Below are 140713 nucleotides of genomic sequence, written 5' to 3' on the forward strand. Positions count from 1 at the left end.
ATCATGTACCGTTTATAATCCATAAATGTTTTGAGAGAACCTGATAGAAAAACTCATGTATTTGTTTTGATCTTTTCTTTACAGGCTACGTTGTACAGAGGTGGATACAGTCGATTTTCTCCATATTGATAATGCCTTTCCTGGAACATGTCCCCCTCCCCCTCCTATTTGGATACTCTTTAACTGATTTGAAAGAGCTCCCCCTGCAACTGTGGAGTGCAATTGCATCTCTCTCTGTGGTCTTGGTAGGATTCATACTATATCAGATGCACATACTCTTGGTACAACAGTATATATTCAGTAAGGAAAGCAGTCGTGTGAACACAATGCAAGTTTATTTCCATATTGAAAACAGTTAACCACCAATTTAATTTGAACAAAAAAAAAGAAATAAGAAGAAAAAAAAACATGGCTGTCTTGATAAATGCACGGCTCCAAGCTCAGAACAATTATTCCTTTGTATGACTCGTATCTCTGCACCAACGCATGCAGTTATGGCCTCAAATTCTTCCAGTTTTCCAATGAACTGTGTTTTTGCACACAAAACATAAAAAAATGGACTTTCACCATTGGCGAAACCCTGTGCGGAAGGGTCAAGGACTCAGACGGGCGGTCGGCCTTGTGTCGCGTGTCCGTCGCCACGACACCACTTCCAACTCACAGGCCACCTGGGCTTCCATGGACAGCGAGGGGGAGGGATAAGGAGAGGGTGAGAGGGGCACAGTGTCGATCAGCTGGGCATGTCGGGGAGGCGCGAGCACAAAAATGACGACACTAAAAAAGATGCCACAGCGAACCGTTGGAGGACTTGAAAACCCTTTGATTTCATTTTGGCGCCAGAGGGCGACGGCTCGCTCACAGTTTGTTACAGGCCTCGAGGAAATGTCGCATAGAGTGCTAGAGGTTTTCTTTGTTCACATGTACACTCTTTGAGTTACTTCGAGTTGCTATAAAACAAATTATGTTGTACATTTACCTCAAATTTTGTGGTCTCTTGAAATGCAAACCTTTAAAACCGAATAGATATCATATGCAAAGACACTAGATTAGAGAAAAATAGTGTTATTATAATTATTATTATTATCATTATTATTATTATTATTATGGGTCTAATTATTCTTATCGTTACCCCTTTTAAAGATGAAATTAATCTAGTTACATAGATAAAATGTTCTTTAAAATAATTTAATGGAGAGGATGGTGAGCTCCCTGTGTTGAGGAAGAGAGAAGCCTTGTAAGCCATAACTGTATTTCTCCCTGCTTGTACAGTTATGTTTTCTTGTTGTTAATCAGGTTATCCCTCTAGAAAATTTAGCCTGTTTTTTGAGAATGCACAGTTATTAAATTATGCAGTTTTACATAAAACTATTTTTTCTTAGCCAGAATGCATTACCTTGAGCATTCTTCCCTCCCCAATTTTAACAGTAGTTTAGACAATTATGTATGCAAGTAGCTGCCAACATTAATTGAGAGAAAGTAACTATGATATCCTATTTAAAATATGAAAAGAAAATGATTCATTGTTTTTATATCTATATCCTGAATGTTGAATGCTTTTGTTTTGTTTTTGGTTCCAAAGATTTGTCAAAAGCACATTTGCAGTCCGTTGTCTTCAGTATAAAGCAGCCTTGGTATTGTTGATATTAAGATCCTCCGTTTCCTACCTGCTTGTTTTCTTAATGCATCAGTAGAATGGACAAATCATCCAAACGCTTGCACTCCTATTCTCCTCTGTTCTCTCTCTCTATCTCTCTCTCTATCTCTCTCTCTCTCTCTCTCTCTCTCTCTCTCTCTCTCTCTCTCTCTCTCTCTGTTATATTCTGTGCAGATGGGGTTCTTATTTTGTAATGCCATCCTTCTTGAAAGGCCTTGTGTTTTGGCCCGGGTCCAGTTAGGAGGAGTGAAGCAGATAAGCTGAGGGGGTTTCTAATGGTGAAGATCCCGTAGTGGTGGTGTCCAGTGGACTGATGCACCTGCTGGTAGTTCTGCTGTTATCACTAAAGTAGGACCTTTTGTGATTTATTGAATTGAGCCATATTTCAATACCTTTCCAAGAGAGTCAAGAGTGTTTTGGTTTTGCTAGCAAATAAATGAACAATACTTTTATATAATCAAGGTTTACAGTAGACATAGGCCTCTGAAGTGAGATATGATGACCAGGGGCTTTGTTAAAGTCCATTTTCGCCAACTTTGAAAAAGGACTCCATTCATTTCATCATAGGAGACTAGGTGTAGAGGAAAAATGTGAAAAATCAATTTGTAACTTATGGGGTTAGATAGTTTATTCCTCTGACGAAACTGTCAACCGGAGTATTTTATAGAGGTCCATTTAAATATGATAGAAGACAATAATTTGATTGCTACACAATGTTTTTGTTTTTCTGCTTAATGGTTTGATGTTTTCCTGAGTTGGGCACTTAGCCACCTGTACTCTTTTTGTCAGTGTTAAAAGGAAAACAATGACAATGTGTCAGTTACTTTTAGGATCCCCATATACTGGTATTTTAAGATGGACCAGTTCCATTTTGTTGTAGGATTTAAAAAGCTAGCCCACTCCTTGAAGCCAATGTGTTAACACATTATCAGTGATGGTACTATGGCAATTTGTACAAGTTAATTCCGTCTTTAACTAAATGGCTGCTGCAGTTGGTTGGCTTGCAATGGTGTGGAAGATTCCGTTATTCTTATATATCCTCATTCTGCACCTTACTGTAATGTTTAGCCATTGGTTGAAAATGCATGTGGCTGTTTTTTCTTTCTTTCTTTCTTTTTAAATATCTCTATTATTTTTTAATTTGAATTCCTCTGTCAACTCCAATACCATTTGTGTTGTTCTTTGTAACTGAATGTCCACATAAACAGTTTTTTATATAGAGAGTTTCGCCTGCTTCTTGTGTTTTCACATAAGCTGCTTTCAGACACAACCTCTGCAGTATATGCGGATCTTTGTCAAACGGAGGTCCGTCCCTCCGGGTGATTCAGATATGATGCTAACATGATGCGGACATTATGTGTGAACTAACGCACATGAACGCAATCTCCGGGTGGTTGAACATGCACATGAACAGAATGTCCGCATGTTCTTCGCTTCGTTCAGACACAAACTCAATTATATAATGTCCATCGGAAATGCTAGGAGGGGAGTAGTGTAAGAGCCGGCTAAGTTCGGAATTCCAAATAGTCTGTTCTGTTGCTCAGATATACGGCCCAACTGCTTGACATCCGCAGAACGTGCAGAGGTCTGAAAGCAGCTCTAGAGACTGTCTGCAGTTTCATAAAGGCATTATTGAAGGTCTTAAGTCATGGTATTACCACCAGGGTTGTTAACTAGTAAGTAGTTTTGCCACCAGGGTTGTTAACTAGTAAATCGTTTTGCCACCAAGTAGTTCCATTACTGTGTCTGGGCAGACTGTAGAACTTAACTTGATTGCTGTGCCATAAAACCTTATCTCATTTGAGTAGGTATCATAGAATGACCAATACTGTGATTTATCAAAGTCTCAAAGGATTTTTTCATATAGACACTGGGACATTGATGGGACGGGTGAAATAACAATTGACTCCTGTGATTATGGGAAAATGTTGTTTTTTATTCAGTGTTTTACACCTGGGTTATCTGCTCCGTAGTCTACAGGACTCTATATGAACACTCAGTGTTTGAGGGGAGGTATTGCACATTCTTGACATACAATCATTCATAAAAATAAAGTATCTCAGTGCACACATAGATCATATACATCATGTTATATAAATACTTTTTAAGGAGAGAAGGTGAGGGTGGAAAAGGCCAAAGGGGTGGAAAAGGGGGGGTGGGTGGGGGGGGTTACTCCTTTGCGTTCTCAACACGTCAACAAACAAGGTAGTACCAGTGCAGTGCCATGCTAAAAAAAGGAAAAGCCTTTAGTGCCCCATCATGATCACTGGGTGGAACATGAAGGTCCTTTCCCATTGGAATCACAATATTCTTCGAGGCCATTTCTTTTTTTCATGGTGAGGGATGGTGTCGCTTTACTATGTAAAGCTCAAGAACTTCTACAGAGCTTGCCTTGCTTGGATGCGAACACTTCTAATTCACATTTGCTCTTGTCAGTGGCCATGTGAGCTAATGACTAAACCAGTCCTGAGTAGCAGCGCAGTGTGATGGTCAGCAAGGCAGTGTGGGCCTCACTGGAGAACAGGTACTGTAGGCATGGAGAAGAAGGGAGGGTGGGGGACTACACAATTCCGTATTTAGCCAGGTCGCTGAGCTCCATGTCGCCAAACGCCTCCCATGGGCAGACCACTGTGAAGTCTGTAAGAGAGAGAGAGAGAAAGAGGGTGAGTCATAGTTACTATTGGCACAGTGCGTTTTATTATTTAGCTTTGTCTTGCAAAAACAGTGATGGTTGTCAGGGTAATGTTGATGTGTCAAAGTCATGTGTGAGTCTTACCTGTTCCAAGTCCCTCCATTCCCGGGATGTCATCTCCAAATCTGTGGACAACAAGGGGTGATGAGTAAAACTCAAATGCAACAATGCAAAGTACACAGGTTACAAATTAACAATTCTTAAATGTTTTAATCATTAGGTGGTACACTGATTTGCTCTCCTAGTTCATGTTCTAAATGTACTGTACTCTTGGAGCACGGCATTATAGAACCGTATGATTGATTCCTGTGTGTTACTGTCAGGAATCGTATATAATATGTGTTGACTGGTTCTCCACTTACCCCTTCTGGCCAGGCTTGGGGGCCTTGCTCTTGAAGACGCGGGCCGCCCTCTGCTTGAACTTGGGGGGTCCCTTCTTTCCGTCCGCGGCTGCTGCGTTTTCCATTGCTGTGGTTTTCTGGAGGAGGAAAGGGAGATGCAGTTCAGTTTAAATTGCCCCCTATTAAAACACTCACTCCACCAGCACCACTCCATAATAGATCACTGATGTGCCAGTTTAATGTGAAACCGATATAGAACTGATATATTGCTGAAATTCCTCTCATCTGTCATGATGTGGTAGTTGATCTGTAAATGGCTTCCATCTCTACATGAATTGCCTCCTCTTAGCATTAAGTCATTTGTGTCTTCTAAGATCCAATCCGCCAATCCCAGCTCATCCCTGTCCTTATTCTTAACTCCTCACTCCCTGCACTGACCCTAGCTGAAGTCAGCTTAGTGCTAATTTTGACACATCAGGGTAAAATAAGTTGAATCCTCAGGCTAATTCTCTTACACAAACATCTATATTTAACACTGACCCAAAACAACTCTCTATTTTTGCAACAATGGCTATTAATAGACTAATCCAAAGTCTACTGCCAGAAGAAAGTGATTGGTGTTACGAGCACACACAAGTGTTACCTAATTTCTTAATATAGTGAGATTGTGACTTTTCTATACTTGGCACAACAACATGAAGACTACTGAAATCTTCTTTTGAACTAGGCTACTTTAGGCAAGCTTATGGGCTAACTGGGTGCACTGGTCAGATCAGATTTACAACCATGATATAGTAACCTTCAACATTTTGCCATGTTGTCAAGGTTATTATTATTATGGTTGTAAAAATTATTGCTCTATTTAGTATTAGGTGTCGCCACCAATGTCATAAATTTAAGGTCATAAACGCAAATTTCCGAAAGTGCGCCATCTTGGGAGAATAGCATTATTGCTGGTAGCTGTGCTCCATAGGGCAGCATTTTAGATGAAGATAATTTTAAATAAACTTGCCCAACTATATATTTGTTGGTTATAAAAATAAGTAGGCCTACAATAGACACACAGTTGCTGATTGTTTATGTTGCTTATGCTGCTTGTTGCTGTATGCTACAATCCATAAGCTACTGAATAATGCTGTCTTCATAAGGTAACTAAACATAAATCAGACTGCCAGACTTTCATTTAAAACAGTCTAAAACTGGAGTAGGAAGTAATCAACATCACAGGTGGAGACGTGCTTTATAGCCAACTGTAAGCCAGAGGACATCAATGTCTGACTGACTACTCCACTCCAGTCAGTTTAAAAGTTTGCTGTCCTTGATAATGAATAATCTGTTAAACTGCATATCTTTATTTCGTCTGGACTATTATGGCAACTGTGTAGGCCTATATGACAGTGACAGTAATACCATTTTTGATCAAAGAAAGTATTATTAATATAGAAGTTATACTAAACCAGAAACTGACTTTTTAATAGCCTAGGGTTTACATTACATTATGTTGTCTTTTGCATACGTCCAACATGGCCGCCACCCACTTTATGAAGTCAGGTGGCGACACCTAATAGACAACATATGCAAAGTATGATTATTATTTCTCTCTGTGCATTACTCACACTCTCTCTCTCTCTCTCTCTCTCTCTCTCTCTCTCTCTCTCTTCCTCTCTCTTCTCTCTTTCTCTGTATATCTCACTCTTTCTCTGCAGTCCATCACATCTCTCACTCTCCCCCCTCACTCTTCACCCTCTCTGTCCCTCTGTCTTTCACACATGGTCACTGCTGCTCTGTCCGTTGATGCACGCTCTAATCTAGAGGCTTCTTCTTAGGGCCTCCTTACACCAAACAACTTTGACAAGATTTGGGAAAGATTCTCGGAAAAGATTGGAGTCTTTTAATTAGAGATTAGAACTCAACTGTCTCAGCATCATTCATTCTGCATACAGTCTTCACTTTAGCCATTTGCATCTGAGCAAACAATCAGTATAGTGGCCCTCAGTATCAAAACAGTGCTACCATGGTTACAGTACCAGCATCTAGACACTAAACCACAAACTTAAACAAAAAAAAGTAAGCAGAAGAGCAGCAGACATGTAAAAAGCTATTTACCTTGTGTGGTCAGCGAAGCCCAGAGAGATGGCTAGTAAACTCCTCAGTGTCTTTCTGCGATCTCTGAATTCCCAGCTTTCCCAGTCCACCTGTTTCTGCCTTATATACTCATCAGAATCTAATCTCCCATCAGGATCGCCCCCTTTGCCCTCAGAACCACTCCATCTTGTGGAGGACGGAGCAGTCCATAGATTATAGTTGGTACTTGTGAGAGATTTAGCTGTCGTGTGTATTCATTAGGTAACCTAGGAATAAACATGTGCACCTTATGTGTGTGAGGGTGGGTGGGGGAGGAGAGGAGACAGGCTGGTGGTGATGGATATCATGTTTATTATGTCATGGTAATGGCTAATTAGGGAACACTCCATCCGTGTCTGCTAAAGCGGCATCACATGCCATTTTAAATGTCAACTCATCAAAGTGCTAGCTGATGTTCCTATGCTGAAATAAGATGTGTTCTGTGTGCCACATAATGACAGTGATTGATAGGTTCTGCATGTCTTGCATTATATCAATGTGTCATTGCTATTGTTTGCAACAGTAATGTTTACTTTTGTTGTGCCTTCTCTATCTCATAGGGCACAACAGATATTAAGTTGAATATGGATAAAGAAAGAGACTTTTGTCTTCTGACTAGGTGGTGGGAAGGTAAAGGGTTGGGGGTCTGATCTGCAGGTGCAGATCGAGTCTGCAGCTGATCAGACGGAGTCTCTCGTGTGGAATTACTGTATTATCTCCCAGGTATATCTCAAGTACCTCCCAGGTATGTATCTCACCCACACACATTATATGGTTTTGTCTACACACCGGTTTCTTTTCTTTGGCAACGCTTTCTAAAATGCATTATTTATCCGTATAAAACATCTCAATATGACGCAAGTTATTATGGTATTAAAATTTCCAAACCATAGATGATGAAGTCAACTTTGACCGTGTCCCTTGTCACCCAAAGAGACACGTTCGTGCATGTTTGGCTCAGACACCGAGTAAGAGGATTAGGGCCTGCGTGTGTATGTTGACATGTGAGAGAGACTACTTGCCGTCTGTGACACGTATTTAGTGACCAATCTTTTCCCTGATTTACATAATACAGACAGACAGAACGCCTGCAGGTTCATTTTACTTGGTTATGATCATTTTTCTAAGTAGAATGGTAGGAGTGTAAGTCTGGCCAAGTAGTTGATTGTTGTGACACTTGGATCCCATTAACTAGGTGTCTGTTCAATGGCATTTTGCTAATGAATGTAATTAATTTACGTTGCCCAGTGGGAGGTAATTTTACATTTAAAACAGACCTATCTAGTAGTAGTAGTAGTAGTAGTAGTAGTAGTAGTAGTAGTAGTAGTAGTAGTAGTAGTAGTAGTAGTAGTAGTAGTAGTAGTAGTACACTTTTATTTAATTCTCAGAAAAAAAGAGAAGGCCATGACTAAGACAAAGAAGAATGTCATCCTCACAGTCGTCTTTGAAAAGCTCTAGCTACGTCATGAAGTGGCGTTGACGTTTTCTGCTTATGTCAAACTCATAATGTCAAACTCATAATGTGAGAATGCCATTGGGGGGCTTTTCAACCAACGCAGCCCCCCCCCCCCCCCCCCCCACACACACATTTTAATAGCTGTTAAACATCCTTACACACTGTGGGTTTTATTGCCAATGTGTCACCTTAAAGGTACATTATATAATTTTCATGATCAAAAAGCAAAAATATTTCTAGGCTAAGGGTAGACTATCTTTCTCTATTTTGCCTCAAAATCACACAATTCTACAATATTTCATTAATAACTAATATGCATACATGGAGAAACAGTCCAATAGTAAAACATGACGGTCAGTCAACATTTAAAAACACTGGACAGTTTACTTGTGGTCACATGAATGTATATGTACCGTCATAGCTGAAATTGTTGGTACCCTTACAAAAAAAACCTTCAATTTGTCTTATAAGAAATAATTTGAAAACTGAAAAAGGTAATTGGCATTCATCATTGTTTATTCCATGTTTATGACTTGAAAATTGTGTTGACAAAAAAGATGTCAACTAATAGTTGGCCCAACCTTTAGAGGCTATCTGTTCTGCCCAACCTTTAGAGGCTATCTGTTCTGTTCTTTCGTCCACACTTCTCCAGCACTCTCACATTGCATTTCCATCAACACTCTAGCACATTGCATTTCCATCAACACTCTAGCACATTTCCCACAATGTCACAGCCCCAGTTCCCATATTAATCCTTACTGAAATTGAACAATATTAAAGGCTACACATTCCAAAGCTGTCATTTTATTGTGTATTTTACATTAATACCACACACCATCACATAGACGACTATCCATATCACACTAGTCCTGTGGGTAGGAATTCAAGTTGTGTTCATCTCAGAGACAGAGACAGTTCAGTATAATTTATTTTGGGCAGTGTTGACAGTGACTTACATTGTGTCTACTCTCTTCCCATCAAAATGATGCCTAGGCTAGCTAGGCATGACAGTATGGTCATTAGGACGTGATTTATTTTATGTGACAAATTGTACATTGCAGACTCTTTAATGAAACTGGCACCGATGTGTCTGCCATGTGTTTGGTGTTCACAGGGACAGATATGTGTGGCATGTGTTTGGTTGAAATGTTTCTGGGAACAGTGAGATGGTAACTGGAAGTGGTGGATTTCAGGTGGCAGAACCAAAAGAAGAGCAAAGCTGGGAGCTGGGGCTATACACTATTCACCTGTGTCATAAAGGATGAATTTATGCATTGATGGGTGCATTGATGGATGGATGAACCTGTTCAATATGTCACTGTAACTCTAGGGGCCCTATTTTATCTGAAACGGCTGGTCAGAGACACAAAGTTTAAAGACACTTAAGGTGTGTCCGGTCCACATTCGCTAATTAAACAGGCGCATTGTTCAAAAGGGTTGTTCTTATGTTTCATGGGGCCCTATTTTGATGATCAGAAACGCAGCGCATAGCGTATTCTTCGCTCAAAGCGTATTCCTATCTTACACTCGAATGCGTTTCACTTTTATTAAACAATGCGCCAGGGGTGTGGCAATTACCGACCTAAGGTGTGGTCTAGCCGCATTATCTAAAAATCACTATCTTAAACCATCTAAAAAGCATTATGCCACTGACCAAGAAAAACCTGGTCTATAGTGAAAGGTGCATATGAAGCACAACTGAAGACACATTGTCACAAAATCTAAGCAGCAACTCCTCTGCAGGATAAATGTCCTTAGGTGTCATTTGAACATTATTGGGGTAATTGTTGCTTTTTTGTTTTCGATAGTAACCCATTGTCAGTCAATAGTGGAAGTAATTAACTGTTTACTGTATATCTGTTTTGTCGTTGACTATGACACCATGGTTAAGTTAGTTTCACTTTGCCTGAGTTCAAATCATAGACGAGTGCAGATGTGTGTAGCCTATACTCTTCTAGTCACAAACAGGTTTTAGTTAAGCATGGTTTAGTGGAAAACCTGTTCCAAACGGTCTCATGTGCAAGCAGATTCCTTCAAATGCGCCGGTGACCATCAAAATACCAATGTGATGTTTCAAGTCGCGCTGCTTACTGTTAAAGGGAATGGTAGATGTCATTCTCATTGCTTTACAGGATGTTACGCCCCAAACACACCCATGACTGATTAAGAAACATAATACCAACCTTTTTACGCCAAGCGCCAACGTTTCATAACAATACCACCCCTAATGTGGACTGGACACACCCCTAAATGTTTCAGAGGTCATGAGCACATCTGTGAGTGCACCTGTCTGTTAATTAGTGTTTTCATGCTTAATTCATTTTTTGACACCAAAAAAAGAGAAAGAAATTGACTCTTTTTATGGGAAAATTCTGACTTTATTTGACATTCTGCAACCTTCTCTACTGCCCTTAACCATGGCATTCCATTGGAACACCTAGTGCTGAGCATGTAGCAATTACACACTCAACATACATTCAAAATTCATAATAAAAATAACATCTGAGCATGAACAAGGAGAGGAAAAGAGTGGATGAGGCAACAGAGGAAAAAAAACTCCTTACTGTGGCATCACATCAGTTTTGTACAGTAAAACCCTTTTTGTCAACAGCATCGTTTAATGTCCTTAGCACCAATTGTGCACCATTTAAAAAGAAAACGTCCATCAATACAATGTCGTGCCTCAAGGATAGACTTTATTGCTCTACTTGACCACTAGAAGCATCATCAAAGGTACTGTACAGATGTTCAAGTAGCCCTTCCCTTTGTTTGCTATCGGTCGTTCCTCTAGGGAGGGCGGGGGGAGGGAGGGTTGTCCATTTCAGCCAAATTCAGTTTGATGTAGACAATAGACATTGCGTTGATGGTTGCTGTCATCCATGCTTGCTCGGTGATGGTTTGATCATTGGCGGAGCAGGCGACTGCATTCTTGCTAACTGGTGGTGCCTTTCAGCTGTGGCAGGGCATGGCTAGCCCCACCAGAGAGGAGGCAGGCATAGGGGTGGAGAATGGGGACAGGTGGAGGAGAAAGAGGGTGGGGGACTACACAATTCCGTATTTAGCCAGATCACTGAGCTCCATGTCACCAAACGCCTCCCATGGGCAGACCACTGTGAAGTCTGTAAGAGAGAGAGGAAGAGACGGAGAGAGATTTTAGTGTGCATGTCTGAAAAGCGTTACGGTACCTGGTGTTTGTCAAAATGATAAGTGTTCCTTTGTTCTCTGTATCTGCACACATAGTTTAAAATGAGCAGTGTGATTGTAACAGTCTTACCTGTTCCAAGCCCCTCCATTCCTGGGATGTCATCACCAAACCTGTGGACCACAGAAGATGATGAGTAAAACAACAACCTTTTTATCCCCAACAGTAACAAGACTTGCAATGATATGATTTTAATCTCAGCTTCAGTTCCACTAAATATGAGCATTCTATCCTTGGTCATCTTTAAAAATCTTTAATTATTAGTAATTTGATTGTCATTTCTCCTTGATTTTCTGTCACATTAATACATTTGATTCCCTTACCCCTTCTGGCCAGGCTTGGGGGCCTTGCTCTTGAAGACGCGGGCCGCCCTCTGCTTGAACCTGGGGGGTCCCTTCTTTCCGTCAGCGGATCCTGCGGGGTCCATTGCGTTTGTTTACTGTAAGTAAAAGAGAGGAAAAGGTCTCAGCATTTGCTCTCAAGTCTCTTTCATCAGAGTAAACGTCAACAGTCACTGTAAAAGCCTTTGATGAATGAAAAATTCAGAAGTTCAAAAAAGTTCAAAAGTTTGACATCTTCTCAGGAAGGCAGTGTTCATATCCTGGAACATTGTTCCAGAAACAAAACATCTAATCCTGGTTTTTCCTGGAACCGTAATTCCAGTGACGCTAGCCTAGAGTTACTTTTGGTATGTACAAAATCAAGCCTAGAGTAAGAATAGTGCCATCTCAAAATATAGTGTGGCGGAATTGACTCATTTTGCAACTCAATTTGCTCATTCACTCTACATTCAGATAAACTTAATTTTAGGGAAATATAGATCATGGTCATTGTAGTGCAGCAATGCTAGTTCACTCAATCAACACTCCTCAATTGATCACACTCAATCAATCAGAAGTCCTTCTCCATGTCTTGAATCTGGTCATTACAGACACGCACACACACACACACACACACACGCACACGCACACGCACGCGCACGCGCACGCGCGCACACACGCACGCACGCACGCACGCACGCACGCACGCACGCACGCACGCACACACACACACACACACACACACACACACACACACACACACACACTTTGCTTTCTGTAGGTCCGTCTGTCTGTTTGTCTGTGTGCTATTGCATCACTGCCTGCTGAACACTTGCCATGTGAAATGAAACTTTTGCTTTCCTGCATGAGTCTGAACACACCCTGTTAACGTTCTAGAAAAAAATCCATCTGTTGTGCGGCACTATTCAAAAGTCCTTGTAGATTACACTGAAGTAAAACCCAAACAATTGGTAATGTTCTCTTACCTGGTTTCTCAGCGAAGCTGGAAGAGTTGGCTTGAGTCCTTGCTCCTGAAAGCAGAGCAAGTGCAGAGATGCAAAACAAAGGTGAGCTGAAGAACTCCTCGCTTTCTTTTTGCAATCTCTCAGTCGCCTTCTGCCTGTCTGTCTCCCGGCCTCTTTTATACCCGACAGTAGCTAATCTCGTGGTGGGCCCAGCCTCCTCCTCCTCCTGGACCACTCCTGCTGTCTCATTAAACGTTCCCTCACTCCACCAATGAGACAGAGTATAGGGATCAAAAGCTTGTGTGAAGGTGTATTTTAAGGTGTATTTATGTAAGCTGGCTTGTGTTGCACGTATCTTAAAGAACACGCGGCATGATTCGGTTCAGTTAGACACCTGCCATGTGTTTTGGGTTTCACCAATGATCATGGGGCATTAGAGGGTAAACCTCGATGTTGCCAATGTCTGTTTTTACACAGTGTACTGTTTATGTACCGATTTGTACACACAACATTGGCTAACCTTAAATGTGCAAGTTTAGATGCTCTGTATATAGATGCTCCAGATAAAATTAAAGCGTGACAACAGGTTAGAACTGGCACAACAATGCACATTTTGCTATCTTTGTTTCACAGAAATAAATCTGCTTTTAGTTCTTGGTCTGGTCTATTTCACCTAGACACAATTGTGTTCAATGTAACATCAATATAAGATGTTTAACCCTCAAGGCTGAATTAATCAGCTATTGAGATAGCAGTAAGAAATACTGTTTAAAAATCTTCTACTACTGATACACAACTGAGCTCAATCATGTCTGAGAGAAATACAGTAGGCTAGACAAAGAAAATATCTTGTTTTGAAATTTCTTCTGGGATGGTAACTTCAGCAATAATAATGATGGTTTGATACATGTTTGAACTTTGACAATGTTCATACCTTGTGTTTTAGGGTTGTTTATTTTGTTTTCCACATCACAGCTTATGAAGCAGTACGACCTATATCGCCTATATATGCATCTTACAGCTTATGAAGCAGTACGACCTATATCGCCTATATATGCATCTTACAGCTTATGAAGCAGTACGACCTATATCGCCTATATATGCATCTTACAGCTTATGAAGCAGTACGACCTATATCGCCTATATATGCATCTTACAGCTTATGAAGCAGTACGACCTATATCGCCTATATATGCATCTTACAGCTTATGAAGCAGTACGACCTATATCGCCTATATATGCATCTTACAGCTTATGAAGCAGTACGACCTATATCGCCTATATATGCATCTTACAGGCAGGAAACACATGTATCTCCAACATTTAGAGAAAATACAGCTCTTCAATTAAAGACTGAACAAGTTATCCACTCACAAGACATTTTTATCTAAAGCTGATGGGCCATATATTTATACATGCAAAACAGATTACTTGACTTCACATTGGGGTGAAAATTAATTCACGACAGTCACAAAGAACAAAGGTTTCATCGTCCCTTACAAAATCCTGAAATGACCCGTAAAGGAAAACAAAAGCAACAAAACATTTAGTGAGGTAGTGTGAGGTAGGTGTTCTGACCTCTGCTAATAAAGCTCTTTAACGCTGTCCCATAGCACCCTTATGTAACAGAGCCAGCATGTTCCATGCCAAGACATGCCTGCATTTGGTTCTGAACTCGCATACTAAGAGGATTGGATCCTGAGGACGTGTCAGACTGTCAGTGCACAAAGCCTTACGACTGTGGTCCCAATAGACCAGGTGGGTTTATATGGTAACAGCAATGATGGGGGGGGGGGGGTAATTTGATTGGGGATTGGTTGATACATAATGGTTAGATATGGTTGAGATATGGAAAAGATTCACACTCAGCTGTAGTTGGCTCTTAGTGACTTCTATCAAAAAGTTAAAATGCTCTTAACAGGGCTGAGGGGAGGGGGGGGGGGGTAATGTTGAAATTCATTGTAAAACGAAAAGTTAGCAAACCTGATCTGACCAAATATATATTGCTGGAGCAATGTTTATCGCAAGATGAGTTTTTGCTTCAGTCTGTTTGGCTTCATGGAGGGTTCATTTTCAGATGGGTTTGTTTGTTTAGATCCATAGTGTTGTTACAAACCACTTCCATGACAACATGACATTGCCTCACCACCTGTGTGTCCCCTCCCATCAGTCCATGATCAGCGAGGAGACCCAGTGACCCACACACCCACCACAAGAAGAAACCTCAGCTCCCATCATTATCAGATTTGGGGGGGGGGGGGGGGGGTAATGCTACTTAAACTAATCCAGTGTGTATACTGCGCTGATTCTGCTATAGACAGAATGGCTTAATTTACACTCTGAACTTGAATGATTCTAGAACCACCTCAGAGTTTAAGGATCAGATGAGCCAACAGCCTTACTGTCCTCATTGACCGCATGAATGCTTTCTCCTGACTCACACAGATGGTTTCCCACTTGTTTGAGAAAGCCAAAGATATAAATAATTGGCCATTGTCCTGTGGGCTGTATTTGAAATGGTAGAATGAAAAGATCAGGGCCTCCGTATGTTTGTTAGCCTGGGTGAACCCAGACAAACCTGTTAGCAAATTTGAATTTGCTCTGCAGGTCAGTCTGGAAAGGATCCCATTGATGTACGTGTCTGAATAACCAAAAACCCAGGAATGTGTATTTTCTTTGGAATTGGGTAAACAACTACATTTAAAACCTTTGTTTACAAGATAGATGTGTTTGCTGAACTTCTGAAACAATTTGATAAGAGTTAAATGCACCATTCTAAAACGGATAGTTCCGGTCCTTGATTATGATTGGCTGAATCACATTCAATGCCGTTGTAAAATCCAGCACAAACATACTAACCTGACTCCGCCAGATGGATGCTTCGCATTTGCTCTGCATGTCCATCTGGGAACTTTCCGTTGGAAAACTTTTGGGAAGCGGCGGAAATACTGGTTAGCTGATTGGATAAACCATCTGTCTATCACCACCTATGTTGGTTATCGACGGGCCAAATCAACTAATTAGATGAACGAAGTGTTCTTCTAATGCATTCGTTTAACATATAATTATGTTAGGTAACATAACTAACATTAAACATTTTTAACTTACCATTTGTATGTGACATGAACCTAATCAACGACAATTCCCACCAAGTTTTCACGGTAGGCCCTACACTTCTGAAGAAAGTATATTCCTCCATTATGAACTGGAATCGGCCGTGGAGGATGTCTGTGTCTTTCATTCCTCCCAGCTGCATGGCTGAGACTCATAGCTTCACAGCTTCCCCAGGAATACTTTCTAATTTCATCTGTGGATGGCGTCATGTTGTTCGTTGCGTTACACCTAAACCCGCTCAAAACCAACGCTGATTGGCCGTTCGTTTGGTGAACTGCTCCAAATTTTCTCTATCGGAAAGATGCCAGACTGATCTACGAGTGGAAACCTGAAGCTTGCGAAATCAGGATGGTCTCACAAGGCTACAAACATACACCTTGACCGCATTTCGTTCTATATTACTGCTCTACCTCAACTCGATACAAAAGTTACCTTGCTCGTCGTGCCTAACAACATGCCTTAGCTGTTCTAAAATCAGTGAAACCTACGGCCTCTTGGGGCTTATTGCTTAAATTTAAGTTTCATTTCACTGTTGGTTACGCCCCTCAGAAATCATAAAATGGGAAGTTCGGTAACAGGCGTCAATGATCCTTTCCAGATGGACCTGCAGAGAAAATTCCAATTTGCTAACATTTTCGTCTAGGTTCACCATATCTCAAAAAACAAATTGAGGAGCAGGCGTTTTTACATGACCTGCAGTCCAGTGATCTGGGATTCTTCTTTAAATCTTATCCCACATGCTGAACTGATATTGCAATACTTTATTTCTGTCTTTAAAGCAACACCAAAGAACCCTCTGTGGCACGCACGCTATTTGTTTATCCAGCTTTGCAAATAACGATGTCCACAGACAAGGTAGAATATTTTGCATGACCTATAAAGTAGAGAGGATTTTATATTCAAGTAATAACTCTTCATTGTCATTCAGACCAGTAAACCAATCTGAAGTTGTCTATGCATTGTGCAATTCCAAGTATATAAAAATGATTAATTTAACATTTTCCTTCAGGTTCCTAGATGACTCCCACAATGATGACAATTTTTTTGCCACTGCCATTTGACTTGCCACTAAATGTCTGATTGATTGATTGACTTGTCTGACTGACTGATTTGACATTTAAAGACACAGTCCTTTATTGTGAGAGGTTTCACTTCAACAGTAGTGTAGATGTTGATATGGAATATGTATGGAGTATTACTGTATGGCTCAGTCTGAGCTATATTTGTTTATCATTTACAAGACGACACCAGAGATTTGTTCTAGAGTAAAATAGCGTGAGGTTACTTTTGCTGAATTTGATAAGGGTTCTGGATTATAATAAAGCACTAAAGGCTAACCTTTAAATAACCAAATAGGGAAATCAGTGTTAACCATGGTGGTGCAAAAGCCATTTGTATGTCTTATGTAGAGTGAAGTCAAGAAGGTTGAGTCATTGAAATCATGTTGGGAAAATACTGCATTTATTTCTCGCTCTAGAGGAATTCTAGAGAAAATGTGGGGTAATCACATATCAGACAATAAATCCATTTCATAAAAATAAAATAAAACTCTTTGTACATAAATAAATATCTGCATTCACATAACCTTTGAGGGAAGGTGCAGAGGACAAAAAGGCAGGAGCAAAGGAGTCCATTTTCGTTGTGATATCGCAATACAATTTGAGATACCCTCACAAGTTAGTGTCCAATAGCCCTAGCACAAGCTGCAGCATTTGCTCAGACGTTTGCACTAGAGTTCAGTGTCGTGTCTTTGGGGAAATTGACTTTCCTCTTCAGGACCAAAGCAGAAGCCTAAATTGCATAGCTGAAACCGCTGTTCCATAACCGATGCAAGTGCACACTCGTGCGTCACAACGCCAGCTGAGGGATCCGTCTGGAGGAGAGGTAGGTCCGGTAAAGCGTAGGGAGACAGAGCAGGGAAGGATGGGGTGGAATCATACAATTCCGTATTTAGCCAGGTCACTGAGCTCCATGTCGCCAAATGCCTCCCATGGGCAGACCACTGTGAAGTCTGTAAGAGAGACAGAGCACATAACAAGTGAGAAATTATGGGAAGGGAAAGGTGATCACTTTAGTTAATTTTATTAGGAGAGAAAGGTGATCACTTTAGTCTAGTTATTAGGAGAGTGGGGTGCTCACAACAACTGTGTTTTGATCCTTACCTGTGCCCAGGCCCTCCATTCCAGGAATGTCATCACCAAACCTAAATGTCATCAAAAGAAATCATCAAACTCAATTCATTCATAGGTGCTCTCAGAATAGCAAATAATCTATTCTTCCAATTTATGTATTTAACATTTCTACAAGCAAGAGTGTTTGATGTTTTGGCTGTTGTAGTCAGTGTCTTACCCCTTCTGGCCAGGCTTGGGGGCCTTGCTCTTGAAGACGCGGGCCGCCCTCTGCTTGAACCTGGGGGGTCCCTTCTTTCCGTCTGCGGATCCTGCGGGGTCCATTGCGTTTGTTTTTCTGGGTGGAAGGCAAAACAAGAACCTTTTAGCTTCAACTGCCCAAATAGAACAATTTTACATAAGTATAACCAGCAATAACTATTCGGGTATAGAATATCCCACATTGCTTCTGTTTGGGTTATGTAATCTCAGGCCCAGTTTAAATCTCTAATCCCTTCATGCTTTCTTAGCTGTTGAATTCACTAACCCCAACCAGGTAAGTAACTGTTACAGACAGATAAAGTTCAACTATGCAAAGTTTATTTTAGTCTAGTTTTAACTCTGCCACACAGACTGTATTTAGCACTGACCTGGATACATCTAATCTAAATATACACTGTGGACATATAATTTATTCCAACCCTAATCTCAGCGAAAGTCAGATGAAAAAAGAATCCAACAGTTCCAGCCTCTCTGTGGGCAGTACTGCGATAATTAGACCACTTTCAACACTGTCCATACCCTCAGTCTTCCACACCCCTTGTTCACCCTGCTTAGTTAATGATCCTTGACTTCTTACCTTCCCATGATATAACTACTATGGAATTTAAATAAGTTTTAAAGTGTAATTTCTAGTCTTCTTTTACAGAATGTGCTACTCCAATCTAAACTGATGGTGCTCTTTTTTAGGACCTTCGACCTTCAGATCTTTCTCCTTTTCATTGCAACAGTAGGCCTATTTCTCCTACTTTGCTAGCAGCTGCTACAGTATGCTCTGGCCTCAGCTCTTCATTTAACAGTCAGCATCCACAACAACACTGTTATATTGATTTACAAATTGAATCATATACACCATATGCTACTGAGCAAGCTTAGAATGTCCAACTATTAAAAAGTAGTATACTGCTGGAATTAAACTATCAAGCATTTCAAAATAAAACACTGACGAGGGGTGAAAAATCCCAAAAGTCCAAATGTTGAATTATTTCCCTTACCTTGCGGAGGAGCAAGTGCTGAGATGTGAACCAAAGGTGAGTTGAGGAACTCCTAGCTTCCTTTCTGCAATCCTTCTCTGAGATGCTTTCCTCTTGGTCCAGCGCTGTCTTTTATACCCCTCGGACGCTAATCCCCCTGAGAGTCCTGTTGTTCATCCACGCTCATCTTGTTCCATCCTCTCTCCTCCCTCCACATAGACGGGGATCAAAGGATCAAAAGATTGAGTGAAGGTGTATTTCAGGCACATAAGTGGAGCTTTAGCAATTGGTTATAAGTGGTGGTGGAAAACATGTACCACGATTGACCCCAATTAGTTTTGATACTGTAAGCCTGCGTGGGCATTGTGCTTGGTATGCTGACTAATTAGGTAACCTGCTCATGAGTGGTGTTGAGTCACTGCTGAAAGGCAAAGGCTGATCCCATGGTTTCAGTTACTTCTCTGTACCTTCATCTTAGCCAGCCAAGTGTCTCTGTTCATTTTCATTTCACTGAGCTCCTAGTCTGGCTCTGCACAATGCATTTACATTTCCCTCAACCACCAGCGACGAGAGGGTATGATTTTTTGAAAGTGGCAGTGGGAAACGTTGGCAAAAAATTGCAGTCGGAAGAATGTGTACATTTATACAGCATATAAGGTAAAATGCATTGTTTCCTGACTGCTGATGCTGTTTATTATCAGTTTGTAAAAGTTAGGCGAAGTAGGAAGTAATGTTAGAAATCCCTGATCAATGTCAATGGTTAGGTTAGACCAATGATTTCAAACTTAACACAAAGCCTACACCCATTACAATACCCACAACACCTATTATTACCTCACACCACTAACACAAAAATGTCCAAAAGCCAGTTGAAAGTAGGCTATATGATATATCCAATTTTTGGGGGGTAACGAGTTACAAAGTAACGCGTTACTGTAATTTAAATACTTTATTGGATAACAAAGTAAGATAACACATTGCAGTTCAAATTAAATTAAACGTCCGTTCCTGTGTTTCTCACAGTCTCTCTAATAAATTAACTTAGGTTTCCATAGCAGCACGCATTAATTGCCTATTTAAAATATAGATTAGCTTAGACAAATTATTGTTTCATTGTAGAGATGTGCGCAGGGAGAGCATGCAGTATGTCCCTCCCTGTACCGTTCTCCCACAAACCCGTTGGCTTCAGACCGCCCCTCTCCTCCGCAAATCAAAACACTAGTGGGCTTGTGCATGTAGCCTGGCTCCGCCCTCCTACGTACTTCTGCTCAATTTTCATTTTCCTTCAGTAGGCCTACGTCACTTTGTGACTTTGTATGGATATTTCCAGGCTACTGTGCAAGGACTGTTCATATTGTACATTCTAACCACCAAATTGAGTTGTTCACACTGCGGCCACATTGAAAAAAATCAGACCTGGGTCTGATTCAGGACCACATAAGTCTGACCTGGTCACTTGACCCCAAATGAATCAGATTTGGGCCACTTTTGCCTGCAGTCTGACTGATTTGACATTTAAAGACATAGTCCTTTATTCTGGAGAGAGGTTTGACTTCAACAGTAATGTAGATGTTGATATGGAATATGTTTCAGAATATCATGGTTTAGTCTGAGCTACATTCATAGTTTATCATTTACAAGACTACACCAGAGATTTGTTTTAGAGCACAATAGACCCCCTCGCGGTCGACATCACAGATAAGGTGTACGCATGTCGGGGTCATAATTGTGTGTGTGTGTGAATTGACTGAAATGTCAAGGAAACATCAAGAAAAATGCTGACTTGTACTACTTTTTTGCATGTATACACGCTGTCAACCAGATAGCCATATATGTCGGGCTAATGAATCTCTTGCTAACGTCGTCTACCCATTCTGTTATCAGCTCAAGGTTCAGGCAGACAATAGCCATTAGCTAAGAGTAATTTATTAAGGTACGGTTAGAGGTCCTGGGGTGACAATGACAGTGTATACCAGTGGTCCCCAAACTTTTTCTTCCGAGGGCCAGCTCACTATGCCTGGCTCCAAGAGAGGGCCAGAGACTCGGAGTAGTTCTATATCAGTAACCATAAATAGCTTAGTGCTGTGAACAACAGCAGTCTACCTTAGTTGAATATTCTATTACATTTAATCATAGGCTATTGCAATTTAATACCATTGTTAGCTGTGTTTATATTGTCATCATGCCATATCAGTGTAAAATTAAATAATACTAATAAAAAAAAAAACGTTTGCATTCCCAAAAGTATTAGCAGGGAGTCCCAAGAGTATAAAAAATGTGTGAACTCTGAATTCTGTGTCTTTGCATACACAGCTCAAGTTGTGAATATCCTACAAGTAATTTAAAGTTCTCAAACTATGAGAATTTTATGAAGTGCTGAAGTGGTCTGAAATGACCACCATTCTAACTTTCAGTCACCTGATGAGAACTTTGTGAACTCTTTGTATGAACATTTGAACGAGTGAATAAAAAATAGAAATAATTATCCAAGAAAGTCCCAGAAATATGACTTGAATAGAAGTTAGTTAGTTATTAACAATTAATTGATAAACGTTTAAAATACTTTGAGCACCGATGCAGTCAGCATAGGCCTCTTACATTGTTTGCAGGTAGGCCTACATGTCATTCCGTTTTCTATGGCAAACGCAAAACAGCGCCAAAACAACCACCGGTGGACAAAAAGAGTATTACATGTGCACTTTTAAGACTCGCCATAGAGAATGAATATGGGAAATTGCGGAGGTTTTAGTTTGACGATGTTGTACTCCCGTGCAGGCCAGATGCTATATACTACGGACATGTTTTGCGGGGCCACCCAAAATGAGGTGGCGGGCCGTATCCGGCCCGCGGGCCGTAGTTTGGGGACCACTGGTGTATACCTTAACAGCTCAACATGCTGGTCTATTAGTTGTGCCATTTTTCTGACCCCATGCTACGTCCGCACCCAACCTAGGCTCTTGATGATTACAAACATTGAAGGGGTCTATAGCTTTTAGGTTACTTTTGCTGAATTTGATAAGAGTTCTAGATTATAATCAAACACTGCAGGCCAACCTTTAAAGAACCAAATAGGGAAATGTTAAGCTTGGGGTCCATAAGCCACTTATACTGTATGCGTTATGTAGAGCGAAGTCAAGAAGGTTGAGTCATTGAAATCATGTTGGGAAAATACTGCATTTATTTCTCGCTCTAGAGGAATTCTAGAGAAAATGCGGGGTAATCACATATCAGACAATAAATCCATTTCATAAAAATAAAATAAAACTCTTTGTACATAAATAAATATCTGCATTCACATAACCTTTGAGGGAAGGTGCAGAGGACAAAAAGGCAGGAGCAAAGGAGTCCATTTTCGTTGTGATATCGCAATACAATTTGAGATACCCTCACAAGCTAGTGTCCAGTAGCCCTAGCACAAGCTGCAGCATTTGCTCAGACGTTTGGACTAGAGTTCAGTGTCGTGTCTTTGAGGAAATTGACTTCACTCATCAGGACCACAAAGCAGAAGCATTTGTGTAGCTGAAACTGCTGTTCTCCACGTTTCCATATCCGATGCAAGTGCACACTCGTGCGTCACAACGCCAGCTGAGGAATCCGTCTGGAGGAGAGGTAGGTCCGGTAAAGCGTAGGGAGCAGGGAAGGATGGGGTGAAATTATACAATTCCGTATTTAGCCAGGTCACTGAGCTCCATGTCGCCAAATGCCTCCCATGGGCAGACCACTGTGAAGTCTGTAAGAGAGACAGAGCACATAAGAAGTGAGAAATGATGGGAAGGGAAAGGTGATCACTTTAGTCAAATGTTATTAGGAGAGTGGGTTGCTCACAACAACTGTGTTTTGATCCTTACCTGTGCCCAGGCCCTCCATTCCAGGAATGTCATCACCAAACCTAAATGTCATCAAAAGAAATTATCAAACTCAATTCATTCATAGGTGCTTTCAGAATAGCAAATAATCTATTCTTCCAATTTATGTATTTAACATTTCTACAAGCAAGAGTGTTTGACATGTTTTGGCTGTTGTAGTCAGTGTCTTACCCCTTCTGGCCAGGCTTGGGGGCCTTGCTCTTGAAGACGCGGGCCGCCCTCTGCTTGAACCTGGGGGGTCCCTTCTTTCCGTCTGCGGATCCTGCGGGGTCCATTGCGTTTGTTTTTCTGGGTGGAAGGCAAAACAAGAACCTTTTAGCTTCAACTGCCCAAATAGAACAATTTTACTTAAGAACAACCAGCAATAACTATTCAATAACCAAATGTCCCACATTGCTTCCATTTGGGTTATGTAATCTCAGGCCCAGTTTAAATCTCTAATCCCTTCATGCTTTCTTAGCTGTTGAATTCACTAAGCCCAACCAGGTAAGTAACTGTTAATCCAGACAGATCAAGTCCAATTATGCAAAGTCTATTAAGTTTTAACTCTGTCACACAAACAGTGGTATTTAGCACTGACCTGGATACAGCTAATCTAAATAAACACTGTGGACATCTAATTTAATCCAACCCCAATCTCAGCGAAAGTCAGATGAAAAAAGAATCCATCAGTTCCAGCCTCTCTGTGGGCAGTATACTGCGATAATTAGATGACCAAACTTTAATCTAAACCACTTTCAACACTGTCCGTACCCTCAGTCTTCCACATCTCTTGTTCACCCTGCTTAGTTAACGATCCTTGACTTCTTACCTTCCCATGATATAACTACTATGGAATTTAAAGAAGTTTCAAAGAAGTGCAATTGGTAGTTATTTTGCAGAATGTGCTACTCCAATCTAAACTGATGGTGCTCTTGAAGCTCCTTCTACCTTCAGATCGTTCTCCTTTTCATTGCAGCTAATGTTCAGCATTTGTTTGTGACTCAGACCAAATGTTGTTTACTGTAACATACTGTAGCATGGATCTACAGAAATACACAGCATGTCTCTCTCTGCACTCTCTGAGGTCACATGCAACATTTGTCATATAGACTGCTTTAGTAGGACAGTCATTTCCCTTGTTAACTAATACTCCACACTCTGTTAGTGTGTAATTTCATAATCTCTGCTGGTAACTCTACACAACAGTAGGCCTATTTCCCCTACTTTGCTAGCAGCTGCTATGCTCTGGCCTCAGCTCTTCATTTAATAATCAACATCCACAACACTAACAATACTGTTATACTGATTTACAAATTGAATCATATACACCATATTCTACTGAGCAAGTATAGAATGTCCAACTGTATTAAAAAGTAGTATACTGCTGGAATTAAACTATCAAGCACTTCAAAATAAAACCCTGACGAGGGGTGGAAAATCCAAATGTTGAATTATTTCCCTTACCTTGCGGAGGAGCAAGTGCTGAGATGTGAACCAAAGGTGAGTTGAGGAACTCCTAGCTTCCTTTCTGCAGTCCTTCTCTGAGATGCTTTCCTCTTGGTCCAGCGCTGTCTTTTATACCCCTCGGACGCTAATCCTCCTGAGAGTCCTGTTGTTCATCCACGCTCATCTTGTTCCATCCTCTCTCCTCCCTCCACATAGACGGGGATCAAAGGATCAAAAGATTGAGTGAAGGTGTATTTCAGGCACATAAGTGGAGCTATAGCAATTGGTTATAAGTGGTGGTGGAAAACATGTACCACGATTGACCCCAATTAGTTTGATATCTGCCTGTGCACTGTGGTTGTGACTCATTAGGTAACCAGTTCTGGGAGCTGGCCAGTTTCTGCTGAAGCACTGATGTACTTTCTCTCACATGTTTTCAATGAAAAACACAGATTAGCTTTAGGCCCATAGTCATGCTAGGCATCGAGGAGAATCTCCATCATGTGGATGGAAAGCAATGCATAGAAGACAAATTCTAATTGTATACTAATTGTGCCTATGTTGTTTCATATTATTGTTTTCAACAACTGTGTCTGTTTATGAGCATGATATGCATACGTGTTGTGAAATACTTCAAACAGATTTGTTATATCATCATGTGATATGAACCTATCATATGTGTGTATGAACCTAATATATAAAACCAACCTTGATGTTTTTAAAGGATAGAGGTAAACTGAGCTCCCTGAAAGACTTATACTTTGACCCTGTCCTGTCTTCTCCTCCCACTTACATAACCTTACTGGCTTGTTAGTGTATGAATGGGGGTGAAACTGCAGGCTTGGGCAGGACAGCATGTTTACACCTTTTTAACTGATCCGACTGTCATGGATCAGAAATTGATTCCTTGCTTTCTCAATTTCAGCTGCAGCCCGTGTTTGTCATTTTTTAAGGCTGCTGCAAACCAAAAACATACAGAGAGTGTATAACCCATTTCCACTGTCCTCAGATAGCTTGTTATAGTCTGATGATGTCAAACTCATGCTATGTTTTGATGATGAGCTTATCTCTGACGTCTGTTCCGCCAACGCAGGCTACCCCACAGCCCAGTTCTCCCTATGACAGTTCATCTTTCCTTTTAAGCCCCTGTATGCAAACTCCCATCATTATCACATCTGTGTAACAACTTTAATTCTAATTCAGTGCTTATCCCATGTCACTACTTCAGACATCATTATCAACCTGATCTACAGAAATGTGTTTGCATGCTTTGCACACAACTGTTGCATTCATTTATTTTTACCTGGGGCAGGGGTACATATCTCTGATGATTTCTTTTTAAATTGGGTGCAATTGTGGTGGAAAAACTCATTAAAGTTGATCTTTCAAGGCATGTTTGGTGTTAAAATGACAACACAAAATGACACAACTTTATTTAAGTTACTTTTTCTATTTGTCCTGAAGGAAATGTTTCCTCTGTATTTAACCTGTCCATGCCAAGATTATATTCCTGTCCCTATTAGCATCGACTTTCCCACCAGTTCATGTGACTAAATAATAATTGCTCAAGGGGCTTGCCATAAAATCCGTAGCCACTCACTGAATAATATAAATGAACTTGTTTGTGTATCACTAACATTATGTAGATCTGCCAAATGTTAGACATGCTTTAGATGATAACAATAGCTTTATGTAATTTACATTCACAGGCTGAAATGCTGACATGTAAATAGTATTAATTCACGTGTTTAGCCCTATGGAATCAAATGGAGTCACCATGAAATGTCTAGATGCTTTGACAATTAACCAATTAGTCAGTAGTTGAATATTAGACCACTGGGATATTCCTGTAATTAGGACTTTGTATACACACTTCTTATCTGTATTATCTTGTCCCCAAGTGTATACTCTCTCTCTCTCTCTCTCTCTCTCTCTCTCTCTCTCTCTCTCTCTCTCTCTCTCTTACACACTCTCTCTCTCTCTCTTTCACACACACACTCTCTCTTTCTTTCACACACACTCTCTCTCTCTCTCCCTCTCTTTCTCTTATGGTGAGTACTGATTCACAGGGATTAATTCTCCATTCCTCAATCAAGCTCTTGTACATTGTAATAAGAGTCGCTGTCAAGTGGGCTGTTCACCTCCTCAGAACACTTGCATGATCTTGACTCAAGCAAACTCATTTAACCTGCTCTTATTATAGCTATATCTAACTGAAAGACGTAATTTTCCCAAAAGAATTCCCCACTATTAGACCCCAAGTGGTCTCATTCCCCTCACTGAGGGACGGGAAACGCATGGAAAACCTTTCCAGGAGTGATGATTTGAGGAGGTCAGAAGTGCACAGCAGTCTACAGTGAACTCATGATGGAGGAGGCTTATGTTGGGATTACGGTGTTTCATAAGTGACACTTGTCATGAGACTCTCTGACAGGTTTACATTTACTCTTCACTGAGGTCATAATCCTCATAGCTACGGCCTGAGTTTGCCTGGACCTTATAAGCCAACCGCTTATAGTAGTTATTTAGAGATCGTCATGTACACAATGACAATACTATTACAACATGTTGTTGGTCATTCTGAGACAGTGTTTCATGAGATTCATAGTTGTAAGGTTGGCTACTGTTTTGAAAGCCCATATCATATAGTTGTAGTTTAATTTATAGCTCTTATTCTCAGTTTACATTGTGCTTTTTGCATTGTGGTTTATTTGTCTGTATGCAGCACTGAACAAAATCGACTAGCCTAATTGTCCTTAAACTTGGTGGAGAGGTGTAGCATGGGCCATAGAGGGGCTTTTGGCTGAATGTGTCTTTTGCTAGCATTGCATTTGGCCACTGCAGAGGTCTTTGCCGTCCAAGTGCACCTCTAGAGACAAATGCAGATAGAAATGCAGCTCAATATTCATTTGCCTCTCTATCTCTCTCCCTACGGTGTCTTGTTAATTCCCTCCCACAGACTCGTGTGTCTCTGACTTGGCCATGGTGTTTTGTTCCCACAAGAGCTTACTGAATGTTAATGGCCTCATGGTGGCTTGTCTCAACGTGAGGCAACAGGGCAGGATTAAATCCCTTAGCCACCAGGTTTTCTTTCTCTCCCTTTTGCTTCACCTATCCCTCTGTACTTCACGAGCGAGCCATCCTCTGTATCGGACATCCCCAAGGGACCCATCCTCTGCCCTGTATAACACGTTGTTATTTTTGTCAGACAAGAACACTTATGTCAGTGAGTCAGTCAGTCAATGTCTGTAGTGTCATTCTGTTTTTGATCTCTGTTTGCACTAGAGATCACCTCAGCAAGGCAGACACAGCAGCCTTTGCATTATCTCTCTCTCTCTCTCTGTTTGTTAGTGTGTGCGTAAATATGCGTGTGTGAGTGTATGTGTGTGTCTGTCTGTCTTTCTGTTTGTGTGTGTGTGTGTGTGTGTGTGTGTGTGCTTATGCGTATGCATGTATGTGTTTGTGTGCATATGCGTGTATGTGTGTGTGTTTGTGTGCATATGCGTGTATGTGTGTGTGTATGTGTGTGCATACCTGCCAACCTTGAAGAATTTTTTTGAGTAGCACCTTGAGAATGATTAGGCCTACAACTAAAGTGATTGGTACGCAATCTCCGTCTGTAAGCCTATTATTTGTTCTCGCTTGTTTTCGTGCTAATAAACCAGAACAACAATGATCCATATGCTCCAAAGATAAAAGAAATTGAACACTCATCACTGAGCAGCTCAAAATATTTAGCCTAAGAGTGTGTGTGTGTGTGTGTGTGTGTGTGTGTGTGTGTGTGTGTGTGTGTGTGTGTGTGTGTGTGTGTGTGTGTGTGTGTGTGTGTGTGTGCGCGTGTATGTGTGTGTGTGCGTGTGTGCGTGTGCGTTTGCGTGTGCGCGTGCGCGTGCGTGCGTGCGTGCGTGCGTGCGTGCGTGCGTGTGTGTGTGTGTGTGTGTGTGTAAGCCATATTGTGGGTTGTGGTGCACCTCTGCTCCTCCGTTCCCCTACCCATCTGTGTGTTCTGGGCTGTGAGCAGGCTTTTCCAGGAGCAGGCATTTTAACAGCACGCTTTACGACACTACACTTGTTTAACATGGCGAGTAACGGCTGTCCTCACCTCCTCCACCAAATCCAATTTTTATAAGACCCAAAGTAGACTTGTGGCTCCAGAGGTTTGCAGGCACTCCTCTCTGGTTGGTTACATATCCTGTCCTCCTTAAAAAGAAGAAAGTAAAGAGAGAGTGCAGTTGGGTAATGATGAAGAGTATTCACTTTGAGTGAAAATATTGTATAATCTCTCCTCTACGTCTACAAGCTGACCCTCTGCATGTTTTCTTGTGTTTGTGTAAGTAGTGTGCAATAGCAGCAACCCTGCTAATGTGTTGTGTGTTGTTGTTGTTGTGGTTGATGTTGTTGTTGTTGTGGTTGATGTTGTTGTTGATGTTGTTGATGTTGTTGTTGATGTTGTTGTTGTTGTGGTTGATGTTCTTGTTGATGTTTCTGTGCATATCCATCTTTGTCCCTCCCAGGTCAGTCTCACTCAAACAGATCACCTGAGGGTAAGGCCTGAGGTGACCAGAGGTCTCACTCAAACAGATCACCTGAGGTAAGGCCTGAGGTGACCAGAGGTATTGGACCGTCTGGTGCTTAGAGTAACTCTGTACAAATTGATCTCTGTTGGAAATCACCAAACGGAAGGCTTGGATTCTCAAAACAACACTTTCTCCTAAAGATCTACATGTGAGGAAACCTCAACATGGAAATACTGGGTCTCTTTAGACCATCAAGATGAAAACCATCTGCATTTTTGAAACACACACACACAGAGATTAACACTCTATGACTGTCCAGCTGGAGATCTGTGACGCACTGACACCTGCCTGCATAAACCCATAGGGAGATACATGGCTTCACCATTGATCTTCCTAATACTCTTACACACACACACACATAAAGCCCACCTGGGTCCATTGCACAGGTGGCTGTTGTGACTAGAGTTCCAGACGACCTCAGATGACCATTGCTTTTTGTCATGCATCACTGACAGGTTACATGCTTTCTGTCAGTTTTCATTCAATCGTTCCTTCTCTCTCTTACAACACACACACACACACACACACACACACACACACACACTCACACATACACACACACATACTCACACACATTCTGGGTCCTCCTTTCTTTGTATAGAGGGTAGTGGCTAATCAATCTTATCCTAAAGCAACAAATGGGCTCTCGAACATTTTCATTAAACATGTTGGCGGTGATAAGCAGGTGATCTGATAAACCTCTCACTTTAATCAGCATGAAAGCATATTCGCTTTCAAACAGGTCATACACAGTGGGGGTACATAAACAGATAGACAGACAGACATGCCCCTTAAACGTTGTGAGTCCTGACCTGACCTGACCTGTGGCTTTCATTGGGATTGGCAGCTCTCTTTTTCTTAGTACCCTTTCAAACAGATGAATAATATACCGTATACAACTGGTTAGCCACAACAGCAGTCATACATTTTGAACAGTCGATTCGTTTCGGTCAGATTTATATCTACTTTAAGCATGACTGATCACCATGCTGTCTATCCTCTAACACATTTCCTTCAAAGCCTCCTTCATCAGAAAGAAATAATCCCATGATCAGGGATGTGAATTCCCTATGATATGAATTCTCTGATCACGGTGAGGTGGACTGCGCCATGCGGTATCAGATTTTTTAAAAAGGCATTCAGAACATGTTTGATGATGGTGGAGGTTATTGTCCAATGTTAAGAACAATACCAGTGGTATTAAATGGATCCTAGAGTGTATGGATAATACAGTGTGATTTTTGGATGTTAAAAGTTGCAATTGGTGAATAAACTCTTTTGAGAGGTGGATAAACTCTAATAAGAGGTGGATAATCTCTATTTCTGAAATTTCAGAGGTGGATAAACTGTGTTTATTTGCATTTAGCCTCCAATACTTCCTGCACAAGATGAAAATGCTGTAGGCATAGATATAAAGTTGACTACTGTGTGTAGCGAACACTTTTACCCAAAGTTTGGGAATGGAAGCTGGGCCAACTGACTGTCAGGCAATGCCATTTCCGCTGCCCAAATATATTACACTGAAGCAGAGGCACTGAGGCTCTTCATATTGGTCGTGGGGCAGTGAGCTGCGCTTGTAAATGTCACGTCGCTCAATTATGGAGCATTTCTACTGCTCCTTTCAGGTCAGTGCCCTGTGTGTCTGTCTGTATGTGTGTATGTATATGTGTTACGTGAGAGTACATGCATGTCTGTATAATTGTGTTTTTTGAGAGTGTATGTGTTTATGTGAGAGTGTGTGTGTGTCTGTATGCGTGTTTGTATAATGCGTTTTTTGAGAGTGTATGTGTGTATGTATATGTTATGTGATTCATTCTGTGTTTTCAGACCTCATTCATCAGTCATGTTCTCTTACAGGAGGTCATGCTCTTCCATCCATTCTCTGGCACCACTCTGTGTAGCAGAGCGAGATCTGGAGGGCAGTTCAGAGTCACTGTAAGAAGCATCACACTGCCCTGGCTACTGGTAACCACACGGAGGAGACAAAGAGAACTGTTGCAAAAAACGAAGGGCTATGATAGTGGACAGGGCATTCAGAGGTATTGACAGGGATATTCGAGAGGGCATTCAGAGGTATGGACAGGGATATTTCGAGAGGTCATTCAAAGGTATGGACAGGGATATTTCGAGAGGTCATTCAAAGGTATGGACAGGGATATTCGAGAGTTGGAAGTGGTCATCACATTTTAAAGCCTTGAATGGCCTTGCCCCACCTTGAGTGGCCTTGCCCCCAGCTGCTGCACCCCAACATTTCCAGCCGCTCTCTCAGGTCAGCTGACCAGCTGCTCCTGACAGTGCCTCATCATCATCATCATCATCACAATGCATGGTAATTGCTCCAGGTTTGGCACTAAGTGTAGCAGCATACAGGCTACCACAGGAGGAAGACTTCTATATTTCCTGGTCTCCATTTCGATCTCATAATCAGTGTTTTATGCTAACATCTTCTGGTATAATGTGAGTCTGTGCTGGTGTGGGTGGAAGACTGGGTGGAGTGTGGCTATGAGCAGCCTGGGCGTGTGACTGTGGGTGGAGATGGAGAGTTGATGTGCGAGTGCTGGGTGTAGTGTGGCTATGAGCAGCCTGGGCGTGTGACTGTGGGTGGAGATGGAGAGTTGATGTGCGAGTGCTCGGTGTAGTGTGGCTATGAGCAGCCTGGGCGTGTGACTGTGGGTGGAGATGGAGAGTTGATGTGCGAGTGCTGGGTGTAGTGTGGCTATGAGCAGCCTGGGCGTGTGACTGTGGGTGGAGATGGAGAGTTGATGTGCGAGTGCTGGGTGTAGTGTGGCTATGAGCAGCCTGGGCGTGTGACTGTGGGTGGAGATGGAGAGTTGATGTGCGAGTGCTGGGTGTAGTGTGGCTATGAGCAGCCTGGGCGTGTGACTGTGGGTGGAGATGGAGAGTTGATGTGCGAGTGCTGGGTGTAGTGTGGCTATGAGCAGCCTGGGCGTGTGACTGTGGGTGGAGATGGAGAGTTGATGTGCGAGTGCTGGGTGTAGTGTGGCTATGAGCAGCCTGGGCGTGTGACTGTGGGTGGAGATGGAGAGTTGATGTGCGAGTGCTGGGTGTAGTGTGGCTATGAGCAGCCTGGGCGTGTGACTGTGGGTGGAGATGGAGAGTTGATGTGCGAGTGCTGGGCCGAAAGGGCAGAGAGGACCGAGGGGTCCCACAGGGTCACCGGGGCGATAGAGTGTGGAGGGAACTTATGAAGTTAAGTGTGTGTGTGTGTGTGTGTGTGTGTGTGTTGACACACACATGTATCAATTTGTGTGTATGTGCATTTTTGTGTGTGTGTGTCCTGTTATCCTTTCTATTTCTTTGAATCTCAAGGTGATATAGGATATACGTTTTTTTTTTTTATAGGATATAGGTTTTATTTTTTTTAACAGATGATGGAATTTGTTTCAGTTAAGACATCTGTGATTTCTGAAGTGAGTTGATACAAGAAAGAAAAATATCTGTCATTGTCAAATATACTGTGTGTTATGATTCTCATTTTACTTCAGCACATCTGTTAGTAATATAAAAATACAGTATTTTTTACTTTCTGTCTAACTATGTCTGTGTGTACTGGTATTGGTGTATTGGGATTGTGTCTATTGGTGAGCTTGAAAGTAAAACATTTTTACAGGGACTCTCTTTCCAAGTTAAACATTAGTCTTAGTTTTAGTTTAATTAGTAAATTTTTTTAAGAAAGTTAATCCATACTTCGTCAAAGTGGCTTTTGTGACAGTTGCATAGAAAGTTAAATAAATGTTGATGTTTCAGATCCTTAGTCATTGCTTTTTCTTCTCCTGTGCATTCTCCAGTCATGTTTATAAATGCATGTGATCAATTAAACCCCTCTCGATTTAGTACAGTCAATAAATGAAAGTTCAGTTATTTAAAATCAGAAAATGTATCTGACTGTTATTTGAATCATCACAGCAGAGAGCCAAATGAAAACCTTTCCCACACTAAGCCATGTAGTTGTAAACTACATGCAGTGATATTCCATCTCCACTAGAGGATGTGTTGTTTACTGTAAGCCACAACAGCAGAAGAAAGTGTATTGTATTGCTGCACCCAATGTTATTATCCACCTCAAACATACACACTTACTTCTAAACTGCCACATACACAATATGAACGCTGCATGGTGTTGCCATGCACTAGCAGAGGGAAGCTTCTCTCCATCCCCTGCTCCTCCAACTCCACACCTCTAATATGCTCTCCTCCTGCTTACTCAATGGTTGTTGAAACTCAAATTCTTGCCTACATGTAAATTTCACCAAAAGCTCACATGGTATTCTACAGTAATGTCCTGTGCATTAGCCGCATTGTGTATAAACCGCAGGACGGTGTTTTATGGAAGTTAAAAAAACAAAACCATATTAATACCTTATACACGGCTCTTCACAAGGCAAGTAGAATGCTCTATTGACTTGAATGGGATTTCCCAAAGTTCTAGCGGTCATTATTTCTTGGGAAAGGACCTCTGAAAAAAATAATGACCGCTGTCAATGGCAACGGAGTTTGTGCTTCTAATTAAGGTATTTCATATCACTACGCAAGGACTGGAACTTCATTAAAAAGTAAAAGCAGACGGTTGATCAGCTGTGTTCTAAAGAATGTTTGATTAAAGTTCAGCGTGTGTTGTTGCAAACTATTTGTTTCAGCAAATGCCACGATGAACGGTAACAAATAGGCTAGGCTATGTAGGCTAAAGTCATATCATGGGCAGTTTATTAGGCGCTTTACATAAAATGTATTATTATTATTATTATTATTATTATTATTATTATTATTATTATTATTATTATGATGATGGTTATATATTATTATTATTATTATTATTATTATTATTATTGTCAATTATGTCAGCTGCAGCTGTTGTTCAGTTATTCTATGAAAATAGCTTTTGATCAACTCTGCTTGTGGGGCGGGTGTGCCAGGAATTTATTGAGTCTACTGAAACTACTAACTTGTTTTTATTCCATAGAGCAGTGTTTCTCAAAGTGTGGTCCACTGGTGGTCCGCAAGCTATCCCAAGTGGTCTGTGAGCAGACGTGGTAAAAAATTATATAGATGAGTTGTTTGCAATATTGAACCAACTTGTATGTAAATACAATGTAAATACAAACAGTTCTGCAACACTGCCTATGTAAGCTACGCCTATTTAAATCATATGAATCCACAATAAGCAAGGTGCAAAGACAATAAACAAAGTGGTTCAGTGAGTAGGCCTGTGTAATATACTGTTGAAGTAGATCAACTGTTTGTTTTTTTTAGCTAGGTGGTCTGTGAGGTTTTTGGTTAAGTGGTCCTTGGTCTGAAAAAGTTAAAGAAATACTGTCATAGAGCCATGAAACAGATTATAACTGGATTAAATTATTAAATGCATAGGCTACCTACTGATCATAGTAGCACTGATCAGGTACAATATAACAATGATGATGATAATAATAATAATAATAATAACAATAATAATAATAATAATAATAATAATAATAACAATAATAATAATAATAATAGGCTATATCTTTGTTATTGTAAAGCACTTTTCAAAATCCAAATTTTCAAAGTGGTGTAGGCCTACAAAAGCAGCATAATCAAACAGACAAAGATGAAATCAACCTTTTTAAATGCTTTTATGGAATTAAAATGTTAATTATGTGTTCGGATGAGGGAGCTGAAAGAGGACACTGACTTGGTTAACCATTATGCAATGGAGTAATCAAGGATCTTTGGTAACAATAAGGCCTGTAGCTATAGTAACAGCAAGGCCTCTGTTGCAAGGAAATTGTCATAATTAAAAATTCTAAATTCTAAATTCTAAATTCTAAATTCTAAATTCCGTCCAAAGTAGACTTTTCGCATTGGAAAAATTCTATCATTCACAATAACAGAGGTTTCACTTGCTGAGAGATACATTGCGATTCTCAGCCTGAGATTACCATGAATTTTCAATATAATTACTCCAACTACACCCGAGAGGGCTTCCACCAGGATCAAGGTATTTTTAGGTCTTAAATTCTCTCAATATTTTGTTTAAATACCATGTGATTATGTCGATGAATTAAACTATTTATATTTTTCTTCTTTTAGGTGTACAACACATCCTTACCACCCAGGCAGGAGGCACCTATTTCCATGGTGTGGGTAAGTGTTGTTTCTTATTTTCTACATAAATGATATCTAAATAATGATGAAATTATTCCTGTTCACCAGAATGGTCTATTGAACCATGTACCATTTGCCCCCTTACAGCCCCTACTACTGGCTCTGGATTCATCAATCAGCCTGTGATTTGGCCTGAATACCATGGATATCGGCCCCAGCAAAACCATGGGCTGCTTGGCAACTCCAATGCTCTGCCACAGTTCCTGCCTGTCACCAAGATCCCAGTCTTCCACCCTATCCCTCTTCAGGGATACCAAGGGACGACCCTCCAGGATGGAGCTGTAGCCTTCAATCCCCAGCTACAAGGCCCTGTCATGTTTGTGGATGCTATGGCCCAACAGCACGGCACCTCTGTGACCTTCCATCCACAGCTGCAAGCGCCCCTTGTGGCCATGGGTGGAGCTGGCCCACAGTATGGTGTCTCTGTTCCCTACGCTCCACACGTGCAGGCCCCCGTCATGTATGTGGATGCCAACGGGCAACAGCACGGCACCGTTGTGCCTATCAACCCACAGCTGCAGGCCCCTATCATGTATGTGGATGCCAACGGGCAACAGCATGGCACAACTGTGCCTATCAACCCACAGCTGCAGGGCCCCATCATGTATGTAGATGCCAACGGGCAACAGCATGGCACTGCTGTGCCTTTTGACCCACAGCTGCAGGCCCCCTTCACGTTGGTGGACGGTAGAGGCCTACCTCACGGCACCTTTATGCCCTCTGATCCGCATACACAAGCACCCTTGGTGGTGATGGATGCCACAGGCCTACAGCATGGCACCGCTGTGCCTTTCGACCCACAGCTGCAGGCACCCTTCGTCTTGGTGGACAGTGGAGGCCTACCTCACGGCACCTCTCTACAAGCACCCTTGATGCCGATGGATGCCACAGGCCTACAGCATGGCACCGCTGTGCCTCTCAACCCAGTGCCAACACCAAGCGAACCAGTTCAGCTCATCGACAACCCACAGTTGCCATCGATTGAGCAGCTGGCTGCTGGACCAAGCAGCACTGGCCTGATGAGACCAGCCCCTGTGGTGCAGCTTCCAGTCCAGCAGGGGCAGCAGACCAAGGCTCCCGTTGAAGTGGCCGTGTGTGGCCCAAGGGTTGTGACTTCTGATTTGCTGAAGCCACTGGCAACTACGTCCAGGGCGGTTGAAGAGGTCAAGACGGCACAGGCTGGCCAGCCCAAGGCCAAGATTGAGCCCCAGCAACCAGGCACCAGCGGTTCAAAGGACAGCCTGGTGGTCAAGCCCAAAAGCCAGGATGACACCAAGAAAGAGCAGCCGCATGGTGTGATGGAGGCTTCTGAGGCAAAACCTGCAGACAAGAATACCTCCAGCAAGCATGCACTGCCGACTGCTCCTGTCGAGGCAGGAAAGGCAGACGCCAACCTGCCCAAGAAGCCTAAGAGCAGTCTCCCTGAGAATGCTGACAGGCCCAAAGAAAAGAAGAGAAAGCACAAGCATGACAAGGGTGAGAAAGAGAGGAAGGAGAAACGGCGCAAGAAAGAGACAAGCTCGACTGAGAAAACAACCATGTCTGGAGAGAAGGAGGGGTCAGACACCGACAAGAAAACAGGTGGTTTAAAGGCACCTAAAGATGAATCAAAAACTAAGCACAAGGACTCCTCTAACAAGTCCAAGAGCAAGAAGGCCAAAGAGATGCAGCCTGCCATCATCTTGCAACCCAGAAGCAAACTCGGAGAGCGCATTATGCACTCTGTACAAGTCTTCCATAAGCTCGGAGACAAGATAGAGAAAGTCAGGCCCCCAAAACCAACCCCAGAGGAGGCTGCCAAAACAACTCAGTCTGAGCATCCCAGCTCATCTGGTGGGCAAAGGGGGCAGCCTAAGATCCCCCACCCAGTCCAGCCTTACAGGATCCCTAAGAGGCCAAGTAACATGCCAGAGCGCCCAGGACAAAGCAATGTGCCGGACCGACCAGGACCAAGCAACGTGCCGGACTGTGCACCTGTGCGTTCTGATGCTGACCAGCCACGCCGCCCAGAACACAGTCAACGCAGGCCTCCTGCATCCGCACCTGAGAGAAGGGCCCAGAGGACCCCAGCACCTGCTCACCCCAGACATCCCTACGTGGTGCCCCACTTCTTCAAGAACCACGCCCATGGCAGTGTGGGCGACTACGGGGACGGAGAGAGGATCATGTACCTGAAGCCGGAGTACCGTGGCATGTTCCCCCTCCCCCTCGTCAACTTGGCGCCACTGCCCCCTGGTGCACCCCGCCGCTTCCACTGCCGGGAGTACTCCGCCACCATCACCGCCGCGCGCCGCGCCGAGAGAGAGGCCATGAAGTGCGAGGCCAAGCTGCAGAGGGACGAGGCCGCCAAGATCACACGCAACGGCATGGACTGCAGCGTGCTGGCCGACCAAATGCACCTGCCACATGAGCCGTGGCCGAGGAAGGACAACTGGTTGGAGACTGAACTGGACGAAGTGTGGAATTTGGATGAGTGTATGCTGGGCCCCAGGGATGACTTGATGCTCGACTGAAACAAAAGAAGAATTCTTCTCTTTGTTTTATTAAATTTAAAAATAACATATATTTATTGTTAATTAATTCATTGTTACTATTATTTAATAAAATACAATTATTTGTATTATTATTTCTTGACTGACGGTATCATATCACAATAACATCCCAGCAACTGAAAAACGGGACTGGGCAGTAATAGCATTAAAGCATGTGAGACTGGGGTTTACTCACCTTATACCCTGTATGGTTGTCAAACACTGTCCCACTATGAACTCAGTCATGAAACAACATAACTGTTTTGAAATACAACAACAGCATATTTTTCCCACTCTCATTACGTCTGTTAGCTTGGTTTATAAAATACATTGTCATTGGTCAGCGACAGTTAAGATTCAAAAACCTTTTAATTTCAGGTTCACAGCAACAGCATTTACATTACATTTAGTCATTTAGGAAGACATCAAAGAATTCTAGGAACTATAAACAATATAATAATATAATCGAGCAGGAAGAGGCACACATGTGCCAAACCGATGACTAATATAAATAAGTGCCTCCTGCACACAGTCTTCCCCTGACCTTCACTGACTCAGACTGGCGGTCCACTCCGCTCGGGACAATACTGCATGACAGGATGGACGGCCTGGACACAACACACCAGAGTTCCCAGAGCCAGCTGGAGCTCCTAACAGCAGTGGCTCCACAGTCTCCACAGTCTGAGCTCTGGGGGAAAAGAAACACTGTGCATGCATGCAGACATCGTCACCCCATGTTTGTCCAAGTTGAGAGGTTGTCGGAGTGAAAAACAAACTCCACGCTCTCTCTCTCTCTCTCTCTCTCTCTCTCTCTCTCCACAGGAATGATGGGAGGGGAGCGGAATGCCTCTGGCTGCATATGAGAGGAAATGGACCCACTTTATAGAGAAATAATCACAGGAAGTGGCAGCTTTCACACACAGGTGGCGGTTTATGAATGGGCTTATGCTGCTTTTACATGGCTTTTCACAAGACTTCCAAATACAGCATATTTCACGCATACCTCTCCCATGTGTTTGCATACAGGAGAAGGCAACTTGGTGTGACAGGAACAGTTATTGTCCTTGACTGTTTTGAAGTGGCATGAAAATGAAGTTCCTCATCATCAGTAATGTCCTCCATCACTTTCTTGCTTTCTCATTCTTTGACATAGACACACACACACACACACACGCACACACATACACACACACATACTGTACACACACACACACACATACACACACACACACACACACACACTCATACTCACACACACACACACACACACACACACACACACACACACACACACACACACTTTTTTCTGCACCTTCTCTCTACTTCCTCCTTGTCTTTGTGTGTAGCACAGTGACACGTAGCCCAATACTCGCTGACCCCAACTTATCTCGGCCACCTGCCCGACTCCCACAGACCCCACCAATGACAGCGCGAGAAAAAGCTGACGTGTGACGTCAACAGAGGGACACAGCGATGGAGGCCTCGGCTGAGACAGGTGGACAGACAGCAGCCAGAACCGCACTGGACGGAGAATCAAAAGACGTGACACAGCACAGTCATTCTTAAGAACACTAAGAGAAAATGAAGACGTTCCTTGTGGTTGTGTTCTCTTTGCTCACTGTGTGTATTCTTGCTGATGTCACTGATGAGGAGGGTAAGTGTTTTTTATGAAGCTGTGCTTTTGTGGGATTACAGCATTTCTGTGACAAGTCATCATTTACTATCATTATTTTTACAATAATATTATAATTATTATTTACAGAAGTACATGTATGCTTTGACATGATGATTCACAAAAAATTAGATGTTATTCTGTTATGCATCACCCTAAAAACAGTGCAACTGAGTTAGCTAACTGATTCATGCTTTCAGAAGCAGGGACTATCAGCAATCAGTATTGCTACTTTATCTATATAATATAATATAATATAATATAATATAATATAATATAATATAATATAATAATAGTCAATATTCATCATTGAATGCTTAGTGGGAATCATGTTTTTCCCTATCATCCTATTTTTAAAGCAGGCCTACCTGCGGGCATGTAATTGGGCTGTGGGTTTAGCATGTTTTGAACGGGCACTGCACTGGACAGTATTACATTACAGTAAATAGTCAAATTCTGCTTCTGCTTTGGTCCCTGAGTCTGTTGGGTAGAACTTGTAGGCTATGATCTATAAAATGTAGCTAAATTCTGACTGAGGATGGTTCCTCGTGGTCTGTAGCTCCATCTGACGATGCCCTCCCCAAACTGACCGATGTTGAAGCAGTGGAGGCCTTCCTTGACTCAGATGATGTTGCTGTGATCGGCTTCTTTGAGGTCAGACTGTGAAAGTGTGTGTTTGTGCTACACTCCAACTAAAAAGTTATCTCCATGAATGTGTTCCCATGTAGACACTGAATCTTCAGTTCAGCTCAGAACCCTTATCTAACAAAAAGGGAAGCTTTTAGAAGGTCTTTGTAAAAAATCAATAACTCTAAAGGTTACTTGAGAAAAGGGTAAATGTTTTTAAAGAGCTTTACGAAAAAGTTTTTTTTTTCACAAAGGTATATTATAAGAGCTTATTCCATGGGGACAGCCAGGAAATATTTTCTAAAATGTCACAATCCCATGTGGAAAGGAAAATGAGGACATGCGAACGTCTGTGTGCCGCGTCTGTGTTTGTCTGTGTTTGTCATTCTTCTGTCACTTCACACCGCCCTGAGGACGTTGGCCAGTTACAACGTGGGAGAATACAGATTCTTTCCCCATGTTGTGTGGCGCTGGCGTTCGCAACCGCTCCTCTGCAACCGACTTTCGCCGCTCCAGCTGGCGCAGGAATGTCCCTGTCCGACGCCGGAGCAGCGGGCGGCCCAGAGGGCGGCTATCCCAGCGTACCGTCAGACTTACGGGGGAGGATGTCAACGGAGAGGGAAAAACGGGTGCATCGGAGGCATTGTGGGATTGGCACTGACCGGTCACTATAAACATAATCTGTGCAGCAACCTAACATGAACCTAAACAGTGTGGCGGGAATGGCCATGCAGAGAGAGAGAGAGAGAGAGAGAGGGAGAGAGGGAGAGGGAGAAAGAGAGAGATGTGTGTTTGGTTTGGTCCGTGGTTATATTCTGGTTTGCTCTCAGGACAATGCAGAGGACTGAGACCAATTCTTTTTACGAATTTCTGACTTTCTCTCTCTCTCTCTCTTCAGGGAGAGGAGAGCTATGGCTATAAGGAGTTTTTGGAGGCTGCCAAAGCAGTGAAGCCCATCCCGGTAGCCCTGTGCAGTGATAAGGAAGTGTGGGCAAACTACAGCATCGCGACTGACACCATCAGCATCTTTAGAAAGGTCATCATCCGTGGTTCACTCATATACACCTTAACATTAGAACAGCTTACACTGTACTTTGCATGGCCACTGTATTAGGAAAACACAAGCAGATTAAATAAAAGAATTCTATCTATCTATCTATCTATCTATCTATCTGTTCATCTGTCTGTTTGTCCTGCTCTCTGGATTGCTGTGGGGTACAGGCGGATGTAGGCCAAGAGAATTTGCAGCTCTCTGATGCAAAGAAAGTGGATGCTGATGGGTTGACACGCTTCATCAAAATGAATAACGTCCGCTATATCACAGAGTACAACCAAGTGGTATGTCATTTTCTCGACCTCTGCTTCCTCTTACACAGCCACAAATATAAAGTATACTTTAGGCTCTGCTACTCCACTCTACTCTGTCTTACTGTATACTTCTTTTATGGCCTCCTTACACCAAACAACTTTGACACGATTTGGGAAAGATTCTTGAAAGATTGTAGTCTTTTGAATGGGAGGCATTAGTTAAAAGACTCCAATCTTTCAAGAATCTTTTCCAAATCTTGTCAAAGTTGTTTGATGTAAGGTGGCCATTAAACGTCTTTACTATGCAAGCTAGTAACAATGTAATGTAACAGTGACATGCCTTTATCAGTCACATATGTTTATATGTCTCTATGTGTTATATGTTTAGATGATTAGGACATGTCTTCCTCCTGTAGTTTAATGTTTGTCTGTCTCCTATGGCTCCTCACTCTCTCTGGTCTCTCAGACTGCCGTGGGCCTGTTTCAGTCGCGGGTGAAGACGCACATCCTGCTCTTCGCCAACAGGGGGAGTGCCGACTACTCCAAGCTGCAGAAGAGGCTGGGGGCTGTGGCCCCTGACTTCAGTGGAAAGGTCTGTGAGCTGCTGGTGTTAAGGAGCTTGGCCTGGATTCTGGGTTAGCCCAGGGCGATGGCCTGGTTTGGGTCAGAAAAATCTCCCTGGGAGAATGCCGCCCTGTTGACTAAGTAGTGTTTTTTAGGAAGGTTTTTTTTTTTTTTTTTAATGGAACATTCCAGAAATGTTGTAATTCCTGTCTGGAAATCGCTAACACTTGTTATATCAATTGAACTTCAGCTAATCCAGCTCTCTCCTTGTAATCTGATTGATCACACTCCAACCCCACATATTTCTCAACATGAAAAGCCCCGACGAACAGTGTGTCGAGAATGACATACAGTATGGCGCCTCTGCCTGTTATTTGTCAGTGACTTCTCTACTCTTCCGTAAGACTCCTAACCCAGAGGTGGGCCGCCTCTTGCCCATGTGAGGCCCTACTCTGCCCCAGGGTCAGTCAAGATCAATAATTTCTGTTTCCTTTAGCTGGACATAACCATATAAGGGAGACCAGATTGCACCAGGAAGGAGACAGGCTTCAGTGCTTTCATGGGCTGTGAAAAACTTTCTTCAAAGTATTCGCTGACCACTGTCTGCACCACACTGCTTTTCTTCTTTCAAGTCATCTTGACTTGTGAAGGGAGAATAAAAGCCTGTTTTGTCACTCGGCGAAAGTTCAGGAAACCTAGTGGGCTGGAAGTCTTACACTTGAGTGTGTTTCCATGGTTGCAAGTTGCATAAACTCAAAAAAGTAGAAGTGTGGCAAACTGAAAAGTGTTACATATTCCGGTAGCTGTGAACTTCCCTTTTTCATAGAGAAAGGCCTTTACAAGTCTCTCTCTCTCACACACACACTTTCTCTCTCTCTCCTTCTCTCACACACTCTCTCTTTGTCTCTCTCTCTCTCTCTAACTCCAAATCTACTGGTCAGCTCCTCTTTGTCCTGGTGAACGGGGCAGTGAAGGGCAACGAGCGCTCCCTGGGCTACTTTGGCCTGACGTCACGTGACCTGCCTCGCGTGGGCCTCTACGACAGCGACCTGGATAAGAAGTGGCTCATGCCCAAGGGGGACATCACTAAAGACGCCGTGCGGGCATTCTGCCAGTCCTTCCTGGACGGAGAACTCCAGGTGAGACATAGTACCTGACAGGCTGCGGCCTGTGAATCTCTACACGAGATAGAAATCGTGATTGGCTATCAAAAAACGTATAATGCACAAGAGATTATGTAAGCAAGCTATCAGCCTTTTTACAAACTGAGTGATGGGTGAGTAGTCCTTTGGTGTGATAGTGTGAGGGTGGGGTCATTTTGCTTCTCTGTGAAATGGGAACCATGCATGTGTTTAGCCATGCATGACTGTGATGCTGACGTGCCTGCAGTAATGTTTGGCTAATCATGCTGTTAAATGCTCTATGGTTCAAATGCAGTCAATCATGACTGTCACTCAACAACACCATGATGCATCTTATCTGCTCCACCTTGTTTTACAGGAAACAAAAGAAGCGGGCCAACCTGAAGCCAAAACTGAACTCTGATCTGAATGCTCTGATCAAAATAAAACATTTTACTGTAAAAACATAACAGCAATGTGCTTTAATTTGCTAATCCCTGTTTTTGTCTACGAGCAGATGACATCTACCTAAAGCATCCGCCTAAAGCATCGATTGTGAGTTTTACCCGCTCAAGTCACCAATCACTGGAAATGCACATGTTATGTTTGCAATGCAAGCGCATCTAAATGTTTGTGTTTCCTGTGCGGATCCATACACTTAGTGTGGGCCGCCTGCGGTCAGCCGGCGGTTTTGACCCGGGTCCAGAGACCAGGGCCGGTCCGCAGGCCTCAGCATTGTGCGCCGAGTCCGACCGATCTGATCTCCTCGACCACAGCTGTCAGACGGGGTGAGATTTACAGGGAGCGTGGCAGACAGACAAGCCTAGCTATGGAGGAATGCAGCGACAGTAAATGCAAAAAGGAGCTCCGAAATAGAAGCAGAGAGACGGAGAAAAAGCAAGCGAGCGAGCGAGACTGGAATGAGGGAGGCTATAAAAAGCAGACAGGCTTGACAATCACGTACACAGTATATAAAACCTGGCTGTGCAATAAAGAAAATAAACACAATAAAAAAAATTGGCTAGGCTCAACAGGTTTAGACAAAAATTGAAAAAAAAAAAAATAGGGCCTCAGAAAAAAATCAGGCGGGATTTCTGAGACCCAGACTGGGAATTATGCGTAATTAGCGGGGTTCGTTAGCCAAGAGGAAACAGGCCTGGGAGCATGGGAAACAGGCTGGCAATGCAGTGAGACAGGGCAGAGCTTGCAGAGCAGAGCGAGCTCAGTGTGTTTAGCCATCGGAGGCCCGCGGTAGCGGCGGCATCACAGCGCTTGTGTTTGCGGGCATGTACTGCAATCAACATTTTCAGACAAAGGCCCCCACAGCAGACAGTAATGAGAAGAATGATGGCAGGAGGCTGTTGTCTCACAAGCAAAGGCTTTTCATTTGACCTATAGTAGTATAGAGAGAGAGAGAGAGAGAAGGAGAGAAAGAGAGAGAGAGAGAGAGAGAGAGAGAGAGAGAGAGAGAGAGAGAGAGAGAGAGAGTCAAAAAAGAGCTACCCTGTCTGGATGTAAACATTTCATTTAAAACAGTAGACTAATTAAGAACTTTTATGTGGCCCAAACCTAAAGTAAGAATATGTCAACATAAACTGTCTGAGTGTGTGTGTGTGTGTGTGTGAGTGTGTGTGTGTGTGTGTCTGTGTGTGTGCAGGGGTGTAGTGGTACAAAATAAGAATTAACTGTAAGGTGGACAACATAGGCTACTGAATTAAACATTCAGAACATGTTCGATAACGTTAAAGGTTATTGCCTAGTTTTTGTATAGACCCTGTGTTGTCTTCAATAATCAGTCCTTTAGTTCAACATTATAGACCCTTTCAACTGCATGAACAAACATGCATTCATAAGGGATTTCGCTGGCACAGAAAACATCATTGTAACTTGAAGACAAACAAAAAACATTTTATAGTAGTCAATTTATAGAGCATAAAGTCTGATTCATTTTTATTTCAAAGTATCTGTGTTGGTTTGGAACATTTCAACCAGAAACCCTCTAGGATTGAAGTATAACAATACTAGTAGGGCTGTAGTGGAGGCTAAATGCAGGTAAACACAGTTTATCCACCACTGAAATTTCAGAAATAGCTCTTATTAGAGTTTATCCACTTCTCAAAAAAGTTTATTCACCAATTGCAACTTTTCATATTCAAAAATCACACTGTATTATCCACATTCACATCCACATCCAAATATGTACACTCAATACCACTGGTATTGTTATAAACATTGGACAATAACCTCCACCATCATCAAACATGTTCTGAATGCCTTTTTAAAAAATCAGAGACCGCATGGCGCAGTCCACCTTACCGTGATCACAGAATTCATAGTTTACCCACCTCTTATACCCCCTGCATACTAGTTCTGAAAGGCATTAAATGGTTTCTGAAGTGTTGACAAGGATCATTGTGCAATCCCTGGGGCCTTACAATGTGGTTACCACATAATGTACTTATACTAAGGTGAAGCTTTAAGTCCATAAGTGTATAAATGTCCATAAGTCCATAAGTGTATCAATGTAAGCCAATCATAATACAGAAAGTATGAAAGAATGTGATAAATACATATAGCCTATGGAATACAGTGACAGTCAGAGTTTGGAAATATGAAATACCACATGAAAGATAGAGGTTCAGTGTACAGTTTATGAGATGCATAGTGTAAAACTGAAGCTATGAAAGATAGCATGAAAGAAAAACAATCTATGAAGATTAATCACCATGGAGTATCTATTAAGTTTTTTTCAATCGCTAACAAGCGCGTACCCATACTTTAGCTACTTTTTCTAAACTCTTAACACAGACTCACACCTACAAAACACAATTGGCCAAATGGATCATTTTCTTCACAGAAACACATTTTGTATACTAACTCTTCATTTCAAAACAGAACACATCTTTCTCTGCACACACTAACTTTACCAAAACACTGGAAATCTGACTCAAAATGAAATTATTCTGTCAAAGAATAACACTTGTTTTCAATTCACAAAATACATGCAGTCAAGCAAAGTACACCAGGTTTCAAAATACTGGCTATTGTTGACATTACAAAAACGGCATAGACTTTTATGTTTCAGTTTTACAGATATTTGCATGCAAAACATGCTCTATCCACAGTTTTTACACTAAATTTCTTGGTTGGGAACTGTATGTCCACATGTAATGTTCACATTCAAAAGTATTCTAGTAAAAAGCAAATCAGTTTTTTTCCCTTTACTGTTTACTACAGGAGGTACAATAGAAATACTGTTTACAGTATGATAGAACAGAAAAAGTTTTACAGTATTGCTTAGAGTGAACAAAATATCCATGAAACACACAAGAGCATTCTGAACAAAAAACAACAGCAAAAAGCCCAGATAAAAAGGGGGGGAACTAAAATAAAACACAAAATTACTGTTTCTAATCTCTGCGATCATCAGGGTTAGGCCACATGTTTTTATCAACATCGCATCTGATATTATCCAAGGCGATGCACCTGGGATAAAAACCATTTGGTAGCAGAAGCAGAGGTTTTTATAGTGTATCTAAGGTTTGGAATATTGTGTTTGCTATTGTGGGATGTTGTGTGTTAACATTCGTAAAAACTACAAAAACAATCCATAGTTTTGTTGGGAGGTATAGCTTGTCTGTTAAGAAAATGTAAGCATTGTGTAAATGTGTTCACTGACTGCATATTGTGTGAAAACAACATGGAATGTGTGAATGGTATGGCCACAAAAGACTGATGCTGTGCTAATTGTGTTTAGAGTTTTGAAAACGTGACAACTGGTTAGACAAACGCTTGTTAGCGACTGAAAAAAACTGTAAGCAGTCTAGGAGCCTCCCATAAATGACCTGAATGGCCTACTAAATGTGAACTGCAAACAGAGTGCCAACTGAACATTTCATGGGTTATGGTATGTGTAGAGAGTTAGCCTGGCTGAACCCAGACATTCGTCCTGGTTCACCCAGGCTAACGGGGAGCATTGCCATTCAAACAAATAAATGTCAATGCTAAAACTCAAAGACTAGATGACATTGCATAGATTATTTAGCTGCATCACATTTCAACGTTTTATCACATCTGAGGAACTCATGTATTCATTTTTCTTTTTGCATTCACTTTGTGATCAAGGTCTTTTTCTGGCGTCTGCAGGAAAGGTGCTTTATTTCACACTATCAATTTATCAGTGACAGGAATACAGACATGCAGCATGTAATGATAATCGACCTCAGACACCTGCCAAGAGGATAATGCTGCGCAATTGTATACTATCTGGTAACAAACAAGTTGCATTGTTTTAAACACATTTGTTTAAAGAGTGCAGGAGGTGCATAAAAGTCGTATGTGTGATGTGTGTACAGATGAGCTGGTATTTGTAGTGGCAGTTGAAGTTGAAGTAGTAATTTCACAAGTTTCAAAATAAATTATCTAACATCACATCACATTACATTACATACAAAATGAGACTTCACATGAAGCTGAGTATGTCTTCATATAGTTTGACATAACGTGAATGGATTCTAATAAATGCCACAGGTCCATAAGGTGAAATACCTCACAGTAAAAATGCCTACTGAAATCCAGAACACAGGTTTGATAAAAATGGTGCCAAAATAAAAATTATACCTTGTGCTAGCCTGTGGCTAATGAGAGTGAAAGTCTTTTAGAATGAGCTGATTTATGAGGGTAATTAAAACTGACGAACAGGCATAAACGCCACAAGGACTAAAATAATTGTCACCGCTTATGTCAGTAGGGATGTAAAACATGACGGGACAGTGACTGGATGTGGGAAGAGACATGAGGAGAGAGGTGGAGAGAAAGAGAGAGAGAGAGAGAGAAAATAATTTTTCAAAAATAAAACCCAGCTATAATTGGGGTAAAGACAGTTCTGAAAATTATCTACGGGCAGTAGCCCACCCAGATACTCAGTCACTTCTGAATGCCTTCCTAGTGACACATTACCCACACAGCAAAGAAGGCATTAATCTGGGTGTATACCACCTAAACCAAATATTTAATCATGTAGCCCAAATCTCAAATTTGCCCATAAATAAAAACAAACAAAAGAAAATAAAATCAGACGAATGGATCGATTCTGAATGCAAACAACAAAGGAAAGACCTGAGAAAATTATCAAATCAAAAACACCGCCAACCAGACAACCAAGAGATACGTATCCAGTACATGGAACGCCTTAAAATATACAAACATACATTAAGAACAAAGAAAAAAAACAATATATACAAAACCAGCTTAATGATCTAGAGGAATCAATCAATTCAAACAAATTCTGGCACCAATGGAAACATCTGAACAAAAGGCCCAATGATGACTTAACGATTCAGAACGGTGATATATGGAAAGAGCACTTCAAAAAACTTTTCAACAATATCACCCTAAATTCCGACCAACAACAAATATCAGATAGATTACAAAACCTTGAGACAGTCATAAAAGAAAATCAAAACCCACTGGATTTCCCAATAACTCCAAAAGAACTTGATGAAAAGCTACAAAAACTACAGCCCAGAAAAGCCTGTGGTTTAGATGGCATCCTGAATGAGATGCTCATACATTCAGACGTAAAGTTTAAATTGGCTATTCTAAAACTCTTCAATCTTATATTAAATATTGGTTACTTCCCTGATTCCTGGAATGAAGGACTTATCACGCCCATATATAAGAGTGGTGACAAGCTGGACCCAAACAATTACAGGAGCATCTGTGTCAACAGCAACCTTGGTAAAGTGCTCTGCAGCATAATTAACACTAGAATAATTGATCACCTCACAGAACACAACGTCTTGCATAAAAATCAAATTGGATTCCTCCCTGACCATCGAACATCAGACCACATCTTCACCCTTAACACCCTCATTGATAAACATGTAAACCAAAATAAAGGAAAAATATTTGCTTGTTTCGTGGACTTCCAAAAGGCATTTGACTCCATATGGCATAAAGGCCTATTATATAGACTCATCCAGAGTGGCGTGGGAGGCAAACTGTATGACATAATTAAATCTATGTATTCAAGCAGCAAGTGTGCTGTTAAAATAGGATGTAGCAGGACTGATTTCTTCCATTAAAGGAGGGGAGTACGACAGGGCTGTAGCTTAAGCCCTACACTATTTAACATCTATATAGACGAGCTGGCAAACACATTGCAGAACTCTGCAGGTCCAGGACTCATGCTACAGGACACTGAAGTCAAGTGCTTGCTCTTTGCAGACGATTTGGTTTTGCTGTCACCGACAAAAGAAGGCCTCCAACATCACATGGATGTACTGGCAAAATTCTGCCAGACATGGGCCCTGAAAATAAACCCTCTAAAACCAAGGTACTTATCTTCCAAAAACGTTCCAGGCTACAGGGAAATGCAAACAACTTTAAAATAGGTAACATCAAAATTGATCGTACAAACAACTATACCTATTTAGGTATAACCCTAACTTCAACAGGACACTTTGGCTTGGCTGTGAAGGAACTAAAAGAAAAGGCAAAAAGAGCATTTTATGCCATCAAAAGATCAATTAAATTGGAACTACCAATTAGAATCTGGATTAAAATATTAAAAACTGTAATTGAGCCAATAGCACTATATGGCTGTGAGGTATGGGGGTTGGGGTATGATTTTTCAAGCTGGGATAAACATCCAACCGAAGCCCTGCATACAGAGTTCTGCAGAAGTATCCTCCGGCTACAGAGGTGGACGCCGAACAACGCATGCAGGGCAGAATTCGGCCAATACCCCCTATTAATCAACATTCAAAAAAGAGCCCTTAAATTCTGGCAACACATTAAAATGAGCCACCCCGACTCACTCCACCATCTAGCCCTGAAAAGCCAAGAGCAAAACATAGGAAGGAGCCCACTTAGCCAACTTGTCCTGAGACTCAGTGACCTCACACCATCCCACGTCACTGAGGCCCAGGACAATGTTACAGTAGCAAGAACAATTAGACCCAACCAAATTACAAACAATGAAAAGGAAAATTACATCACCTATTGGAAAGAAGTCACTAAAACACAACCTAAATTACAATGTTATTTGGCCCTAAAACGGGAATACACAACAGCTACTTACCTGAGTACACTAAAAGACCCAAAACTTAGGAAAACCATGACAATGTACAGACTCAGTGAGCACAGTCTCTCCATAGAAAAAGGCAGACACAGGCAGACCTGGCTGCCCAGAGAGGAGAGGCTAAGCTCACACTGCAGCTTGGGGGCTGTGGAGACAGAACTGCACTTCTTGACAGAATGTCTGAAATATGATGAAATTCGAACATTGTCATTCAGTAAACTAAATTCAATCCTCCCTGAGTTTCGAACTTTGACAAATGAGGGTAAATTCTCTTACATCCTCGGAGAGAACGAGGATGTGGCCATTGTGGCTGCAAAATTTGTAGCAGCCTGCCATAACCTGAGGGACAGCCAGTGAGGCCACAGCCATACATAATAATAGGATTGTTATTATTATTAGAATTGTCTCTTAACTTTTATGTCTTACTTAATTTACAGTTCTGTTAAACATTATTTTATTTCTATTTGTATTTGTATGTAATTGAGCTTTGGCAATAATGTTATTGAAACGTTCATGCCAATAAAGCTTTCTTGAATTGAATTGAGAGAGAGAGCAGAGACAAGGGCAGAAAGAGATGGCAGGAATGAAAGAGATGGGGGGGGTGCCTATCCAGATGTCACTCCGGTTCTTCAAAAGACATTCCTGAGAGCGATAACGTGCAAGTGTCGTTTGCTGTACAGATATGACACTGTTTTGGAGCGGGGAGGAGGTGAGGCCAGAGCCGACGGAAGGAGTGGGAGGTCACGCAGGAGGAGGGAGAGAAGAGAGACGGAGTAGGAGAGAGGGAGAGAGGACGAGGGGTTTGGACCCGGATCTGTTAGAAAACATTTCACTAAAAACAGACAGCCATGGTAATTATATGTGTAGAATGCCAAACAGCACTGTGGGGGCTGACATACACACACACACACACACACACACACACACACACATACAAATACACATAAAACACACACACTCACAGGCCTACCTATATGTAGCTCAGCTCATGGATGAACATAGGCCAGACACACACATACAGACCACAGTGGCACGGCCTCTCTAACCGTCATTTTGATGGCAGGATTTGTTTGTGGTGTCTGGAAAGCCGAAGCTAGTAAAACTCCGACACATGTGGGTCCGTGCTCTGGTTGAACTCTCTTCCGCTCTCTCTCTCTCTCTCTCTCTCTCTCTCTCTCTCTCTCTCTCTCTCTCTCTCTCCTTCCCTTTGTTGTGTCTGCCTCTCCTTGTGGGTGCTGGGCGTGTGCTCTGCCCTAGCGGCAGTTGTCCAAGGTCACAAACTCTAATGGTGTTTACTGCTGCAGCAGAGAGAACTCACCTTCACTTTCGGCACTCACTGCCCCGCGGAACATTCCAGAGTTTACCTGAAATTCAGTTACACTTTAGTTTCCATTCTGAAGCGAATAAATATAGAAAAGGAAATGTAATGAACAAATCAAAATAGACTAACTGATTTGAACTGAGTTGAACTCCAGATGTGAACTCATGAAGCCTGTATATCATATCCTGTACAGATGATAAGTAGCTTGGTCCATATTTGCTTAACCCACTCCACTGTGATATGATTTTGAAGATGTTATACTGTAAATGGTTTAGTTTAGTTTAGTTTATTGGTTTATTTAAGACAGGGACAATGTACAAGGTTCATTAATTACGTGGGGTAAATGCTAATTCCCATCTGAATTTCCTGGGCAGGTATGAAGAATAAAATAGGATACAATGAAATTGGAACAACAAGCACGCACACACACGCACACACACAGACACACATACACACACACTGTGCATGTGCACAAAGACACATACACACACACTGTGCATGTGCACAAAGACACCTTACACATCTGCATAATGTGGCTCTCTCACAAAGGGCTCCCAGGTCCAAGTTTCATTCTCATTGCATCTTCCTCTCTTTGCCTTGTCAGGGCATCTTCACAGTCTCCCACAATGCTCTGCTAGGCAAACAGACGTCACCTGTTTAAACTTAGACTGAAATGACTAAATATTCAAACCTGAAATAATACTGATATTTGCTCAGAATAAGAACATGGGTCAAGGGTCAAGGGTCATGTGGTGGGCTGCAGGGAACTGAATTGACCCCATGGCTAACGTACTGTAACTTCTTCAATAAAAAAATCCCATTGCATGTATGACAAATACAGTAAATACACAATAAACATAATGATGTTACAGAGAGGGAACAAGAATCACTGTTTGCTATTTTCTCTGTGTTAGAATTTTGGATTAGAATCACTTGTTTAGAAACAAATGACTTACACCCTGGGCCTGACAGTCAAGCTACACCAGGCATGCAACTAAAGCGTTCCATTCAAGCATAAAAATAGATTTAGAAGACTGGCCTAATTTTTATGAATATGTGTGGTGCTGTCACATCTGGTGTAGCCAGTTATATTGATTATAGTGGAAGCTAATTGTTGCAGCATACAGCGAACAGAACACTTCAGTTGTGACAGATCTTGAGTGATAGGCTACATTTATTTAATGCGTAAATTACTGCTGTTGTGGTGGAGTGGGCAGAAGAATGTGGTGGTTTGATTGGCAGGATCCACTGTGTCTTTATACTGCTCGGTCAACTGATTACATTTCAATGCACAAAAAACATCTTGTTTTCATCTGCAAACTATGCTTGCAGGTCTGCATGTTTGAAAAAGCAACTAAAGTGATTCAGGGAGGCCTGACAAATTCGACACCAGAATCCAACAAGCTTAAGCCTTTCAGGCTGAGGTGAGGCTGGGTTATTTTCACTGCTGTGGCAGACCAACGCAGCAGATGCCATCACCAGACCTCCGGCTGGGTTGGCTTCAGGGCATGTCAGTGTGGCACTTTAAAATGCAGTTGGTGTCACGAAACGTACATATAATACGCATAGACGTGCAGAGCGATAGGCTACAAGTTGGATTGTAGTAATGCCATTTGTTTTAGATTTCATGTACCGGTCCATTTGATTATACCAAATATTACATGTATTGTAATTTAAAGCAATACAATTATGCAACACTTTATGAGTTATGTTTTTAGAAGAAACCACTCTTGGTATAATTTTCACATTTTCAAATTTTGATTGTATAAGGACAGAAGAACAAGCCTGTTGTTCCCGCTGCTTTAAATGGCCATTATGGTGATATTTAGATATTTTTACATTTAACATTAACTTATGTATATTTAAGAATTCTGGCACAATAAATGTATATGCAAATATCAAGTCAACAATTTTAACTCTAATTTTTTTTTACATTTTTTTGCCCCATTTTAGTTATGTTTGTATAATGCATATCTCCACATATGTTGTATAAATATTTTCCTTATAGCCTATTACTCATTAAATTATATAAAATATAAATTTCATTTCAAGAATGTTTTCCTAATGTTTATCAGGATACTGGACTGACTGGGGTATACTATGAAGCACATATCTAGGCTATGTAGACATATCGAGGCTTCACAAAGCCTTGACTCAGGGGTATACGTTAAGTGAGACTACGATAGCAGTTATGTGATACTGTATATTTGTCAAACTAGGCTTTCAGCTCAGATCTGTGCACGTTCTCTGTGTTGGGATGACATTGGCCAATCGTGAAACGTGGAGATGCACAAGACTGCGTATATTAAAAAAAAATTACTTCCGCATTTGCGAGCAATAGCGTAATCTACACTGCGGTCATTTTTAGTGTCTATAACATCAAATAAATCAATTGTCATCAGTTGTCGTATGGTATGCACATCCATAGCATAACACTATTAAAGAGCATACGATATCCAAAATGTGTGTAGAGGCGGAGCTCCACCTGTAAGATATATGACAGAATCCTACACCTGAGATAACTTCGTTTTTCAAGACAGTGGGCGGTAAATTACACGATTTGAGCTATAATTTAGCACATAACCTCCTCCCCACCAGGTTTACTTGCGAGCATAAGATACCATGGTGATATAGCGACGCTAAAACAGATCCACTTTCGTGTCACAGCATAACCTGGCTTTGAGTGCAACATACCTCGCTAACCCACTAATCGAGATTCGTAGTACACCCCACAGATCTCATGTGTTGTTGTTGTTGTTGTTGTTCTATTAATGATTATGAGACATTTTCAGCATTATAAAAATGTTCTCACAAGGGTATGCCAGAACATTTACATCTAAAGTGAGAACCTGTGGGGAATATTATAGCCTATTCATGTTAAATCATTCCCAGATAACTGGAAAGGGCCAACAATTAAAAGGTGATTACTGCATGACTTGAAGCCCCTGTTTCAGTTTTAGATGCACTTGAGGCTTCTATGAGTAACAAACAAACAAATAAGTAGCACAATAACAAAGTCTAAGTCCTAAAATGTATACTGTAGGTCAAAGGCCACAATGCCATCCACCCCAACACAACATTGAATCACGTCCACCAAACAGACAGCGAACCAGACACTGAAATTACACACTGAAAAGGCCAAGACAAATCCATTTCACCGAGAATAACACTCAGACTCAAGGGTCAGCTTACAACGGACAGCAGCCTTAAGCCTTTCAATGACAAAGATGGTCAGAAGGATTTCCTGAGTCTCTCTGCCTCTGTTTGTTTTGTGTGTGTGTGTGTGTGTGTGTGTGTGTCCATGAAGGTGGGTGGGTGGTTGTGTGGGAGAGGAAGCGAGATTGAAAGTGCTCCTGTTTGGTTCTTTATTCTGTCTTCCATACGCTCCACCACCTTCAAAACATCTTCCCGCTTGTATTTGCCTCGTAAGCGGCAACATACGAATGACATTTCCAAGCTCTATCAGATCTCAGACTACACATGGCTGGAACAAAACTACTCTTCTACACACAACCTGGATGCTTAAGGCTTTGGCAGATTCCTGCCGTAAACTTGGCATGAGCGAGGCAGGACGGACCACGCAGTTGGCACTCCCTCTATTTCTATACGGAATGGCTGTGGCTTTGGCGGAGGCCGAAGCAACCTCTGATTAGGCTCCGGCACATACTGAGGCCCGCTGCTGCCCCTGGCCGTGGTCGCGCTCGCGATTAGAGGCGTGTGGTCGCGCCCACAGCAGTCTGGGGTTAGCGGGGGTGGCAGGAGGGTGTGAGCGAGCGGCATTGAAACGGCTGGTATGGCAATGCATGCGCTGTTGGGGCAACCCCGTAAAAAATCCAATCACAGATGATGTGTCAATTAGTGGAGGAATGATGATTATGCCCGCGACCTACATAACGTCTGGAATATTTATGTTAACATCAAAGGTGGGTGGGGGGGTGTATGGGGCTGGTAAAACATAGGCTTTCCTTTTTGTGCAGGCCTTGGCAAGCGGATGTTTGGTTTGGACTTGTCAAGACCTTGTCCGTCAACAACATGACATTCATATTATAAGCTGCATTCCAAGAGAATGGCGATAGTAGGCTGACATATTTAGCAATACTGTATTTGTATGTGCATTTGTGCAATACAGAGGATATTTATAGGCCTCCTGCTGTATATAGCATATGGGTTCATCTGTGATGCCTTATGGAGAGGATGCATGTGAAAGTGCAGGTTCACATGTAGAGATGTATTCAGTGCATGATTGAGCTGAAATGTTGGTCCAACAGTAAAATAAAATGTGTACATTGATGTAACATTTAGTCAAAAGGCATTTGATATCACAACCTAGACAGTAAACTTTTTTCTACAAATATACTATATTCATCAACGGTACTACAGAACCCCTGTGAAATAAATGTGCACTGCAAAATTTATTATTAATCTTATATTTAGATCAAAATATCTATTTGGTATTGTTTTTAGTATGAAAAGACTTACCTAGCATGTCCTCAAAAGACATTTTTGACTTAATTTAAGGAGTCTTATCAAGACAAATTTGCCCAATGCACTGGCAGACAAATTTGTTTGTTTTCAGGATGAGACATCTTAAAATAAGCTCCTGTTAAATTAAGTCAAATCATTTTACAAGACAGTGCTATGTCTTTTTATACTGGAAACAATACCAACTAGATTTCTTCTTGATATAAGATGAATAACACTTGGTTAGATTTTGTTAGATAAGCCATTTTTGCAGTGTCTTTATAATGTCAATTTTTGTAAGAAAAAAAAACTGCCAGAGAAGAATTTTTTTTTTTTTTTTAGATGAACCCATAATGATCTATAGTCCTCTAAATCTGCATGCTGCCCCACTTGGCTTTAGGGATTATTATTAATTCATTATATAAATGATACTATGATTAATAACAAAGGAAATTATCCATCCATCTCCATGTTCAATTTTTTTCTGATTTAAAAATAAGAATTGGACATACTGCTTACATTGAAACACACCCCTTTCAAACAGATATAACTAAACTACAACTAAACAAGGCTTTTTATTGCAAGAATATAATTTGGCCTATATGACCTATACTGTCTACCTATTGTATATGACCTATGCAAAAATGCATAGAACTTTAAATATACAAAGTTAAGGTGTGAGTGCACACATACACAAGATTTGATGAGGACTTCTGTTTCTAGAAGTTTGTTGAACTATATTCTGTCCACAATCTATGCTGATTTATTTACAGTGTTTTTTCCATCCAAACTTAGTTTATGTGCTATAAACTGACTGAATTTCTGTAACATAAAACTAACCAAAGGATAATATCTTCATATACACCTCTCTTACAACAGCTGTACAAGTGCTTTATGGCAAAACACTTCCAAATAGATTTAGTTGTGTTTTGCAGTCATTAAGTTGAGGCAATCATCACAGACAGTTTATGTAACTCAAATGTTAGTCAGGCTGGTGCTGAATTAAAATGTCATTAAAGTCTTGGCAAAATTATGGCAAGCAAGTTTGGACAGTCTGATGTTGCTTTGTTTGCATTCTTTATAAGATGGATGTGGAGAGAGTTAGTTTAAATAACCCTCAGTATATCACAGTACATTCATCCCTACTGACTCACTTTTTCTATTCATTTTTTTTCCCTCAGAAAATTATATATTGTGTCTGTCTGTGCATGTATGTCTGTGTGTGTGTGTGTGTGTGTGTGTGTGTGTGTGTGTGTGTGCGTGCGTGTGTCTGTCTGTCTGTCTGTCTGTCGGTCCAATTCTGTGGGTGTGTTTCTGAATATGCATGCTTGTCTGGGAGTTGTGTGGGTGCTTGTGTTTGTGCTTGTGTGTGTGGCAAGTGCAAAGGAGGGGGTTCACACTCTTCCCGAACCAATCACAATCGAACCCGATTATTCCGGTTGGGCTCCGAAACAGTATAAAGACCCGGCAGGGACGAGGCAAAGACACATCGAAAGGAGAAGAGCAGAAGAACCAGCAGCAGTCCAGCCAGAAGAGCAAGCAAAGGGCCACGACAACTTGACCTATTCTTTCAGCTGAAGCGAAAAACAGAAAACAACAGCAGAACCATGAAGACCTTCGCCATCCTCACCCTCTTCGCCGTGCTGTCCGTCTGCCTGTCCAACCAAGGTAAGGTCACTCTCTCCGCTTCCCGTCGTCCTCACCTGAGGACAGTTCTGTGGACACTGATGGAGAATCGTGCTCCGCTACGACCAGGGTAGACAGAGGGTCTTTGGGTTACTGTAACATAGACATGCCAGCGTTGTCGTTGCCTGACTGAGTGTTTGTTTCAACTGACCAGACATGGCCATGGAGGCTTCCTCTGACCCTGAAGCAGCTGCAGCTGCGGCCCCCGACGCCTCGGCCTCCTCCTCGGCCTCAGACTCCTCTGCCTCCGATTCTTCAGCCTCCGACTCCTCCGCCTCCGACTCCTCCGCTTCTGACTCCTCCGCTTCGGATTCTTCAGCCTCCGACTCCTCTGCCTCCGATTCCTCGGCTTCCGACTCTTCTGCCTCCGATTCCTCGGCTTCTGACTCCTCCGCCTCCTCTTCTTCCTCCTCTTCATCCGAGTCTACTGAAGGTAAGCCATCTTACAACATATCAGTGGTGGGTTCTCCTCCAACTAGAAGTAATATACCATGCCATTACTACAGAGCTACAATTCTGATTAAATAAGCTTAATTGGTGATCAGAGTCTAACAATTCCACTATTAGAGGTGAATATGTGACTCTTGAAGCGGTACATATGATAACCTACTCAGGCTCTACTCAGACTAGCAATTAAAGACCAGCCCATTACAATGCAGGGGTGCTTGCTCACCCCAAGGCTGAACTACACTGCTCAAACAAATAAGGGAACACTTACAGTTTTCCACAATTGTTAAAACACATTTTTTGAAACCTTCCACCCTTTTCTCCATTCTCAAACTAAATTCACAGAATGTCTGACAGTTCTTGCAAAATAAAACACTCACCTCAAAAGTTTTACTTGTGCTCAGAACCAAATAGTGTCAGAGTACCGATCCAGTGCATGACTAAAGTGTTCTTAATGTTTTTGAGCAGTATAGTTGCTAGTGAGGTTCCCTCTTCACTGTAAAGCGCTTTGGGTGCCTTTAAAAGTCCTATATAAATGCAATGTGTTGTTGCTGTTGTTGTTGATGATCTCTCTCTCTCTCTCTCTTTTCCCCACTCAACACAGACGCTACCACGGCTGCCCCTGAGGTGGAGGTGATCGTGAGGAAGAGGGACGTGGCCGCTGCCCTCCTCAGGAGACACAGGAGAGCCGGAACGCCCGCCGCTGACCTCTCCCCCGTGCAGCTGGAGAGGTAAACAAACATCCGCCCAACCTCCATCCATCCATCCCTCCCTCTCTCTCTCTCTCTCTCTCTCTCTACACACACGTGCCTCTGACTTGTTAGAGCTGTCAGACACACATCCTGCTGCGCAGTATATACGGCAAGCAGCCCCATGTAAATACATGCATGTGTAATTGCAGCAGACACCCCGACCTCCTTGTTAAAGCAGCAAGGGCGTGAGCTATACATGTACATTATTTGCTTCAGGGCATGTGGTTGGGTGGAAGCATTCCGGCGATGCCTGGAGAGGCTGGGGAATGTAAATAACAGGCTTTATGAATATGTTTAAAGATTAGACAGAGGTTTGTCTGGTGCATGGATGTTATGTCATGAAGTGCCAAGACTTCAAGTCTGACCCTGAGGAGACTAGTGATTTACTACATCCATCAGTGGTTTATGAGAAGTAGTAGTATTCTCTGATTAGATGAATGGTGATGTGTGTGTGAATGTAAAGCTGATTGAGTCTGTCTTGTGTGTTCCAGTCTGCATGAGGTGTGCGAGGTCAACCTGGCCTGCGAGCACATGGCCGAGACAGCAGGCATCGTCGCTGCCTACACAGCCTACTACGGACCAGTGCCTTTCTAAACCGCCCCGCACAACCAGGCAGCTAGAGCCTCTGGAATCTGCTCCTTCCAACAACCCCCTTCCTTTTTTTTGTGAGAGTGCAAGAGAGAAAGAGTGAGTGATAGAGAGTGAGTGAGTGAGTGAGTGAGACTTTACAAACAGGACAACCACTTTTATTTCTGACAGTGCCACGAAAAGCAGCGAGTGATTCCGTCCCCACCGCTTGAGAGCACCCTCAATGGTGTCGGTGGCCTGGGGGGGGGGTTAAGTGATTTTTAGACGAACGAAACCAGCTCTGCTTTTAGAAACAGCAGGAGCTGCCAGTGCTAAAACACAGAGTAGCGCACTCCTGAGCGTGCTTCTGACCCAGGCCCGTGCACTATTATGTGGATGTGAGGGACATGGAAAGAAATACTGATGTAAATATGGCCTGGGGTTGCTAAAGAAAAGTTATATGTTTGCTGAGTTTGGAGCTGAAAGTCTTTCTCTGTGTGTTGCTGTTCGAGGTGTATTGCTTCTAGGTATTCTGCAGTTTACTAACCTGAAAGTCAACTCAGTTGATATATTAACTTATTGAGTTTTACAAGTGACAGTTACTGGCAGTACAAGCCATGATAATTGTTGCATAATGTAAAACTGAACGGTGCTATTTCCACTTTTGTGTGGATTCTACTACCAACTGTACACACTTTGCCTTTGCTATTTGAAAGTGGGAAAGCTCTCACTGAGAGTGTACTCATCCATCCATGTGATTGACAGAAGTTGCAGCTGTCTTATGTATTGTTTTTACTAATGTGCACATAATTTGTGTATATGTATACAGTGGATCACACCACTTTTGCTTGAATGTTTATGTCAATAAAATAAAGTTTGGGAAAAAATACTGAAACATGTCTTCATTTTTTTTAAACCTAACAAATGTGATATATCTGTTCGTAGGCTACCCTATGTTACTCCTTGCACAGGCTTGTATATAAACACTTATAAATAATTGTTTAAGTATGGACTGGAAGCCTTTAGAAAATATTTAATTGTACATCAACATCCGTAAATACGCATTCACTGTGTAAACAGTCCAGGCGAGTTGAGCGAGTTCTGCATACATTTTCTTGTATACCCTATCACGTCTGGTTATCATAAATAAATTACCTTATCGAGCTATTTCCTGGCCCGCATGCTACTTTCACGTGATCGCGCGTCCACAGTTCAGTCAGTGGTTGTGCGCGCAGTCCAGTTGTGGAACAGAAATCGGAGGAGTAGGTGGTAGGATCAAAGGAATAACTTTGGACATAACAGGACATATTACAGAAAATGGATTTTCTCATTGGTAGCCCGTTTTCTTCTCCTGTCGGACAGCGAATTCGTAAGTGTCAGGAAATTTGATGATTGCTTTCAAATGTTACCCCTCCCCTTTAAATTAACGCTACGCCAATTTACACTGGCTTGGGCATCGAAGAAAAACTACAAAGGTTTTTGAAATCTTGAGACCAACGCTGTGGTGAATCTGGTTCTTTTGAGAGTAGCCTACAAATGGTCCACGCAGGAGAATGCATTTTAACATGAATGACAAGTTATTTTACTGTTAGTATATTGCACTGTACAGTTACCGAAATACACAGTAAAGTTCGGTCTTTGATCGATGTATGTAATGGCCAATAGGTTTGTGCGTACAGACGCATATGGTATGTGACTGGCAATGTTCTGATAAATGGCATCAACCTCGTCGAATCAGCTAGGCAATAGAACATGGGGCGGGCTCTTACGAAATGTCAACTTGTACAATAAGGAACTGAAGTTACCGTTCAGTTAGTTAGGGCCTACAGTGTTCTTCAAACCTGACGGCGAGAATGGCACTTTTCGTGTCATTTCCCCATGTTTGTCCTTAATTCTTTTCCTTTACTATGCATTTGTTTATAGCATTTTTTATTTCGTTAAAAAGTAACTAAATCATTCATCTTAATCCATTTAGTGTGCACTGCACTGTGATGTTTCTTAAATGTTGTTTTTTCTTCTGTCATTCTTGTCTTCTCTTCTCTTCTTTACATACATGACAAGGAATCTAGCCTGTAACAATATCTGTAGGTCTCTTTCTATCTTAACAGATAAGTTAACAGTGTCAAGGCTCAGTTCAAGCTCAGTTAACTGGGTCATGAGGACACAGGACCTGGTTGAATTACATGGCAAATCATTCATTAGCACCGCTGTTGGGTGACTTTTACTCTCCAGTACAGCTACTGGGTCAGTGTTTTGCAATGCCTGCTGACAAATGTGCCTGCCTGGTGACATCATTCATGCACTCAGTGTGCAGTCACCTCTCTCATCGTCATCCAGCTCTTTCACATCCTCCCTTCCCTTTCACTGTAGTGTCAGAAATGCTTCATCCACCTCTGAGCGAATGTGGGCAAAAGCAGCTGACAGTCACATGAAGTAGTGTGTGTGTGTGAGAGTGTGTGTGTGTGTGTGTGTGTGTGTGTGTGTGTGTGTGTGTGTGTGTGCGTGCGTGCGCACGCGCGCAAAGCGGGGATTTAGGGAATTATAAGCACTTACCACAGAGGCCATGGGAGGGAGGTCCTCATGAGATTCTGAGGTATGGATCACATGGGAAGAGGGGGAGAGGGAGGCTGAAAGCTGAGAGAGTTCCCTCCCTTGGGGAAACGTCTGGAGCTCAAGCCGTGCTCTCAGTTCTCAGTGGAATTTCTCAATTCTGTAAGGGAGTATCCTATCCTGAGCATACTGACTTTCAAATCATGACTAGCTTGGCTTACACTCTATAGACACATGTACTGGGATGCCTGTCATTACACCCACAGGAACTTCAATTACATCCCATTTTAAATCGATAGGCATTACTATAGTATTGGTCCTCCTTTTGCAACAGCTTTCACTGATCTGGGAAGGCTTTCCACAATACTTTGGAGGGTCTCTTGGAATTTTTGCCCATTCATCCAGAAAAGCATTTATGAAGTCAGGCACTGATGTTGGATAAGAAGACCTAGCTCACAATGTCTGTTCTAGTTCATACCAAAGGTGTTTGATGGTGTAGAGAACCATGTTCTCATGTCAAGTTCTTTCGTACCAAAGTCACTTTAACATGTCTTTATAACCTTGCTTTGGGCTCGGTGGACACTGGACAGTCATGCTGGTGAAAGGATAATGATGTAATAGGCCTAATGTTTTTGAAGGGGTTGGGCACGGGTCAGTAAAAGGAACTCTTAATGCGTCAGTATACTAAGACATTTGGGACAATTCTATGCTTACAACTTTTTGGGAACAGTTCAGGGAAGCCCTTTTCGGTTCCAGCATGACAGTGCACAAAGTGAGAGCCTACATAAATATGTTGTTGGGTGAGATTGGAAGAACTTCACTGGCCCACAGAGAACAGGTTTCTCTATGCCATCTAACACCTTTGGGATTAATTTAAAGAGAGCTTGCAAGCCAAGCCTTCTTGTCCAACGTCACAAATGCTCCTCTGACTGAATGGGCAAAAAGTTGCACTCTAAAACCTTCTTTCTGAAAAAAAAGGTTGCACAGGTGGGACCAACTCAATATTAATGCCTGTAGAATTGGAATGGGATGTCATTAAATTTCCTGTGAGTTCCAGGTGTCTCAAACAGTGCAGTCAATTAGTGCACCTGTATTGTATATCCATCACTCTATTTATTGACAGAAAGTGTCAAAATAATGACAAAACAATGACTAATGCTAACCATAAATCAGAAGACTGACAAGATTTGGGAAAGATTCTTGAAATATTGGAATCTTTTAACTAATGCATTCAAGTTTTACTCAGAAGACTACAACATTTTCCAAATCTTGTCAATCAAGTCTTCTGGTGTAAGGATGGCTTAAGTGTAAATAGCATTCACAGAACCTAATCAACAGGTCTTGGAGAAGTCATTGCTGTTATCTACATTCATACTGTGTTGTCAAATCACTTAGATTGTTGAGTGTAACGGCATTCCGTCCTCCTCATGTCTCCTTTCCAGAGCGAGCCACTGGCTCCAATCTGCAGGCGGAGGACTGGGGCCTCAACATGGAGATCTGTGACATCATCAACGAGACAGAGGATGGGTCGGTAGCTGCTAATCTTAATCTCTTTCTCCATCTCTTCATCACTCTCTCTCCCTCTCTCCATCTTTCTCTCTCACTCTTTCTTTTTTTTCTTCTTTTCTATCTCATTCAGCTAATGACCTTTGCATCAATTCCTGTCCCTAGTGAATGGTGAAGATTAAAGATGCCCTTTGCCGTTGCCGTTGCCACTGCCGCTTCATTTGTTTCTGTCTGATTGAATGCTGTTTCCTAAAATAGGCTTTCTCCATCCCTCACTGCAGCCACCCTTGACTCCTAGACAGATAAAAGCGATATGGATGACTGACTAGACACTTATTAGCTAAATTGTGTGTGTGTGTGTGTGTATATCTTCTCTCTTCAACTTAGCCAGTCTCTTAAGTCTACAGAAGAGAGGAACTGGTTCTAGTGAACTCCAGTGGGTTCTAAATCATGCCCTCTGCCTTTTCCAATCGACAGACCCAAAGATGCCATGAAGGCCATCAAGAAGAAAATTGTGGGGAACAAGAACTTCCGAGAGGTCATGCTAGCGCTAACGGTAAGTCTGCACTCCCACACACCTGTGCGTTCTGCGTGAGCTTGTTTTTGTTCTAGCTGGTGTCTTCTTGTTTGTGTGGGCAGAACTGGGGTTTGTGTCTGCAGATGTATCTGCAGATGTGTCTGCAGATGTTTACCACTTTGTGACTCCTGCACTCTTGGAAAGGAAGCGTCCGTCATTTCATTTTCCCACAGCACAACATTTGAAGTTCTACTGAAGAACTCGTGTGGGCAATCAATCAGCCTGAAATCTTTGTTTGAAAAGCATATTGTGTACAACCCCTTGGGTTTTGGAGAACCCATGAGTGGATTTGATCTTCCTAAGAGAATGCCTGGCTCCTGCTCCTCTGTGTTAAAGGAGAAATTCGGCGAGTTTTCACATAGATCTCCGTTTCTCGAGGTCACCGAGTACTGTCGGTACAAAAAAAAAAAAAACACGAAAACAATCGGTTTTACCTAGCTCAAGTTACTATAGCCAGCAGCTAATGTAGCCAGGCAGCTACAGTGCTACACTCTGTGGGCATGTCTGGCTCCTGGTCCTCTGTGTTACAGAAGCTTGGTTTTTATCTACATGGAGTTTGAGTTTAATCACTGTGTGTGGTCTTTGGGTATCCAGGTGCTGGAGACGTGCGTGAAGAACTGTGGTCACCGGTTCCATGTCCAGGTGTGCACCAGGGACTTTGTGGAGGGAGTGCTGGTCCGAGCCATCCTCCCCAAAAACAACCCACCTGCCGTGTTGCATGACAGGGTGCTGAGCCTCATCCAGGTCCGTTTTGCAACATTATTACCAGCAACACTATTGCCTGTAGACGCACATGATACAATGCAAAATAGAAACATATACGAATTATTGCATGTTACAAGGCTGGATGTTCAACAAATAAAGGCCTACTAATGTGACTGATGTAGTTAAAAAAGTTAAGTTAAAAAATATTTCATTCATATCAATTCATGCATCGCCTAATGCCATCCTGGATTCCAGGAAAGAACAGTTTATGTTTAATGTATCTAATGTTGTGTTGGTCATACTATACAATTATGTAGTATATTGCTTGTCTTTGTTTATTAATACAGAAGATAAAAAGCTTAAAAATAATCACATATTAAATCGCAATCGCAATATCGGGGGGGAAAATCACAATTAGATTATTTTCCAAAATCGTTCAGCCCTACTTGATACAATGCAGTGTTTCACTGAATACTTATTAGAGAATTGGAGATGTATCTTCAAGATATGCTCTGGTGGTTTCCAAGTCCTCTTGTAAACCACAGTGATGCCGAACCTGAAGACCATTGAAATACTCTCTGCAGCCACAGGTCCAGACTGTTGTATTAGTTCCTTATTAGGCAGGAATAGCACTGCATGGGATGAGTGCACTGTTGCTTTGCGTCTGAATATCACTGCTTGTGATGAGTGCACTGTTGTTTTGCGTCTGGTGTCTCTGCTCTGGCGCACTGATAGTTGCTATGCTGAATCTGTGTGGTCTGTGTTGATTGTGCTACAGCATTACAACCTTCCTGGGGGGATTCCCTGCGTACTCTACCCTGAGATTCTGATTCTGTGTTGTGTGACGAATTAAGAAAAAGGTCAACAGAGAAATAACAAAACTTGACACCAATGTTTCCCCTTTGACTAGCTACTTTCAGCCACATTTTAACAGGTTTGGGTGCTAAGGGGCATCCGTTCACATGAAGATTATGACACAATAATGATACAAGGTCATGTTTGGATAAACGAAATAAATAACTTGCACTCCTCTCCTTACCGTGTTTTACCAACTATCCTAGTAACATCACAGATCACATGTATGCTCCAGGCATATTGTAAATGTTTTGGTTACCTGCTTGCTGTAGCTAGACCCCCGCCTGCATTATTTACACTGGGAATACATACGTAAGAGTGAATATCAGACTGTAATGGTTAAGAAAATGGACAGGCAGCAGCCTCCTTGTAAATTCGGTCCCTTTGAGTTATTCTCCTGGCTGTATTGGTGTGTAACACTCTCCTGTTCTTATTTGTCAGGCCTGGGCTGATGCTTTCCGGAACTCTCCGTCCCTGTCCGGGGTGGTGTGCGTGTATGACGACCTGCGGCGGAGGGGGCTGGAGTTCCCCATGACTGACCTGGACGCTCTGTCGCCCATCCATACTCCACAAAGGGTGACTGTCATACTGTGTTTACCTAGGAGGGGACTTTGGACTTCCTAATCTTCCTCAGTAAATGTTGTACTAGCCCCGTTATCATATAATTCATTCTTACATAAGTCTCTATTGTGTGTTTTTCCTGTCAATTTAAATCTCTTTCTATCATTCGTTCTTTCTCTCCCTCCCTCTCTCTTTACATATCTCAATGTCTGTTTCTCTCTCCATTCCTCACTCTCTCCTTCTCTCTCTCAGAGCACTCCAGAGAATGAGACGTCCACTCCGTCCACGGTCCCGACAGACCCAGCGCCGACGCAGGCCCCCACCCCTTCTCCAGCTCCCCCCCAGAACTCCCAGCCGCACCCACCGACAGACGGACCCGTCTCCTTATCCCCAGAGCAGGTCCGCCACGGCTTCTGTTCCCAGCACTAGCTTCACACACCTTTCATCCGTCGGGCTGACTCATGCAGCTTGGATTGTCACAGATCCTCGTAGTGACTCATCAATTTACTGAATCGATTGTAGGATTCTTTCTACAGTCATTTCCTGTGTATTAACCATATTGTGTATAAACGGCTGGACAGTGTTTTATGCAAGTTAAAAAAACAAAACCATATTAATACCATATTAACTGCCCCTGTGTATTAACCTCATAGCTAGAGAAATTTTGCTAAATCAATGTATAAACCTTAGCTAATAGTTGGGAAATTACGGTATAAAATGTGTAGAATGTTCTGGAAAACATGTAACTCGTGTTTGCATAGGAATGTATGTTGCTAGAAACTCCAAGAGTCCTTAATACTGTGAAGGTATAGCAGTATAAGGGTGCCTTAGCTTTTTGTAATTCGGTGCTTGGTTGCTAAAGGGCAGGTGAATGTGTGCAGCCTGTGAGGGAGGCTATGACTGACCTGTTCTGTGGTCTGTTCGTGACTCAGAGGCAGAAGCTGCAGTCGGAGCTGGACCTGGTGAAGGGCAACCTGCGGGTGATGACGGAGATGCTCAACCAGAGCAACAGCAGCGAGAGCACGGCCTCAGACAGAGAGCTGCTGCAGGTCTGACCCTTGAACTTTATACCTCCCTCCTCTCTCTCTCACACTCGCACTCTCTCACTCACTCACTCACTGTTTTCACTCTCTCACTCACTGTTTTTCACTCTCTCACTCACTCACTTTCTTTCTCTCTCTCACTCACTCACTCACTGTTTTTCACTCTCGCACTCACTCACTCTCACACTCAGTTTTTTTCACTCACTCACTCTCACACTCACTCACTCACTCAGTGTTTTTCACTCTCACACTCACTCACTCACTCAGTGTTTTTCACTCTCACACTCACTCACTCTCACACTCACTCACTCTCACACTCAGTTTTTTTCACTCTCACACTCACTCACTCTCACACTCACTCACTCTCACACTCACTGTTTTTCACTCTCACACTCACTCACTCTCACACTCACTCACTCTCACACTCACTCACTCTCACACTCACTGTTTTTCACTCTCACACTCACTCACTCTCACACTCACTCACTCTCACACTCACTCACTCTCACACTCACTCACTCTCACACTCACTCTCACACTCACTCACTCTCACACTCACTCACTCTCACACTCACTCACTCTCACACTCACTCTCACACTCACTCACTCTCACACTCACTCACTCTCACACTCACTCACTCTCACACTCACTCACTCTCACACTCACTCTCACACTCACTCACTCTCACACTCACTCACTCTCACACTCACTCACTCTCTCACTCACTCACTCTCACACTCACTCACTCTCACACTCACTCACTCTCTCACTCACTCACTCCCACACTCACTCACTCCCACACTCACTCACTCTCTCACTCACTCACTCTCTCACTCACTCACTCTCTCACTCACTCACTCTCACACTCACTCACTCTCACACTCACTCACTCTCTCACTCACTCACTCTCTCACTCACTCACTCTCTCACTCACTCACTCTCACACTCACTCACTCTCTCACTCACTCACTCTCACACTCACTCACTCTCACACTCACTCACTCTCACACTCACTCACTCTCACACTCACTCACTCTCACACTCACTCTCTCACTCACTCACTCTCTCACTCACTCACTCACTCACTCTCACACTCACTCACTCTCACACTCACTCACTCTCACACTCACTCTCTCACTCACTCACTCTCTCACTCACTCACTCACTCTCACACTCACTCACTCTCACACTCACTCACTCTCACACTCACTCTCTCACTCACTCACTCTCTCACTCACTCACTCTCACACTCACTCACTCTCTCACTCACTCACTCTCACACTCACTCACTCTCACACTCACTCTCTCACTCACTCACTCTCTCACTCACTCACTCTCTCACTCACTCACTCTCTCACTCACTCACTCTCTCACTCACTCACTCTCACACTCACTCACTCTCTCACTCACTCACTCTCACACTCACTCACTCTCTCACTCACTCACTCTCACACTCACTCACTCTCTCACTCACTCTCTCACTCACTCACTCTCTCACTCTCTCACTCTCTCACTCTCTCACTCACTCACTCTCACACTCACTCACTCTCTCACTCACTCACTCTCTTTCTCTTTCTGTCTTTGTCCAGATTTCCTCATCCCTGAATGTGTGCATTGTGTGCTTGTCATGTCGTTGTTTTGCACAATGACTGAATTTATTGTTTTTCATGTAGCAATAAACTACTGACATATCTGATAATGATTGTGTGTGTGTGTGTGTGTGTGTGAGTAGCAGTTGAACAGCGTGTGTAAAAGCATGCAGCAACGAGTGGTTGAGCTCATCCCTCGGCTGTTGGACGAAGCCCTGATTGGTGAGCTGCTGGTTGTCAATGATGACCTCAACAACGCCTTCATCCGCTACGATAGGTGTGTTCACACCTCCACTAGACCCCCCACTGTTCACACCTCTCTTCAGCTGCCACATCTCTCTCTTTATCTCTCTCCCTTACTCTCTCTCTCTCTCACACTCCTTCACCCTCCTCCTGTCTCTTACTTCTCTGTGCATTTCTTTCTTATATCTCTGTTCTTCTTGTCTTACTCTCAGTGAATTTCAACAGAGATCTTAGTGTAACACATTGAGGCAATGATTAATAGTTTTCCAGTATTCATATTGATGCTAAATGTTGTAAGACTACTATACAAAATGAGAGAGACAATAACAAGAAAGTGTGTCTGTGTGTCTGTGCATAAATCAACTACATATGGCTACTAGCCAGGCAGTTTTGACTTAAAAAAAAACAAAAAACATTTGTTTCTTGGGAGTCCGTGGTCAGTGTCTTTGCTTTCTCTTTCTGTAACATTGTGTCCCTTAACCAACTATGTAGACACATACTTCCCCTCTTCTGCTGTCATTTTGGACAGTATAATTTCATTCAGTATCACCTGAAAAACATGTTGAAACCCACATTCACCATTTTGCTGTGTTGCTTCCTCAGGTTTGAGAGGTGCAGTGCACCAAAAACGACCACAGTGGTGAGTTCCTGGTCCCTTTTGTTAACACTAACAGCACGGTTGCTCCTGCTGTTTCACTCCTGTTGTCAATTCAAAGTAGCTTTATTAGCATGACTGTTTGGGTGTTGTCAAAAGCTAGTGTTACAAATAACACAGTAGTATCACAAAAAAACGAAAATAGAGAATTGCTCCTGTTCTGTCTGTCTCCTGTTCTCTCACTCCTGTTGTTTCTCTCCTGTCACTCTGCCTCTGACCCTGCCAGACCCCTGAAGCAGGAAGCCACAACCTCATCGACCTCAGCCCTGTGTCCCCGCCCTCTTATCAGTCAGTGGCCAGCCCACCTGTCAGTCAGCCGGCCGTCAAGGCTCCCTCCAATCAGACGTCTCATCCTGGTAAGTGGTTGTTTGTGTGTCAGTAGTTCATACTTTGGCAGTTGCTCCACTTCATTGTGTGCTGAATCTGCTGTTTGTGTCTGTACTATTTTGATTACATTTGAATTTAAAAGAATGGTCATTATGAAGAAAAAGCCCCATGTCATCCCATGAATAGAGAGAACAACAATGTGACTCAATATTTATTGATGTTCTCTAAGCTTTTATTGGTAACGCTTGCAGTACGTACAAACTGTTGGATTTGCAGCCTCAATGTGACTTGTTTTGTCTTTCTTTTTTTTCTTTCCTTGTTGTCATCTTACTCGACTCTCTCAGGCGCAGCGGAGGAAGAAGAGTTTGACATGTTTGCTAACACCAGGGGTAGCTCTCTGGCAGAGCAGAGGAAGAGGTGTGTGTTGTGTGTGTGTGTGTGTGTGTGTGTGTGTGTTTGTGTGTGTGTTTGTGTTTGTGTTTGTGAGAGACTGACTTTGTTAGTTAAGCAGCTAACAGCTACATTCTGTTTGAGAGGCTCTGTTCTCAGTGGCATATCTTTAACAATAAGCCTTACAAAGTACTAACTGTTTTCCACACCTGTGTTCCAGTGTGCGCTATGAGGACCCCAGGGCTGTGGAGGGATTGGCTGAAGCTCTGGACACTCGGCTTCAGGTCACAGGCGCGGTCAGTCCCACTGTTAAACTATGCTCTCACTGATTCACTCACAAAAACAGCAAAAAAGTACACACATGGTAACTTGCGAGCTGGGAATCTGCTGGCCAGTAGGTTGGCTAAAGTAGGTTAATCTGTTTTTACTGTGGAGTAATGAGCTCAGAAATCTGACTGACCAAAACTTTTTTTAGCTTTTTTTGCACAACGCTATGTCCCCTGTAACTGTGTCATTTAGTTTGTTCATACATACAGTATTTGGGTGTTTACATACACTGCAGTGTTTATAGACAGAGGGGTCATGCACTGTGACATTCCACCAAACATAGGTCAACAAGTAAACACTGATCGGCTGCCATTGGACACCGGGGGTTCCATATTTACATCTCACAAACTCTTAGCATGATATCTCAAGAGAGATATATTACCTCCAAGCTGTTTAGTCTTTCTTGAGTCAAAATGACTCCTGGAAATATACACAAGCAGCTAATGACCACCAACATCTTTGCTACAGTATCATACCATGTTACGTTCCACTGAATTAGTTCATTTCATGTTAGCTAAGGGCCTCCTTACACCACACAACTTTGACACACAAAGATTTGGGAAAGGTTCTTGAAAGATTTGAGTCTTTTAACTAATGACTCCCATTCAAGCTTTATTCAAAAGACTACAATCTTTCAAGAGTCTTTCCCAGATGTCATAGTTGTTTGGTGTAAGGAGGCCCTTAGTTAGGTTCTTGTCCCTGTCTAACAGGACTTACCTCAGTGTGCTGCTAAATAATTAATACAGGGATCTCTGTCTCATTAGAAGTTTCTAGAATGTTCAGTATACCATTTTGGAGATTTAGTTGTTGAGTTGTCGTGGACATTTTGTTCCTCGAACTTTTGATTTTGTGATAGTTCTGAGAATGATAGGCAGGTTGTTTAATGAGCCATATACCGGTATTTGTTCAAAGTCAACACCATATCAAGTTTGCAGCACAAATGCTTAAGTTCCTCAGCAATGTATTGTCATGTGTCAGTTCTTGGAGTGACATGATTGATGTGACCAAATTGCACATTTGTCTGTGAAGGATGATGACGTGTGGGCTCAGGCAGCCGCTGAGTGTGGCTGGATGCACAGTGAAGGATTGGTGGGTGTAACGAAGCCATCCGTTACTCTACAAATCAACTACTTTGGTCTGGGGCTGCGCAAATGGAAATGCTGTGCTGTCAAGGAGCACTCGAATCAACCTCAGTAAATGAGTGGTTTGGCCCTCGTGAATCAGCATGGGGTTGTCATCCACTGCAACCACTCTTTCCGCTGAGGGCGATCATGACACCAAATGTGCTGGCGTATGCACTCTGCTGTCGGCTGTCTGTTCTGTTGGCCCACTGCATGCTGGGACCCGCTCGCTTCTCAAATGATCAATGGATGAATCGATTGGTTTTATGTTCAATAAACGCCATTAGCGCAGCAGATTTGAGTCCCATATTGATTTAAGCATGTGTGTGCACTGTGCAGTGAGCTCTTGCTGTGAAGGAGTCTGATGCATGGAAATTGAAAGTGAATGGGCTGTAATGATGTCTCAACAGCAAGTGGAACTGTAGCGCTTGGTCACTAATCTAATATTTCTCTGATGGCTGCTCCCTCTCTCTCTCTCACACACTCTCTTTCTTTCTCACTCTCACGCACTTGCTCTCACTCACTCCCTCCCTCACACTCTCTCTATCTCTCTCACATACACTCTCTTTCTCACACACACACACACACACACACACACACATTCTCTCTCTCTCTTTCAGATGCCCGCTCCTCGAACAGCTGCGATGAGTGACATCGAGAATTGGCTCTCTCCAGAACCGGTGAGTGACAGAGAGTGATTGGCTCAAACATGCAGTGCCCAAGTTCCCTTTCTCATTTCTTGATCAAATAAAATACTCATTAAGTTGATATTACCAAACACAACACAAAATATACCTTTCATCCATCCATCCGCACTTTTCCAACAACACTTTTTGTTATGTGTGTGTGAAATGTGTGGTCTTCGACTGCAGACAGTAAACATCTTATAGTATATACTGGATGACTTAGGCTAGAACCGTTTATGTGATGTTGCTGCACAGTTACAAAGAAAAAAAGCAAAGCCAAACAAGCTATTTTTGCTGTCACTATTTATGGTATGAGGACAGAATCGTTTGTGCATGGAAAAGGTCTATAAACGTGTTTGAATGTCTTAAATACAAGTGATTATCGTATCAATTTGATTGATTGTACATTAAGCTGCAGTGAAGAGTGCTGTTTCTGAAATAACCTAAATAGCTGTTTTCGTATGTGGTTTTCCCAATGGTTAGACACATCTAAATGTGCTCCTCTATGGGGTCTGATTGGGATAAATGTGATGACACAGGGCTATTTTAAAGTCCTAGATGACAGTCTATTCACCTCAGACACCCTTGATATATTTATATTTGCCACTTTACTTCTATATTTTTCTCTGTCTTTTAAAAAGATCATTCCAGTCAGTCCATTGAAACTGTGGTATTTCTCTATTTCTCTTGTCTGGCTGCATGAGGTTTTTCTATGTGCAAGTGCGCCATCAGGTGGTCAACAACAAGTATTTGTCCTGTCCTGTCCTCATGTCAAAAACACTTTCTTTTCAGGTCTAGAGATTTAAAAAAAAAAATGACTTCATGAATAAGAGTCCTTCACAACAAAAAAGTAGATTATTTAGTGCTTAAAGTACAGTGTATATTCTGTCACACAGTGGTTGTTTTCTGTTACAGCCTGAGAGAGGTGAGATGGAGGGTGTTACCAGTGATGGTGAGAGATCTTTAAATATTACTCATAAACTACTCTTCTTTTCTCATTCTGCCTCTTCTTTTGTATGCCACATAATGCTCTCGATGGCGTGATGAACTTAACCCAAATTGGTTCTTTCCCCTTTTTTCCCTGAAGAGTTTGACAAGTTCTTGCAGGAGAGAGCAAAGGTGGCCGACCACCTGCCACGCGACCCGAAGACCTCCAACGCTTCCTCGCGCGCGCCGCCCCAGGCAGCCAGCAAACAGGAGAGGTCACATGACCACCTCTTCACACTGTGAGCACAGCACAGTGGGTACTGAACTGACTGACAGATGACATGTGTCAATCATCACTCCAGCTTTGAGAAGGTTGTGCGTGGTGACACAACTCCGCATATCACAGAAGTGCCATGACTAAAGCCTGTTATCTTTGCTTATTTCAGGTTTCCAAAGCCTTAGAGGTTGTTGAGTGTAGTGACTCTTTATATTGAATGTAAGATGTGTTCTACACTGTGACGGACAAGAGAGACAACTCTTTATTCCATACAAGTGCATCATACATTCCCAACGCACCCATGTCCCAATGCTTACACTGCAAATGTACAGTATATAACATTGTGTGAAACCATCAGAAGGATAATGCAACATGAAGAAATGCACAAACCAAGTGGATGTGAATGAAGCGGCCCAAATATGTATGGGGTAAATAAAATACACTTTATATGTTAATCCTATTTAAATGAGTGTATGTGATCTATAATCTGTTTGGTACATTCTTTACCATGTTACTATGATTATAGTCATTCCTGGTGTAATTAAAATAATTGTTGCTCCTCACAGCTGGGAGGAAAAAGTGGTTTTGTGAATTACTTTGACCCAAGGCCATAATCATAATATACTTTGAGGGGGACATGACACCTTTTTCTAACTCGCACCCAACGAGAGTTTTATTTTTGGATTTCTGCATGCCTGTTCCTGTGTTTATTTTAGATTTTTGTTGGTATGATTATAGTTATGGTTGGAGTTTATTCATCCCGTATCAATGGTATTAGATAGAAAAACACAAAAAATGGGGGGAAGCTTGTTATACTGTACACTATTAATAAACAATACATATAAATAATAGTAATAATAATATAAAATAACAATAAACATATAACTCCATCTGTTCATGAATTTGTATATGGGACATTTAGTGTTGGCTACGGCCTTGTTTTGATCTACCATCATTTCAGTGTTTTTAAAGAAATCTTTTAATTCAAATCAGCTAGAACTTCATGCCAACACAGCATAGTTGTAACTTAATGTAAAAGTGGATAAGGAGATTCAGTGTTGACTTTTGACAAATTACCCATTATCCTCCCTAAGTGCCTAAGAAAAGTGACTTTGTGACTGCCCAGACAACATGTTTTGTCTGTTGCACATAATTAGCCGCTCATACATCAGCTAAACAGTTGTGAATGGACTACAACAATCCACAATAGGAACAGTACAACTCCGAGCCCTTAGCAATGAAGCCATGAATTGAGTGTGGAATGACACATATACGCATTTTCAGGGTGTTAGGCTTCTGAAGTTTATAGTTGCTGGGCTGGCTAATCTAATGTCTCTCAAAGGCTCCCGTCCGGCCTCATTCAATCCCTGACCAAGAGATAAGGTCTGTCTCCATAAAACTAAAACTTGTTTTATGTTTTCTAGATGATGGGTCAGTCTTTCCATCAAGGATGTCTGCTAGTCAGACAATGAGGACTGAGGGACTTAAAAACAGCACTAGACTAACCAGGCAAGTCAGTATGATGGATAGATAGGCTACTTTATTGCCACACAACAATGTTGGTGGTATTTTTGTTACAGAGGGATTTAGCTCAACCTAGTGAAAAGAGGGGTAAAAAGAAATGTTCATTCCAGTTTAGTTTTGTTCAAGAGTTTTTCTTTTGCTAAAGTGGTGGCTCTCTGCAAGAACTGCAGCTATCACTCCTGTTCTTAAAAAATCTGGAGCAGCTACTGATGAAAAATGACTGTCCCATCTCCAACCTGCCATTTATTTCCAAACTCCTTGAACGCACTGTAGCCTCACAACTCCAACAACACCTGACTGATCATGGCCTATGGTAAGTATTTCAGCCCGGTTTCAGGGCAAAGCACAGCACTGAGACGGTCAAGGTCATGAATGACCTACTCATTACAGCTGATACAGCCCACGTCAGTATGTTATTACTGCTGGACCTCTGCCTACGACACGGTCTGTTACAACACACTACTTTGAAAACACTTTTGGGTATCACTGGCACTCCACTCTCCTGGTTTAGGTCATATCTCACAGCTAGGGAACAGTTTGTCTCCATAGGTAATTTCAGGTCCCCCAATTCACCCCTCTCACATGGTGTTCCCCAGGGTTCTGTCCTAGGTCCCCTGCTCTTCGTCATTTAAATCCTGCCCCTTCATATTTTACATCAGTATGGTTTAAACGTTTACTGCTACTGCTACGTTGACGTCGCACAAATTTATATTCACACTAAGCCCTCCCACACACTTCCTCCCTCCAATCTGGTCACCTGTCTCAATGTCAATGCCATAAGCAACTGGATGACACAGAATTTTCTCAAACAACACACAACAACAAGACAGAACTCATACTTGCCATATCAGCTGTACTAAAAAAGCTCAAACAATTCACAGTTATCCATCCCTGGCTGTTTTACCACCACTACCTCTGAAGTCAAAAAACCTTGGTGTAATAATTGACTCTACCCTTTTCTTTGGCTCACACACAGGGCTGCCAACTTTTCAAAAAACCTTGGAGTGAGATTTGGTGGGGCCAACCAAAATTTTGCTGCGTAAATTTTTGTTTGGCTCATTCAGCATTATACCGTACAGTAAAAAAAACACACATCAGTGGTTCTCAGGTGTAGGGACCAGGCATGGACGGATTATGAGCTTTCGGGCCCTTGGGCCCAGATGTATTAAGGGCTCCCCACTAATTGTCGTATGTGTGGAAGGGGGGTTTGGGGGTACTCCCCCAGAATTTTTTTAATTAGTTTAATGTGACTTCCTGTATTCTGGTGCATTTTGGGGATGGGCAATACTAAATTCAATCAGATTCATAGCCTACATCCTGATGTGTTGATATTGAGGCAATGATTCCATGCAAAGGCTTGGGCTTCAGGACCCCCTGACACCTTGGGCCCCTGGGTCTGGGCCCGGAAGGCCCGTGCAGTAATCCATCCCTGGGACCAGGGTCCCAGAGTTATATGAACATTGGTATCAAAGGGATCTAGCCTACTACTAGGACCATGGGCGTCGGAGGCATTGTGAAAGTGGGTGGGACATTTCAGCGGGGGGTAGGGGGGTCCTCCCCCAGAAATTTTTTTTTGGACTTGCAATTTCCTGAATTCTGGTACATTTTAACAGGTTATTTAGATACTTCTATATAACAAAATAAAGCCAGCCTACGAAATTAATAAAAAGTAAATCATGCATAATTTAAAAATAACTCAATAGGCTACTTGGCTACGCAATAAGGTTTCCATTACAGCACCGCGGACGTTCAATGAACGTATGAAAGCGGATGGTTTGTTTGAAATCCCGACACATGGAACGTAATAGTGATCATCAAATACCTCCCCAGATTTCAGTGCCCATCAGTCCCAACATTTAACAATATAATCAAACAGTCCAAAAGTAAATTAAATATCAAACTAAACCGAAAATGTCATGCTTTAGAAGGCCTACCAGTATGCCGCTCCAAGAAACGCATGTCTCAAAATAAAACTCGCATAAGAAATAAAGGGCAGTCTCGAATACAATCCTGCCCCTAAAGGCCTGTACTTTGTCTTAAGACCCCGGCCATAATTTGAGGATTTACAGTATCTAAGTAGACAAACTGGCTTCAGATATCCAACAGAGTGAATAGAGATTGTGCAGTCTTAGCTGTGGTTAGTGACGTGATGCTGTTAATGGGGAGTTTTACATAGCCTAGCGTAAACCTATAGGTTATTATTTATTTGGCATACCTATAAGGCTTTTTACCTTATCAAAAGTGAGGGGGACCACTGATCTCTTCAACACTGCGGGGGATTTGGCGCTTGTCACTGTGTGTGTGACAGAAGCGGAATGGGAGAATGCGTGTAACAAAAAAAAAAAAGTTTATGAGCGATTTACGCGCAAATGGGAGAATCCAATGAAAATGACAATGAAGCACTAAACAGATGCTGAAAACAGCACTGGTATTTCACACGGCAAAAGTGGGGGTGGGGGGTCCAAACTAACAATTTTAAAGAGTGGGTGGGTGTTTTGTAAGAATTTAAGAAATGTTTGTATATTTTGCATCAATCAGATGCACTTTCAAAATAAATTCAGAGGTCAGACTTGCTTATTTTTATGGAAATATTTGTGCTGTAGCCTAAGCTATTTTGCACTTCAGAATTATAACCATGCACACACAGGTGGAATAGTTATGGTGATATTGCAATAAGTTCACAACCACAAAAACATATGCTACATTTCACAGTTCAGAAATGTGTGTACATTTCAGCACTCCATGAAATTATGCAGAAGTGGTCACCTGTGTTATTCAGCTAGTTTATTTAAGATAATATATTGGTCATTGTAATGGCCATAGCCTATAGCCTACATGCTATTCCTTTTTCAGGATGTACCCATATCTGCATGATGTGAATGTTTGCATATGGCTTATGTCAGGCTTTATATCAATATTTGTGTCTCGTTATTTGATTTTCTTCATATTTTTGCATTAATGTCACTAGGAAGCATGCCAATATAAATATATTCATTTATCTATAATGGGATTGGCTGGAACCTGACAATATAAGAACCATGATAGTGGGATAATCTATGGCTGAGCAATTTACAAAAATGTATGTAGGCCTACTGACAAATAGTTAACATTAGAATACATTATAATTTCGCCCCAATGAGGCTATGTAGAAATGTGTTGCAATTTCAAAACCGGATTACTCAGGAACCACTTATTGCACAGAGGCATGCTTTATATCCTCGTATTCGGTAGGTTTGCTGTTTATTGTGAAATAGGGTTTTCCACGTGTTGTGTAAAGGGTTAGTGAAATATTAAACCGAGAGTAATGGGTAAATGCAAATATGATTAGCCTAAATTGCACGTCGGTTCAATGTTAATTCTCTCGCGAACCATTTATCACAGCAACTTGGCGCTAATATCATTGGAAAGCTTAGATTCCGCACGTTCACGTGATGTGTGATATCATATGTATAGGTTTAGTTTAGTTGAACCTCATCTGCCAGGTATTTGACCTATCAGGTTGACACTTCAGCGTGAAAAATACTCAATAATACTCAAAGCATACCTGAAGCCGGGGAAATGCGGGGGGGGGGGATGCGCCTGAGATGGCTTCTGAAGTAGCATCGCAAATGAGAATTTTTTTTAGAAAATTCCACAGACAGGGGGTGCTCTTGAACCCTCTCACCGTCTCTGAAAGCATAATCGTGGCTCAACAGGTAGATCTATAGATAGGCTAAACTCATTTTTCAGGCATCTGACCAACCGGGTTGACACTTCAGCGTGAGAAATCGGGGGTGTGGCGTGTGAGCGTGTGGAACTAATCAAATGCGTGTGTCTCACGGCCAATGCGTGAGAGTTGGCACCTATGCACACATCAAATGCATCACCAAAACAGCCTTCTTCCACTTCATGAAACATTTCGCCAGGCCCTGGCAACATATCACACCCATCCTCCATCAACTACACTGGCTCCCTGTACAACATTGTATCTTCTTGTTTTCAAAGCCCAACATAATCTTGCAACCTCCTATCATTCAAGCCTCCTAACCCCTTACCAACCAGCACCTGATGCCCACCTATCCACTCCCACTGCTAATCTCCATTCAATGGGTGACAGGGCTTTTTAGCGTGGATGGTAGGCCTATGTACTCTTAGTGTATTTTACTAAGTGTAGGCCTACAGTCTACATGTATTGTCCCTGTATATTGCTTTTATGTTACTTTTATGTCTATGCTACTGTACTGTCCCTGTATGCTGCTTTTAGCTCTTATGTGTTACTCTATTTTATTGTACAGTGTATTTGGGTGACAAGAATTAATATTATTATTATTATTATTTGGGTGGGAGGGATCTTTGATTATTCTGGAAGCACGGGGGATATGTGCCATTATCAAACTTTTTAGCTGAATTTTTAGACAACGAAGAACAGCCGAGTTAAATAAACCTTTATCAAATAAAAAATCTTGTAATGAGTTATAGTGTAACACGGAAATGTGAGAATAAAATGGGCGAGAGCGCACGTAGTTTTACTTTCTGTCCCCATTACAATGTTCATCTACAAAACTCTATTTTCTGTGTTCCACTAGAATATTCACAGCCATAGAAATAATCTAGTGTTTATTTCTATGATTCACAGCGATCAGTTCGTAGGCTACAGAAGCCTACTTCCTGTCCCTAAAAGAGGACTATCATTACGCGCCCAAACCGAACTACTTGAACACCTGCATGCGCCCTGCCCGTCTGATTCGTCTTACTAGATAGGTTTTCTTTTGGATGTCTGCTGGACGGCCCCTGAATGCGGCTGAGTGACGGAGTCGTCGTTAGAAACAAGAAGGAATTCAACATCACCACACCACTTCCCGAGAGCTGTAGGAGGGACCGCTTGTTACGTTATAAGAGAAAGTTGGAAATGGACGTTTGGATTTAAGCTCGCTGCCTGACGATGTCGCCAGAGCCATTCGTTTGGCTTCATGCACGCTCCGTTACCAGTAGGTATGGGGCGGGAATGATGTCTAACCTTCCATCCATGTGATTGACCAACCGATCGACTAAACGTCCAGACCAGTGGTCCCCAAACTTTTTCTTCTGAGGGTCAGCTCACTATGCCTGGCACTAGAGGGCCAGAGGGAGTATATCAGTAACCATAAATAGCTTAGTGCTGTGAACAACAACAATCTACCTTAGTTGAATATTCCATTACATTTAATCATAGGCTACTGCAATTTAATACCATTGTTAGCTGTGTTTATATTGCCATCATGCCATGTAAAATGTAGCTCAAATGAAATGAAATGAAATTAATACTAATAAAAAGACTTTAGCATTCCCAAAAGTATTAGCAGGGAGTCCCAAAAGTATATGTTATTTAAAATGAACTCTGAACTCTGTGTCTTTGCATACACAGCTCAAGTTGTGAACAAGCAATATCCTACAAATAATTAGTTCTCAAACTATGAGAGTTTTATGAAGTGCTGGCAAAAACATCTGGAATGACCACCATTCTAACTTTCACTCACCTGATGAGAACTTTGTGAATTGTGAATTTGGATGAACATTTGACCGAGTGAATAAAAAATAGAAATAGTTATCCCAGGAAGTCCCAGAAATATGACTTGAATAGAAGTTAGTTAGTTATTAACAATGAATTGATAAACTTTTAGAATACTTTGAGCACTGATGCAGTCAGCATAGGCCTCTTACATTGTTTACAGGTAGGCCTACATTTCATTCCGTTTTCGATGGTAAACGCAAAACAGCGCCAAGACAACCACCAGTGGACAAAAAGAGTATTACACGTGTACTGTTAAAGGCACACTATGCAGGTTTTTTAGCTTAATATGCAAGTTTTTTTAGCTTAATTTACCTTCATTTACCAGCTTCAGAGTCATTGGAATGGTTATATGACTTTTTTCGGGATGAATGGTGGCCGTCTCGCTTCCCCCTAGTGCCTGTGAGCGGAAAAACCACCCTTGCAACTGTGGGCCGGCGGGCCGACGGCCTCAGTGTCAGGAAGTATAACGAGTGTAACAAATTGCTTTACTGCATTCAAATACACATACACGCCAGGAACCGGCTAGAAAAAGGTAGCGATGGAGTTTCTCAGACATTCGGCATGACAGAGCACGCGAAAAATAAGCAAAAACCGAAAAAACAGTAAGGAAATTGCCAATACTGCATAGTTTACCTTTAAGACCCGCCGAGAATGAATGGGGGAAATTACGGATGTTATAGTTTGACGATGTCGTACTCCCCTGCGGGCCAGATGCTATATACCACGGACATGTTTTGGGGGGCCACCCAAAATGAGGTGGCGGGCCGTAGTTTGGGGACCACTGTGCTAGCCTAACGTTTTGACAAGAACACCAATTGCAATTTTGCATACCTTGTTCTTGCGGCTTGCCAATTTGAAATAACTCCAGCTTTGCTGTCTCCATCCTTTCTGTTTTCATTTTTTTTTTTAAAAACATGTTATATCCAGCTACAGTAGGTGTCAACAGAATGAACAGGTATATGGTGGCAGTCTGGCAGATGTTGAACATCATGTAGGCCTATATTAACGGGTGTGGAGAGAGAAGCATGAAGTACTAAGTACATTTAGTAGCCTACTATTCAAGGAGTGCAGTTCTGATTGTCTACAGATGGATAATTTGCAGCTGTTTATTGTGCAATACTTTTTTTTATTACACTAAAGACTGAACAACATGTGGTTCTGCATGTAGCACTAGGGAAATGTGTCCAGATGAAGCCCCTGAGCATGTGGGAATGACATGCTGTAAACAAATGATTCACTATGTTTATTTTACAAGAATAATTTTATTATAAAACAGTTTCAGAAACCAAAATATTTTCATGTTAGAATTTTATATTTACATACAAACATTTACAAACAAACCGTTTGCATCACAAAGCACCTTAAAACGTTAAACACAAGTGTTAATAGGCCTATTCCTTCATCTCTGAAGTATTGACTGCATACTACACATGTGTTTAGTTGCAGGGCTTGTTGAATATTTATACACTGCATAGATCATCTGTTTAGTTGCTGTGGTTCTCATACAGTACAAACACATTATGAAAGGAGTAGTGTGCAACTAATTTCACATTATCATTGATTATCAATGAGCTATGTTGTGTTATCTTCCAGAGTGATGGAGATGAGATGACACAGACAAATACTTGAATATCCTTCACGAGGCGCACGAGATCTGGACGGATGCTCCTCTGTGTGGAAGTGCAGGAGGGAGAACAAAAGTCCATAGAGTCTGTTTAGAAGGCATAGATTCCCATGCCCACTGCCAAGGCAACGCAGACGCCGAGCAGCATTCTGATGAGTGGGACAGCAGAGAGCCACGGAGAGGACATCTGAAGAGTCTGGGACACCATCTTATTATCTAACCAACAACAAGAGAAAGAGTTAGATCCACCTGAATTGTGTGTGTGTGTGTGTGTGAGAGAGAGAGAGAGAATGAAAGAAAGAGAATGCCTCTTACCATGTAAAAGTTGTGTGTGGCTGCAGGGTTTGGTGTGCCTCTGTCTCAGGTCAGTCTCTGGTTCTGTGATGCTCAGCATCTCCTGAATGTCATTAAACACCTGAGAAGAAAACGTGTACAGTTTAGCGCTCAACTTCACAGGCACATCTCATCTACATTTGATGAGGGAGAGACAGAGCTGTGCATTGAAAACAATCTCAGATTATCCATACTAACTAATGCAACTCAGATTATCCATACTAACTAATGCAACTCAGATTATCCATACTAACTAATGCAACTCTGCTAATAGGTGACATCTTATTGCTCCACAGGTACAAGGGTTCCAGAAAGCAGGTTTGACCATTTTATCACCTTTATGTTTAGCCTTTTATTTGTGGTGAGGCTAGAAAATGCCATTGAGTGACTCACCTCTATGTTGAACTCGAAGGCCCTGACGGCCTCTTGCAGCACGCCCTCCTGCTGTTCTGGGGTCAGCTCGACACTGTTCATGCGGCTCCGGTACAGCTGCTTGAAGAGGCTGGGGCTGGTCACGCCCGGGAATGAGAAGAACGACAGGCCCTCCCCGCCCTTCAGGCCCAGGGACTTCTGGGTAATGCGCCCCAGTACCTGCCCTCCCGACAGGTCGCCGAGGTAACGAGTGTACGCGTGGGCCACCAGCTGTTCAGGGTGGTTCTCGCCGACCTGTGATCGTGCCGGACAGAAAAGAGGAAAATGGTTAGACAACATTCTCACATAGCTTTACTGCATTAACATCTGTGGATATGAATGTGTTGCATTAATTTTACTCTTCATTGATTTAAGTCACATCCTGTATGTTGTGATGCTACACCTTTCTGTGTGTGCCACAGTAGATAGATAATTTATGAAACGGATTACTTTTATTAAATAAATCAATGTTTAATGGTAGATGTTCGACATCCTAACACTCATCACAGTAGCCTATGTCTAGAGGACACCAAGTAAGAAACTGGTTTGAATATGAGTTAAAATGATTAGATGGTTAACTGAGTTTGGCATTTCTAAATCAATAGAATGCTTGATGTAACACAAAGCTGGACTAGTTACTTAATCACATACAACGGTGCCCTTGTCCTGTCTGGTGATAAGCCCATGGGTGTGCCCTCGTCCGTAAAATTTTTTGTCACGTCCACTACCAAAAATAGCCCTCAGGTGTGTTTACTTAACAAAAAGATTTTTAAAAAATCCAACCCTATCATAACATCACTATACCCTAATATCTGATATGGCACACACACTGATTGACTAATACAGCACAGTATGTGCACTGACATTATAACAGTGAGTAAATACAGTCAGTGAGTATATGTACAGTGAGTAAATACAGTCAGTGAGTAAATACACAGTGAGTAAATACAGTCAGTGAGTATATGTACAGTGAGTAAATACACAGTGAGTAAATACAGTCAGTGAGTATATGTACCTCTCTTAGTCTCTGTGCATATCTGCGTGTGGCCGCGGGAACGATGATCTTCTCGCGCCAGCTCTGGCCATAGAAGTGCTCCAGGTCGCTCTGCAGAGACTCCAGGCGGGCCAGCTCCTGGGGGAAGTAGATGGGCGCCACCGCCGGGTGCGACGCGTTCCTGTCCATCTCCTCTTCCAGCGCTCTGTAGATCTCATACAGGGAGCACAGCAGCAACTGCACAGAGAGAGAGGGAGAGAGAGGGAGAAGAGAGAGGGAGAAGAGAGAGAGGGAGGAGAAGTGGACATTGAAAAATGTGAGTAGGAATATTTATAAAAGCAAAAATGACATGATGCCTTAATTGTCAATCAGTGTTTTCAAAGTCCCAATTTATTGCATGAAAAGTGAAACCGACAAAAGTGTTAAATGTTTCCACAAACTTGCGAGTGCAAATGAGACTTTTCTGTAGTACAGCATGTGCTGGTCTGGGGAGGCACCATACCTTGTACTGGGACGCGGAGACCTGCCCCCTCACGTAGCTCCGCATCAACTCCGTGTTTTCTGCTCTGACGTGAGGCTCCTTTGTCGCTGCCTTAATCTGTTCAGAAAGATCACTGAAAGAGAGAGAGACAGAGACACAGACAGAGAAAAAGAGAGAGAGAGGGTGAGAGAGAGACAGAAAGAGAGAGAGAGAGAGAGGGTGAGAGAGAGGATGTCAGTCTCTGTGTGTTGCCTGTGGAGTAGCGGATTAAATCATAGACATGGGCATGTTCGGAGAGTTTGAGCATTGTACCTGTCAGCCACGTGCGTCTCGGCAGCCACAGCATGAGCGTGAGGGCAGACCTCTCCAGACATGATCTGTGCAAGGACCCAACAAAGGCATCAGTCAGTGGCAAGCCAGGGCATAATGTAAAGCAGTCTGATTTCATCACTGCAGAATGAGAAATGTTTCAAAGTGAAAGTGCACAAGAAAAGTTCAAGTCTACTCACCGGATGTCAAAAAAAGTTGATGATCACAAAAAAAGCAGAATTCTTGTGTAATCCAATAAGAAGATGAGCTTCAGTTTAATCCAAGTAGTAGGCTAACTGGTCTGGATACGATGCTTGCTTTGTCTCTTTGTTGTCTCTCTGGGCACTCTCTCCCCCCTCTCTCTCTCTGTCTCTCCCTCTGTGTGTGTGTGTGTCTGTGTAGAGTATGCTCTGCTCCGCTGTCTTCTCCTTTATATAGTCCCTCCCCTCCTCCCTCGCTCGCTCCGTCAGCTGAGAAAAACAGGAAGGTGCTGGGCTGACTCAGTGGGGCATGTGCTAAACTCTGTTCACAGGACCCAGCACAAAGCTCCACAAAGGGAGGGGCCCAGAGCGCTAAACATGACACAGCAGATTTTTCTCCCCCTCTGGAGTAGAGGGAGGGAGGGAGGACTGGGATCCAAACCGTGACTCAGGACCTGGACTCAGTTAGGACAAACACGCTCGGTCACATGAACAGAGGTCGCTTGTTCTTTTTTTTCCAGAGCCAGAGCATGACTAATGTGTGTACACAAGAAGGCTAGACGGGGGTGGGTTGCAGGCTGCTGTGTGCTATATCCTAACTGAGCAGAGTAGTAAGTACACTGGTGGTGCAAGTGAAAGCCCTTGTTTGGTTGTGAATGAATCTGAAAGGCTTCTGACATGGATAAGAGAGTACACAGTGTACTGTCTACTACTCTTCATGATACCAATTACGCTCTCACTTTAGGGCCAATTTTTGCAGCCGTCTCCTCAGTAAATCTGTGTGTCTCTGCCGGTGTGCTGCTCAGTCACTTTTGCACTGTTATGCTGAGTGGCGTTAGGGCTGGAAATGGTTTACGCTGAGTGCACTGTTTTAGTGGAGAATGTTGAACTCTGTACCCCATCACAATGCTACATGGTTTGCTCAGCTGTGGTGAAAAATTACTTGCAGACAGCAGCACCCCCCCCCTCCCTTCTCTAACACACACACACACACACACACACACACACACACACACACACACACACACACACACACACACATTTATTGATCCCCAAGGGGAAATTCAAGGTCTCAGTAGCATACAGACATCACACACAACATTCACTAACAGCAGAAAAAGTAATTAAAAGTATATCATATAAAAAACACAACTAGATAGCAATGCATAGAACCAAACTTGTTTTGTAGCCTAATTATAGGGTGGTCATATGGACCAAATGAAGTATGCATGGAAATGGAATTGCACATCTGTAAACAAGATCTCAAAATATGTTATATTCCACACAACACTGACCAAGGCTTTCAATCGTATTATCAGCCAAGAAGGACATTTGTTAGTATTTTCTCAGAAGTTATGGAAAAACTACACAACTCACAACACAAGAGTAACTCTGTGTTCTAGGGTGCTGAGATTACAGCGGCTCACACCGATAGGCATCGCATTTCCACCAGCATGTTCCTTTAAGCGCTAACAGTGATTCAGCAAAATGGGCGGTAACAGTGTGTGAACCGTGCAGTGTTGCTGAAATGGCTGAAACCGTGACTCGGCAGATGCTCGGTTGTTCACTGAGTTTTGAAATCGTGACTCATTAGATCCTTAACAGAATCTGTTTGAGTCCATAATAAGTCACCTAGCCCTGGTGCAAGAATGAGGGCAGGACCAGGAGCTCAACCAGAAAGCCTTTTGTTTGTTATTCCTCTACTCACTAAAGTAAACAACTTTAGTTTAGGCTATACAGTTTTTAACATCATTTGACCAGATAGATAGATAGATAGATAAATAGATACTTTATTGATCCCCAAGGGGAAATTCAAGGACCATTGCCCAGGTAGACTTAGAGCTTATATTATAGCAGACATGTCCTCCGTAGCCTACTTTAAAATTCATCTCCCATAGGTCAGTATTAGCCTGGCCTTCAGTATAGGCTTCTTGTTTTTCCTACGAGGGATTGGCCATCATTTGCATATGCTAATTGTCTGTCATTTCATGAAACCAAGTGGACTATCCCAAGCCTAAAGTAACTCACATGAAACGTATACAGGTCTCACATGCATTTCAACATAGATGGTTTGAGCTTGTATCAAGTCACTTCTGACTTGAGACTGACACACTTTTGAGCTAAAACTGGGTCACTTCTGTCACTTCTGTCACATGAGCACTGGCGCTCAGGGCTGTGTCCTCGCCATCACTCTCAGCTGATCAATGAACAGCTGATCAGAATGTCTAGCAACTCTTGCTTGTCACAGTTATTACATTATGTACTCCATACTGCATTTTATGCACATTGTTTATAATGTGTATATTACTATTTATTAGTTTTGGGTCGTTTAAGAGGGGTCTAAAGGCATATCTGTTCAACATGCACTTCATTCTTTAAAGGAACACGCCACCCAAAATCAGTAATAAGTTCTTACCTTAACTTTCACGAGTTGAGTCATACCTCTCCCGCGCCGGTAGGTGCACTCAAACGCTCTGTCGCGCAGCGCGAATGTGTTAGCATGTTGCTATGCTAGCGGGCTCTGCCATGGCCGTAGAGAGAGGAACATAGCAGTAATCAAACACCTCCACATTTTCCCTACTTAAATACAGTTGCACGAGTAGTTGATAAAAATGTGTACGTCACACAACATGAAACGTGGCGATTTTCCAAGCGAATAAACAGGAGAACTACAATGTGTGGCGCAATAGCACTTGGGAGTACTTCGACCTAGCGTGGTAATATTATTAACACCTAATTGTAGATCCTATCCACCACAGACTTTAGAATCCATGCTGGATCGACCCTCAGCCTCTCCCTCCCCTCTGACCCTCAGCCTCTCCCTCCCCTCTGAGCGAGAGAGAAGCACACACACTAGAGATGCGCTGATGGGCTATTATTTCAACCATAACTGCATAGCAAAACTTATCATCCATCAGCCATCCATCAGCACCAAAGTTTGTTGACCAATTTTCAAAACCGCACCCGCCCACCATCCGTTGGTTGTTTTAATGTAGGCTATATGGGTGATGCAGCGCTGCTGACGTGAGGCTAGAAAGCCCTTGCCTGTTCTAGAAAGACTGATCTAATGCAGCAAATATATTAAAAGGCTAAAGTCGTACATTGGCTAGGCCTATCCCCAGAATATCAGCAGCAAACTCAGTCTCTGTCGCGCAAAACAGTCTCCAAATAAAACGCACATCGGCCTGTTGCCTATTCTGCCAGCTTGTGACAATATATCGTCCAAAATGCTTGATTGCATTGCATTCTCCACATTTTTAGCTAAATTTTCATGTACCACATCAGCATTTTTGTTCAGTGAATCTTTTGTAAATTGCTTTACAATTACTACTGATTTTGGGTGGCATGTTCCTTTAAGCTCTTCTTATGCGTTATGGTTTGTATAATATTGTTTTATTTCCATAATTTGACATTGTTTATTATTGATATTCTCCTTAAAGGTGCCATGTGTAAGAATTAAGGTAAAAATATCCAAAAAATTAGCTACACACATCAAAAGAATGAGAATAAAAAAGGGCGATGATGTCATTAAAAAAATGACAAGGTATAGTGCTGCAATAATAAATAATAAAATGGCTTAACAAATAATTGAACTTTAGATTATGATATAACATGTCAAATACTTTGTGTTGATACCCAACTTCCTCAATATTGAACCCTTTATGCATAAGCAATGGGCAATTTTATCTCTCATATGTCTTAAAATCTGCATTTTCCACCACTGGGTACCAGTCAGAAAGTGGTCTACCAGGTACAATGGGAATTAATTAATTTCTTGATTTCTTGATATTTCTGTTTAAAAACTGAAATACTGTATGGCTGTATGTTTGTGTGTTGTCAAAAACTCATTTTATTATTTTCATGGAGAGCATTGCTCTATGCTGTTCTATGGTGCTCTCTGCCTCTTAGTTGCGCACGCATGTTTTCGTGACGTTGCATAGAAATCCATGTATTTACTGTAGGCTATGCTAGTTAGGCTGATAAGCAAAACAATTGTGCATTTTATGACTAAAGCATGAAAGTTTCACCATATAATCTTCACCCCCTAAGGTTTTCAGACGTGGAGCCACTTCAAATCTGACCTCAGGGGCTAGATATTTGCTGTATAATATACACATCTTTGAGGAGTAAAATATTTTTACAAATCATTCCAGAATTCTACTGTGAAGATCTAGAACTTACATTAACTGCCATTCAAACTGGTTGCTTTAGTTCATTATGACAGTATCAAATGGAACCTTTAACTGGCAACATTCTAATCACATACAAATGTGATTTTCTTCACCTTTAGGCCTATACTGCTATGCCTATAGATACATACATAGTGGAATGGTAGATAGTAAATAATATGATAAAGAGCAATTTAATAAGGACCCCTTTCAAAAAAACACAAGTATTTGTCTCAACAATGTTTTCCTTTTTTAATGTCATGTCTCTTTTGGCTGTGTCCAGGCTAACAGTCTCCTGAGCAAGAGCAAAGATCAGTGCACTTGAAGGCAGCCTTCTTGCACCTGCAACGCATAGTACACCCTTTTGCAGCCACAATGGATCGGTTCATAGCAGCCATGGGAGGCCTCTGGAAGAGTGGTCTAGAATGGCTGCCATCCTGTCTGATGTCTGAAGTTGACTATGATTCACGACAATTGTTCAAATAACTTAGAAATCGGTGTTATTGTCCCATAAACTAGTGGCACAGTTGATACAAAGCAGTTAGGGATTATGGGTAAATGCTACTTTCCTGTTTATAATGTTTCTTTTTTCTCATTAATGTTTATTGTGGCTTTTTTGGATTTGTATTAGGTAGAACAACTGATAAGCAAAATTACTGTGTAAGAGTTTCAGAGAATTGTCAGGATTACCTACCCTGGAAATCCAGAGTTCTCACAAGAGCATATTGAATTCTCTCTGCAAGAGACTCCGGCAATGAGTAATAATGCACGTTACTTTTACCCCTTGCATCTTGTGTAACCAATCACATCGGTGTATCTGATATAGGCGGGCCAGAGGCGAGCTAAACAAATGACGGCAGTGCAGCAACGAATCAGTCAGTAAACATTGGTCATAGTGTTATCCAATTGAGTGCAGTGAGATTTTCAAATGCTTGGTGCCGCTCACACAGTTGCACAGCGTTGGGCCAGTTTCTAGATTATCAGGGTCTGGATTTTCCAGTCTAAGGATTACCATTAAGGAGAATACCATTATTAAAATATATAGAATATTTTAGAGAGTAGACATATCTCCTTTCCGGGTTCAATGCAAAATTGATTACTTTCTCAATTAGTTTTGACCTGCCCACTTGGAGGTGTACTTCCTCCTGGGATTGATTTTATGTTCACCTTATATGGTTGTGGTTGTTGGACTTTATATGTTTACTATGCATATAATGGATATGAAAGCTGTAGCAACTGGATTGATAGTTGTAAAAAGAAAGTTTATATTCATGATGTCAACACTGCACAACTAAGTTTATATACATCTGTTCCTGACTTCTGATGATGTTGTGTCGACCAGACATAAACGCTAGTTCAAATTCAAGACTGTTTTCCTCAGTGGTTCTTTGTTAGTGGAATGAGTTGCCCAGTGCTCTCTGTTCCTGAGATAGTTTTGGGTCTTTCAAGAGAGGTTTAAAGGCATATCTGTTCAACATTAGTTTATTAAGTCTTTCTTATGCATTATGGTTTGGCCCGCTTAATATGTTGCTCAAGTGCAGCCTTTGTGGGTGGGATGTTCTCTAAAACTCTAGATTTCTTTGCAAACAGGTTTTCTGGCCTCATTCACTATGATGTCACTTGTCCTATACATTAGCACTATAAAGCGCTCCAGCAGTTCACTCTGATCATTCTTCAATTGCATGAGCTCATTGAAAGCTTCAGTAACTTCTGTGGAAGATTTCCATGTCTCCCATGCAGTTTGATGTCATTGGTATCAAGGACCAGCAGATCTTGGCTCTCTTCAAGAAATGGGTTACCCATCTCCTCAATCAATGTTATGAGGGACCTAACATGCTTCATGTGCTGCTCAATGCTGGTGATGGTTTTCAGGTTGTGGCGACCTTCCATTTTCCAATTCAATAATTATTCTGGCAATTTCAGGGCCGGGCCAAGCCACCATCCAGCGTCGCAGTGCCCCAGAATTCTCTGTTAGTCTAACTGGTCCACCAGATCCTTTGATGAGTGCATTGTTCTGTTCATGACACTGGTCTATTACAATGGCTGAGAACTTGTTGCATGTCTTATGCACAACGAACCTCCCAGCATGGAATTCTTTCAGGATTGCTGGGTGTTTCTTTGAAATGTTTGTAGCCATGGTGGTCTGTGTTGAGCTTGGTGTTTGATGTTTGCTCCATCGAAGATCATAGACATCAATGCAAAAAGTGATGGTGGGACAGAATAATTCTGACTACTGGGATAGAATGAGTCGTCAAAGTGAAACATAGAATTAAAAATCTCTTTGCGCACCACTTGTGCTGCTCTCACCAAATGCATAGCATCACTGTCATGATCGTGGTCACAGGCCTTCATGAGAGCATCTCTGATATCCTCTTGAATGTTAGAAGTGTTTCTCTCACCTGTGCATGAGCCCTTAAGTGTGGTTATACTGTACATCTTGCCTAGATCTATATATCTGTTATAACTTTATAAATTAGGCAAATTTCCAATATTAATGAAGGAACAGTGCTTAATACATTAATAAAATGTACAATAGTACTGCCTCATGTGCTATTACTACTACGTCTTACTATAGGCAACCTTGCGTTTTTTTATATGTATTATTATTTACCATTCTAACTTACAAATAGTTTTTTTATATAGTTAATGATCAGAACTTACTTAATTTAATTTGCCAAACTATAGGTCTAAAGGTGAAAAAAGAAATCACATTTGTATATGATTAGAATGTTGCCAGTTAAAGGTTCCATTTGAAACTGTCATAATGAACTCAAGCAACCAGTTTGAATGGCAGTTAATGTAAGTTCTAGATCTTCACAGTAGAATTCTGGAATGACTTGTACAAATATTTTATTCCTAAAAGATGTGTATATTATACAGCAAATATCTAGCCACAGAGGTCAGATCTGAAGTGGCTCCACGTCTGAAAATAAACTTCAAGGTGTGTAGAGACACTGAACAAAATTTCATGCTTTAGTCATAAAATGCACAATACTTCTCATTATTTGAACTTAACCGCTCCACTATGCTGCCAGAGGCCGGAGTCAATGGCCGGAGTAGGCTTGTAGGCCTGTGTGTTTGGCAAATAAAAACTGATTCTGGTTCTGATAACTCCATGGATAACTCCTGGTAAATTTGTAACAGGTCGACGAACTTACGATTCTAACCGCTAGGGGCAGTGCCCAACTCTGCACTCAAAGCACATTTTTCTTCTATTGTTGAGCCGTGTTAATAAGTTGTAAGATGGCGGCGAACGGCGCTTAAATTTTGTGAAATAGGTAACAAATCAATTAATTAAAACGCATTTCGCCCGAATATTTGTACAGTAGTATCATATTTTAAGTGTTTGTTCCATGTAGTGCTTGAGAAATCTATTAGTTCTGCAGACTGGCCCATACCCGGAGAACGTGTGCAAGGTAGCAAGTATAACGTTAACTTGGCTAGCTAATTCATTAGCCAGTCAGGGAAATCCGCTCAAGATACAAACTTTGTGCTCTCTGCTAGCGATTGTTAGCTCAATAGCGCATCTCTTGTTGAATAGCTATGCAGTGTGTTTTGATGTTTTGATTTTAATATCCAACAGCACCGTTTCTAATAAGTGAAACGTGTGAGGCCTTTATCGTGGTGTTAACGATAGTTACAACGGAGTGCTGACATCTGTCCACGTTTATATTAGCTCGTTGGCAAGCTAGCATCTCTAATTTTGTTCAATTTTGTTTATTGGTAAGGGTTTGTTAATTCTTTGATACAGTTTTCATCTTTATCTTTTACCCGTGCTCAAATACAGTGTTTGGCAGTTGCCCTTAACGTTAGCATCTGATGGGCATCGTTGAATGACTGCACTTTGCACAGCGTTAACTTAATAGCGCGGTAAATTCTACAACGTCCTTACGTTGAGCCATTTGGCAAACTTTTGGTAAGAATTCGAGAGGATGATGAGCCTAACATTTGTCGTTTTACTTATATTTGCTAATTCGTGGTTATTTGCCATTTCTGTGTTGGTAGAGTTCACTTGTGCTTGAGTGAGAATGTAAACACTGTTCAATAACAATAGCACGCCGCCCGTAGCACGTCATGGCCCAACTCAAAAATCATTCCTGCTGGATAGTGACCTCATGTGGGAAAACTTTTTGACCTCTCAGAAGACAACATATTCTGTTCCATACTTGTTTATTGGGTCAATTAAGGGTTTTAAACTCACTCCTAATACCGTGCATGTCCTGATATTTTCTGCAGAGATGGAGGGAGAGGTGGGTCTCGTGGCCGGCCGCAGCCAAAGAGAGAAGAGGAGATCCTACAAAGATCTGTTGAGGGAAGAGGAGGAAATAGATGCCCAAGTGCGCAAGACCTCGAAGAAGCGACGTGTAAGGCCTACAATTGAATGCCACTTTTACCATTAATTAAAAATTTTTGATGAGCATGTTTGAATGTCTCACATTGCATCTTTCTGTCTACAGGACTCCGATCCTTTTGCCACAGGAGGTGAACTTCACAAGAAAAAGAAGAGGTTACATGAAGAGGAACACTTTCACAAAGGTACAGTAAATTGGGGGAAAGAAGAAGCGTCACTTCCAGTGACTAACTTATCGTTAGATGTATAGATTTTAGATTATAGATTTTTCTCAGCATTTTTCACTGATCTGGTTTTGACCTTTTTGGGGCTTCATTTTATTGCGTCTTCCTGCAGGGGACAGGAGTCATGGGCAGTCCATTCATCACAAAAAGAAAAAGAAGAAACCGATCCCGGAGGGGAGACCCTCCATGGGCCACTCCTCGTCCTTCGCCCCCACTCCGCACTCGACCGAGACGGCCATGGACCTGCTGCAGGCCATCACGTCGCCGCTGGCCACCGGCTCAGCCCCGAGCCCCCCTCACCACCACCACCATCAGCACCAGCATAAGCCAACGCAGCGGCAGCCCGCCTACAAGAAGCCCTCGTACGCCTCGCACCCGCACCACAGCACCCAGCGCAAACAGCGGGACGAGTGGGATGCGCCGCTCCCCCGGCCCAGACCCGCTAAGAAGAAGCCACTGCTGGTCAGGGAGCCACTGCCTGTAGTGGGCACGGAGGTGGAGCTAGAAGGTGAGGAGGAGGAGGAGGATGATAAAGGCCATTGTCAGGAGTTTAGTGTTTTATGATTCGTTTGGTCATTTTATGGATGTGCAGTGGCTGGAATGGCATAATGGTGGTGCTGGTCATTTTTATGTGAAAGGTAATGTGCACGCTAAAGCACATTTGATGGCTTCCCTTCAGTAGGTGAGCTTTGAGCATTGTAGGAAAATAATGCATCCATCAACGGAAGATTCTACAATTCCATATTATATTTCTTGGGCTGATGTATTCTTTATTAAGAATTAACACAGCCGGTGTGATCATGTGGCATAAGTGAAAGATAAGGAACTGAATTAAAGTTTAGGAAAGATAAGGAACTGAAGCGTAAAAATATGCTTTTATCCAGTTTTTTACGGACATATTATGCACTTGCTGCTCTGATTTCAGTGGAATTGTAATGGACATAAAATGATAAAAGCTTTTAAAAAAGGTTGTGGTGTAAAAAAGAAAGTTCAATATAGATTATTGTCTACATTGCTGTGGTGCCTGCTGATGGTGACAGCCTTGTGGAGATATTAGATAAGCGTTACTTATTTCCCACAGGCTGTTGTGTAATATGATCTACTGATCCTAGCACTCACCAGCCGTCTTAAACTGACAAGTAACTGTTAAAAACAGCACTCACTGATGCACTTATTCTTACTGTACTCTAATGTTTTTTAAATTGTCCTAAAATTGTTGAGAATTGCTCTAAAACTTAAACTGTTTACCATGTTGTTAGTCGCTTTGGCTAAAAAAGCGTCAGCCAAATGTAATGTAATGTAATGTAATGTAATGTAATATGGCTCTGGCACAGAGTGTGATGTCCTGGTGTCTGGTGTTCATGAATAGCTACAGGGTAAAGTCCCCGCGGACCGCTGTATGGATTGTGTGTCTGCGTAACATGATGATCTATATACGTTTGTGCCCAATGAGATAAACCTTTGAACACAGTGTCAGTGTATGTGTACAGTTCTCTAACAGCTCAGCTAGGACGTGACCAATCCCATGACAGTGAAGCAGTCCTGTTGCATTGTGCACAGACCTTTTTTCATTGTTTGTTTTAAGTTGAAGACATATCTGTCTTGTACTGGTTGTGTGTGTGTGTGTGTGTGTGTGAGAATAGAGACTTTATTGTTCGGTGAAGCAAGTGGCCATTTCAGTGAATAGCCAGTTTCAGCCATGACTTGCCCTTCATTATTTCACAGCTTCTGCTAAAATGTGATGTGGCACGCGGTGATAACATGCATATGTGACCGTAATGACCGGTCACTATTTGGCCTTACCATCCCTTTCCCTGCTCGGTGTCAGGACACTACGATGGACCGCTGGGGATTATGGGTGACAGCTCCTCCTCAGCCGACGAGCTGGAGGCCGGCGAGTTGATCATCGACGACTCGTACGCCCAGCTGGCCAAGAAGGCCAAGAAGAGCAAGAAGAGCAAGAAGAAGAAGGAGAAAGAGAGGGAGAAAAAGCACAGCCTGAAAGGGACCAAGAAGGTGTCCAAAGGTAAAGACGCCTCTAGTCACAGTCCTTTTACACAGCATACAGTATGTAAAGACACACGTAGGCACAGTCCTTTACACAGCATACAGTATGTAACAGGTTTTTAAAGTGAGTGATTTTTCCATGGAAGATTTTGAAAAGTAAGGAAGTATCATCATGTCATAGAGTATGTGATATGTTTTTGTAACAAGTGTTTTTCACTTTTCATGTATTTACGCTGTGTGTCCCATGATCTCTCTCCACAGGCGGCAGCTCTCACTCCTCCAGTATGGCCAACGGCAGCGCTGGTTACGGGGCGTACGGAATGGCGTCCTCCGACTCCCTCAACCACCGGCCGAGTGACAAGAAGAAGAAGAAGGAGGAGAAGGGCAGAGACAAGTCTGACAAAGACAAGGTCAGATGTAGGACATCACTCAGTGTCCCCTCATCTGGGATTATTAATGAAGCCTGCAGCTAACACGTTTAGGCTCGGTTTTTCCATACACGGATTAAGCCTAGTCCGAGACAAAGCTTTATTTCAATGGAAATCTCCACTGTAGTTCTCTTGTAGTCCAGGACTAGGCGTAATCCATGCATGGGAAACCTAATCTGTGTGTTTTCTTGAGCTGTTATGTAAGAAGGGCCAGCAATGGATTGACATTTCTTGTCTTCTCACTGGATCACAGAAGAAGAAGAACCTCACAGCATACCAGATATTCTGCAAAGAATACAGAGCCAGTATCAACCTGGAGCAGCCAGGCCTGGGTGAGCACCACATAATCTCACACAGCTTCATAATCCCACACTGTGCTTTTGGCAGGAGCAATAAGAGTATGCAGTGAATTTGACACCTTTTAAAGTAATGCATCCACTGATTTGTGAAAGTGGAGCTCAGTATAGCGTGTTGCAAACAGAAAACATTGTAGATCAGAGTGTGGGCAGATCTTGTTACCCCCCCCCCCCCCCACCTCGGGGTTGAGTACTTATCTTGAGATGGGTTGTCACAATCTGTTCCTTTGACATTATTGACATTATTACTGTCAAGTGCAGCGGTGCCTCAGGCACACCATCTGATGATGTGTGTGTCTGTCACTGGGATTATGTAGATGTCTTATCAGTAGTACTGACATTTTTTTTTTTTTTTTTTTTTTTCAAATTTGGTTAAGACTTCCATGGAGGAGTTGGTGTCAAATGTCAAAAGGCCTTTAGTTTCTATGACAAACAAATCTACTTGAAAGAGTTTGATTTCCTGTGGGCAGTTGTGGGTAGAGTCACTATGCGGGTATGAGTCACAGCCTCTGTGTCATGAATAGACGGTTCAAGACCTTTAGATTCCATCGAAATGATACAAAAGTATCTTAAACTGCTCATGTTGACTTTCAGCAGCTGGTTAGCATGACTGAGAGGTCCATGTGATAGTGTGTGTGTCCCGTCTCAGACAGCACAGTGCCTTATCACCATCACGTCTCAACTGCTATCTCAGTTGCCATGTGTTGACATTCTGCAGCCATAAGTTGATAAGACTCTGATTAGATTAGAATACTATATCAGTTGTGGATATAATCAATAGTAGTGTTGATGATAATATTGGTGTCGTTTTTTATGATGTGGTCAATGTATACACAGAACGAATTGTGTTATTTGTCTTCTTTCCAGATTTTGGCGAATTGAGTAAAAAGTTAGCAGATGCATGGAAGCAGCTACCAGAAGGAGACAAAGAAGTGAGTGCCACACACTCATACACACACACACACAAACACACACACACAAACACTACTTCAACCTGTTTCTTGCACCCGATTCTAGCAGTTGTTAGAAGTTGAAAATATAATGTAGAAATGATTAATCAGATTAACAGTTACTTATAGTAACAGTTGATTTAACTGCTAGTGACACATCCTCTCATGTGGCACTTTCCCAGTCTGTCTATGGGAGACCATAACAGTGATTCTCTAAGACGTGGCCTGCTGCCTAGGTGTTATATCATCACTTAACCTGATTTAGATCACACGCGGCACAATTAGTCTGTAATTGCAGCAGGAGATTATGGGTTTGTAGGTTTACAGCGGAAAAGTGATTTGTGTCAAGATATGAGGTCAAGAGGATATTGAGGTCAATTTCTGACCGCATATAAGTAAACATCTCTCCTAAGGATAATAACCCTGCCTCTCTCTCTGTCTCTCTCTCTCTCTCTCTCTCTTTGTCTCTCTCTCTGTCTGTCTCTCTTTCTCTCCCTCTCTCTCTGTCTCTCTCTGTGTCTCTCTCTCCCCCCCTCTCTCTCTGTAGGTGTGGAAAGAGAGGGCTCAGTACCTGCAGCACAAGCAGCAGATGAAGTCAGGCCTCTCCTCCTCCTCAGGCAAATCTGCCCCCCAGTCCAGCTCTGGAGCAGCTAAAGCAGACAAGCCTAAAGGTGAGAGCCACGTGCCTTAAAAAACCTCCTGTCTTACCTGGTTGCAAAACCTACTGTACACCTGGTTGGCTTGATCATAGGTTTGCTATCCTACCCTAGCCATTGTGAATGTTTTTTCTGGGCAAAGGAATTGTATGTGTGGTTAATATACCTTTCTAGACTTCCTGAATGGGGGCAGAAGTTAAAGGAAGAACACTGCTCTGTAAATGAGTTGCGCGGGCCGTTGTGTGAGCCCTGTTCTACAGCATTATACTCTTCTCATAAACTGAATTTTATGTAACTTTAGGACACTGACACAGAGATCTGTTAGAGGTGTAATGGACAATAATAAGTTACATTTATAGTGCCTTAATAGTGTCTTAAACTTAAAGTCAAGGTCGCTTTATTAAAGTCTATGCAGTGGTGGAGGAGAGGTGTTCATGAAACAGAAAGGTCTTGAGATGAGCTTTGAAGAAAGGAAAGGAGGGGCGATTCCAGAACTTAGGGCCCGTGGAGCTGATGGACCTGCCACCCACGGAGTACGAGTCCAGTGCGGGGAACAGAGAGGATCTGAGGGAGTGGTATGGAAAGTAAGGGATCAGAAGGTCACAGAGGTATGGAGAAGCAAGGTCATGGAGGTGAAGGTGAGAAGTAGTAGATTTGGGATAGAAACGGTAGCCAGTGAACCTGAGAGAATGGGGGTGATGTGAGCAGATCGCTTGGTATGGGTGAGGAGTCTGGCTGCAGAGTTCTGAATATATTGTAGTCTTTGAAGTGATTTAGTAAGGAGGTCAGTGAATCGGGAATTGCAACAATCTAGGCGGGACATAATGAAGGAGCGGACCAGGGTTTAAGTATCGGTGGTAGAAAGGAAGGGGCGAAGGCAGCCAATGTTCTCGAGGTGGAAGAATGCAGTCTTGGTGAGGGATTTAAAGTGGGGATCGAAACTGAGTGAGACGCTGAGATTTCTGACCATGACATAATGTGGTACAATAATGGCCTAACAACTAATATACGGCAATATTCCAAAAACTTCAATTGTGTTTCAGAATTGAGAATTGAAATCTTGGGCCTTGTTATTCTGGGGTCATTATTTTGGAGGCTCCTTTCCCAGTGAGATTGATTGGTCGCCCCCTCTCAGTAGGTTGTGTTGGAAGACGTTTCCGTACAAATCTAGGCGTTAATCTGCATAATCCTAATCTACAAACCCACATCCCAACCTTCGCTTCCTCTCTGCAGCCGTGAAGAGGGTGGAGAGTAGGCCGCACCTCCAACAGTCCAATGGCATGGCGGCGGAGGTGGAGCCATCCCCCTCTCCGGGCAGCTTCCCCGAGGTGGACCCCATCGATGCGGCCGCCCACCTGCAGCTCCTGGGAGAGTCGCTCTCCGTGATTGGCTGCCGCCTGCAGGAAACTGAGGTGAGTGCGTTCAGTAAAGGCGGCTCCATTGCAGTCGTGGTGCGTCATAAAGGGCAGAGGTCACACTTGTCCTGTGGGACTGAGTGCCTTGACCAATAAGTCTGCCATACTGTATTACATACTGTATTTCTTAGGCTTTGCCTACAGCTAGGAAAGAAATTATTATTATTATTATTATTATTATTAAATCTTTATTTCCCTTTTTTCTTTACACGTTTCTTTACAAACACACTCTCTGTCTATCTGTCTGCAGGGCATGGTGACCGTGTCGGGCAGTCTGTCAGTGCTGCTGGACGCCATGTTGTGTGCTCTGGGTCCGCTCGCCTGTCTCACCACTCAAGTCCCAGAGCTCAACGGCTGCCCTCAGCACATACTGGTGAGTCCCAGAGCGCACGGCACACTGCACTTCACATCTGTGAGGTTGGAGGGATGGGTCGCATACTACAGAGCAGCGTAGTGGCATACTACAGAGCAGCGTAGTGGCATACTACAGAGCAGCGTAGTGGCATACTGCAGAGCAGCCTAGTCGCATACTACAGAGCAGCGTAGTGGCATACTACAGAGCAGCGTAGTGGCATACTACAGAGCAGCCTAGTCGCATACTACAGAGCAGCGTAGTGGCATACTACAGAGCAGCGTAGTGGCATACTACAGAGCAGCGTAGTCGCATACTACAAAACAGCGTAGTCGCATACTACAAAGCAGCGAAGTCGAATTATGCATACTGGCTTTGAAGGAATTCATTTTCCACAATACTTCTTTGCTTTCTTCCATAGACACACCCATTTTTTTTATGTGTGCAATAGTGCGCATGTTATTACATTAGCATTATATAAGTTGTGTCTAGTAATTACAATTCCTTTAGTTCATGCCAAAGTGCGTGATTAGATGCTTACAATGTTTGTGGTTATTCTGTTTTGTAGTAACCTGTCTATCTAGTTGCCAAAGCACTCTAGATTTGACTGTCTCACCTCTTGCGCAAACTGATCATTCCCCCTCCTCTTTGTCCTCTCAGTCCAAGACTCTGGACAACATCGCCTATGTGATGCCCGGTTTGTGAAGGCCACTGGAAGTTCCGACCCTTACTGCCACTGACCGACCGAAGTTACAGCACGGGAGGAGCGCTGGGTGGATGGATCAAAACAACACTCTTTCTTTCTTTCTTTATTTTAACATTTTAAATAAGGGAAGACTTGAAGCATTGCACAGTTTTGCACTGGACACACGGACACAGACTCTTCTAGTTTTAACCATGCTCCCATTTTTAACATTTGTGACTTTTTGTTTCTTTCATTTTCATTTGTTATATTTACAATTAAAGATATTTTAGTGAATTGTTTTAAGCTCCTAGTGTTTTGTGCGCTACTTTTTTGTAACTTGGAATTATATCTCTTAAGGTCGTTCAGAGGTATATACCCTTAAGCTGTTTGTGGTTGTGGTCGCTATACACGGTTTCTGAGGGGTCTTTAAAAGTCCAAAAAAGTCTTTAATAATCCAATTAAATCATGAATTTTAGGCTTTAAATGTATTAAATACCTTTAGATTTTACACAGTAGGTCTTGAAAGGTCTAAATTGATCTCTTATGTTGGCGTTCAGTTAACACTACTCCTACAGTCCTTTTCTGGCTGCGTAGGTTGTAGTTTTGTTGATAAAGATGTCACAATGGGCTAAAAATAGAAACAAGACTTTGCTAGTATTTCTGGATTTTCCTTCATCTCCTTTGTTTTTGTTGACTGGTATGGATGTGAAATCAATTTTGCGTTTGATTAGTAATTGTCTGAAAAAGGTCTTAGATGTACAGTATCATGTTGAAAAACCTGCAGAAACCCTGTTATAGATGCAGCATATCGGCTCATCTTTCCTGTAAGGAGCTAGTTTGACCTCATTCAGCTAAGCAGGTGCTATTGTCCACTGCCCTGTAACCGCATACTTAATCTGCCCTTACTCCTAGAGTTCCCTTTGTTACTTAGAGGACTCAGTCACTGAGTCTCAGTGTAATTTTTACTTAGAGGACCGTATTCTAATGTGTAATTTTTACTTAGAGGACCGTATTCTATGTGTGATTTTTACTTAGAGGATCGTATTCTAATGTGTAATTTTTACTTAGAGGATCGTATTCTATTGTGTAATTTTTACTTAGAGGGTCGTATTCTGATATTTCTGACTGACTTTGGCCACAGTCAAAGCAAATTCGAGTAGTGATCAGTCTGATGCCAGCAGGTTACTGGTACACTGATCATTGAACTTAGACATCAGATTACATGTGACACATCATCACCCAACAGGTTCCAAAGTGCCTCCCACACTGTGTGCTCTGGACCGTAGAGCTTTGAACGGGGATGTCGGATGTCTGGCATCTACGCATTATCACCTGCGTGACCCCTCAGGTGAGTTTTGGCACGGGTGTGGACGTACCTGGGGACGCAGTGACACATGGTTGTTCCTCCTCCACCCTGGAGTGGAATGTCCTCCCAACTCCAACCAAAAGGGCTGGGCCTCCCTTTAGATGTGTGTGTTGAAGTGAAAGCATGGGGTGGAGATTGAACTTAGATTTCTGTGATGTCTGGGATGGGATTGCTCAGTCAGTCTGAAGAGAGCAGAAGCAGGAGAGAGGAATAAGTTAAGAACGCAGACTGGAAGATTTATCATTAATCAGATCGGGCAAGATCACGGACAACTACAACAGGAGCCTGAGGAGAGCAGAGACCTTTTCAACAGGCACAAGTAAGAGCAGGAGAATGAATGGATCTGCAAAAAATTTGTTTTGTTCTAGTGAATGTGTGAATATTAAGGTTTAATTAAATGTAGTCAAATGGCCAACTTTTGGAAAGAGTGGTTTTACTGGATTTATTTAGGAGTCCAGTAAAACCACTCTTCGCTTCTTCAGTGGACATTTGCTTGTTATGAGCTATGAGACGTTAGCCTAGAAATCTAGACGCGCCCCTAGCGGCAGCAAATGTGGGTCTGGCTCGCCAGGCTAATGAGACGTCATATTAAGTATAATTGTTACTTGAGAGATGAGATGACAAGTTGTGACACGCTCAATAGGCTAAAGATTGTTAGTTGCAGTAGTTGGTGTTACTGCGGACAGGTTGTTCAGTCAAACTTGTGCTGGTCATTTTCCCTTCGTCTCTGCTTCCTGCAGGAAGCAGAAATGTTATAAAAATATTTGTATCTTTCATTTTTGCTCAGAGATAGTAATAATAATATTTACAATATTAATATTTTGTACATGTTACTCTCTACACATAATGGTATCATAAATCCCCTAATTACGATACATCTTTCTGACAGCTTGAGAGTTCAGATGAGTGCAGATTTCTCTCTATTTTTAATTATTGTTAGTGCTTCCTCAAAGGTGTACACACACACACACACACACACATAGGCTACACTGCATGAGTGTAGGCCTATGTGTAATCAGTCCGACAGCAGAATGCTGCTAAACCAGATAAGCAAGGTTGTTAAATAATAAGTGTGTGAATGCAAGGTGGAGAGACAGACTAGTTGAAACACGCATATTGAAAGCTCTCACCCTGACAACCACTAATAAACACAAATGGGGAATACTCATGTCAAGAAACTCGACAAATAATTTCATTGTGTTGGTACAATGAGCACCTTGTCCCCTTATCACATTTTTGATTACTGAGGAATGAAGACAATCCATGTGAATTGCCATTTTTTATACTGTTGTTTTAAGTTTCTATGGGTGTCAGTGAGCTCTTGGCAGTTGTCATGGTCACTTTGAGTGGCACATACTGTATTGTTTTTCCTTTAAACACAGCTTTCCTTTACACACAGCTTATTTTATTCACTCAACAGTGGTACCATCATCAACAGCCCATTGTCCATATACTAATACTTCCAACTCTTGTAGAGACTATAAAGATAACTGTAACTATAACAATTTGAGCGTCCTGTGTTGATGAATGTGATGTTGAACTCATGTTCATGATGGCGATGTCTAACATTTGATGCATTCCGATTGGCAATCAGCTTTTTGTCATTCTCAAAATCGCTCTGAAAATCATCCCCGACAATATTGTTCTTTATGTCGTTATTGTTATAGTTTATGTGTGGATGTTTTCATTCATATTAGCTAGAGCAATACTTTTTTTCCTGATATTGTTATTCTTCTTGGTGTGAACGGCCCCTAATGGCTGTTGTTTTACCATCGACTCCTAATGCTCTGATTGCATATTGTGCATCAGAAGGAAAATTCAATCTGCCCATCCACATCTCCCTCCCTCTCTGATCTCTGTTCTCTGTGGTCCCCCAGTAGATATGAGTGCGGAGTGGGATAGAGCTCACCCAGGCTCGGTGGAGCTCCGACTGGTCCTGGTGGGCACCTTCGACTGCGGCAAGACCCTGACTGCAGACACCCTGCTGGGCCAGAAGAGCTCCGAGGGTCAAGACTCTCCCCGCTCCTGCGTCCTCCGCCGAGGTCTCTCCCACGCCCGCCGGCTCGCGCTGGTGGAGGCCCCGCGCTGGTACTGGTCAGGGGGTCGCCTGGAGTCCAGCGTCAAGGAGGAGACGAGAAACGCGCTGTCGCTGGCCGCCCCGGGACCTCACGCCTTCCTCCTGCTGATCCCCGTGAGCCAGTTCACGGACATGGAGCGACGCGCTCCTCAGGAGCTCCAGGAGGTGTTCGGGCGAGAGGTGCTGCAGCACACGCTGGTGGTGCTCACCTGCGGGGACTACCTGGTGGGCCGCACGGCCGAGGAGTACCTGGCCAAAGAGGACCAGGGCCTCAGGGAGGTCATCGCACTCTGTGAGGGCCGCTACCACGTCATGAACAACCGGCAGCCCGGGGACAGAGAGCAGGTTAAGCAGCTGCTGGAGAAGGTGAGCACAGAGCAAGACTGTCAGACTGTCATGTTTAAATGTCATGTGGATGTCATGTGAATGTCATGCCTAGCCTAGCTCATCTGTTTGGATTTACTCCTCTTCAGGACAGGACTGAACATCTTAATGGACTGTTTCTTAAAAGCTGCTATAAAGCTCATAGCCACGAAAGAATTGGGGAGTACCCTAGCCTAGAAATCTAGACGCACCCTAGCGGGCTAGTCTAGCAACTCTCCATTGACTTGCGAGCTGGAAAAATTAAACTTCGATAGGGCCAATCACATCGTGTATAGTCGTTAGGCGGGCTTAACATAATGATTGATGGCAGAGTTGAAACGGTTCAGTGTGAATTCCCTGCTACTTGAAAACAAAGAAGATGGATGTTGCTGTTGGCGAACAGCGTGACACGAGTAATGCTTTTTTTAAGCTGGCAAAAGTTTGAACTAGCCAACTAGCTCCGCTGGAAGGAAAACGCATGGTACTCATGAGTTGTAGCACTATCCTATTGAGTGCAGAGGGAATTTGAAAGACAACCGATTATCCCGCCCCTCGGACTGAGCACTGCGAACAGTGAGTCCCCAGACCCTACATTTTAATGTGGGTCTGGCTCGTCAGGCTAGGAGTACCCTGCATCTCTAGGCTGACCCAAGAGCTTTAATCCCTGAACGTGATGACACTCCTGTTGTGCTAACATAGGCTAGTTGTTTCCATGATGCTACAAATGTCCTTTTCCCTTCTCAACAGGTGGAGTGCATGGTTGCGCAGAAGGGAGGCTGCTACGTCCAGGGCGTCCCCCTGCCCGAGGTGGTGACCCCCGGGCTGACCGAGGAGGTGGTGATGGAGACGCAGCGCGGCGTGAACGCGGAGCGGCCAGGGAGCGCAGGAGGAGCGGGCGCTGACCACACAGACTCAGCGCAGGCGGCCAAGATAGACGGAGCAGAGGCGCTGAGGAGAGAGAACGAGAGAGGAGAGAGAGAACGACTGGAGAAAGAGAGAGAGGTGAAAGAGAGAGAGGAGAGAGAGAGATGTGAGACGGAGAGAGAGAAACTGAATGAGAAACTGGAAGAATGGAAAAGAGGAAAACTGGAGAAGGAGAAGGAGGGAAACGTAAAGAGGATGATCGAGGAGAAGGAGCTAGTAAAGAGAAGGAACGAGGGAGGAATGGGAAGCATCAAAGAAAGAGAGGAGAGGGAGAAGGAGAGAGAAGAGGAGAGGGAGAAGAAGAGACTAGCAGACAGGGAGAGAAAAGAGAGGGAGAGAACCGAGAGAGAGCAACGTGAGAAAGCAGAGATGGAGAGAATAGAGAAAGAGAGAGCGGAGAGAGAGAGAATCATCAAAGAAAGAGAGGAGAGGAGAATTAAAGAGAGAGAAAAACTAGAGAAGGAGAGAGAAGAGGAAAGGTTAAAGAGGCAAGCGGAAATAGAGAAAAGAGACAGCGAGAGAATGGAGAGAGAGGAACATGAGAAAGCAGAGATGGACAGAATACAGAAAGAGAGAGTAGAGAGAGAGAGAATCATCAAAGAAAGAGAGGAGAGGGAAAGAGCAGAGAGAGAAAGACTGGAGAAGGAAAGAGAAGAAGAAAGATTAAAGAGGAGGGAGAGCAGGAAAAAGGAGAGAATAGAGAGAGAACAACGTGAGAAAGCAGAGATGGAGAGAATAGAGAAAGAGAGAGCGGAAAGAGAGAGAATCGTCAAGGAGAGGGAAGAGAGGAGAATTAAAGAGAGAGAAAGACTTGAGAAGGAGAGAGAAGAGGAAAGGTTAAAGAGGCAAGCGGAAATGGAGAAAAGAGACAGCGAGAGAACAGAGAGAGAGCCACATGAGAAGGCTGAGATGGAGAGAATAGAGAAAGAGAGAGTAGAGAGAGAGAGAATCACCAAGGAGAGGGAGGAGAGGGAAGGGACAGAGCAGGAGAGCTCGGAGACAGAGGGGAGGGAGAGTGTCCAGAGAAATGTAAAGAGAAGAGAAACGATAGAAGAGAGAAGAGGAAGACTACAACGAGCGAGAGCTGAGAGAGAAAAACTGGAACAAGAAATAGCAGAGAGGGAGAGAACAGAGGCACTGAAGAGAGAGAACGAGAGCGCAGAGAGAGAAGGAATGGAGCGAGAGAAGATGGAGAAAGAGGAGAAAGAAAAAGAAAGAATTGAACAAGAGAGAGAAAGATTTGAGCAGGAGAGACTGAAGAGAGAGAAAGAGAAAGAGAGAATAGAGAAAGAAAGACTTGAAAGAGAACAGGCTGAGAAAATGAGAGCAGAAAAAGAGAGAAGGGTGAGAGAGAGGATAGAGAGAGAGAAGATAGAGAGAGAAATAGCAGATAAGGAGAGAACAGAGGCACTGAGGAGAAAGAATGAGAGCGCAGAGAGAGAAGGAATGGAGCGAGAGAAGATGGAGAAAGAGAGGAAAGAAAAAGAAAGAATTGAACAAGAGAGAGAAAGATTTGAGCAGGAGAGACTGAAGAGAGAAAAAGAGAAAGAAAGACTTGAAAGAGAAAAGGCCGAGAGAATGAGAGCAGAAAAAGAAAGGATGGAGAGAGAGAAGATAGAGAGAGAAAAACCACAGAAGGAAGAAAGGGCCACTTCAACGCACCGGGCCAATGGCCTCCACTCCCAGATGTCGCCCCAGAAACAGCAACTCCTTGAGCAGCAGCGCACTTATGAAGACAAACAGCAGAAGACCAAAGGCAGCTCCTTGCCAACTGCAGGTAGAGAATGAAATGTCCCAGAACATTCTCCATGTGAAGAGGAAAGAGCAGCGCATTTCAATTCCAGTGTGCTACAATGTCTTTCCCACCCATGGGACACTTACACTTAGAGATAAAGTTATCATTTTATAAAACAAAATAACAAGTAGAAAAAGGTAAAGAACGCAACATGATTGTCACAGGAACTGTTCTGCTCATGCTAATGTTCGCTGACTGGTGAACGTTTAAGCAGAAACATTCCTGAGATTCATGGGAAGATTTGGGTGTGTCTTTATTTCACAGAAATCACTGCGATAGAGACGGATATTCAGCTCTGGTCTTTGTGCTTTAATGTGCCTCACATGACATGATGCTTTGTCTCAATCTGACTCAACTTTTAAACTGGTTTAGAGATTCAGTTCCAGATAGCCTCTGATGAACTTCTCTAGATCTTAGATATTTTGCAGATAAAATATGTATATGTATATATGTATATATATATATATGTATATAACAAGAACCGATCACACAAAAAAAAATCACAGATATAAAAAACAGGATTCAGACATAGAAGTACTGACATGGAAGATTTATGTACTATTGTTCATGTCATGTCAACAGGAACTTCAGTCAGAACTCTGTGGAAGTGATGATATCACTTCAAAGAGCTGTAGATGTGGGAACTAGTGTGAACTCACTGTACGCAGCTCATTTCATGGTCACACTGAAACGACATTCTCCTTCTTTTCCTCTAGAGGGAGCCATTCTCAGCCAGTACTCAAAGACAAGCGATAAGAAAACCCTCAAAAGCAGTAAGTCGCACCAGCGTAACCAAACAGCCCAGTAATCTATGACTCCTCCCATTTAATGATATGGAATGATTCCAGCTGGATTCTAACGTATGATGTCATCGATCTCTCAGACTACCATCGGATCACGACTGGAGAAGATCTCTCTCCTGCGGCCCCGGAGCTAAGGCTGGTTCTGCTGGGCGGTTCCGGGTCGGGGAAGAGCGCTGCGGGGAACGCCATCCTGGGCCGAAAGGAGTTTGAGTCGCGGGCGGACACAGGGGTCACCCAGACGTGTGAGAAGGGCCGGGTCATCCTGGGCAAAAAGCGGGTGAGTAGCCAAGCCAACCTTGCTGATCACAAGCCTGAAAACATCTCCCATCATCTCTACCAGAGCTGCTGCAAATGTAGATGTTTGTAGAGGTTTTGTTCAGACGGATTCTTTCTTAATTTCTGTCTGAAGTAACTTAGAGCGCTTTGTGTTATTTTCTCCTTTCCACTTCCTCTCACTCCTACATTCATCTTTTTCTTCCTCTTCCTTTTCTTCCCTGCCCCCCCCCTCTCTCTCTCTCCCTCTTTCTTTCTCTCTCTCTTCCTCTCTTTCCCTCCCTCTCCCTCCCTCCCTCTCTCTCTCCCTCTCTTTCCCTCGCTCTCTCCCTCCCTCTCTCTCTCCCTCTCTTTCCTTCTCTCTCTCCCTCTCTCTCTCTCTCTCTATCTCTCTCTCTCTCTCTCCCTTTCCTCACCTCCATTTCCTGTATTCTTTATACCCTTCTTCCTCCTCACTATCTCTCTCTCCCTCTCACACACCCTCTCAATTCACCTCACTTATCTCCTCTCCTTCCTTCCTTCTCCTCCTGTTCCTCTGTTTCTCTCTCCTCACCTCCTCTCTCTCTCTCTCTCTCTCTCTCTTTCTTCCCCTCCCCCAGGTGGCGGTGGTGGACACCCCTGACTGGTTCCGCTCCGAGCGCACCCCGGACGAAGTCCGCTCCCAGCTCTCGTCCTGCGTGGCCCTGTCCACCCCGGGGCCCCACTCCTTCCTCTTCTGCGTTCCGCTGCACCGGCCCTCGGACGCCGGCCGGCTGCAGGCCCTGGGAGCCCTGGAGGGCGTGTTCGGCGCCGGGGCCATCCGGGGCCACACGCTGGTCCTCTTCACCCACGCCGACCGCCTGAAGGAGTGGTCAGGCGGGGTGGCCGGGGTGGAGGAGTACATCGCCTCCAAGCGACCGGACCTCCTGAAGCTGGTGGAAAAGTGCGGTGACCGCTACCACATCCTGGAGAGGCCAGGGAGTGAGGGTGGAGGAGGAGGAGGAGGAGAGGAGGTGGAGAGGAGGAGTGTGGAGGAGCTGCTGGAGAAGGTGGAGCAGACGGTAAGGGAGAGCGGAGGAGGTCACTACAGCTGCCCGCTCTACCAGGAGGCGGACAGCCGGGTCCGGGACCGCCAGGCGGAACTCCTGCAGGCCAGGAGGGAGAGGAGCAGGGAGCACCTGGTCACCCTGCAGGAGGACGAGGAGGACAAGGCTGCGGAGGTGGAGAGAACCAGGGACGAGGCGGAGAAGAGCATCCAGCTGGACTCGGTCCCCGCGCTCTCCCTCCCGCCTGCCCAGTTCAGCTTGTTCCTGCGCTCCGTCGGGGAGAAGGTGGCGGCCGGCGCGAGGAAGGTGCCGAAGGTGCTGGCCGGCGGGGCTTTGCTGGGGGGGGGGCTGGGGGTCTTCCTCGGGGGGCTCATCGGAGGGGCGGTGGGGGTCACGGGAGGGGTCGCGCTCGCCGAGGTAGCCAGACGGAAGCTCAGCAGCAAACAGACAGAGAGTGACGGACAGAAAGTCGATGAGAAGAAAGAGTCGTGAGCGCTTTTGAGGCTCATGTGGATTGACCAATGACTGTATGTATGTGTATATATATATACATATAGTCATTGGGATTGACTGACTGTATTGTTCCTTTGCAAACTGTCATTTCCACTCTATCTAAAAGATTTTAGGTTGATTTAAAAGTGTATATGCATAGATATACTATACATTCTCTTAGAAGCACCTTACAGTTTATATAGGAAGGTACCTGATAATTCTCTCACAACTTCAAGTAAAAGTGAAAAGAACATTTGCTTTAATATCAGAACAACTAGGTGTTGAAGAGTCAGTCACGTCTGTGTTGTATTATCAGTAACTCTGGTTACAGAATATAAAAAAAAAACTTGTATTATGGTTCTTCCTTGAAAACCATGTGAAATTTCATTGAAAACCATGTGACAATGTTGAACAAGTTGATGGTTGTTTCTGAAATGCTATCCTGCTAAAGAGATTAAATCTAAAACATTGCTGTCTTTGCCACAAGGTGGCATTCAAGTTCATTAAGAGGTATTGCCACACTTGCGAGACATGTAGTGTAATCAGCAACACAATCATGGGTCATTAAGCTTATCAACTGTGAAATGCCTCATCACACCTGATGTGAGCAGGCTTAGTAAGACCGTTTCTCTGTGTATGTATGTATCTATATGTGTGTATGTATGTTATTTTGTCTGTGCATGTATGTGCATATCTATCTACATTCTTTGCTGTGTGACCGTCTGGAAGAGTGCATACATGTTATGGGTATTCGGGAGAAGAGTGTGTTTTGTCTTTTGTCCTTTTGTTTTGTGTTTGTTTAACTTTAAGAGTGAGTGAGTGACCCAGGGTCAGTGACACAGCCCGCCGCCGCAACATGTGACCCTCCTCAGAGGAAGTGCTCTGTGTCGACACCGATGGCGTAACCCTGTGCAGGGGGGTGGGGCGGGTTGGGATGGGGGGGGGGGGCTGTGTGTGTAAGGGGGTTGGGGGCACTTGGGTAGAGGGGAGGGGGGCGAGTACCGTGTGACGACACTAGCAGGTGGCCAGCAGTGGTGCCAGCCAGCCTGGGTGTGGTGCCAACTCACCCGTCTGCAGGGCCCCAGGGGCACGAGGGCAGGAGGAGAGGGGGGGGGGGGTCGAGGGGAGATGTGCCAACTGGCATTATCTCTGACTCACACGCCACCCTCCCAACCCCCTGGGCCTCCTCTATCACACAGAGAAAAAAGAAAAACAGCGTGAGTGTTTTGTAGGGTTAGATCCTGTGGCCCTAGGCCTAGTTCTACTGTACACATGACCGGTGGGGAACAGAGCTGTTTTTAGTGACCACATAAAATGGCTGTGCACAGACACTTTCAGAAAGCACCTGCAGAAGGGGCATGCAAATGCATGTCCAAAATGCATCACACTATTTTTTTTTTGCATTAAGGCTGTTACAGTAACCACCTAAATGAGATAAAGTGATTTGTCTGTAGCGCTGCTTTTACACATATCTAAAGGATCGACTAACGTATGATGTATCATTTTGTTGAAGTGATCTGAGTGATCTGCAGTGTTCCACTGACATCATGCACACCCATGTGGAGCGTGAGTGAACAAATCAAGGCCCTGGTGCCCACAGAGCAGTGAGTGGTAGCGCCAGGCCCAGTTATGCAAGCCTCTCTTCCTGTTGTGTTCCAAGCACAGGGTTTCTGGGGGTGGACGGGCTTAAGCAAGCAGCCAGTGTGTATGTGTGTGTGTGTGTGTGTGGTGGGGGCCTGAAAGAACCTTAACCCCAACCTACACACACACACACACACACAAACACCCACATCCCTGCTTTGGCTTCACCACTTTGCTGTTTTCACAACTTTCTCTCGCCTTTTTTTCCCCATTTCAGTCGTTTCTTTCCTCCCCCTTTTCACGCGGCGGTTACCACCACAGATTCCCCTCAGGAAGCTCATTGGCCGCCGATGAGACAGCACTAACTGTAGCCATTTCCTGACCACCTGATACAGTGCAGCGGGACAGCCAAGCAAACCCACTGATGGCCCGTTTGCTCTTCCCACACCGCAACAACACCCCCCCACCCCACACACGCACACCCAGCAACACCACCCTCTGTTACCCCCAACCACCTCCACCCGACCCCCAACAGCAACCACCCAACTGCCCCCCCCCCCCCATCTCCTCTTCCCAGCCTCGCCCTAACCTCACTCCCCAGATGCCCGACCTTCCACTTGACCCCCGGGCACTTTGCGTACACACAGCTGCACAGGGTGCAAAGGGGAAAAGCGTTCTCCTCTTTCTCCCAAATAGCCATGAAAGTGGTGCGGCAGTCATTTTTTTTTCTGTTTTCCACCCGCACCGGTTCTCATGCCGCTGTCATGGATCAACAATGTCCGGCCCTACACAGGACGCTAATTTTTCACAGCAACAATGTTCTTGTTTTTCTTTGAAATTCTTCTCCATTTTCCAACTGTTGGCCACCGCCGTGGAGACCTTGGCTTGGGAGTTTATATGTTTAACTAACGCCACCGAAGCGCCTTTGGTCCTTTGTGTGCGTCTCGCTTTACAAGTCACCGGGCAGACTGCATCTGAGAGGCGCTCGACGTGACGGGGGAATTCCCCGAGTAAAGTTAGACGTAAAACAATGCACACGAGGAAATGAGGGTGATGGCGCATTCACGCAATCTGTGGTACGGTGTCGTGTCATGCTGTGGGTGTGGTCACCCTGTCCAGTGCTGGACATCCCCCTTGGGCTCTCAGCTGCCCTGAACCATCAGCCTGAATTGAATAATGGCCCCAACAAAGGAGCCCTGCCCAGAGCTGCAGAGAAGGCCTGAAATAAAACAACCAAAAATAGCAGGCCCCTTTTGGCTATAGGTTATCAACACACAACTCATAGACCGAGCTCTAAAAGGGACATGATGCTAACTTTAGACAACCTTCACTTAATAACCACTTGGTTTCAGTTGGAATAAGAATCTTTTTGATTTCATGGAATATTAAGACGTTTCTTGAATGTATATACTGTATATAGAGTGCAGAAATATTACACGTTTACCGAGTACTTTGGCAGCGAAGTATCACATTGGAATTGAGTTACTGGCCCTTGTGTTGGGGTTCACGTCAGCCATACATACTGTAAGGCAGAATCTATTACTACATACCGCTATTAAAAGGATAGATTACACATGCCAATCAGCTTGAGAAGGGCAAAACACCACTGGGTTTGTCGTGACATCAAGGACATCAAAATGGGGAACAGTGTTGCTCAGTGATAATTTATTTCCACAATTTCTACAATGCTGAATGTCACAACATCCTCCCTATGTGGAGATGTTACTTTTTCCCCAATTGCTTGCATGAAAAGTACAAATTAGAGAACCTCAAACATGACAGTACGTGTCTGAATGATGACTCACACATTAACATGCTCTTGTTTTTCTTCCCTTTTACCAGTCACAGCTCAAGTCAATATATGTGATGAAATTGATCTTTTGCAATTGTAAGCTTAGACAGAGAAATGCTACCTTGCCCCTTGACTACCTTATGAGAAATGTCCCTTTCGTCAAGTAAAAGCTGCTTGGTCAACATGACAGAGATATGGGCTATGGGCCAACATGCGCTTCGACTCAGAGGCCACACAATGCTATTCATTTCTATTCCAGAGCTTATAGAGTTAACTGACCAATTGAAATATGTACAAACCTGCACTGGAACAGTGTATTATGACAGCTTTTGTTTTTGAATGCTTCCGTTGCTTTGGAACAATGATATACCTTTGAGGTCATAACTAGAAAACATTCCTGTGCGTTCAATGTATCTTGGTGTCTCTGAATCTTCTGCGTCTGTGTGTATATGTAAAAAAGACCTCTCACAAAGAATTAAGATCCACAGAATGCACAGAAATAAAGGGATAATTTATCTCAATGTCTCTGTACCACACTGCATCAAAATATGTGTGTTTGCCATTACACCATTACGATGGAGTCATTTATGACAGAAATATTTATACAAATACAATTTGATACAAAACGTAAAAAATAAAAGACTCACTATAAATTCACATATGTTTCATTGCTACGGAGCCCACGAAGGGACATGATTTTTACTGAGATGGTTTTTTTTTTTGAGATTCTATTCCTCGCAATGCTTCTGTGTTCCCTGCATTACGTGGGACAGAAAGAAACAAACATTATGGTCATTAAGGCTGCCATGAATCAAGAAACAAAACAACTGAGCTGCAAGACTGTAAACTGAACAACCACTACACTTACATATAAACTACGATTTCAAACGTCTCACTCTTGAGCACACACAAATATCCACAACAACAGTGACCGTGTCCATTACGCCCGCACGTGGCCACTTGTCAGTTTGCGTCCCTCCGGTCCAGTCTGTGGGTGCAGGGGGCGGCCGGCGGGGGTCACCGCTGGTGGCTGGGGATGGCCACCGTCCGGATCTGCTCCTTCACCTTCTCCATCATGCCCCCGCCCTTGAGCTCGGCGCTCCTGGGCCCCAGGCTCTCCTCGCTGTCCGTGTCGCCGTAGCAACTGGAGCCTGGTGACACGCCCAGTGACGCCATCATGGCGTCCGCGTCCCTGTCGCACAGCGCGACGGTCAGAGCGGCCCGCGCGGGGACCAGGGGGAGGGGGGCGTGCGAGGGCAGGGAGGACGAGAGCGCGGGCGCGCGGCTGTGCTTCAGTCCGCGCCGGACGCTCTTGACGTCCTCATCCTCCCCTTCCTCCTCATCGCCCTCCCCTTCAACCTCCTCCTCCTCCTCCTCTTCCTCGTCCTGCACGCCGTCGTCGTGTGGCTGGGTGGAGCGGTCAGTGGCCTGGTCGTTGAGCAGCTTGACCAGGAAGTTGATGTACTTCATGGCCAGGCGCAGGATCTCGTTCTTGCTCAGCTTCTTGTCGGGCGGGTGTGTGGGGATGAGCTTGCGCAGCTCCGAGAAGGCGCCGTTCACGTTCTGCTGCCGCCAGCGCTCACGGCTGTTGGTGAACACCCGCCGGGCCAGCTTCTGGGGAGGCCCCGCTACAGGTGCACAACACACACACACACACACACACACATGAAATATAGACACATGCAACTGCAGGAACACACTTGAGATACTGTAATCTATGTGCATATACTGTGCATACTGTATGCACACACACACACACACACACACACACACACACACACACACACACACACACACTCCTTATCATGCTCCCACTTACACAGTCTTAGACATTACATACCATCAGGGAGCTCCATTTCAAAATGGGATGATGGTCTCCTCTTGATGCGGTTATTACCAAAGATCCCAAAACCGCCAGGCGGACCCAGGAAGGAACTAAGACAAGAAGGAAGAGAGGGAGAGAGAGGGAGGGAGAGAGAGAGAGGGAGCACAAAGAACGTTGAAGTTGGTCTATATGGGGTCGGCCTATATGGCACCAGACAATTGGTCTGTTACAGCACAGCACAGCAGACAATCAACTGTGAAGAATCAAATCAACCCCCTTCCTTTCTCCCACTATAGCAGACCTGCAGAAATAGAAAGCAATACCGCTTGCACAGCGATCTGTTGTTTTGAAGACCCCTATCGGGCGGCGTAATTGCTCCCGTAACAAGGCGCAAGCGACTCAACCCGCCCGACTGATTGAGAGAAGAGGAATCCATAAAGCCCAATTATCCGGGATTTTGATGATTTCCGGAAGGCCTGATTGAGCGGGCGTGCCGCGAGGAAGCCTGCCGTCATTAGCACCCGCGGCCTGCCGCAGACCAGGCACGACCCAAATAGATCCACCCGCCAGCCACAGACCAGGAAGACAGACAGACAGACATGCAGACATGTAGACATGCAGACAGACAGACAGACATGCAGACAAACACAAGCTGCATGCCTCTCAAGGGCGGAGTAACTGTCTGTGCTAGCGAGCAGAAGTGGAGCTGGTGGTGGTGGTGGTGGGTGGGGGTGGGGGTGGGGTTAGTAGGAAGCACTCTTGTGCAATCGGTGGGGTCATGCGACGCAGTTCCCTCAAGCAGGTGGTTTCTAAGCCAGTGGTGTGGTCATTAGTGAGAGTGGGTCTGTGGTCTCTGCTCTGGTCTCTGGGCATATAGCGGTTTCAGGTCTGGGGACATGCATCAGTGAGGGCATCAGGCCCACCCCCAACAACCCCACCCCCAACAACCCCACCCCCAACAATAACAAGCACCAATATACACTTGCGTAGGTGGATTTTCACATGTTAGATGGCAAGGGTAGACATGCTCCCTTTTACGATGTACACAGTTTGGTGTCTTTAAACTCGATTGGTTAGTCGTAGAACTGTTGTATGGCACTCGTGATCGTGGCGTTGGCAGCAGATATCACCACGGCTGTGATTACCTGCGGCACTCATGCCATATTGCTTCCCAATCATCCTGCAATTTTCCTGGACAACATCTGCAACCAACGCCACTCTCACTCGTGCCACATTGCTTAAAGTATGTGAGTTTATGCTCAGTGTGTGGTGTAGTAATGCTTATAGTGTGTAGAAAGTTATCTATGTGAGTGTGCTCTGTCTAGATAGATAGATAGATAGATAGATAGATAGATAGATAGATAGATAGATAGATAGATACTTTATTGATCCCCAAGGGGAAATTCAGGAAAACCAGTCTTGCCAGATGTTCCCCTGAGGCCAGATGTTTGACGTGGTTGGAGCTGGTGCTGGTGTGGTTGTTAATTCTAGGTGCTGTGGCGGCGGCTTGGGGCCTAATGTGACTCGGCCTTCTCTTCACTTAACTAACTCACACGACAGCACAGGACAAACGTCTGTGCGTTAGACAATAGGCAGCCATCTTGCATCGTCTCATTAAATGAGATGCCTGCGTCTAGCTGTGAGGATGTGTAGCCATTTGTGTGTGTGTATTGAATTATGGCTCGACATTAGCAGCTCTACGAGAGTAATGAAGTGTACAGATGGATTTAGACAGCAGGATCCCTGGTGCACCGCCATTCATCAAGACATTACACTGAGCTGTGCACAGCTTCACTCTCACTCATCTGGGCACTTCGTTCATTTCCACACCATAAAGTACACAAATTGTGCGCCCAGACATTCTAACTCAGTGTGTATGATTAGGCCCACTTGCAGTGCTCTGTCAAGACTTTCTGAAAGAAAGCTCATTTTAGCTCATTCGTTAACTTTCTGTCTCACCAGGCACTTATATCACACACATGGAACTGGCTCTAGAATGGATGCGACCCCGACATCAACTCCTATCACAAATCCATTTCAACTATTCCAACTCTAGAGAGCCCTAGCCTGGGTGAGCCCAGATGAACCTGTTAGTGAATTTGAATTTGCTCTGCAGGTCAGTCTGGAAAAGATCCCATTGACGTTAGTTTGCGAATAACCAAAACCCCACTAAAAGGAATGTGTATTTTCTTTGAAAATTGTGTAAAGAACTGCATTTAAAACCTTTGTTTACAAGAAAGATGTCTTTGCTGCACTTCTGAAACAATTTGTCAAGAGTTGAATGCACCAATCTAATTTAATTTGGCATTACATGTCAATGGGATCCTTTCCAGACGGACCTGCAGAGCAAGTTCAAATGAGCTAACAGGTTGGTTTGGGTTCACCCAGGGGTGCGTTTTGGGAAACGCACCCCAGGCTATGAGAGCCCAGAGTGGTAAGGATGGCGGCTGACCTCTGACCTCTGTGCGGAGGTGTGTGTCTCACCTGTTGAGGAGGTGGTACCCCCCGGGCAGCATGGGTCCAGAGGGGAGCATGCCGGTGGCGGACCCGGCAGCAGCGTTGGATCCAGGCAGGGCGGTGAGCTGGGTGAGGCGAGCGTCCAGGGGCCCGTGAGGGAGGTTGGGGATGGGGTGGAGGGTGGTCAGCTGCGGGGGCGCCAGGCGGAGCGGGGGCAGCGGAGGCTTGCTGTGGCCCAGGCTGATGACCGGGATGTGGGGCGGGAGGGGGAAAGAGGCTGGTGCCAGGGATGGGGTGGACGACGAGGGTGAGGAGGAGGTGGAGGAGGTGGGGGTGTGGGTGGAGGTGGGGGTGTGGGTGGTGGTGGACGTGGGGGTCATTGTGCGACTGTGGGGGGAGGTTACAGTCACCTTCGGCTCGGCTGTGAAAGGCACAAGGCTGGGTGGGGGAGGAGGTGGAGGAAGAGGGGGAGGATGAGGAGGATGAGAAGGTGGCGTTGGCGTCGTCGGCTCCGAGGCGTCAGGCTGAGTGTCCACATCTCCCTCCTTCCTGTCCAGCTCCTCCACTACCTTCTTCTCCTCCTCCTCCTCTTTCTTCTCCCTCTCGTCCATCGCCATGGCAACGGGCTCAGGTGTGGACGACTGGGCGTCTGCGCGGCCATCTTGCGTGTCTCCCCGGCTCCCTCCGCCATTAGCCATCGGCGGACTCCCGCCGTCTCCGCCGTTGCTGCTGGGGTTGCTGGGCAGCCGCTGGACGCTGCGCGGCGCCGGAAGGGGCGAGAGGGGCGAGAGCAGCACGGAGCAGACCTGGGGGCTCGGGGAGCGGGCGCCGGACACCGCCACCGACACCGCCACCGCCACCGCCGCAACACTGGGCTCCAGCTTCTCCATCATGGTGGAACTCCTCCGGGTGGCCAGTGCCGGCCCTCTCCCGCTCCCTCTCGATGGCGGCCCACTCCTGGTCACTCACACTCGCTCAGACGCAGACACTTCGGCCTCCTGTGTGTCTGTGTGTGTGTGTGTGTGTTTGTGTTGCGACTCCTGATGGGCTGATTAGCTCCCCTGGCGAACCCAAGTCTGGGGTCAACACACACTCCTTCTGTCTGAGCGTTGGGTGTAAATTGCTCTGTCTGTTGGTGTCCGAGACGCTTTCCCTCCCAGCTGTGAGGGGGCAGGAGGGGGGGATCACATGGGCCGAGTCGCTCCGCCCGCACCGCCGGCCTCAGCCCACATGGTCACATCCAAAACGGTGGTGGAGCGTCTGAGCGCACATTAATCGGACCAATCAGGAGCAGGCGCGTGCGGTGTGCTGTGTGCTGTGCGCTGACACCTGCTCGCCCCGAGCCAAAGACCTCTGGGGAGTAGAATCACAGAGAGCAGGAGGGAGTCACTAACATGCGTGTATGTGTGTGTGTGTGTGTGTGTTGACTCCTGTGTTACCCAGTGTTGGAGCTCCCACGAGGAGCACACTGGATAAATTACCGATGGAGCGGTCAGTGAACTCTGGCTAAGGACGAGGAGTGACTTTCCCAGTTCTTTGTGTTTCGTGGGTGTGTGTTGATCACATGGATTTCAGAGGGTCAATCCACATCTGTTGTCACAAAAAAAGAGCAAATAAACCCATGTGTGAAGGGTGAGGTCCAGCCAATATTTTTTTTTTCTGCTTCTAAAATAGTTACAGTCTGAAAATGAAATGGAAAAGGCTGTGTATAACAGTCTAGAGGTATGAGATGACCTTTTGGGGAAAAAAAACAATACGCTGTTCTGAACAAATCTGAACACACATAGGGACCATTTCTTCATAAACATTCAGGTCTTAACCTGAAAACTAAAAAAAAAAAAAAAGATCCCGAAGCTACAAATCCAAAACAAAAGAAAAATGTCCACATGGAAGACTTTTCTTTGCCACCAAATAGAAATGAGGTAAGCGGCGGCACAGGAATTCACCCTCCCTGCCTGCCTGCCTGCCTGCCTGCCTGTCTGCCTGCCTCTCTGTCTGCCCGCCTGACTGCCCTGAGTGATTCATGATCGGCTTTAGCAAGCCAGCTCCTTCCCCTTTTTCTCTCTCATGAAAAAGAAGTTAAGTTCCAGCCAGTTTCCCCTTTTTGTTTGTGTTTATAAATACGGTTTTTATCGTTTGAGCTGAACAGAGGCCTGACCAGAGAGTCTGAGGTCGTAGGTATATTATTTAAGGAGCACTGGGACGCCTGGTCAGCTGGTCTGGTGCAGTTACAGCGCAAGGCCTTCTGAACAAAAGACTGCTGTGCAATTCAGTGGCTATAAATATATAGTTATAGTTTCACTACAGATCACAGTAACTGATCATTTTGTGCATTGTATGCTATTGCAAAGTGAGATAAAGAATCAGATTGTATGTATTAAAAATGTTGTGTAGTTATCTTTTAAGAAGCTCTTCAGCTCATCGCTGGTGTAATAAAGCGACTGAACGGCTGGGACACAAATGCCCACTATGTTGCTCTGATAGACATTTCATAAAACACCACCACACTTTTATATGTGTGCTGTGTCTACATGTTTCTACATGCTTTGTTTTCATCACAGCAGATAAGACCCACTCAGTAGTACTGTAACACTTCCTAAGCACTGGGGCTCTGTATAGCCAAGGGATGGCATATTAATTGCTTTAACATATTTAATCCAGATTAGAGTGATGGATTATCCCATTTGTTTAGCAGATTATCAGCAGCATGTGCTTAACAGTCACTTTGTCCTCATTAAACAGGAAAACATTTTATGACCTGATATTTAAATCATGATCAGCTCTGCACTGACAGAATAAATTGGCTCAGCCATCCAATATTATATTCAGCGCATGCAGGATGTGATGCATAGCTCTACAGTTAAGGTAATTAGATAGAACTATGACAATAACATGCCTACTCAGTTAGTCTGTTATAATATTCCATTATGTCATTGTCATGTATTTTTTGTATTATGTGTTGCACGATAAGGTAATTGTTTATTAGGAAAATCCAATTTATCCGTGAATTGTAATTTTCTTCTATCTTGAGAGGTTGTTCTTAAGTCATGTCTATTTATTAGAACTCCACACAAGTGACAATTTCCATGAAAGTACTTACAGAGTTCCGAGGGGGCAGGTCAGTCATTTGTCCCTCTGGTGTCTTCTCTTCTCTCATCTCTCTGTGTGTTTCTCTCTCCTTCTCTCTCTCCTTCTCTCTCTCTCTCCCTCTCTCCGCGTAGACTCCTGTTCTCCTCGCAATACCCCTTTCTTCTCGCCCGTGTCTCTTGTTCCTATCTAGGGTCCTGTGATTCCGTCCGGCGATAAGTCCAGTCACTGTCCTCACACTGTCCTCCCGGAAGTGCAGTCCAGTCGAGCTCAACGCAGTTACCCGGAGCGAACCTTCCTCAGGCTTCAGTCCACCAGGCGATCCAGGGACAATTCGTCACCGTAGCCACTTCTAATAGTGTTCTACTGTTGTATGGAATCACGTGAATTCCTATAAATAAAATGGTGGAGAAATACTACTGACAGTAGTATTTAGAATATTTCAGTCGCCCCGGGTTCAGTCTTACAATCCTATGTGTTCATCCACAAAATGTGGAGTCTGACGTTGTTGCGGAGACAAGGTGATGCTTACGCCTTCTCATGTCACTCTCCCTCCCTCCCTCTCTCTCTCTCTCTCTCACACACACTCTCCCTCCCTCTCTCTCTCTCTCTCTCTCTCTCACACACACTCTCTCTTTTTCTCTCTCTCTCTTTCTCCCCTCCTCCTCGGGTAGTTTCAGGACTCCAGTTGGCTGCCCGTTGGATGGGGCTGCTGCCGGTCTGTGCGCTGGAGAGAGGGAACCATGTTGCAAGGACAGTTTTCCGCTCCCTGCTGGACAAGAGGATGTACTCGCACAATATGGTGGGCGCTGATAAGGGACTCAAACGCCGCCTGTGGACCCCAGATAAGGAAACCTCACCGCCCCACCACTACCACCACCACCACCACCACCACCAACCCCCCCCCCCCCTAACACACACACACACACACACACACACACACACACACACACACAGACACACACGCTACTAGACACGCGCAGACATACATACGAGTCTCCCTCCAGTATGGTCAATCCTAGACTATAAAGGTTCTTGGATCGCTACCAGAAGTAAGCCATGCTTACATCACCACTGAATAGGTGCTCGTGCACATACACACACACACACACACACACACACACACACACACACACACACACACACACACACACACACACACACACACACACACACACACACACACACACACACACACAAAATGAACCCACACCATCAGAAGAGAGAATGTCTATACACAGGAAAAGAGTGTAGTCGGGCTCATTGTCTGCGTACCATCCAGTTTCTTGTGTCAATTTCACTCTGGATTTTTTTTTGGGACTAAATCACATTGCCGTCTGAATGCAGGCGCAGGTTTATAAAAATGCTCTTCTCATCCTGAAGCAGTATTTTTGTACCCTGCATATTTGGGAAGCTATAAAAGAGTGTTGAACTAATGAGCGATTATCCTTTTTTCTATACCTGTACACTGCTCTCAACAACTACCCTTTTAGGACATGATATTTCCATTTTGCGCAGATATTTTTTATAACATAAAATGTTCATTTCAACAGTAGGAAATGGAATCATTGTATTTATCGTAGGAGGATGTCATCGTCTCCCTTTTGTTTGAAAGATCACAGTTAAAGGTCATCTATTTCATCTCCTTTGGATTGTTTCTCAGCATGAAATGAAAAGGCGAGTGAGAGGAATTTTGTCTTTGTTTCATAGCAAGTAAAAACAGAATTAGATATGTAGTCTCAGATACAATACACATGTAAAATACTATATTGACAAAAAATGTCTTTATCTTTTGTCTGTCAGTAAGGTATTTGTTAAGTAATAATTGTTGAATAAATGACTCAACAAAGTCTATACATTGCAATTTCAGGGTTAAGTGTTAGTTTAATTGATAAGCAATAAAGTCTAAAATGTCTTAGAATATAACTGGATATTAACCTTGTTTCTATCACAATGGTGATAGAAATTCTTTAGAGACAATTGAAATATGGCCGTAAGCATTTATTATGATGGAATGTCTCTATGGCTGTTTTCATCCACAATTTTATTTTGTTGGGGGAAAAAAAACCTTCCACTCACTATAGATTTCTTTGCGAAGCCTCAATTAACCCGATAAACCCAGTTTCCCCATCCTGGGCTAGAAGGCTAGAGGTTTAATCCCCCCATGAAGAAGAGCATCCTGGTGTGTAAGTCCATCACAATGTCCCCCCCCCTCTCTCTTTCTCTCTCTTTCTCTCTCTCTCTCTCTCTCTGGGCTACAGGAGAGGCATCTCCATGCCACCTCTGGATGGATCCTGCAAACAAAATGGACACCCAGTCCCAAATCCATTTCCATTTCACCCACATGTGACAATCCGGTTATTCTTCTCCCCAGCCAATAAATCCATACTTGAAATTCTATCCATTTTATGACACTATCGGTATTTGGTATAGGCCTGTCCTATCCTATTCTCCCCAGCCTCTGTGAGTCCACTCTGTGATTTATTGCCCTTGACCGAGAGGAGAGGAGAGCAGGCCAATCTTCTCCCATCAGGAGGCTATTAACAGGCCAACATCCATTTACCCAACCAAACGTCAGTAAATTTACCCAACCAAACGTCAGTACATTTACCCACCCAAACGTATGCCCAAATATGCCCTTCTTCCACATATCAATATCATTTCCACATATGCCCTTCTTCCACATTTCAAAAGGTGAAAATGTCATTTTTTGGATCCATTATTTTTCACTGGGAACTTGAGGTTTGTCAAGTCTGTTTGGAAAATCAGAATTTCCCTGCCTTCAGCGTGATGAATTTGCATTGATTGTCTTGATGATGACCGTGCACCAACTAAATGAAATCCATAATTTTGCACAATGCTATTCTGCTTTGTTGCTTGACCACCACTTTAATCAAAGGCTGATTTGTGAAAACAAATGAGTCCAAGCACTCGCTACTTTCAGCTATGATACATATTGAGTTACACGTTTTTGATCTTTTTAAAGGGAGAAACAACAACATTTCTTTCTATTGTGTGCTTTGATTTACTTGTTTTGCAGACAGAATTACAACCACAAAGCAATAACATTTGTAATGGGACCAAATTATATAATGAAACACATCTTCCTGTACACTGTATCCGTCCAATAACCATGCTATAAAAATGAGTGTCCTAATTACATGATCATGATGAATTAAGTGTAAAGGACAGAAATGTTGCTCAAATTATATATTTTTTGTTGTCACATTAAGCGAGGGAATGACCACAAACAAAAGGGCCTGGCCTGTCTGATTGAGGCCGACAGCATAGCTGCTGTCACTTCTCACATAAGGGAAAACAGCAAGAACCCAACAAACATGTAATTTTATCAACCAAAACAAGATGTGAGCGGTGATGATATACACACTTTATGGTGGACTCACGTCAGGATGGCCACAGAATAATAGTGCTTGTTTTCTCACAGACATGTGAACGAGGACAAGACACATTACCAGGGCCTGCTTGAAGGATAATATGCGGAGAAAATGCACGCTTCAGTGAAAAAGTGAAAGCTCTTGCTGCGAGATGTCTGCATGGACTTGACGTCTCCAGCCTTGGGCTACGTGTTCCACATCACCAATCCAAACGCAAATGTTGAAAGCATGAGACAAATGGCACGGAGAAGACAATGAGCTCCTAAAGGGAGCCGTCACTGGCATATTTGTTGACATTTGTGCAGAGAGACTCGAGTCATCCGACAAGCGGCCATTTGATTAACTTTCCTCTCCAAGAGCTTCCTTTAAGGCCTTGCTTCCTTCCTCAACTGGATTCCCTGGCTCCCTCCCTCCCTCTCTCTCTTTCTCTTTCTTTCCCCCTCTCTTAGTAACACACACACACACACACACACACACACACACCCTTGTACAAATGCATACTCACAGGCAAAAACACCCCCAGCTTCTCTCCTGAATCATCCCTGTCCACCTATTCTGCTAAATAAAGAATATTTAAACAGAATATTCTCAATTTGCATAACTATGAGATGTGACTGCAGCGGCCACGTTGATACAGGTCAAAAAATGCTGCCCCTTCGGTCCAAATAACCAGGCTTGTACTGAATGACTTTCTCACGGCAATTATTCTTTCTGTGTGTGCAGCAGATTGATGGTCTCAATGAAATTTATTATGAGAGTTCTAAACAGCGTGCAGGTGTGAGAGACGCAAACGTTCCATTTGCTTACATTACATTACATTACATTACAGATCTGGCATAAATATTAAAAAGTGAATTAAACAGTTTTTGTCACACACGGTGCTACATCTCAATGCATCAGTAGATCAAGAGAGTTAATTTAGTTCAGTCCATTGGACAGCAAAACCATCTACAATAGACCACCAATATAGAGTCACACACACACACACACACGCACACACACAAATCAAGAATGCAATTATACTGTATATGGTATACTAGTGATAATACATTATGTAAGTAATGTATGGCCTCCATGACAGCTACTGAAATCTTCAGCAAGGTAATGTACGGTCATGGCTACATCTACTGCTACAGGAAGGGGAATCTAAAGAGGAAGGTCCTGAGAGAGTCCATTTCATTGATACATTTTAAAACTGTTCTGTCACTTTTTTTATCAGACTAAACTCAACCCTCTCAAACATGAAGTGTTCTGAGGGAAGGTCTGCTGCTGACCAGGTGCCTCTGGTCCCCAGGCGCGCCTGCAGGTGTACGTCCGTACGCACTGTGCGTACCATCACTCAACAACGAGAGAAAATTTACCTTGTGTGTGTGTATATTCACACCATATTGGCCTACCATAACTTTCCAACTATGCACAGTATCCCATTACTTGCATGCCATCAGTCTATTTACAATTTTCTATTAAGTTAAGTTAGTGAACACTTATCAAAATTAACGCGCACACATGTTTGAGCAGGAGAGAATACGCACGCAGGCACGCATAGGCTACTTGTTTTCTTTTACTCGGGTTTCTATATGGTTATCAGCACACAATGTTGAGCTAATTCACTAACTCAATACTCATCATGGATATCACAAGTTTAAACAACGAAAACAGAAAGGATGGAGGCAGCAAAGGTAGAGGAGCTATTCAAGATGGGCAAGAACAAGGTTGGCTAAGCAATTGGTGTGCTTGTCAGAACGAATGCATTACAGCGGTTTAAAGCCAGACGTTACAGTAGCTATAACACAACTAAAGGTAGCTTTAGCCTGTATAGGGATGTATAAAGTTGCCCAAATGAATAGGTAATTGTAGACGTTGTTGTTGCATTATTGCATGTGGATGTTGTTATGCTATGTATGCACGAACCTAAAGGAAAAATACTGTCCACGCGTGAACGTTTTTTTTTTTTTTTTTTTTTTTGGGAGGGGGGGTTATGGGTGTGCGTACCATAGCATTAATTCCTGCAGGCGCCCCTGCTGGTCCCCACCTCCCATCTCCCTACAGGCCTGCTGGTCCCCACCTCCCATCTCCCTACAGGCCTGCTGGGTGTCACGTCCCCTCGCTCACCGGCAGCCGGGAGGACACCTGCTGTTCCAGACGAGTGCCCTCGACAGCTTCAGGAGGGAGCTAAGCTAAGCGCTGTCTATTTAAGGCCAGGGGATTTGCATGCACGTTTCAGAAAGGAAGAGGTAAATGGCCGTCACTTAGCGCAATCCCGTGGGGAATATAGAGCCCTTTTTCCATTGCCAAAAATATACCACAGAATATTCTCTCTCTTCCTCTGTCTCTGCTCACTCACTCTCTATCTCCCTCTCGCTTCTCTTCTCACTCTCTCTCTCTCTCTATTCCTCTCAGTTTGGTTCAGTGAAATATCCCTCTGTGATGTCTGAAGAAGAGATGCACTGTGGTGTGCACTAACTGTTAGCTATAGTCCCCTGGCATTGTTCTCTGGTAATGGAACAGAGGGAACATGTCATTAAGTTTATCCCCCAAAATAGTCTCCCTAAAATTGACTGATTACTAATTATACTTGGGGGATATTTTTATTCCACAATGTTTCCACAATTATAAAAAAACATTTGGGACTGACCACTCTGATCAGTGTGGTGCGATCGGCCAAAAGCCCTGTGCGTTGGCTGTAATTATAGAAGCAGAGTGCTTCCGCACGTCTCCCCTGGGTGTGTGAGAACGTCCACAGGGATCGTTTTTTAATCAGGCAGCGCATGATCGCCCATTGTCCTCCCCGTCTTCGAGCGCTAGCTCCAGCGACGCGAGACAAAGAGCACGCCGAGAAACGCCGGAACGTTCAACAAGACCCGATCGACTCGGACCAGCCGGAAGACAATTAAGTTCTTATGAGGACAGGAAAGAGAAGATGACAAGTCATTTTTCACCTTCAGCTTTAATTCGTTGGACATGTGGACAACAACGAGGCTACTGTACAACGTGTCCGCATTTTCAACTGGAAAGAACAAAAGAAAAACATCTAAAAATGAGCCAAAAAATGTCGGGGCAACAATGGAGACGTGCAATGGCGCAGATCGTATTTTGTTATGCTTTGATAGCCCCTTGACCTCCTCACATGTTTGGCGTGTCTGTGAGGCTGTGCAAGTCCTTGTTTTATGTGGAGGCCCTGAGCATGTGTCAGCTACCATGCAGGCTTTTTACCAGCTCTTAAATGTGCAAATGAACACAGGAGCACTCTGTTAAAACACTTTCAGCTGTTACAAGACGACTTACAGCATGTAGCTGTATTAGGCCTACACACACACTCGCAGTTGCACATTCTCTCTCTCTTTCTCTCTTTCTTTCTCTCTCTCTCTCTCACACTCACACACATACACACACACACACACAAACGCGCACACACACACAAGCACACTCACACACGTACACTCACACACACACACACGTACACTCACACACACACACACACACACACACGTACACTCACACACACACACACACAAACACACACACACACAAACACACACACTCACACACGTACACTCACACACACACACACATACACGTACACTCACACACACACACACACACACACTCACTGACTCACTCACTCATACACACACACACACACACACACACACACACACACGTACACTCATACATACACACACACACACACACACACACACACACACTCAGTAAAAGGGCTCCATGGACACGTTTCCTCAACATGGTGTAAACACTATTGTGTGGGAGACGATAGGGATCAGTGGGCCCTAATTGTTTGGGGCAATATTAGCAGTCCATTTTGTGGAGAAAGTGACAAACAATGCGCCGGGGCCGAGATCGCAGCAACGTGTCTACTGTCTGACAGATGTCGGCCGGCGAGTGTTTGTTTATTCTTCATCGTCTCCGGGAGCCAAGGGAGCGTCCGAGGGCCCTGGCCACTGGACAATACAGTTGGTGACATCAAACAGGCACCACCAGAGACCAGAGGGGGAAAAAACACACATTAAAATAAGCATGAAAGGAGGCAATGCCACAATGGTGTGATGGTACTCTCTCAGTTAAGACACACACATCACAACTACATGTCACAATGGTGTGATGGTAATCTCTCAATTAAGACGCACATATCACAACTACATGTCACAATGGTGTGATGGTACTCTCTCAATTAAGACGCACACATCACAACTACATGTCACAATGGTGTGATGGTAATCTCTCAATTAAGACGCACATATCACAACTACATGTCACAATGGTGTGATGGTACTCTCTCAATTAAGACGCACATATCACAACTACATGTCACAATGGTGTGATGGTAATCTCTCAATTAAGACGCACACATCACAACTACATGTCACAATGGTGTGATGGTACTCTCTCAATTAAGACGCACACATCACAACTACATGAAAAGCCTCTAAATAGAGGAGTCAAGGTGAAATAGCTGTACAACTGTAATGTGTTTACCAGTGGGAGCTACGATTGGAAAATGGGACGTTTGAGTCCGCATTAGTAAAAGTCATGTGAATGATACATTTGTGGAAATCTGTGCAAGACAGTAACATGCAGAGCTATGGATGCAATAGATACTATATCTCATGTCCTTAATGCAAACAGTAACTCCCTCATATCTCCCTCATTTTCTCTGATTTTAGCATTGTTTTGGCATTTTAGCATCATCTAATAGCTGATAAAATCACTTTCCGCATAGCGTGGACCTGGACTCATTATCCCAATTTGAACCCAATAGGAACAGTTCCTGTAGGCCAACTAACCAGAGCGTCAAAGCACTGATTTGAGTAGCTGAAACGCAAACCCTTGAGTGCTCATTTGGGCATTATAATCACACATGCCATACACACCTCATCATAAATATAAATAGCTAATAAGATAGATAGATTACTTTATTTATCCCCAAGGAGAAATTATGGAAATTATATAAACCTAATAGTAACCTGCCAAGGTATGAGGCGTCACATACATATCAAAGCCCAGTATATTGGTAGGCAGTATATACTCATTATACAGATGTATATATTGGGCTTATACAGATGTATATATTGGGCTTGTACAGATGTATATATTGGGCTGGATGTATACAAAAGGACTGAGAGGAGTGCACAAAAGGTGACGGCTATTTGTAAAGTTGTAGATTAAAAAAAGAGGGGAAACGTCCTGGGTAATATTTGTGTCCTGGACACCACAGCCTGTCGGTGGACCCCAAAATATCAGCGTCTCCGTATGAAGTGCAGCCAAACGTGGACAATAAAGGAAATCAAGACAAGCGCAGAGGAGCTGCGGAGTGCCTCCGCATCCAACGTCGCCCTTTCCTCTGATCGCGCTCGCCTTCGCAGAAAAAAAAAATAAACAAACAGCAAACGTGTGTCTGTTGCAGAGCCTTCCGTTCCCAGGATGCACCTGGAGGGGACAGGGCGGACATTGGGGACAGCTGTTTCCTGTCCATGCTTCCTGACTCGCAAAAAAGGCGGCTCGGGTGGACGGGGGTTTGGAGCTGGTGGAGGAGGAGGTGGGGTACATTGGGGAAGAGGGGAGGAGGGTGTGTGAGAGTGTGTGTGTGTGTGTGTGTGTGTGTGTGTGTGTGTGTGTGTGTGTGTGTGTGTGTGTGTGTGAACTGGGGTTTGCTAGCGAGGCCGACGGCCCGTTTCAAACAGGATGCGCCTGCCACAGTCGCAGGTGTGAGCGCACAAACGCTTGTGATTCATAACTCATTTCTTAATACGCCGCATAGAGGGCCTGGCGTTTCCGATTGGCTGCACAACGGCGCTGAGAAAGGAGGAGGGGCACAAGAAGATGGGGAATTTGGTGTGTGTGTGTGTGTGTGTGTGTGTGTGTGTGTGTGCGCACGTACGTGTGTCTGTGTGTATCTCTGGCCTTGAAACACCATTGTCTGAGTTACAGAGGGCTTAAAGGCCGAGAGCATGACCCAACAGCTGTTGTAAAGGCATCAGAGACACAAAACGGGCCTTGAGGAAACTCAAACAACTGTAAAGATCTGAGAATCTTTTCCCTCAGGAGACACTTTAACAGATAATCACTGGCTACTTTGGCACTCAGCTTCACAGTACTGTATAAGGGAGATTGAGAAAAAATGTCATGGTGTCTATTGTTACTTTTTGCGGTCAAGGCCAGAGTACCGTGCAGAGTTCTGATCCATCATTAAAATCTGAGTGGCTATGTTAGAACAGGAAGCTGGCTGGGCTCTTTGGTTCTGTTTACACGAGTCATCTCCATAGTGACCGTAACTTCCTGCCCCCCCCCCCCCCCCCACGAGACCCTTAGTGGCCTGTCCTGCGCTGCGTGACGGGTTGCCCTTTTTTTTACGAGCCCTGATGGGTTTTTAAAATTGCACCAGTCATGGACTTCCCGCTCAGTTTGCCAAAAGGCAGCTTGGAATCAGAGACACTTCCCCGCACTGACGGCCAGGACAATAGCCAGTGGTGCGTGGGGGTGCGGGCTGGGTCTGATGAGCTTCAAGGGTCAGAATGACACGACGGCACCACAACCCCCCGCCCCGCCCCCCCCCCCCCCCTCCACCGGCCGCTCATATTCCGAGCGTTCAGCAAGCCCCCGTACTCCACTCTGTGCTCAGATAACAGCGGGGTGACGGCGTTTGGGTCGTGTTTGTGCGCTCCGTCCGGTGACACAGGAAATAGCGCGTCGCCCCGCGCACCGCCTTCCGCTATTATGTTTTCCACTCTCACTCTGGAGCGTCCCGTTTCGCACAGTCGCTCAGTTTTTCCGTGCGCGCCATTCCCTGCCGGGCGTGAGGAGGGAGACAGGGATGGGGTGGGGGAGGGTCCCTGGTAATGGGACAACACTCATTTGTGTCTCTCCCACACTCCGATGGCCGCTTCTCAGCTGGGCGTAAAGTCAAAGTGATGAAACACACTTGGATGATGTTCCTGAGTGAGAAATCGTCCCGTTGTCAGGATAGAAAATGCCGCTGCATCTGGCATGGTTCTAATGAGAGACTTCACCACTAGGTGGAGAAAACGGGCGGGTTGGGTTCACAAAAGACAAGACAGGAGGATCTCACCACCTCATGTGTCTTCTATTTGAAGTTGAACAAAGTCACTGGTTTCACTGGAGTCCATTCAGATGGGCTCAGGCCTTTTTGGTCTAACTAGTCATTGGCTCATGAGCAGGATGAGTCAGATACCCACTGGTCTGAGGCCCGAAGAGCATCTCCTACCATGAGGAATCTGTGATTCGGTTTGCCAACCCTCAAATCCCAATGTGAAATGGGCCAAGGAATTTTAAGAGCCCAGCCCTTGAGACTGCAATACTTGCAAAATGAGGGAAAAAATAAAATGAGGGAAAAAATATGAATTTGCTGAATTTTTATAGGATGAATGCAGAACAGGGCGAAACATTTAGGATAGGCACAATGCATCTAGAGGACTTGGCAACATTGCATACCCATGATTGCAATGGAATGTGAATTGGCTACAAAAAAAAGAGAGCATCACTTAGTACCATGCTGCTAAAACAAAGGTCTCTGCAGAGCGTGACGCACGTAACTCTCATGTTGCATGCTGAAGCGTGCTGTCGCTGTTATCGATGCATTTCTTTGTTCCATATTACAAACTCAAGACCGGACACAAACAACAAAATTCAGCTCCATCTTACGTGATGATTTAGATTTGGTTATTGCTTTGATGTCATTCCTGTCATAATGTCTGTGTTATCTGTCTAGCCACAAATTAGAACCTTGTGTAAACATGTGTAAATGTTATCTTTCTATCTTCTTTTGTAAATAGAGGTAACTGCGCCCCCTTGAAATGAAATAAACATTAGACCTATCGTTAGTTGACGTTGGCAACCTTAAATGTGATCTCCATCATTTCTATTCTAAGTAGTAGTAGTATTAGGTATACTGTGTGTCTGTAAACCTCAACATCATACAGCCAAAATATGAGGGACTATATACTTCAGTTTCCAGTCACTAAATAATCATAATGCTCAACATTTTGTAATAAAACTCTTTAAAGATTAAAGATTAAAATATTAATATCTCTGTATAAGCATCTTAAGATGTTTGGATTATTAAATGTTAACCCCCATACCTTAAATGGGAGGCCTGGTAAGCCTGCTTTAGAGGCCTTGAGGCTGGGCTGATGTGCTTTGTAGACTGCTCCACTGGGGGGCGCTGTTTTCTCATTGAATTCCTCCAGTCCCCCCTCACCCACACACACACACACACACCCACCCTGTGTCAGAGGTAAGTACAGTGAGTAGGGCTGCTGCGTATGTGGGTGGTCCGTCCAAGGTGGAAGAGAGAGGGATTAACACAACTCTCGTGTTGAAGAGTGCCAAAGACCCAGAGAGAGAGAGAGAGAGAGAGAGAGAGAGAGAGAGAGAGAAAGTAAAGAGTGTGTGAGAAAGAGAAAGATAAAGAGAGAGAGAGAGAATGAAGGATTGAGAGAGAGAAAATTTTTCGCTTTTAGTCTCATAAGAACACATCTGTCTTACAGATGTGGACTGACGTTTTACAAAACGGGAGAGCGAGAGTGAGAGTGAGAGGAAGAGAGCGAGAGAAAGATAGATAGAGAGAGAGAGAGAGAGAGAGAGAGAGAGAGAGAGAAAACACAGGCAAAAGTCAAAAGAACAATGGTGCAATGGTGCAATTCAACAATTCAATTTCCTGACTGACAGGAATTAGAGCCAGTCTAAATCAATTGTTGGTTATCAGCAAGTCTCGCCTTTCCCCTTCAGGAGATTCGTTCTCTCCGTACCGAACACTGTTGTTGAATGTCCCCGCTCAGAGGCCAAGCCACTACAAAGGGACGTATTTTTCTTGGCCTGTCAAGTCGAGGAAGTCAGAACATTTAATTTAACCGATTCATCCTCTTGTGCTATTTTCTCTTTCTCGCTCGCTGACATATGCGCACCCACATGCATGAGTGAGGGCGACATGCAAACTCACACACCCTCACATGCGAGTATGAACACGCACACACACATAAGCACACACACACACACACACACACACACACACACACACACACACACATACACACACACACACACACACACACACACAAGCATATGTACACACAAATGCATGCACCCTCTCTCTCTCTCTCTCTCTCTCTATCCCATTCACACACACACACACACACACACACACACACACACACACACACTCACACAGTATCTCAGTTCAACCCCCTGGTGCTTCTGAAAGAGCTGGAACATATTTTGCCATATTAAAAAAAAATTGAGCACCTGTAAAAATATTTCTCCATTCACAAAGGAGTTCTCATGGAAAACAGAAAGAGAGAAAGGGGGGTGGAGAGAGAGAGAGAGAGAGTGAGAGTGAGAGAGAGGCAGTTAGTGCAATGGGCCTGTGATTACACAGTGCATGGAAATAACATGGCGTGAATGATGTGTCTGTGACGGCTTCCCCTTACTACTCTGCACTGATGTGGCACCAAAGCCAGTTTGGCAGCATCAAACCCACGACGACCAGATCTATCTCGGGGTGTCTAACAAACTGCTCCGTTCTTTTTCATTATATCCAGGCCGTCTGATGTCACAGGGGTGGGCTACATTCAGGAGACTCCTCTGGTGAGCCGAGGCGAGGCTCTGTCCTACAGCATCACAGAAACAACTGTGGAGACCTAGACACAATGCTAATCCTGCCTTGGCTCACTCTGGCTATTTAGAGTAAACATTGGCTCTGAATCAGCTGCTGGACACGTCAAATGGTCGTTAGAAAGGAACCCGAACACAGAATCTAATGCCGGCCTAACAATGCGATGGCGAGACACGTGTTGCACACAATGCTTACAACTTTGCTCGGAAAAATAAATAAATAAAAACATTTAAAATATGTCCAAAAACATTAAACAAACACGTACTTGTTGCTAATATACGTGGACCATGCTGAGCATGCACACTCTGAGCAGATGTGGAGTGTGTGAGTGTGTGTGAGAAAAGCTCACTTCACTTGGCCTGGAGCTGAGGCTATCGCTGACCGTGCGTCAGTGAGCTGTGATTACTGTAATGATCGCTCTCACCGTCCACACACACTGGTCTGTCCACTGTCCTGTCCAGCAGTGTGGTCTGGCTGAGAGAGAGAGTATGAAAGAAGGGAGGAGTGACCAGAGCTTCTGCTGCTGCTGCTGTCCAGGCTCTGTCCCCCCACACGGTTCTCCCCAGCCCCAGTGATATCGGCCGGTGCTGTCCAGGCTGCTCAGAGTGGCCAGGGCCAAGAGCGTTTAAAAGGCTCCCAACTCGGCCTTCTGGCAGCCGGAGTCACACTTTGTTACACGTCAAACGGCACCGTGGCACGAAAATGACGTTCCACGTGCAAACAAGAGAAGATGGGGAAACAGAGGGGAAAGGAGGGGAGAGGAAAAATGTGGTCACTGTGTCAAGTCTCTTTACTGTCCTCCCCGTCTAAGCTAGTCTCAGCCGCTCTCTGCGATGTTTTCTTAAATAAAGAGACGTTTTTCCCGTCTTGGGTGTTGACGCCTTTTATAGTAAAGGGCTGGAAAGCTCGTAAAATGTGAACTGGCTGGCACCGTGGAAGATACTCTCTTTCTCTTTTGACGGGGCTATTTCTACATACAAAAGCACCTGCTGTTGTGTTACTAAGTTAATTGAAGGGGAGTGGGCTGTTGGCCAAATGTTGTTTGGACGATCACGTTGTGAGTATGTGCTTTTGCCACAGCACAAGTCTGCATTGTTCTAGGCCGCAGAATGCAGCAAAAACTGTGCTCGGTATAAAACGAGAAGGCGTTTTCTTGATAGACAAACAGTTTGACTGTCAAGCATCTGGATCGAGGCAGCTTTTTTCGAATTAAATTTGAGAATTTTTGTTCATGAAAAACAGATGAATACCAATAGATATGCAAAAAGGTCTATTTATTCATCAAAATTCACTTTTATTTCAGAAAAAATTTCCTTTAGATATTCATGTCACAAGAAAACCACTAAAGCCCAAGAGAAGCCCAAAGTCCTGAAATTAAATGATTATTGGCCAGATAATGCACAATTACACTGGACCATTTAATCAAATTACCAATCCACAGTTGTCACACACACACGCACACACATTATTTGTCCCCACTTTTGTCCCCCATCTTGCTCTCTCTCTCCTAACACACACACACACACACACACACACACACACACACACACACACACACAGAGAGAGAGAGAGAGAGAGAGAGCCTAGGCTGGGTTCGCAGCGGGAGTGCCCGAGCCCAGCTGGCCCGGACTCCGTGTCCGCTCTCATCTTTTTCCCATTAGCCATGTTTTGATGTGCCTCCCCCGTGGCGCGAGTGTGTGTGTGGCAGCGAGTGTTTACAGAGCAGCGCGGAGGGCTAGCCCTGTTCAACAAGGCTTCGGAGGCGGCTTTTTTGTGTGTGCCTCTCTCTCTCTCCCTCTCTTTCTCTGTCTCTCTCCCTCCCTCTCTTTCTCTCTCTCTCTCTCTCTCTCTCTCTCTCTCTCTCTCCCTCTCTTTCTCTGTCTCTCTCCCTCCCTCTCTTTCTCTCTCTCTCTCTCTCTCTCTCTCCCTCTCTCTCTCCTCTCTCTTTTTTCCTTCCCTCTCTCGCTCTCACACGCGCGCACCCCTCATAAACCCTGAATGAAAGCCCCAGCCAAATTAATAAACCTTAATGGGACAAAGCTGTGGCTCGTAACGGAGTATTAGATTGTAATTGGACTCGCAAAAAGATTCAAACGATTTCTGTTTATGTGTCGCTGGCCGTGCGACTGTACATGTATGCAAAAGAGGAGAGACACTTTTAAGGGCGCGCTTTACGCTTCGGCCCGTGCAAGGCCACGCTCTCACTCTCCGAGTCGGACTGTGACTATAGGCCTTGTGCGCTAATGTAAAACAGACACAGGATGCTTATACCTATTCCTGTAACAAACGTGGTGAGAACTCGGGGAAATTTGTTTCATACCAGCAATAACCCAAACGTGGAGCAGAGCTGTACGAGAGGAGGGGTAATTAATGACACATTGACTGGAACCCTGTCTCCTCTGCCGGGCTTAACCTTAGAGTATAGAGTGGACCGCCTGCTTGTATGATTAGTAATGCTGACAAGATGAGTGTGGCAGTTAAATTCTGTACAAGCAAAGCACACAAATGCACAATCTCAAGCACACACACAACACACAGCACACAACACACAGCACACAATCACAGCAAGGGAGGGAAACTTATCTAAGCCAGACAAAAATTCCTCTTCAGGCTGGGGCAATAAAAGAAGGCCAAGGTTAGTTTTGCAGAGGATTTTTGTTATTGGGTATTATTATTTTTATTCCCTTGGCACAGTAACGTCTGTTGTTTTCCTTCTCTCCCCATAAAAATGTCTGCGAAAGAAAGCACCTATTTTCCACACCTTTTTACAGTATGAGGACGCAGGCTTTAAGATGAGATAATAACAGCATGAATTACCTTTGGCGTAGTTATTTTTCATGATGTTCATACTGGACAAATTAAATGAAATGAATGAAGTATACAATGGAGAATAAATGGCAACAAGTGCTGAACAGAACATAAATTCAACACAGTGCAAGCTGTGTGGATTTTTAACCCACACAAAAAACATGAGCAATATAACACATGGAACTTGTGAACTGGTTGATACTGTATCTGATGTAACACAGTGATGCACAGGGGGAAAAGTAAAAAGTGTGAGGGAAAAAAGGTGATATTCATGAGAAAAAACAATAGGAGTGAAAAAAATTGTCTTTACCTTTAAGAGACCCTTGCTACTGAGTATTCTTGGTCCTCACTGCTTTACACTGGAGGATTGTGTGTGTGTCTGTCCGTCCGTCTGTCTGTATGTCTGTGTATGTGTGTCTGTGTCTGTGTCTCTGTGTCTGTGTCTCTGTGTCTGTGTCTCTGTGTCTCTGTCTGTGTTTGTGCGGCTGAGAGTTGAGGAGAGGACGTGCTGCTGGCATCCTGAGTGGGATCGCAGAGAGGACGCATGGAAGGACAGCAGGCCCTTCCTGAGAGGAGGTGAGTGATGGGGCGAGACAGAGAGAGAGTGAGACAGAGAGAGAGAGAGAGTGAGACAGAGAGAGAGTGAGACAGAGTGCATGGAGGGAAATTTGGAGGGAAAACAGGAAAGATGGGAAAAGTGTGAGACTGAGTGACAGCAGCAAAGAGAAAGGCAGATGACAGACAGACGGGGGACAGACTAAGAGAGAACAGAGAGAGAGAGAGAGAGAGAGCAGGAGAGAAGGAGAGAGAGAGAGAGAGAGAGAGCAGGAGAGAAGGAGAGAAGGAGAGAGAGCAGGAGAGAAGGAGAGAGAGAGAGAGAGCAGGAGAGAAGGAGAGAGAGAGAGAGAAAGCAGGAGAGAAGGAGAGAGAGAGAGAGCAGGAGAGAAGGAGAGAGAGAGAGAGCAGGACAGAAGGAGAGAGAGAGCAGGAGAGAAGGAGAGAGAGAAAGTTTGAAAAGGAGAAACACAGAGAGAAAAAAGGCAACAGAAGAAACAGAGATGTACTTAGTTCCAAGCCTTCATGAAAGACACATGGGGAGTCCGGGATTTACAGCAGGGCTCGGGAGTAGGGGAGGAGGGGAGTAGGGGAGGGGGTAGAAAAAGGCGATTTAATAATAGCTATCTGTGTTGCGGTGGGGATTTGAAGGCTGGAGATGTGGGGAGGAGGAGGGCTGGAGGGCTCACGCTCTGCAAGGGAGCCAAGAGCCTCTGCGGTTTCATGCTGCACCTCCTCTGACAAGGGACCGTCGGAACTTAAAGAGAACATAATTCCCTCACTAATTACTCCCCTCCGCCGCCTCCTCCTCCTGCTCCTGCTCCTCGCCCCCCGTGTGCGGCCTCCGAGATGTTTGGCTAGGAGGTTAATGCGCAGACAAAAAAAAAAAGGCAGAGCCGGAGTAGTGTATAGGAGAAGGCTGAGGGGGTGGTGCGGGGTGGTCGGCTTGACGTTGTCATTGGATGATTAGTATCTACGGCGAGGCTAATTGACAGGCACTTTCAGATCACAGAGACGGAGGAACGGGAGGCACGCTTGCGTACTGTGATGGCTCGCGTCAGACGGCAACCACACAGGCTCCGTCGTTTTTTTGGGGCTTTTTTTTTCCTCTTTCTTTCGCTCTCTCATTCTCTCGTTTCAGAGACCTGAGGGAGGCCAAGTGCAGCTCGGCCAACACCAACACGGATCTCATCGGAAAACACGCCGCCGAACGGGAGCTCCGAGGCCCCCGCCGATATTCCTGTTACAGCAGCGGTCTCTCCATCACCGTCGCCCCGGGAGACCACACAGACCCTTTTGCCAGAGAAAGAAGAGAGGGGAAAAAAAGAAAGGGAAAGAAATATCAATCTCCTGCATCCCCTGTTCTTATAGGGGAACCAGATCTTTGTGTGAGCGGAGTTTAAGGAGCGCGATGACGCAGAGCTGCACCTACGTGTAATTCCACACGTGGCAACGAGTGAAACGACGACCGATCCCAAAGAACCACCTCGGGTTCTCGTTACGCACAAAGCGCGCCCACAGCGTATATTCGCTTAGCAACACGCAAACGCATCCAAGCTGCGGGTAGCACCAACGCCTCCCATTGCTTGGACGCGGATCAGACAGACACTGGCCCGCCCGCCTGCCCGCCCGCTGGCCCCACCACCCCCGCTGAGGTCCGAGGCCTGACAGACACACGGACGCTCTGGTCTGTCGGTCCTTCCGTCAGTCAGTCAGTCAGTCAGAGCGGCGGGGAGGTGAACGCTTCTGATTAGAGCTGTGGTGCCTTTTTCAGATCCCCTTTTGAGATGACAACGACGAAGGCACAGAGAGAAATTTGACAAGGCATTCGCGGAGGGAGAAAGAAATAATTGTGAGGAGGACGGGGGGTAGAGCTGAACAGCTGCGTTGGCCCTGCTTAACTCCGAGAGATGATTGGGTTCATGCATTTAGGAGAAAGAAGCCCGTTTTAGCACTGGCTGAGCTCTCCTGCGTTGATCACAGTGCTCCTCATGCAGACTGAAGGGATGAACATGGAAACAGATGTTTCATGAACATCTGAGGGCTGAAGATGCAAATATATCTGCATATATTAGCTTGCTCTCTAGGTTCATAAACATTTATGGCATTGTGGGAAAGACTCAGCGTGAAGACTAGTTCGTCCAGCCTGATCAACACATCAGGGGGCCAAGCAGAAGGTCTTGCTGATGTTGCAACTCACATGAGAGGTGGCCTATGGAGACTTGGAGGCATTCATCTGAGTTCGAGATGGCAGGGGCACCCGCTTCGACGTCCACCCAAAACGTTTGGCCACCCGTCTGTCCCCCCATACATACATTCCCGCCTGTCCATCCCGGCATCGACCCGCGTCACCCTTGTCGCTGGGACCTGCATCTTCGTGCGATCAGACGCACGGGGCCTTTCAAGTGAAACTAAACAGCCGCCACCGCATCGTAATCTCCGTCATATTGATTTCCCCCAGCACAAAAGAGGAAAGGTTAGATTTGAGCGGTTCTGCAGATCTGCAACAAATCTGCTGCCCATATGGTCCGACTTCAGCGATTTTTCGTCTTTCAACTGGGGTCATGTTTTTGTTTTTCAAGAATTCTTCCCTCCCCCCCCCCCACCTCCCCATTTCAGCACATGTGCATTTGTAGATCCGAGGCTCCTATTGTATTTCCAGTTTATTAAGTGAATCCTAGCTTTGTTTGAATTCTGACAGGCCAGCACTTAGTCAGAAACATCACCAGGCCTTTTGACTGTTCAGGGCAGGATTAGGACAACGGAGAGACGGAGAGACAGACAGAGAGAGAGAGAGAAAGAGAGAGAGAGAGAGAGAAAGAGCAGTCAGCGAGCCAAAAGGCCCATATTGAAGTCATCTGCTCCATTGTGTCTCATTTTATATCAGCTATGCGGCCCACTGTCACTTGCGTTCAACATAAAGTGGGGTTCGCGCATACACTGCTTTCATCCGGTTGACAAGTGTGGGCCGCTGACCCCATCTCCTTAACGTCTCTTTTGAGTAAAGACGTCCCATCACAACACACACCCCAGAAAAATCATACAAAAGACTTCAGTGTGAGTGTGTGCGTGTGTGTGTGTGTGTGTGTGTCTTAAGTATTTGTGTGTCTTTAGTGGGAGTGAACAGTTGCATGTGTTTTTTTGGAAGTGTGTGTGTATTCAGTGTGTGTGTATTCAGTCAGTGTGTGTGTGCGTGTGTGTGCGTGTGAGTGTGTGTGTGTACATGTGAGTGTGTGTGAGCGTGTGTGTGTGTGTGTGTGTGTGTGTGTGTTGAGCAAAAGGGAAAAAACAGTAAATCTGTCACAGCATTTGGATGATATAAAGTTGTTGGAGTGGCCGTATAATTATGGTAGTTTGTAAACACTGGGACGGCACTGCACTGGCCAGCTCTTGCAAATGTGTACGCTAGGCGAATTATGGTCAGGGGAAATCTCCGGTGGAGACTGCGGGGTTAGCGAAAGGAAAACAAAGAGGTAAATTCAGGGCTGTTTCACAAAGACTAGATAGGGGAAAAACAGTCCGTATGGCTTTGCGTGTTTATGGAAAGAGAGCTTTGTGAGCTCATCGCTAGCACTGGAAAACAAGGTAGCGGGTGACGGTCTCCTAGTTAGTCACTGCTTCTGTGTGTGTATGTGTGTGTGTGTATGTGCATGTGTGTGTGTGTGTGTGTGTGTGTGTGTGTGTGTGTGTGTGTGTGTGTGTGTGTG

General features: G+C 43.7%; 12 protein-coding genes across 22 annotated transcripts in view; 6 read left to right on the forward strand and 6 right to left on the reverse strand.

The window, feature by feature from the left end:
- The window catches only part of rbfox2 (RNA binding fox-1 homolog 2), a 38462-nt gene extending 35585 nt beyond the window's left edge, over nucleotides 1–2877 (forward strand). For all 5 annotated transcript variants that reach the window (XM_076291763.1, XM_076291765.1, XM_076291773.1 and 2 more), the window contains one exon: nucleotides 85–2877. In XM_076291763.1, the coding sequence (XP_076147878.1) occupies nucleotides 85–129 (45 nt within the window). In that variant the 3' untranslated portion in view covers nucleotides 130–2877. The remainder of the gene's footprint in view (nucleotides 1–84) is intronic.
- Nucleotides 2878–4214: 1337 nt separating this feature from the next.
- LOC143110366 (retinal cone rhodopsin-sensitive cGMP 3',5'-cyclic phosphodiesterase subunit gamma-like) lies at nucleotides 4215–4812 on the reverse strand. The gene is made up of 3 exons (XM_076273268.1): nucleotides 4709–4812; nucleotides 4431–4471; nucleotides 4215–4291 (listed from the first exon to the last, which is right to left on the reverse strand). The coding sequence occupies exons 1-3, from the start codon at nucleotides 4810–4812 to the stop codon at nucleotides 4215–4217; spliced, it is 222 nt and encodes a 73-aa protein (XP_076129383.1).
- Nucleotides 4813–10665: 5853 nt separating this feature from the next.
- LOC143110445 (retinal cone rhodopsin-sensitive cGMP 3',5'-cyclic phosphodiesterase subunit gamma-like) lies at nucleotides 10666–12876 on the reverse strand. The gene is made up of 4 exons (XM_076273375.1): nucleotides 12776–12876; nucleotides 11793–11908; nucleotides 11542–11582; nucleotides 10666–11386 (listed from the first exon to the last, which is right to left on the reverse strand). Exons 2-4 carry the CDS (start codon nucleotides 11894–11896, stop codon nucleotides 11310–11312), a joined length of 222 nt encoding a protein of 73 aa, XP_076129490.1. The 5' UTR covers nucleotides 11897–11908; nucleotides 12776–12876; the 3' UTR covers nucleotides 10666–11309.
- Nucleotides 12877–17802: 4926 nt separating this feature from the next.
- On the reverse strand, nucleotides 17803–18321 carry LOC143110551 (retinal cone rhodopsin-sensitive cGMP 3',5'-cyclic phosphodiesterase subunit gamma-like). The gene is made up of 3 exons (XM_076273415.1): nucleotides 18218–18321; nucleotides 18031–18071; nucleotides 17803–17879 (listed from the first exon to the last, which is right to left on the reverse strand). Exons 1-3 carry the CDS (start codon nucleotides 18319–18321, stop codon nucleotides 17803–17805), a joined length of 222 nt encoding a protein of 73 aa, XP_076129530.1.
- A 4561-nt stretch (nucleotides 18322–22882) lies between these two features.
- LOC143110717 (retinal cone rhodopsin-sensitive cGMP 3',5'-cyclic phosphodiesterase subunit gamma-like) lies at nucleotides 22883–23370 on the reverse strand. The gene is made up of 3 exons (XM_076273416.1): nucleotides 23267–23370; nucleotides 23078–23118; nucleotides 22883–22959 (listed from the first exon to the last, which is right to left on the reverse strand). Exons 1-3 carry the CDS (start codon nucleotides 23368–23370, stop codon nucleotides 22883–22885), a joined length of 222 nt encoding a protein of 73 aa, XP_076129531.1.
- A 16004-nt stretch (nucleotides 23371–39374) lies between these two features.
- On the forward strand, nucleotides 39375–43550 carry erp27 (endoplasmic reticulum protein 27). Its single transcript, XM_076280980.1, has 7 exons — nucleotides 39375–39447; nucleotides 40025–40119; nucleotides 40991–41128; nucleotides 41314–41430; nucleotides 41867–41992; nucleotides 42906–43103; nucleotides 43465–43550. Exons 1-7 carry the CDS (start codon nucleotides 39375–39377, stop codon nucleotides 43507–43509), a joined length of 792 nt encoding a protein of 263 aa, XP_076137095.1. The 3' UTR covers nucleotides 43510–43550.
- Nucleotides 43551–57275: 13725 nt separating this feature from the next.
- Nucleotides 57276–60098, forward strand: bglapl (bone gamma-carboxyglutamate (gla) protein, like). Its single transcript, XM_076273417.1, has 4 exons — nucleotides 57276–57619; nucleotides 57792–58070; nucleotides 58689–58815; nucleotides 59328–60098. Exons 1-4 carry the CDS (start codon nucleotides 57559–57561, stop codon nucleotides 59428–59430), a joined length of 570 nt encoding a protein of 189 aa, XP_076129532.1. The 5' UTR covers nucleotides 57276–57558; the 3' UTR covers nucleotides 59431–60098.
- Nucleotides 60099–60619: 521 nt separating this feature from the next.
- On the forward strand, nucleotides 60620–74464 carry LOC143132493 (target of Myb1 membrane trafficking protein). 2 transcript variants are annotated; one of them, XM_076292053.1, is made up of 16 exons: nucleotides 60620–60772; nucleotides 63396–63480; nucleotides 63937–64015; nucleotides 64631–64780; nucleotides 66038–66172; nucleotides 66410–66556; nucleotides 67090–67206; nucleotides 68934–69067; nucleotides 69637–69673; nucleotides 69915–70044; nucleotides 70360–70432; nucleotides 70626–70701; nucleotides 71762–71821; nucleotides 72474–72533; nucleotides 73455–73491; nucleotides 73627–74464. In XM_076292053.1, the coding sequence occupies exons 1-16, from the start codon at nucleotides 60721–60723 to the stop codon at nucleotides 73767–73769; spliced, it is 1515 nt and encodes a 504-aa protein (XP_076148168.1). In that variant the 5' UTR covers nucleotides 60620–60720; the 3' UTR covers nucleotides 73770–74464. The 2 variants fall into 2 exon arrangements, with proteins under 2 accessions (XP_076148168.1, XP_076148177.1); XM_076292062.1 differs by lacking the exon at nucleotides 71762–71821 and having other exon boundaries at nucleotides 73627–74462.
- Nucleotides 74465–82039: 7575 nt separating this feature from the next.
- On the reverse strand, nucleotides 82040–85373 carry hmox1b (heme oxygenase 1b). The gene is made up of 7 exons (XM_076291850.1): nucleotides 85150–85373; nucleotides 84953–85017; nucleotides 84662–84773; nucleotides 84181–84396; nucleotides 83148–83420; nucleotides 82737–82836; nucleotides 82040–82637 (listed from the first exon to the last, which is right to left on the reverse strand). Exons 2-7 carry the CDS (start codon nucleotides 85012–85014, stop codon nucleotides 82513–82515), a joined length of 888 nt encoding a protein of 295 aa, XP_076147965.1. The 5' UTR covers nucleotides 85015–85017; nucleotides 85150–85373; the 3' UTR covers nucleotides 82040–82512.
- hmgxb4b (HMG box domain containing 4b) lies at nucleotides 83439–101045 on the forward strand. Of its 4 annotated transcripts, none has more exons than XM_076291830.1 (12): nucleotides 83439–83453; nucleotides 93555–93682; nucleotides 93776–93854; nucleotides 94006–94401; nucleotides 95722–95919; nucleotides 96162–96310; nucleotides 96582–96660; nucleotides 97552–97616; nucleotides 98182–98305; nucleotides 99524–99702; nucleotides 99956–100078; nucleotides 100718–101045. In XM_076291830.1, exons 2-12 carry the CDS (start codon nucleotides 93557–93559, stop codon nucleotides 100760–100762), a joined length of 1563 nt encoding a protein of 520 aa, XP_076147945.1. In that variant the 5' UTR covers nucleotides 83439–83453; nucleotides 93555–93556; the 3' UTR covers nucleotides 100763–101045. The 4 variants fall into 4 exon arrangements, with proteins under 4 accessions (XP_076147945.1, XP_076147926.1, XP_076147935.1 ...); XM_076291811.1 differs by lacking the exon at nucleotides 83439–83453 and adding an exon at nucleotides 92543–92596; XM_076291820.1 differs by lacking the exon at nucleotides 83439–83453 and adding an exon at nucleotides 92606–92734.
- Nucleotides 101046–104317: 3272 nt separating this feature from the next.
- Nucleotides 104318–109860, forward strand: LOC143119461 (uncharacterized). The gene is made up of 6 exons (XM_076280993.1): nucleotides 104318–104551; nucleotides 105296–105688; nucleotides 107159–107249; nucleotides 107984–108040; nucleotides 108151–108347; nucleotides 108943–109860. Exons 1-6 carry the CDS (start codon nucleotides 104318–104320, stop codon nucleotides 109858–109860), a joined length of 1890 nt encoding a protein of 629 aa, XP_076137108.1.
- A 3860-nt stretch (nucleotides 109861–113720) lies between these two features.
- On the reverse strand, nucleotides 113721–121420 carry lyl1 (LYL1 basic helix-loop-helix family member). 3 transcript variants are annotated; one of them, XM_076292037.1, is made up of 5 exons: nucleotides 120616–121420; nucleotides 118997–119105; nucleotides 117543–118868; nucleotides 115074–115168; nucleotides 113721–114861 (listed from the first exon to the last, which is right to left on the reverse strand). In XM_076292037.1, exons 3-5 carry the CDS (start codon nucleotides 118406–118408, stop codon nucleotides 114251–114253), a joined length of 1572 nt encoding a protein of 523 aa, XP_076148152.1. In that variant the 5' UTR covers nucleotides 118409–118868; nucleotides 118997–119105; nucleotides 120616–121420; the 3' UTR covers nucleotides 113721–114250. The 3 variants fall into 3 exon arrangements, with proteins under 3 accessions (XP_076148152.1, XP_076148158.1, XP_076148143.1); XM_076292043.1 differs by having other exon boundaries at nucleotides 118955–119105; XM_076292028.1 differs by having other exon boundaries at nucleotides 117543–119105.
- Nucleotides 121421–140713: the final 19293 nt, after the last annotated feature.

This window comes from Alosa pseudoharengus, unplaced genomic scaffold (assembly GCF_046254945.1).
Source record: "Alosa pseudoharengus isolate Yale_2024_CS ecotype anadromous, Long Island Sound unplaced genomic scaffold, YU_APseudo_1.1 YU_APseudo_1.1_scf_1, whole genome shotgun sequence".
NCBI lineage: Eukaryota > Metazoa > Chordata > Actinopteri > Clupeiformes > Clupeidae > Alosa > Alosa pseudoharengus.

Excerpts from the sequence above, each read along its gene's own strand:
- LOC143110366 (XM_076273268.1), bottom strand. The coding sequence starts at position 4,812 with ATGGAAAACGCAGCAGCCGCGGACGGAAAGAAGGGACCCCCCAAGTTC. Across the intron at positions 4,472-4,708 it reads CCCAAGCCTGGCCAGAAGGG|ATTTGGAGATGACATCCCGG; the intron begins GTAAGTGGAGAA and ends TGTTGTCCACAG. Across the intron at positions 4,292-4,430 it reads AATGGAGGGACTTGGAACAG|ACTTCACAGTGGTCTGCCCA; the intron begins GTAAGACTCACA and ends TCTCTCTTACAG.
- LOC143110445 (XM_076273375.1), bottom strand. The coding sequence starts at position 11,896 with ATGGACCCCGCAGGATCCGCTGACGGAAAGAAGGGACCCCCCAGGTTC. Across the intron at positions 11,583-11,792 it reads CCCAAGCCTGGCCAGAAGGG|GTTTGGTGATGACATCCCAG; the intron begins GTAAGGGAATCA and ends TGTGGTCCACAG. Across the intron at positions 11,387-11,541 it reads AATGGAGGGGCTTGGAACAG|ACTTCACAGTGGTCTGCCCA; the intron begins GTAAGACTGTTA and ends TCTCTCTTACAG.
- LOC143110551 (XM_076273415.1), bottom strand. The coding sequence starts at position 18,321 with ATGGACCCCGCAGGATCCGCAGACGGAAAGAAGGGACCCCCCAGGTTC. Across the intron at positions 18,072-18,217 it reads CCCAAGCCTGGCCAGAAGGG|GTTTGGTGATGACATTCCTG; the intron begins GTAAGACACTGA and ends GATGACATTTAG. Across the intron at positions 17,880-18,030 it reads AATGGAGGGCCTGGGCACAG|ACTTCACAGTGGTCTGCCCA; the intron begins GTAAGGATCAAA and ends TCTCTCTTACAG.
- LOC143110717 (XM_076273416.1), bottom strand. The coding sequence starts at position 23,370 with ATGGACCCCGCAGGATCCGCAGACGGAAAGAAGGGACCCCCCAGGTTC. Across the intron at positions 23,119-23,266 it reads CCCAAGCCTGGCCAGAAGGG|GTTTGGTGATGACATTCCTG; the intron begins GTAAGACACTGA and ends GATGACATTTAG. Across the intron at positions 22,960-23,077 it reads AATGGAGGGCCTGGGCACAG|ACTTCACAGTGGTCTGCCCA; the intron begins GTAAGGATCAAA and ends TCTCTCTTACAG.
- erp27 (XM_076280980.1), top strand. The coding sequence starts at position 39,375 with ATGAAGACGTTCCTTGTGGTTGTGTTCTCTTTGCTCACTGTGTGTATT. Across the intron at positions 41,129-41,313 it reads CCATCAGCATCTTTAGAAAG|GCGGATGTAGGCCAAGAGAA; the intron begins GTCATCATCCGT and ends TGTGGGGTACAG. Across the intron at positions 41,993-42,905 it reads CCCCTGACTTCAGTGGAAAG|CTCCTCTTTGTCCTGGTGAA; the intron begins GTCTGTGAGCTG and ends TCTACTGGTCAG.
- bglapl (XM_076273417.1), top strand. The coding sequence starts at position 57,559 with ATGAAGACCTTCGCCATCCTCACCCTCTTCGCCGTGCTGTCCGTCTGC. Across the intron at positions 58,071-58,688 it reads TTCATCCGAGTCTACTGAAG|ACGCTACCACGGCTGCCCCT; the intron begins GTAAGCCATCTT and ends CACTCAACACAG. Across the intron at positions 58,816-59,327 it reads TCCCCCGTGCAGCTGGAGAG|TCTGCATGAGGTGTGCGAGG; the intron begins GTAAACAAACAT and ends TGTGTGTTCCAG.
- LOC143132493 (XM_076292053.1), top strand. The coding sequence starts at position 60,721 with ATGGATTTTCTCATTGGTAGCCCGTTTTCTTCTCCTGTCGGACAGCGA. Across the intron at positions 67,207-68,933 it reads CAGACAGAGAGCTGCTGCAG|CAGTTGAACAGCGTGTGTAA; the intron begins GTCTGACCCTTG and ends GTGTGTGAGTAG. Across the intron at positions 69,068-69,636 it reads GCCTTCATCCGCTACGATAG|GTTTGAGAGGTGCAGTGCAC; the intron begins GTGTGTTCACAC and ends TTGCTTCCTCAG.
- hmox1b (XM_076291850.1), bottom strand. The coding sequence starts at position 85,014 with ATGTCTGGAGAGGTCTGCCCTCACGCTCATGCTGTGGCTGCCGAGACG. Across the intron at positions 84,774-84,952 it reads GAGACGCACGTGGCTGACAG|TGATCTTTCTGAACAGATTA; the intron begins GTACAATGCTCA and ends TCTCTCTTTCAG. Across the intron at positions 82,837-83,147 it reads CCTTCGAGTTCAACATAGAG|GTGTTTAATGACATTCAGGA; the intron begins GTGAGTCACTCA and ends TTTTCTTCTCAG.
- hmgxb4b (XM_076291830.1), top strand. The coding sequence starts at position 93,557 with ATGGAGGGAGAGGTGGGTCTCGTGGCCGGCCGCAGCCAAAGAGAGAAG. Across the intron at positions 96,661-97,551 it reads CCTGGAGCAGCCAGGCCTGG|ATTTTGGCGAATTGAGTAAA; the intron begins GTGAGCACCACA and ends TCTTCTTTCCAG. Across the intron at positions 99,703-99,955 it reads GCCGCCTGCAGGAAACTGAG|GGCATGGTGACCGTGTCGGG; the intron begins GTGAGTGCGTTC and ends ATCTGTCTGCAG.
- LOC143119461 (XM_076280993.1), top strand. The coding sequence starts at position 104,318 with ATGGAGCGACGCGCTCCTCAGGAGCTCCAGGAGGTGTTCGGGCGAGAG. Across the intron at positions 107,250-107,983 it reads CAGCTCCTTGCCAACTGCAG|AGGGAGCCATTCTCAGCCAG; the intron begins GTAGAGAATGAA and ends CTTTTCCTCTAG. Across the intron at positions 108,041-108,150 it reads TAAGAAAACCCTCAAAAGCA|ACTACCATCGGATCACGACT; the intron begins GTAAGTCGCACC and ends TCGATCTCTCAG.
- lyl1 (XM_076292037.1), bottom strand. The coding sequence starts at position 118,408 with ATGATGGAGAAGCTGGAGCCCAGTGTTGCGGCGGTGGCGGTGGCGGTG. Across the intron at positions 115,169-117,542 it reads GGGTACCACCTCCTCAACAG|TTCCTTCCTGGGTCCGCCTG; the intron begins GTGAGACACACA and ends TTCTTGTCTTAG. Across the intron at positions 114,862-115,073 it reads TGAAATGGAGCTCCCTGATG|CGGGGCCTCCCCAGAAGCTG; the intron begins GTATGTAATGTC and ends GTGCACCTGTAG.